General features: G+C 40.6%; 2 protein-coding genes across 12 annotated transcripts; both read left to right on the top strand.

Annotated features, from left to right (window-relative positions):
* Positions 1–5,376: 5,376 nt before the first annotated feature.
* Positions 5,377–92,818, top strand: LOC143034556 (uncharacterized). The gene is made up of 18 exons (XM_076200778.1): positions 5,377–5,472; positions 11,038–11,149; positions 12,086–12,190; positions 19,393–19,612; positions 34,310–34,484; positions 48,250–48,336; positions 49,703–49,865; positions 50,170–50,276; positions 56,899–57,037; positions 59,290–59,420; positions 60,072–60,896; positions 62,128–62,200; positions 68,242–68,328; positions 71,805–71,909; positions 78,541–78,636; positions 79,067–79,127; positions 85,182–85,330; positions 85,596–92,818. Exons 2-18 carry the CDS (start codon positions 11,041–11,043, stop codon positions 89,087–89,089), a joined length of 6,126 nt encoding a protein of 2,041 aa, XP_076056893.1. The 5' UTR covers positions 5,377–5,472; positions 11,038–11,040; the 3' UTR covers positions 89,090–92,818.
* Positions 92,819–109,116: 16,298 nt separating this feature from the next.
* LOC143034555 (putative peptidyl-tRNA hydrolase PTRHD1) lies at positions 109,117–116,357 on the top strand. 11 transcript variants are annotated; one of them, XM_076200769.1, is made up of 3 exons: positions 109,117–109,217; positions 112,835–113,018; positions 115,795–116,357. In XM_076200769.1, the coding sequence occupies exons 1-3, from the start codon at positions 109,132–109,134 to the stop codon at positions 116,014–116,016; spliced, it is 492 nt and encodes a 163-aa protein (XP_076056884.1). In that variant the 5' UTR covers positions 109,117–109,131; the 3' UTR covers positions 116,017–116,357. The 11 variants fall into 11 exon arrangements, with proteins under 11 accessions (XP_076056884.1, XP_076056891.1, XP_076056887.1 ...); XM_076200776.1 differs by lacking the exon at positions 109,117–109,217 and adding an exon at positions 109,372–109,486; XM_076200772.1 differs by lacking the exon at positions 109,117–109,217 and adding an exon at positions 109,716–109,972.
* Positions 116,358–127,017: the final 10,660 nt, after the last annotated feature.

The raw sequence follows: 127,017 nt of genomic DNA, 5'->3' as shown, positions 1-127,017 counted from the left end.
GTTGATGAAAGAGTATTGAGATGGTTTGGACACATGGAAAGAATGAGTGAAGAAAGACTAGTAAAAGAGGTGTTGAAGGCAGATGCGGAGGGAGTGAACATGAGGGGACGACCTAGGATGAGATGGATGGATGGGGTAAGAGGGGGCTTTGGGGGGAAGAGGGAAATATCTGTTGAGGAAGGACGGGAGAGGACAGAAGACAGGAGTGAATGGAGAATGGTTGTATATGGATGATGTTGTGATCCATGAGGGGGAATGGGTGGGAGATGGGGGGTGGGGAGTATGTGTGAGAAATAATTTGACGCAGCCCGAAAGGATTTCTCCTCGTCTTCTCCTTTTCTACATGAGGGGACTGAGAGGGGGAGGGTCGCCGATTTAATGAAGCAGCCTTGCTGTGGATGTGTTGTCTTGTGACACTGCTTCTGACCCAGGGCAATGAACAAGATGCAGGGATGACCCGTCATCCAGGAGGTGCCAAGATAAGAGGGAGGGTAGAGGGTGGAGGGGAGTGGAGTGTGATAGGGATGGAATGGATGAGAGTGGTTTTTATGCCTTTTTTTCTACCTTATAAGGGAAAAAGACCTTTGGTATATGTATGTATTATTATCATTATTATTATTGTTATTATTATTATTATTATTATTATTATTATTATTATTATTATTATTATTATTATTATTATTATTATTATTATTATTATTGTTGCTATTAATATTATTATTTATTATTATTATTATTATTATTATTATTATTATTATTATTATTATTGTTATTGTTGTTGTTGTTGTTGTTGTTGTTGTTGTTGTTGTTGTTGTTGTTGTTATTATTATTATTATTATTATTATTATTATTATTATTATTATTATTATTATTATTATTATTATTATTATTATTATTATTATTATTATTATTATTATTATTATTAATATTATTATTATTATTATTATTATTATTATTATTATCATTATTATTATTATTATTATTATTATTATTATTACTATTATCATTATTATTATTGTTATTATCATTATCATTATTGTTATTACTATTGTTATTGGGGTATTGGTTGCATGTTATTGTGGCAAAGTAGCATGCAGTTGATACTTTAGGGTCTATATGGGGCGCCACTACGGACCAGAGTCACACATCATTTTGTCTGTGATAGAGGAAAGTTCTGTACATAGAGAAATGATGACACTTTTATACTACGGCTGTTCCTCCGTTATGCTGTCCCCCAACCCCTTGTTACTGTCCTGTACCATTTCTCTGAATATTCATTTCCTTTTTTTCGCCTACCTAACCTGTGGTGGGGGCAAAAGAATACTGCCACCAAGTATTTCCACTTGAGTCGTAAAAGGCGACAAAAAAGGGACGGGGGATGGGATTAGGAGTCCTACTACCTGTAGCCCCAAAAGGGGACATTCCTAAAAAAGAAAGTAAAGGCATAAGAGGGTCTGGGAGCTTTCCAACCAGTACCCTAAGGTTTGGGTCTTTTAATGTGCGTGGATGTGGTACAGATGAGAGTAAAAGGGAAGAGATAGGCAGTATGTTTGTGAGAAGAAAGATGGATGTGCTGGCTTTGGGTGAAACTAAAATGAAAGGAAAGGGCAACTGTGGGTTTGGGAGTCTAGCTGGGAGGTACTCAGGAGTGAAGAGGGGACGAGGGAGAGAAGGGGTGGCTATACTAGTAAGTGAAGAGATAAGTAAGCGGGTGGTGGAGTGGAAGGAGGTGTCATCAAGGTTGATGTGGATGAAGGTGAAGCTGGGAAAGGAGATGTGGGTTTTTGTAAGTGCGTATGGGCCTGGTAGTGAGAAGAGCGTAGAGGAAAGGGAGGCTTTTTGGGTAGATATAAATGAGTGCATAGAGGGATTAGGGAGAAATGTCAATGTAGTTGTATTGGGAGACCTAAATGCTAGGGTAGGAAATTAACCAATTAACGGAGTGATTAGGAAGTATGGAGTTCCAGGTAAAAATCATAGTGGAGAATTGATGGTGGAGATGTGTCTTGAAAGAGAGTTCATGATAGGAAATACAGTGTCTAAGAAGAAAGTCAAGCATAAGTACACATGGGAGAGGGTGGTGGATGGAAGGGTGGGAGATAGAGCGTTAATGGACTATATAGTAGTGACCAGGAGTATGGTAGGAAGAGTTAAGGATGTACATGATCTAAGGGGAGAGAGTGGGGGAATATCAGATCATTTCCTGGTGGAAGGTAAATTGAGAGTGGAGAATAGGTGGAGAAAGAGGAAAAGGGCAGAAGATAGGGAGGTACTTGGAGTGAACAGCTTAAATGAGGAAAAAAAAAAGGAGAATGAATATGAGAAGAAGTTGAGACAGGAGTGGGAGAGAGTAAAGGATAGAGTAGAACTAGGAGTGGAGGAGGAATGGGGATGGTTCAAGGAGGGAGTCATAAGGTGTGCAAAGATGGTGTGTGGAACAAGGAGGGCGGTAGGAAATAGAAGGAACGGTAGTGAGTGGTGGGATGAGGAAGCAAAGAAGGGTGTAGAAGAGAAGCAGGCATTCACAGATTGGCTACAAGTTAGGACGAGGGAATCGTATGAGAGGCACAAAGTAAAGAGAAAGGAAGTTAAGCATAAGATAAAGGAAGTAAAGAGGAGAGCAGATGGGGAAAGAGTATGACAGAAAATTTTGAAAGTAATAAAAAGATGTTTTGGAAAGAAATTAAAAGAGGAAGAGAAGGCGAATCAAGTAGAGAAGAAAAGGTAAAAGGTGCAGATGGAGAGATGATAATGGATGAGAAGGCAGTGAGAGGAAGGTGGGCAGAATATTTTAGGGAGTTGCTAAATGTGAAGGAGGATAGGGAGGGAAAGATAGTTGCAGTGGGAAGCGCTAAGAAAATGACTGTGATGAGTGAGGAAAATGGAGGAGAAATAGGGAAGTATGAAGTGAAAGCAGCTGTTAAGATGATGAGAGCAGGTAAGGCACCTGGGGTGGATGGATGTCATACAGAATGTCTGAAGAAAGGAGGTACAGTTATGGTGGTCTGGCTGGTGAGGTTATTTAATGTTTGTTTAGGAGAGGGTAGAGTGCCGGAGGACTGGAGGAATGCCTGTATAGTTCCTCTTTACAAAGGAAAGGGGGACAAGTGTGATGGTAGTAGTTACAGAGGGATCAGCTTGTTGAGTGTAGTTGGGAAGGCATATGGGAGGGTCTTGAATCTTGATTGAGAGGATTAGGAGAGGAACAGAGGGAGTAATTGGTAAGGAACAGTGTGGGTTTAGGACAGGTAGGGGATGTGTAGATCAGATATTTGTGGTAAGACAGATATGTGAGAAAGCTATAGGAAAGGGGAAGGATGTTTTTTGGGCTTTTATGGATCTGGAAAAGGCTTACGACAGGGTAGACAGGAAGGCACTGTGGGAGGTACTGCAGATATATGGGATAGGAGGAAAGCTGTTAAGAGCAGTCAAGAGTTTTTATGAGAATAGTAGAGCTTGCGTTAGGATTAGAAATGGAGAGAGTGAGTGGTTCGAGGTAAAGGTGGGACTTCGTCAGGGGTGTGTTATGTCGCCCTGGCTGTTCGATCTTTACATGGATGGGGTGGTGCGAGAGGTGAATGCAAGGGTAGTGGGTCAGGGATTGGAGATGATTTAAGAAAATGGAGAAAAGTGGGAGGTGAGCCATCTGTTGTTTGCTGACGACACTGCGCTTGTAGCAGGATCAGAGGCAGCGGCGGCGCCAGGAATTTTTAGTTGGGGAGGCTAAGGGGGGCGCTGAGCAAATTTTTGGGGTGGCTAATAGTAATATGATAATACACATATATTATCCTCATTTCAGAAGGGGAGAGGGTTAATGGTTGGGCTAGCACTGATGCCTGACAAATCTTTAGCCCTGGCAATTAAAAATTCCACTTAATAAAATGATTTAAATGAGTGTTTTAAATTTTCAATTTGCTCATTTCAGTTGGGGGGGCTGGCCACTTTTTAGGGGGGCTGGCCACTTTTTGGGGGGGCTAAAGCCCCCCCAAGTCCCCCCTGGCGCCGCCACTGATCAGAGGAGGGATTGAGGAAGTTAGTGACAGAGTTTGAGAAGGTGTGTGAAAGAAGGAAGCTGAAGATAAATGTGGGCAAAGTAAGGTGATGAGATGTACAAGAGGAGAGAGTGACAGTAGGCTGGAAGTGAGTATTAAGGGTGAGAAACTGGAGGAAGTGGATAGTTTCAGATACTTGGGCGCGAATGTGACAGGAAAGGGAGGAGTGAGTATTAAGATGGTTTGGACACATGAAAAGAATGAGTGAAGAAAGATTAGTAAAAGAAGTGTGGAAGGCGGAGGTGGAAGGAGTGAATATGAGGGGGCGTCCTAGGATGAGATGGATGGATGGTGTAAAAGGGGCTTCACAAAAGAGAGAAATGTCTGTAGAGGAAGGACGGGAGGGGACGGAAGACAGGGGTGAATGGAGAAGGGTTGTGTATAGATGAGGCTGTGATGCATGTGGGGGAGTGGGTGGGGAATGGGGGAGGGAGTGAGGAAGTATGTATGAGAAAAAAGAAAAGAAAATTGACGCAGCCCGAAGGGATTTCTTCCCGTCTTCTCCCTTCTTGCATGAGGGGACGGAGAGGGGGGGTCGCCGAATTTATGAAGCGGCCTTGCTGTGGATGTGTTGTGTCTTACGACACTGCTTCTGACCCAGGGTAGTGGACAGGATGCAGGGATGACCCGTCATCCAGGAGGTGCCAAGATAGGAGGAGGGTGGAGGGGAGTGGAATATATGGGAAATGAAATGGGTAGGAGTGATTTCTATGCCTTTTTCTCTTTGGCTACCCACCCGTGCAAGGGTGATAAAGCCTTTGGCATATGTATTCATCATCATCATCATCATCATCATCATCATCATCATCATCATCATCATCATCATCATCATCATCATCATCATCATCATCATTATTTATTATTATTCTTATTCTTATTCTAATTCTTATTCTTATTCTTATTCTTATTATTATTCTTATTCTTATTATTATTATTATTATTATTATTATTCTTATTCTTATTCTTATTCTTATTCTTATTCTTATTCTTATTTTTATTCTTCTTATTCTTATTATTATTATTATTATTATTATTATTATTATTATTATTATTATTATTATTATTATTATTATTATTATTCTTATTATTATTATTATTCTTATTATTATTATTATTATTATTATTATTATTATTATTATTATTATTATTATTATTATTATTATTATTATTATTATTATTATTATTATTATTATTATTATTATTATTTTTATTATTATTATTATTATCATTATTATTATTATTATTATGGATTACCTAACGTGTAATATAAATTATGAGAAAAACATTTAGCGAAATTTCTGTCTAAGAATTGTTAACTTAGCAACTTACGCGTTGGTGATTCAGTTGTCTCGATTTAAAAGTAACAAATACTGCAGTCCATTTTCAGTGTTTTTTTTAATAGTTTAAGAATATTTACGTTGTAAGTATATACTTTATGGTATTTATGAGTCAATTTTGTATATATTCTTTATGAAATTTAAAGTTGATTTTGTACAGAGCTCATATTTATAATTGTAGGAATATATGGGCCCTGGCTGGTCGGTAGTCAATCATTTTGTCTACTGTAAAGGAGCGATGTGATATATTCGTAACATTAGAGAATACAGAATTTCGTTTTGTTAGCCTAGCTATGCATATAATGTTACTTTACTTGCTAACATTACCATGATATTTATGTGCCTGAATTTGAATATGTATCGGTAGTTACCTCCCTATGTGTACGTCACAGCGCCAAAATTTAAAAGATGTGGACTACTATTCCACAATTATATGCTATTCACTCTACCCATTTCTCATATGAAGTATAGTTGACCCTATGTACTTACATGAAAATGCAAATGAATATATATGAAACTGAAAATATCAAGTAGAATTAGCTGTAAAAAGTGGTATTTTGACATGCTGTTGAGTAGATAGACTTTATTTGGCAATAAATCAATGTACATGAAGTGCAAATAATGACAAGAACACATAGTTCGAAATAATAAATGTAAATTGCCGAGGATAACACAAAAAGCATGAACGCTTATTTCCATTGTGGTCCTCATCAGGTAATTTTTCTACATTAAGTCACACAGACAAACATACATAGGGGGTTGGGGGGACCAGAGACACTCATGAGTAATACCAGTCAGTAAACATTGTTATAGATTTGCTAATATTACTGAAATGTTTGTACACATAGGAACATTGTGAATAGTGTCACTTATAAGTGACACTATTGACAACAATAAGTCTTATTGAGTACTGTACAAGAAACATTTTTTTTTATATATACTGAAATTTCCAAGGTTTATTCAATCCAAAGTTAAAGATAGCTTAAGATTTTCATAAATACTCCTGAGGTTTCATTATTTGTTCTAATCCAAAGTTTTGTCTTTGTATATATTACTAAGAAATGCTCTCATTGTCTGGGACTTATTGATGCTGGGAAATACAGTGCTTGTGAGACTTAACAGTTGGTTCCACACGCAAGGATAAGTGTCTGCATGAGGTGGTCCTGAAAGACATGTCAGAAAGTTATTTCCTCGGTGCCCATATTGAAAACTAGTCAATATTTATACCTCTAGGTACAGTGTTAGATTAGTGTTCTAATTTGATCCCATGCTAAATACAACAAAATAGATTATCAACAATCCCTTGTATATTGAGATGAAGGTAACATTTGGTGATTGGTAATTTATTTTGCCATGTTTAGCACTGGAAGGATGGGGGTTTCCAAATGGGACCACAGTCAGGAATGCTACTTGGTATCTGGACTAAACCCAAGCTAGTTTAATATCTCAATCCCCCCTTTTCTTTCAAAAGAAATAGAAATGGATAACAATGACAAGAAATGGTTAACCAACTTCTTAGTAGGAAGACAGCTGAGTAATCTACAACTACCAAATTTTTGTGACAAAAAGCCTAAACAGTGGAGTCCCCCAGGGCGGTCTCACTAATTGCCGAACAAACCAAACAAAACCGATAAAAGCCGAACAAACCAACAAAACCCAAACAAGGATGGTTTTTGCTCAAATGCACACTTCTGTATATATATGGTTGTTATTTGAACTATTTTCTTTAAAATGTGTGATTTCCATGTACAGACGCTCCTCTATTTACGTTCATTCGTTTTACGTTTTTTCGATTCTACGTTTGAACTGACTAAAAAAAATGTAAAAAAAAATTTTGAGTGAATTTTTTAGTTTAGCGTGCTCTCCGTAGTTCAAACGATACTTACGCATGACGCTGCGTCCATTGTTTACATGGCACAAACGACAGACTGAACGTGCCTTGCCTCATCATCATCATCCTCCTTCCCCTCCTCCTCCACCATCTCAATTTATGTTGCTTGAATTTAATTTATAAGAAATTAATGTTATTATTTTACAATGTTGTGTATAATTAATGATTTAGGGGTGTTTTATAATATACGGTAATAGAATTTACGGATTTATAGTACAGTAACAACTTACTTTCATTTTCAACTTGCGTTCAGCCGTTCGGAACGTAACTAAAACGTAAGTTGGGGAGCATCTGTAATATGATCAAAGAGAAGTTATGTTTTTATCCTCTGCAAAATTACCGAACACAGCTACGATTCGTCCAGCCCGCCGTCTATGATCACTGGTGGTATGGATCAAACTACACTCTTTTAAGTTTCTTACTGTTGTGTTATTAGTGTAATAGACTGCATATAGTTGAACTATTTCAACTATTTTCTTTAAAATGTGTGATTTTCATGTAATTTGACCAAAGAGAAGTTATGTTTTAGCCTCTGCAGTATGATGTAATACATTTTAAAGAAAATAGTTGAAACAATTCAACTATATGCAGTCTATTACACTAATATCACAATAGTAAGAAACTTAAAAGAGTGTAGTTTGATCCATACCACCAGTGATCATAGACGGCGGTCTTGGTTGAATCGTAGCTGTGTTCGGTAATTTTGCAGAGGATAAAAACGTAACTTCTCTTTGATCATATTACATGGAAATCACACATTTTAAAGAAAATAGTTCAAATAATGCAACCATATATATATAGAAGTGTGCATTTGAGCAAAAACCGTCCTTGTTTGGGTTTTGTTGGTATGTTCGGCTTTTATCGGTTTTGTTCGGTTTGTTCGGCAATTAGTGAGACCCCCCCCAGGGTGCAATACTCTCACCTATGTTATTCAATCTCTTCACAAGTGATCTCCCAACCCCTGAATCAGAACTTAACACCAGTGTTATACTGTCTTGTTTAATTCTTTGTACGTTTTTGGTAAGAAAGTGTTTCTTTGACATAAATGGTACTATAACCCAACCAGTGCTTTTTGGTTTTCTCATCTGAATATAGTTACCAATTACTAAGTTGCAGCCATGACAGGACAAGAGTTAACTATTGCAGAAAAAAGACAAAATAGATTCATTTATATGTGTTGTTTGTGGAAAAAGTATATACAGGGTGCATGTGGTAATTGTTTTTGGGGTCACACATAAAATGTCACAATTTAGTTGAAAATGCATTTATTGCAAAAAACAAAACGGACTGTATCAGCACACTTCTGGTGTCGATACTCGATGAATAGGTCCTTGACATCAATGACGCCCTCAACTCACCCTTGAAAACTGGCACAGGCCTTCTTCACGACCTCCTTGAAGAGATTGGTGAAGACGACCTTGATCCGACTGATCAGATCATCCTAACTCTTGCATGGGGTGTAGTTAGTATCTTGTTCAACTGTGCCCCATACAAAATAGTCCATAGGGGGGTTGATGTCAGGTGAGTTAGGGGTCTACAAATCAGGGGCAACGAAGTCAAAGAAATTGTCAGAGAGCCATTCTTGAGATTTTCTAGGGGTGTGATATGGTGCCGAGTCCTGTTGCAACACGTAGAGTCTACCAGTAGATACTTCCTCAATCCACGGCTTCACACGGGTCTGTAGGACATCAATGTACACTTTGGTGTTCACTCTGAGCCCCTGGGGAAAGAAGAATGGGGGTATGACTTGGCTCTCGCTGCAGACTACCCCAAACACCATGACAGTTGCAGGAAACTTAGTTTTCATGACTCTTGGCACATCCTTGAGACAGACAGCCAACCACCTGTTGTTCAGAGAGTTGTGGGTCTGGTCCTGGCAGAAGTTCTTTTTATCTGAAAAGAACCAGAGCATGTCGTTCTCCAGAGGGTGCTTCAGTTTGATGTGCATCTTCTTGCTCTTCTTGAAGTGGTTCTCCTGCATCTTTGAAGAGAGGAGATGACCCTTACGCATCTTGTATGACTTGTATCTGATATCTTAATGCAAACGCTTCCTTATGGTGTCCTCAGGCACTTGCAGCTCTCTGGTAATGGACCTCATGGGCCAGCTGGGGTCTTCATGAACCATGGCTTGCAATTGCATGACAAATTTGGCATCCCTGATTGTGTCTGATCATCGAAAATGATGTTTCCTCTTGGCAACACCTTCATAATCGTAGTCAGAAGAAATCAACTCCCTCCTGATGGTCCTGACGAACTGTTCAGTCACTTTTAGCAGTTCTGAGATCTTGCTGATACTGTGTTCAGCAGAGATTAACATAAGTACTGCATGCCTTTTCCATGGATGAGGAAATATAAAGCTCTCCATGAATGCAAGGTGTTGTTGGGACAAAGTCTCATCATATACTGATTGGTTGCTTTTGCTCTGAGTGATGTGGTTACCCGCATCTTTCCACACCGTGTCCCTGAAATAACAAAACAATTGCCATATGCACCCTGTAGATGCATTGGTAAATTATGAGAAGTGCACACCTATGCAACATAGCAATAAAAATGTAATATTTGTTTTGTTGATTATAATACATCAACATAATATATGTTTTTCTTGGCAGAAATTGATAAAAGAAAAAGTTGCTGAAAGATATACACAAATGAAAGTAGCCACTGTGATTGCTTGAGATGCCATCTTTGTTTTGGAAGATGCCGAGGTTGTAGAGATTAAAGTAAGATAAATTTGTCTATTCTAACCTAACCTGCATTTAGAAATGCAGTACCTGACCAATTCTAGAGGTCATCAGGATCATTGTCATCTTTGACCTCCAGATCTATCGAAACAAAGATGGCATAGGTGTGCACCTCTAAAAAAAAAAGTACCAAATCTACCTTTGCCCAAGTTCCTCATTTACTTAGAACATGGAATGTTAAAGGGATGTTTAATAATCCATGTACATTTAAGAAATTATTTAAGAATTTGCCAATAAATTCAAGTGGTTGTATATACAAACTTACATGCAGAGATTTTGAAAAGTTTCACCTGGACCAAATGGGCAAAGAACTTAATTAGAATTAAATGAAGCGGCCTTGCTGTGGATGTGCTGTGTCTTGCGACACTGCTTCTGACCCAGGGTGGTGGGCAGGGTGCAGGGATGACCCGTCATCCAGGAGGTGCTCAGATGAGAGGGAGGGTGGGAGGGGTGTGGAGTGTATTTAGGGATGAAATGGGTGGGAGTGTTTTTATGCCTTTCCCTTTTTGGCTACCTCCCTTGGAAGGGGGAAAAAGCCTTGGTATATGTATGTAAATATAGTCGTAGAACAGCACAAAAATCCAATGCATTGTTTGATCACATGAAAGATTTTAATGATTGTATAGGTTGGGCTAAACCTTCATGGATTTTATTGTGTAATTCCACTGTCAACAGAAATATCATAGAAAGTAGTCTTATTAAACATTCTGGTGTTAATCTCAACATTAATAGTGGCATGTATAAGTTAGCTTCATCATTGGTAATATTTGTAAACAGGATGTAAATTCTCACCAAACATCATTATGAGTTGCAGTGGCTTCATTCATTTGTGTATCACTCTTAGTAACTTTTTCTGTTATTAATTTTCCCCAAGAAAAATGTATATTATGTTATGTATTATAATTTACAAGATTACTATTTAATTTTCTAGTGCTATATTGCATAGGTGTGCACTTCTAAAAAAATACCAATGCATCTCTGTGCATTTGATATACCCATTTGTTTTTATATTACAGAGAATGCTGGAATGTAACTTTGATGAAAATGGAGATCCATTCAGTGGTGGAAGAAAGGTGTCTTACAGCTGTGATCCAGAGTGCTCAAATTCTAAGGATAAGGAGTTGTCAGGTAAATATTTTTTGCTTGATATTAATTTCCATAAGTGGCAGTCCTACAAGTTCATCAGAGAATCATCTTTGCCACCCACTGAAGACTGACCCCCCATCTGGAGGAATACTGAGAGTCAGGCAGTCTTTGGTCAGGACCTAAGATATCTCTCTCTCTCTCTCTCTCTCTCTCTCTCTCTCTCTCTCTCTCTCTCTCTCTCTCTCTCTCTCTCTCTCTCTCTCTCTTGTCCTCCCTCTCTCCATCTCTCTTTTCATCTCTCCATTCTCTCTCTCTCTCTCTCTCTCTCTCTCTTTCTCTTTCTCTTTCTCTCTCCTTTCCTCCCTCCCTCTCTCTTTCTCTTTCTCCTGTCACTCAACTTGAACTCCACCTCCATCTTTTGACATAAGAGCTGATATCTGGTAACTGCTCTCCAACTGTAAGCTACTGACATAGAAACTGTCCCTTAGTATTTCCCCAGAAGGGCCTCAAAGCTGTAATTGATATATCCTTGCTGCTTTATTACATGGAAACCCCCTCTTCATCCACATTGTGTTATTTGTAGAGCAGAGAAGAGCATTCATTTTGGGTGTGTCATCCCATCATCCATGTACCCCTATCTTGTACACTAACTTGTACACACCTTGTTCTCAGTTGTTCATATATGTTAACTCCATCTACTTCTTTTCACATTTTTGCTATTTTTTTCTTGACTTTTCTACCTCAGCACTCTTTGATATACTCTAATGACTCTTTTCACACCACAATTCTGTCTATTATAGCACCTATCAGAATGGATTGTAATGTATGCAAGATGACCTCGTAACTAAGAACCACAATTTTTATGCTTATGTGGATGTATTATTTATGTAATGGCCTTTCACTCATGTGTTGTGAAGAGATGGTTTATGTGGGTTGCATTGTTAGTGCAGTGTGTGGATACTTCTTTTCTTTTTACAGCAGAAACACATGAAGAACTTCTGGGGGTTCAGGTGGAAAAGGAACTGAATCGTAGCATTGAGGCTCTCCGTAAGCGGGATGATCCAAGAACTACGGCACTTATTAGTAAGTAGATGATACTGTTAGAATTAGGAATATCTCTTTATTTTCTACATACAGTAGAAGCCCGATTTAACGAATCTCAATTTAGCGGAAGCTCAAATTAGCGAACTGCAAATAGCGATAACGAAAATGCTCAACTTAGCGGAAATGGTCCTCTAAGTTGACCATTTTCCGCTAGCTGGCCAGACGCGCGTCTACGGAAATAGCTCAATTTAGCGGGAACAGTAAGCTAAGTTGAGCATTTTCCGTCAACTGGCCACATGCGTGTCTCAGAGTCCAATGTTACCAGATGTTACCAGATTGTGGTGGTGGAGTCAAGGAAAAATTTATGATTTAGTACTTTGGAGGTATATAAATATATATATATATATATATATATATTTATACGTACTATGATATATATACAATAATATATAATTCAGTATATGTATAAAGTATAATTGTAGCAGAAATATATTCAAGTACAAATAGACGGTATAATAGGAAAACAAAATAATGAAACAGTAAGTTGATGGGAAAATTCAAAATCAGTACGCGAGAGTAATCACCACGAAAAAGACTTCTATAACAACGAACTACGTTTTCTGCAACAACACAACAATAACTCTCACTATCCAAAAACCAACTGCCCAGTCCTATTAATTGCTAGAATTATGTACATCAAACCAAACATGAAGCTATGACTAATATTCCGCGAAATTCACAGACAGCTCATATCATTGTTACAACACACACACACACAATCTGATAAAATGGGATGATAGAAATACAAGAGGATATGGAAAGAAAATAAAAAAAGACAGCTATAGAAGAGATCTGAAAAAGAACAGCTTTCCTCACAGAGTAATAGACAGTTGGAACAAGTTAGATGAGAAAGTGGTGTGTGCAAAAACAATACATGAATTTAAAAATAGCTTAGATAAAATGAGATATGAAGACGGGACACCACGAGCATAGCTCCCCTTCCCGTAAAATACAACTAGGTAAATACAACTAGGTAGGTAAATACACACACACACACTAATCACCCTGATAAGACCAAGATTGGAATAAGCAGCAACAATATGGTCACCAAGTACAAAAAAATGTATAAAAAAAACTTGAAAGAATACAAAGAGCAATTACAAAATTGGCACCAACACTCAAAACTATCATATGAAGAGAGACTAGCAAAACTTGAACTACAGACACTAGAGCAAAGAATAGAGAGAGGAGATTTGATAGCTATTTACAGAATCATGAAAGGCATAGAAATTACTGATAGAGAGAATCTGATAAAATGGGATGATAGAAATACAAGAGGACACGGAAATAAAATAAAAAAAGACAGCTATAGAAGAGATCTGAAAAAGAACAGCTTTCCTCACAGAGTAATTGACAGTTGGAACAAGTTAGATGAGAAAGTGGTGTGTGGAAAAAACAATACATGAATTTAAAAATAGTTTAGATAAAATGAGATATGAAGATGGGACACCACGAGCATAGCTCCCTTTCCCGTAAAATACAACTAGGTAAATACACACACACACACACACACTACAAAAACTTGAACTACAGACACTAGAGAAAAGAAGAGAGAGAGGAGATTTGATAACTATTTACAGAATCATGAAAGGCATGGAAATTACTGATGAAAAATACAACTAGGTACAACTAGGTAAATACACACAAGATCGAATAGAAAGAGAAAATCCCCCCTATGAAAGAAACAGAAGTAACAAAGAATGAAATATTGAAACACTTGAGTAATCTTGATGTCAGAAAATCGCATGGACCAGATGAAATAGCAAACTGGATTTTGAAAGAATGCAGGAATGAACTGGCAGACATAATACATAGCATAATAAACAGTTCCTTGAAAGAAGGTAAAGTTCCAGAAGATTGGAAAAAAGCAAATATAGTACCTATATATAAAGGGGGAAATAAAGAAGACCCTACCAACTATAGACCAGTCTCTCTAACAAGTACAATAGCAAAAATTTGTGAAAGAATTGTCAAAAATAGATAGGTAAAATATTTAGAAAAAAACGTGCTAAATCCAAGGCAATTTGGATTCAGACAAGGACGATCATGCGTCACCAATTTAATATGTTTCTATTCAAGGCTAATAGATATAATACAAGAAAGAGATGGATGGGCTGATTGTGCATTTCTAGACCTAAAAAAAGCTTTTGACAAAGTACCACATAAGAAGTTGCTTAAGAAATTAGAAACTGAAGGAGGAATACAGGGCAAACTGCTTAATTGGATGGAAGACTTTTTGCAAGAAAGAAAAATGAGAGTAGTGATAAGAGACCAACACTCAAAATGGGGTGAAGTAATAAGCGGTGATCCACAAGGAACAGTTCTGGCCCCAATAATGTTTGCTATATATATAAATGATATGGATGAAGGAATTGAAAGCTATATGAGCTTCTTTGCAGATGATGCAAAACTATTGAAAAAAGTGAACACGGAAGAAGATTATGAATCACTACAGAGAGATCTAAATAAAGTACAAGAATGGAGTAGGAAGTGGGAGATGGAGTTCAATACAAAGAAGTGTAGTATAATGGAATTTGGAAAAAGTAAAAACAGAATAACAGGATCATGTAAATTTGGGAGAAGAAGGAATAAAAAAAGTAGAAAATGAGAAGGACCTGGGAGTCATTGTTATGAATAATATGTCACCTGAGAAACATATAAGTAAGATTTTTGGAGAAACCTATAATTTAATAAGAACAATCAAAGTTGCATTTACATACCTGGATGAAGAAATGGTGAAGAAAATTCTAATCACCCTGATAAGACCAAGATTGGAATATGCAGCAACGATATGGTCACCAATTGCAAAAAAATGTATAAAAAACTTGAAAGAATACAAAGAGCAATTACAAAATTGGCACCAACACTCTCAAAACTATCATATGAAGAGAGACTAGCAAAACTTGAACTACAGACACTAGAGCAAAGAAGAGAGAGAGGAGATTTGATAGCTATTTACAGAATCATGAAAGGCATAGAAATTACTAATAGAGAAAATCTGATAAAATGGTATGACAGAAATACAAGAGGACATGGAAAGAAAATAAAAAAAGACGGCTATAGAAGAGACCTGAAAAGGAACAGGTTTCCTCACAGAGTAATTGACAGTTGGAACAAGTTAGATGAGAAAGTGGTGTGTGCAAAAACAATACATGAATTTAAAAATAGTTTAGATAAAATGAGATACGAAAACGGGACACCACGAGCATAGCTCCCCTTCCCGTAAAATACAACTAGGTAAATACACATACACACACACAATTGGCACTAACACACTCAAAACTATCATATGAAGAGAGACTAGCAAAACTTGAATTACAGACACTAGAGCAAAGAAGAGAGAGAGGAGATTTGATAGCTATTTACAGAATCATGAAAGGCATAGAAATTATTGATAGAATCTGATAAAATGGGATGATAGAAATACAAGAGGACATGGAAAGAAAATAAAAAAAGACAGCTATAGAAGAGATCTGAAAAAGAACAGCTTTCCTCACAGAGTAATAGACAGTTGGGACAAGTTAGATGAGAAAGTGGTGTGTGCAAAAACAATACATGAATTTAAAGATAGTTTAAATAAAATGAGATATGAAGACGGGACACCACAAGCATAGCTCCCCTTCCCGTAGAATACAACTAGGTAGATACACATGTTGCAACAAATTACTGCACGTTGCTGTTCGTTTGCAATTCACGATTGTGCTGCCTATAATTCACTTACAATAATATATATACTGTATGTGTGTGTGTGTACACTAGGGAATTTTTAGGTACGTATCATTTTTATAATCCGCTCTGGCAACACTGTTGCACCAACGCTCACTCGCTCAATTTAACGGAAAATTCAATTTAGCGGACTGGACCTTGGCTGAATTAGTTTGTTAAATCGGGCTTCTACTGCAGTATAATAATCCCTTACGTGTTTGATTACACCATATCTAACCATGTCTATATCCAGAGATTTGAATTGCCTGCCACTAGAGGTGTGTGTTGAGTTTTGTCAGAGAGGATTACAAAGGAGGAGCATGCCGACAGGAGACCTTTTGGTCAATAACTAGGTCAGATGCAAAAAATTGATAATGATAAATAGAAATAGTAATAATAAATAGGTAAAGTTAAGTAATAAAAAACAGGTCAATAGTAAATAATTATAAATGGACAGATAAACAATAATAAATATATACATATACCAAAGGCACTTTTCCCCCTTACATGGGAGGTATCCAAAAGACAAAGACATAGAAACCACTCAAACCCATTCCATCCCCTACATACTCCACTCCCCTCTGGGATATTGGCTGCATGTTCTTGTGGCAAAGTAGCATGCAGTTGATACTTTAGGGTCTAGATGGGGCACCCCTACGGACCAGAGCTACCCATCATTTTGTCTGTGATAGAGGAAGACTCTGTTCATAGAGAAGTGATGACACTTTTATTATACTGCAACTGTCCCTCTTTGTGGTAAAACAGATATGTGAGAAAGCTATAGGAAAGGGGAAGGATGTTTTTGGGCTTTTATGGATCTGGAAAAGGCTTATGATAGGGTAGACAGAAAGGCACTGTGGGAGGTTATGCAGATATACGGGATAGGAGGAAAGCTTCTAGGAGCTGTCAAGATTTTTTATGAGAGTAGTAGAGCTTGTGTCAGGATTGGAAATGGAGAGAGTGAGTGGTTCGAGGTAAAGGTGGGACTTTGTAAAGGATGCGTTATATCGCCCTGGCTGTTCAACTTATACATGGATGGGGTGGTGAGAGAGGTAAATGCAAGGGTAGTGGGTCAGGGATTGGAGATGGTTAAAGAAAATAGAGAAAAGTGGGAGGTGAGCCAGCTGTTATTTGCGGACGACACTGCGCTTGTGGCAGGATTGGAGGAGGGACTGAGGAAGTTGGTGACAGAGTTTGGGAGAGTATGTGATAGAAGAAAGCTAAAGATGAATGTGGGTAAAAGTAAGGTGATGAGATGTACAAGGGGTGAAAGTGGCAGTAGACTGGAAGTGAGCATTAAGGGAGAGCGACTGGAGAAAGTGGATAGTTTTAGATACTTGGGTGCAAATGTGGCAGGAAAAGGTGGAGTGAAGGTGGAGGTAGAATGTAGATTGAGAGAAGCAAGTAAATGCCTTGGTGGATTAAAGAGTGTAATGAGGAATAGACATTTGGGAATGGATGCTAAGAGGAGACTGTATGAAGGAGTGATTGTGCCAACAGCACTGTATGGGGCAGAAACATGGAACATAAGAGAGAAGGAGTTTGAATGTGTTTGAGATGGTGTGTGAGAAGTATGATGGGGGTTACTAGGCAGGATAGAGTGAGAAATGAGGAGGTGAGGAGGAGAACAGGGGTGGAAAAGGAGCTGGGAGATAGCGTTGATGAAAGAATATTAGGATGGTTTGGACACATGGAAAGAATGAGTGAAGAAAGACTAGTAAAAGAGGTATGGAAGGCAGATGTGGAGGGAGTGAACATGAGGGGACGTCCTAGGATGAGGTGGATGGATGGGGTGAAGGGGGCTTTGGAGAAGAGGGGAATGTCTGTTGAGGAAGGATGGGAGAGGACAGAAGACAGGGGTGAATGGAGAATGGTTGTATATGGATGATGTTGTGATTGCATGAGGTGGAATGGGCGCGGGGGTGGGGGGTGAGGTAGTATGTGTGAGCAAAATTTGACGCAGCCCGAAGGGATTTCTCCCCGTCCTCTCCTTTTATGCAATGGGGGGACGGAGAGAGGGTGTCGCCGATTTATTGAAGCGGCCTTGCTGTGGATGTGCTGTGTCTTGCGACACTGCTTCTAACCCAGGGCAGTGGACAAGGTGCAGGGATGACTTGTCATCCAGGAGGTGCTCAGATAAAAGGGAGGGTGGAGGGGTGTGGAGTGTATTCAGGGATGGAATGGGCGGAAATGATTTTATGCCTTTCCCTTTTTGGCTACCTCCCTTGTAAGGGGGAAAAAGCCTCGGTATATGTATGTATGTAACTGTCCCTCCGTTATGCTGTCCCCCAACCCCTTGTTACTGTCCTATACCATTTCTCTGAATATTCATTTCCTTTTTTTGCCTACCCTGTGGTGGGGGAAAAGAGTGCTGCCACCAAGTCTTCCCACTTGAGTTGTACGAGGTGACAAAAGACGGGATTGGGGATAAGACTAGGAATCCTGCTACCTGTAGCCCCACAGGGGACATTCCTAAAAAATGTAACCAGGGGTCTTTGCGCTAAAAAGCCCTCTGTGAGGGGCATCATCCTAGCCTTCTGGTAGGGGGAGTTTGTGACGTTACACCATATTATTTATTCATTTTATTTTTATTTTTTTTATTTTTATAGTACTGTGTCTTGCTGCATTGCTTCTGACCCAGGCAGTGGGCAGGAGACAGGGATGACCCTTCATCCACAAGAAGCTAATAGTGAAACAAGGGTGGTGAATGTGAGTGGGTGCGTGCCTTAACTGGCTACCTTCCTTATAAGGGGGAAGAAGCACTTAGTATATAGAAATAGTTGTGCTTATGTCATGTAATGAGATGGGTGGGTAGGGTTGAGGGCTCTTACATAAAAATGTGTACCTACTATTTTCTATTCTATGGGGCAGCTTTTGATTTGTGCCTACCTCTAGCTTTTTTCTCCAGATGACATTCTAAATGTACATTAGGTTTATATCCATAACTTGACAGGGCATGTCTATACTCGTCCTGTTCTATTCCCTCCTATTTTATGCCATCACAACTTTGTTATTTAGTATTCGCTGCTAGTGTCTGGCACCACAAGGCTTGTTGTGCACCAAGATTTCATGGCCAGTCAATCAGCCCAACATAAAGTTGTCATCTCTAGTATGATCTTTGTGAGACACTTGGCACTTTTTCTAGGCAGGTATGCTTAATCTGACCATTGAAGGTTATTCCTTTTTGTATTGGATGCTTGCTGGCAGAGTGGGTTAGAGGTTAATGTAATGGCAGTTCAAACCCTGCCACCAGCGAGTTTGACCAGGGGCATGATATATTAAATTCCATGCTACAAAGTCCTTTGTAAGGGGCAGTGTCCTAGCCTCCTGATAGAAGTGGGGTTGTGATAAATTGAATCATCATCCTTTTTGTATTGATCTTATGAGCAGTGTCATCATTTGGTAGCCAGACAATGCAGCAATTGACTTGTTCTCATTTCTCTAATGAATTCTGTTACAAAGATTTTCCTTTACAGGCATTGGAAGTTCCTCATTAAGCAGCACAGGAGGAGAGGGTGACAGTGGTGGAACTCAGCCTCGATCTGGTGCTGTCAGTGCCTTCCTAGAAGATTTAGAATTACCCAGTTTTAGCAGCAGTTATGGAGAAGAATGTGATGATTTTGATTGGAAGAAAGACAAATTAAGTGAAGGCGTGTCCTTTAATAGCAGCAGAAAGATACTTAAAGTAGGGGAATGGTAAGTTATAGGATGTGACTCATGGTATTTTGTATCTGGGTCATATATATGCATTGACAGAAGTATATTGGGTGATAGAAGCAGTAGTAGAAAGAAAATATAGGGAACAGTGATAGGTACCTGTATGAAGTGGTCCAGTAAACCTACTTATGAGAGGATCCTTTATTGTCTTTCAGTTTCCAATGCTGCCTTCAACATTTTGTAGCAGCACCATGTAGTCACAATGTTGTGGTGCCAAAAATAACAAATCAATCAATCAAAGCCTGTCATCACCCTCACCTTGGGTATGGCACTCATTCTTCAGACTAGGCCCAAGCCCTCTCTATTTTTTTTACTACTGTGATGTCATCCAAATACATAAAGACATTATCACCAAGTAAGCCATCAAGAGCAGTATGCATAAGTCTTGTGAAGACAGAAGGAGCAGAGGTTAGACCCATAGCTAAGCATTTGAATTGAAAATGACCAGAAGGGGTTGAGAAGGCTGTCAGGGGTCTGCTTTCTGGAGTAAGAGAAATCTGGAAATAGCCTGACATTAGGTCTAAAGTTGAAAAGACAGTGTTATTCTGACCAACAGAATGTAAAGTTTCCTGTAATACAGGAATAGGCATCCTTTCGGGAATGATGATCTTGTTTAGTTCTCGAAAATCAACAACAGGACAGAAGGTACCATCTGGTTTTGGTATAACAAACAAGGGAAAATTCCATTCAGAAATGGAGGGCTCAATGATATGAGCAAGCATGTCTGCAATGAGCTTGTCCACAATTTTATATTTACTGTGTGGCATTCTGTAAGCCGGAATGTAGCAAGGTTTGGAGCCATCTCGAAGGGGAATGTAATGGTGAATGAGGTCAGTAGTAACCTAGGGATTCACCTGGCAAGGCAATGCCATGATGAAAGGCATTGCATAGAGAAACTAAATCCTGTTGAGCATCAGGGAAGTCAAGGTAATTGAAGTGAGATGCATCAATAGGAACCTGTGCATGAGGCACATCGGCAAGGAAGAATTGTGGTCATCAATGACTTTTACTCTTGAAGGATACACTAGAAAATCACATAAGTTTGTACCAAGTTTGAGATGGAAGGGAGCATTTGTGTCATTGGCAACTAGAAAAGAAGTATGACCTTTCTTGGTGGTAGTGCATAAGGCTGAAGTTAGTGATATGCCATTGACATGGGTGGATTCTGGTATATAGAGAACATCGCATTCCAAGCTCGGAAAATGCGAAGCTGCACTTTGAAATACTCATGTGGTGGTAGAGTCATGGTTCTTGTTAACACTGTATGAGTAGTACAACACATGGTGGAAAGCACAGTGGAGACAGGGGAGGAGGTAATTACCAATTCATCTAAGGGAGGAGAGAAATGTTGTTCTGTTGGAGAGAATTCTGGAGAAGGGGAAGAGCATTTGGTATTCCATTTCCAAGATTTTGACATGCGAGAAGAACGCATTCGCTTCGTATGTTTGGAAGATTTGGTCAAGGCAGGTTCACTGGAAGGAGGGAGTGAAGTCTGAAGGGAAGGTTCAGACGACGGCTGTACATTGTCCTGGGAAGTGGAATCTAGAGGAGGCAGGGAGGAAGTACTAATCCATTTGAGGTGCCTCAACATAGTCAGGGGGGGGAGGGAGCAGCAATACTGGGAACCGAAACAACTGGCATGCTTTGTTGAAGGGAGGGGGGTTGCACTGAACTAGGAACTGCAGGAAGTGGTGTAGGGGTAGTCGCCTAAGGGAGGGTAGGAATGAAATGACTACCATAAGCAATGCCATGATATGGGGGGTAGATGACAATGCCATATTGCCGCATAGTGTGTAGACCTAGAAGCACATCTGCAGGAAACTGTACATCGGCCACATAAAAGGGGAGTTTGAATCTCAGGACTTTGAGTAGTGAGACTGATTGGAAGATGTATCTTAGAACTGGAAATGGAACACCATCTACGTTAGTAAGTTGTAAGTCGGAGGGTTCCAAGAATGTGACACGCTATAGGAGGAGCGGAGTTTGAGGAAGGTGGAAAAAGATATAATATTTACAGGGGATCCAGTATCTATGAAGAGAGATATAGGGATGTTATGTACAGTAGCAAGAATGGAAAGAGCATGTGGCTATTTGTTAAAGTTAGAAAGAGTACAAATGGGAAGGGACATGGGGGCAGGTGGTGGGGATGGGACACGAATGCTAGGAGGGGGAGTCCTGAGAGAAACAGAGGCAGATAGTCATTTAGGGGAAGAAGAAGGGGAAGTCTGACGGAGAGGGAAGGTATTATTAGAATGGGTGGAGTTCAAAACACGACACTCAGCAGCAGTGTGAAAACAAAGGCCATGAATAGGGCATTGTTTATCGGGAGGAGTGTCAAGGCGAAGAGCACAATGGTTGGCATAGTGCCCAGGTGTCTGACAGAAGTAGCAGATGACAGTGCTACGGTAGGATGATCTGTGTCTAGGATGGGAGTTGGATCTGGGACGAGAAGTGTATTTATGACAAGATGAAGATCTGGAAATATGAGCAATAGGGAATGTAGGTTTGGTGACAGGGACTGGCTGGGCAACAATGTCATTCAGTGTCTTGGATGAATCATGAATTTTATGAGCAAAATCTGTTAAGGTCATACCTGGAGTGCACTGGATGGACAAAGTTGTGGCTAAGGTGTCCGGATGGAGAAGAGAAAGAAATCAATAAGTAGGAAATGAGGGAAACAACATTGGCAAGGGAGATTTTGTCACCAGCTTCAAGCCAGTCGGAAGCTGTGAGGGCTGATTTCAGTTCAGACTTAAGGTCAGATGTGAGTTTTAATGCTCTCTTTTCTAACATAGGGGGAGAGTTGGTGTTGAGAGCAAGGTTATAAAGAGGAGTGAGGGAACCTAGGGTGTTGTGTTCTCCAAAGGTACGTTTGAATTGTTTAACATAGTCATCATACTGAGTGCAGTCTGTGAATGCATCGGAAAGGTCATAAGCATTAGAGGTAAGGTCAACAAAGCTGTGGAGAACTGCTATCTTCTGATCCGTTGCACATTTTCTGCGGTTAACCCCTTCCATACGGTGACGCCTACGTAGGCGTCATGAGGAGCAAGTGGTATGCGAGGATGCCAACGTTGGCGTCTTGATTATATTTATTGTAGTTGTACCTGCGTGACCCCCATACTCTGTTAACTGGCTTCATCACATTTTCTATGGTTATCAAAATTCACGGGTGAAAGAGAGAACGATTGATACAGCCGTGACTTTATTTTTTATAATGCAAGTATTATGACTCAACATCATATGTCTGGCAGCTAATGCTGCCCGCAAGATTTTGGCCCGGAGTGAAGTGGTTGATAGCCATATTGACATTTACAAGAAAGGTGTGGATGGGAATATTGTCTCCTGTAAACTTGGGAATGTCAACAGTTTCATGTACTATAGTTATTAGTTGTGGAATGGGAGATTGGGTGGACGAGGAAGCCATGGTAGTAGGACTCAAAGGTGGTGTTTGTGACACTGGGGATGAAGGGAGTGGAGGTAGGGGCTCTGGGGATGAAGGGAGTGGAGGTAGGAACTCTGGGGATGAAGGGGGAGGGTAATTGGGACTAGGGAGAGCGAGGAAATTTTGTCATGCGGGAAGGGTATGTAGTGCCAAAGAGTTTTCCACTTACCTTAGAAATACTAGGAAGAAGTGATAAGAAGCAGGTAGTATCGAAGGGGAAGGATGGAAACACATATGTCTTGGCTGCAAACAGTGGAAGGAATTAGTAAAGATAGAGAGAGGAGGTACAATCTTAATTTTACATGTAATTATAATATATATAAAACACTTGGAAATATGGGATATGTATCTGTTGTAATCACAATATCATGATCTCACAAGCACCACTAAAGTCAAGTTCATATCACAGAACGTCAATCTTGAAGGAAGGCAATCTCATGGAACCGAGGAAACTCCGGGGAGCGGGAAAGACGAACGCTTGGTGAAACTGCAGAACACGATGAGTGCAAGAAGGGGTGGTCTCGGAGAACGATGATGATGGCGGCTACACGCTGACTAGGTGATGGTGGTTGGGGAGAAGAGGAGTTACATTGCTCGGCGTAGACAGCGCTGAAGGAAGACCGAATGAGATGTTCAGAGCTCCGCGAAGATAGGAGAGTGGTAGAGCAGAAGAGGCAGTCCATGTCAAGATGGTGGTTGGGGTAGTAGAGGTGGATCTGGCTGATAGCGTCCAGAACCAGGGACATGAAGACGTATGGTGGGATTTGAGTTGACCCACAGTGAGAGATGATGGACAGGCAACTTCATGTTATTGGTATGCGAAGGGAGCGAAATGGAGTTAGGGCTGGTGGAGGAGACAAACAGGAAATGGATAATGCGTGGTGCACACTTCACTCCTGGTGAATGTGGTTGTGGAGGGGAAGGTGACCCTAGAGAAGATCTCATAGGCAGTACTGTTGAGATGGAGATAACATTGTAGCAGGTGAAATTTGTCACTGAGAACGGAAGCCAGGAAAATTTCCGTAAAGGGGAAGCAGATCATCATCAGAATGCATTGGACACAGTGTTGAATTAGCATTGACGAGTATGCGTAGATTTGAATTTGGGTGGGTAAGAATAACATCCCACAGCTGTACACCATATGTTGTTTGTCAACATAGGTCATAACAAAAGATGAGTTCCGGGTCACAGTTTTATTGAATCACTATATGTACACCACTTTATCCACTTAGCCACTCACTTGAATACCCTTTCACTCTCTGTGCTTGCTCACAACTCACTGATGCGTCCTGGTTGTCTGCGTCCTTCTGTGAGCATGTCCTATGGTTCCCATTTCTCAATTTGGTTTCATTCCCTTCCACACAGAAAATAACGGACACTCAAAATAATACGTTAATTAAGTTAATAATATAATCTATTTTACATTCATTCGACTTTTGCATTACAATAATAGAAATGATAGATTATGTAAACAGAAATGACAATTTAATATTTCTTCCTTGAGCTTCTAGAACAAGTTACATATGTACACACACACACTTCCAACTATGCATTTACTGGTATTCCTACATTGAATATATAATACGATGGTTTTTCATTACTTCTAAATCTAGTGTTTTCCTATACCCATTGTGTCATTGTATGTTCTATAGTCATGTTGAGTAATATATTTCCCCATTGATCCTCTCCACCTTTTACTGTCATCTCTTCCCAACATATTTCTTTGCAATTACAATCACCCATGAGTACTGCATTACCTCCATCCTTCAGCATCTCATTTAATGAAGATATCATATCTAACATTTTGAAGTAATCTTTCTCCAAGATCCCATTTTCGGGAGCACATAAATCAGTGCAGACTTTCTGTTTTTCATGTTGTCTTCAACTCTTATTGTGATCATCTCTACCCTGTTCTCTCCATATGTAATATTTGTCACATTTAAGTTTTTCTTAACCACAGAACTTGAATGACTCCACTTTTTCTCCTCCCTATTTCCAAGCCAGTGATTATAATCCATGTCCAACACTGGTACTAGTGGACCCCTTAATTTTGTCTCCACAATTCTCATTACGTCTGGTTTTGCTTCTGACAGGTAATTGTTAAGTTCCTTCAATCCTGAGATCAATCCATTTATGTTAGTATACAGTATACCCTCACTCATTTGCGATTCACTGTTTGCGGCCCTGCATACTCGTTGATTTTGCTCTCAAAGTTTTTTTCATAATTTCGGCAATTTCGTGAATTTCTTAGTCAATTTTTGTAGCAGAAAAATGCTCACATTTGCCCTAACTGGTAAATAATTTTAAAATAACAATGTCAGTTAATGTAAAATAAGAAATTAGAAAAGAGAGATGATACAGAATAACTGGTAAATAATTTGAAAATAGCAATGTCAGCACATATATATATATACCAAGGCTTTTTCCCCCTTACAAGGGAGGTAGCCAAAAAGGAAAAGGCATAAAATCATTCCCACCCATTCCATCCCTGAATACACTCCACACCCCTCCACCCTCCCTCTTATCTTAGCACCTGGATGATGGGTCATCCCTGCACCTTGTCCGCTGCCCTGGGTCAGAAGCAGTGTCGCAAGACACAGCACATCCACAGCAAGGCTGCTTCATTAAATCGGCGACCCCCTCTCCGTCCCCCCATTGCATAAAAGAAGACAGAAATTCCTTCAGGCTGCGTCAAATTTTGCTCACACATACTATCTCACCCCCCATCCCCCCGCCCATTCCGCCTCATGCATCACAACATCATCCACATACAACCATTCTCCATTCACCGCTGTCTTCTGTCCTCTCCCATCCATCCTCAACAGACTTCCCCTCTTTCCCAAAGCCCCCCTCACCCCATCCATCCACCTCATCCTAGGACGTCCCCTCATGTTCACTCCCTCCACATCTGCCTTCCACACCTCTTTTACTAGTCTTTCTTCACTCATTCTTTCCATGTGTCCAAACCATCCTAATATTCTTTCATCAACCCAACCTCCCAACTCCCTTTATACCCCTGTTCTCCTCCTCACCTCCTCATTTCTCACTCTATCTAGCCTAGTAACCCCCATCATACTTCTCAGACACCTCATCTCAAACACATTCAAACTCCTCTCTTCCTCTCTTATGTTCCATGTTTCTGCCCCATACAGTGCTGTTGGCACAATCACTCCTTCATAGTCTCCTCTTAGCATCCATTCCCAAATGCCTATTCCTCATTACACTCTTTAATCCACCAAGGCATTTACTTGCTTCTCTCAATCTACATTCTACCTCCACCTTCACTCCACCTTTTCCTGCCACATTTGCACCCAAGTATCTAAAACTATCCACTTTCTCCAGTCGCTCTCCCTTAATGCTCACTTCCAGTCTACTGCTACTTTCACCCCTTGTACATCTCATCACCTTACTTTTACCCACATTTATCTTTAGCTTTCTTCTATCACATACTCTCCCAAACTCTGCCACCAATTTCCTCAATCCCTCCTTTGATCCTGCTACAAGTGCAGTGTCGTCCGCAAGCAGCTGGCTTATCTCCACTTTCTTTAACCATATCCAATCCCTGACCCACGACCCTTGCACCATCCCATCCATGTATAAACTGAACAGCCAGGGCGATATAACGCATCCTTGACGAAGTCCCACCTTTACCTCGAACCACTCACTCTCTCCATTTCTAATCCTGACACAAGCTCTACTACTCTCATAAAAACTCTTTGACAGCTCCTAGAAGCTTTCCTCCTATCCCGTATATCTGCATAACCTCCCACAGTGCCTTTCTGTCTACCCTATCATAAGCCTTTTCCAGATCCATAAAAGCCCAAAAAACATCCTTCCCCTTTCCTATAGCTTTCTCACATATCTGTCTTACCACAAACATCTGATCTACACAACCTCTACCTGTCCTAAATCCACACTGTTCCTCACCAATTACTCCCTCTATTCCTCTCCTAATCCTTTCAATCAAGATCCTCCCATAAGCTTTCCCAACTACACTTAACAAGCTAATCCCTCTGAAACTACTACATTCACACTTGTCCCCTTTTCTCTTGTAAAGAGAAACTATACAGGCACTCCTCCAGTCCTCCAGCACTCTACCCTCTCTCCAGCAAACATTAAATAACCTCACCAGGCAGTCCACCATCACTGTACCTCCCTTATTCAGACATTCTGCATGGCATCCATCCAGACCAGGTGCCTTACCTGCTTTCATCATCTTAATAACTGCCTTCACTTCATCCTTCTTCCTTATTTCTCCTCCATTTCCGTCACTCATCCCTCTCATTTTCTTAGCATTTCCCACTGCAGCTATCTTTCCCTCCCTATCCTCCTTCACATTAAGCAACTCCCTAAAATATTCTGCCCATCTTCCCTTTACTGCCCTCTTTTCAATTATCATCTCTCCATCTCTCCAATGTCGGTAAATATAAAAAAAAATGGAAAAGAGATATGATACAGTATAACTGGTAAATAACTTTAAAATAATGTCAGTAAATATAAAAAAAAAAATGGAAAAGAGAGATGATACAGTATAAATTTTTTAATTTATTATTACTATGTCCATATACTACATTATTACCTTTTTTAATTTATCATTACTACATATTACTACATTTTACTGTATTAATGAGTAAGTCTGTCTTTAGAATGTGTTTGAGAAGCATATTTTAGCATATATAATATCATACATAGGCGTTTTAAAAGTGCATCAATAATTCGCAGATTTTCGGGATTCACAGGAGGGGAAGGAGCGTAACCCCCGCGAATAATGGGGGGATACTTTAAGCCCATTTTAATTTTCCATTACCTCCATCTCATTCTCTGAACCTTTCATTTAGATTTTTCTTTCTTCAGTATACCATTTTCTCAGTCTCATATCTAACACTCCAATAGAGCTGTGTTATCTTGGTCTTTGGTTTCTTCTCTTTTATTTAGCTTTGTTTCTTGTCCTAATTCTTTCTCTTTTCATGTCATTCATATGTCTTTTTTGACCATATATTTTTATAGTGTTTGCTTCTTACTAATTACTAATTCTCCAGTTCTTGCTAAGTTTTCCTCCACTGCCATTTGGGGGCTTTGGGGAAGAGGGGAATGTCTGTTGAGGAAGGATGGGAGAGGACAGAAGACAGAGGTGAATGGAGAATGGTTGCATATGGATGATGTTGTGATGCATGAGGGGGTGAGGTAGTATGTGTGAGCAAAATTTGACGCAGCCCGAAGGGATTTCTCCCTGTCTTCTCCTTTTATGCAGGGGGGGATGGAGAGTGGGGATCGCCGATTTAATGAAGCGGCCTATGCTGTGGATGTGCTGTGTCTTGCGACACTGTTTCTGACCCAGGGCAGTAGACAAGGTGCAGGGATGACCCGTCATCCAGGAGGTGCTAAGATAAGAGGGAGGGTGGGGGTGTGTGGAGTGTATTCAGGGATGGAATGGGCGGGAATGATTTTATGCCTTTTCCTTTTTGGCTACCTCCCTTATAAGGGGGAAAAAGCCTTGGTATATGTATGTATGCCATTTGTAACCTTAATTTAATCTTTAGTTGTTGACTTTTTCCTTCTCCCTCTACATACTCAGTCTGTGCACTTCATCCACTTCCTTATCTTTTTCTTGCTCATTATCCTGTACTACTTTTAGAACACTTTTTGCCAACTCTTTGTCCTTTTCTCTCTCTCTCTCTCTCTCTCTCTCTCTCTCTCTCTCTCAGGAACCAATTTTGGTTGTTTTTTCCCATAGACCATAATTTACTATACATATTTTTTTGTCTATTGTATCTATTACTAGAATTTCTTTTTGGTTAATTATCCTAATAACTGCATCTATGGCCTTCTGCATCTGTTATTGAACTATTTCTTGCAATAAACATAGAGAAGGATTTATTAGATTATCCAAGTTTAGCAACTTTGAGGTGAAGTGGAGCGAAGGAAGGACACAGATAAGGGAGGAATGGGCTAAGGAAAGTAAAGTATATGAATTGTGAATATTTTTCTTAGTGTATACACTGAGGAAGTCCTCATAAGGATGAAACATTAGTAATAAAACTACTACATTTTTTTTTTTTTTTTTGGTGTTTACCTCACCACAATTCCCACTCATATATATATATATATATATATATATACATATATATATATATATACATATATATATATATATATATATATATATATACATATACATATACCTAGGGTTTTTCCCCCTTACAAGGGAGGTAGCCAAAAAGGAAAAGGCATAAAATCATTCCCACCCATTCCATCCCTGAATACACCCCTCCACCCTCCCTCTTATCTTAGCACCTCCTGGATGACAGGTCATCCCTGCACCTTATCCACTGCCCTGGGTCAGAAGCAGTGTCGCAAGACACAGCACATCCACAGCAAGTCCGCTTCATTAAATTGGCAATCGCCCCCTCTCTGTCCCCCCATATATATATATACACAATGTTTAAATATAACCCATTGTCAGAGAAACAAAGCAAAAGAAACAGATGATCTGTATATTTCCTCTGAAGAGGACCACAGTTGTGGTCAAAATATACAGATCGTCTGTTTCTTTTGCTTTGTTTCTCCGACAATGGGTTATATTTAAACATTTTACAAAATTTGACGCAGCCCGAAGAAATTTCTCCCCGTTGTCTCCTTTTCTGCATGGGGGGACGGAGAGTGGGGGTCGCTGATTTAATGAAGCAGCTTTGCTGTGGATGTGCTGTGCCTTGCGACACTGCCTCTGACCCAGGGTAGTAGACAGGGTACAGGGATGACCCATCATCCAGGAGGTGCTAAGATAAGAGGGAGGGTGGAGGGGAGTGGAGTGTATTTAGGGATAGAATGGGTGGGAATGATTTTGTGCCTTTTTCTTTTTGGCTACCTCCCTTGTAAGGGGAAAAAACCTTGGTATATGTATGTATGCTATGACATTTTGGTTTTGTATGTGTATTTACCTAGTTGTATTTTCTTCACCATTTCTTCATCCAGGTATGTAAATGCAACTTTGATTGTTCTTATTAAATTATAAGTTTCTCCAAAAATCTTATTTATATGTTTCTCAGGTGACATATTATTCATAACAATGACTCCCAGGTCCTTCTCATTTTCTACTTTTTTTTATTTCTTCTTCTCCCATTTTATATGCTCCTGTTATTCTGTTTTTGCTTTTTCCAAATTCCATTATACTACACTTCTTTGTATTGAACTCCATCTCCCACTTCCTACTCCATTCCTGTACTTTATTTAGATCTCTCTGTACTGATTCACAATCTTCAGTTTTCACTCTTTTCAGAAGTTTAGCATCATCTGCAAAGAAGCTCAAATAGCTATCAATACCTTAATCCATATCATTAAAATATAAAGCAAACATTATTGGTGCCATAACTGTACCCTGAGGAACACCACTTATTACTTCATCCTATTTTGAGTGCTGGTTTCTTATCACTACTCTCATTTAATTGCAAAGAAATCTGCTGGGAAGAAATGATAGTAAAGGGTGGAGATGGCTTATGGGGAAACGCTCTATTTGAGATGATTACTGACCATACAATGACACAATGGATACAGGAGAACACTAGGTATAGAAATGAAGAAGAGCCATCGAGACTAGACTTAATAATTACATCTGAACCTAGAATAGTGGACAAGATTGAATATAAAACGCCAATAAGTAAAAGTGACCACATATTGATTGAACTGGAACTTAATGAAGAAAAATATATGAAAAGAAATGAGCAATATAGAAAAGGAAGAATGATGTATGAAAAAACAAACTTTGATAAAATAAGAGAATTCTTTCAACAAGAAAACTGGGAAGAAATATACAAAGAAGAAACAACAGTGGAAGAGAAATGGAATATTTTGACAAAAATTTACAAAAAAGGAGTGGAAAAGTATGTCCCAAGACAAAAACAAGAAAAAGAATATGTAAAGTGCTGGTACAACAAAAGTTGTAGGGAGTTAAAAGACAAAAGAGACAAAGCCTGGACCAGATGGAAAAAAGACAGAAGACCTGAAAAATGGAAAATATATACCGGTTATAGAAATGAATATGTACAAACGTGCAGAGAGGAAAAGAGAGAATATGAAAAAGATGTCATAGAAAAGTGTAAAGATCAACCAAAACTATTCTACAGATTTGTAAACAATAAACTGAAAAACAAACAAGACTTGGAGAAATTAAGACAAGAGGGAGTTGAATACACTGAGAAAATGGAAATGGCGGAAATTATGAACAAACATTTTAAATCAGTGTTTACAAGGGAGAACATACAACCTGAAGAGATTGAATGGAAAGAGAAAGTCCCCCCTATGGAAGAAATAGAAGTAACAAAGAATGAAATATTAACACACTTGAGTAATCTTGATGTCAGAAAATCGCATGGACCAGATGAAATAGCAAACTGGATTCTGAAAGAATGCAGGAATGAACTGACAGACAAAATACATAGCATACTAAACAGTTCCTTGAAAGAAGGAAAAGTTCCAGAAGATTGGAAAAAAGCAAATATAGTACCTATATATAAAGGAGGAAATAAAGAAGAACCTACAAACTATAGACCAGTCTCTCTAACAAGTACAATAGCAAAAATTTGTGAAAGAATTATCAAAAGTAGATGGGTAAAATATTTAGAAAAAACAAAGTGTTAAATCCAAGGCAATTTGGATTCAGACAAGGACGATCATGCGTCACCAATTTAATATGTTTCTATTCAAGGCTAATAGATATAATACAAGAAAGAGATGGATGGGCGGACTGTGCATTTCTAGACCTAAAGAAAGCGTTTGACAAAGTACCACATAAAAAGTTGCTTAAGAAATTAGAAACTGAAGGAGGAATACAAGGAAAACTACTAAATTGGATGGAAGACTTTTTGCAAGAAAGAAAAATGAGAGTAGTGATAAGAGACCAGCACTCAAAATGGGATAAAGTAATAAGTGGTGTTCCGCAGGGAACAGTAATGGCCCCAATAATGTTTGCTATATGTATTAATGATATGGATGAAGGAATTGAAAGCTATATGAGCATCTTTGCAGATGATGCAAAACTACTAAAAAGAGTGAAAACAGAAGATTGTGAATCACTACAGAGAGATCTAAATAAAGTACAGGAATGGAGTAGGAAGTGGGAGATGGAGTTCAATACAAAAAAGTGTAGTATAATGGAATTTGGAAAAAGCAAAAACAGAATAACAGGAGCATATAAATTGGGAGAAGAAGGAATAAAAAAGTAGAAAATGAGAAGGACCTGAGAAACATATAAATAAGATTTTTGGAGAAACTTATAATTTAATAAGAACAATCAAAGTTGCATTTACATACCTGGATGAAGAAATGGTGAAGAAAATTCTAATCACCCTCATAAGACCAAGATTGGAATATGCAGCAACGATATGGTCACCAAGTACAAAAAAATGTCTAAAAAAACTTGAAAGAATACAAAGAGCAATTACAAAATGGGCACCAACACTCTCAAAACTATCATATGAAGAGAGACTAGAAAAACTTGAACTACAGACACTAGAGCAAAGAAGAGAGAGAGGAGATTTGATAGCTATTTACAGAATCATGAAAGGCATAGAAATTACTGATAGAGAGAATCTGATAAAATGGGATGACAGAAATACAAGAGGACACGGAAAGAAAAGAAAAAAAGACAGCTATAGAAGAGACTTGAAAAAGAACAGCTTTCCTCACAGAGTAATAAACAGTTGGAACAAGTTAGATGAGAAAGTGGTGTGTGCAAAAACAATACATGAATTTAAAAATAGTTTAGATAAAATGAGATATGAAGACGGGACCCCACGAGCATAGCTCCCCTTCCCGTAAAATACAACTAGGTAAATACACAAACACACACACATATACTTATACCAATGGCTATTTCCCCCTTACAAGGGAGGTAACCAAAACACAAAGGTATAAAATCCACTCCCACCCGTTCCATCCCCACATACTCCACTCCCATTCACCCCATCCCTCCCTCTTATCTTGGCTCCTTTTGGATGATGGTCATCCCTGTATCTCGCCCACTTCCCTGGGTCATGAGCAGTGTAGCAAGACACAACACATCCACAGCAAGGCCACTTCATTTATTCAGCGACCCCCTCCCCCCTCCATCCCTTCATGCAGAAAAAGAGAAAGTAGGGAGAAATCTCTTCAGGCTGTGTCAAAATATCATACACACATACTCCCTCACCTCATTCCCCTCCATGCATTACAGCATTATGTATACACAACCATTCTCTACTCACCCCTATCTTGTCTTCTCTCTTCCTTCCTCAACAGACATTCCCCCCTTTCCCAATGTACCTTTTACCCCATGCATCCACCTCATCTTTGATCGCCCCCTTATGTTCACTCCTACCACCTCTTCCTTCCACACCTCTTTCACTAAAATTTCTTCACTCATTCTTTCCATGTGTCCAAACCATCTCAATACTCTTTCATCAACCCTATCTCCCAACTCCCTTTCCACCCCATTGTCCTCCTCACCTCCTTATTTCTCACTCTATTCAGCCTAGTAACCCCTATCATACTTCTCAGGCACCTCATCTCAAACGCATTCAAACTCCTCCTCTCTTCCTCTTTTATGTTCCATGTTTCTGCCCAATACAGTGCTGTCAGCACAATCATTCCTTCATACAATTTCCTCTTAGCATCCATTCCCAAATGTCCATTTTCTCATTTCACTTTTTAATCCCCCAAGGCATTTACTTGTTTCAATCTACATTCTAGCTCCACCTCTACTCCCTTTCCCACCACATTCACACCCAAGAATCTAAAACTATCCACTTCCTCCAGTCTCTCTCCCTTAATACTCATTTCCAATTTGCTGCCACATTCTCACCTTGTATATATATCATCTTACTTTTACCCACATTTATCTTCAACTTCCTTCTTCACACCTTCCCAAACTCTGTCACTAGCTTCCTCAATCCATCCTCTGATCCTGTTACAGGTGCAGTGTTGTTTGCAAACAACTGGCTTATCTCCCAAACATTAGTTTATCAGTTGACCTCATAATTTTGGCTTTGAAAAAATATTCAGCATTTAGACTTGTACATAAGTATTGTATATGCAAAAATGATGTGACCTGTAAATGACCATTTCATTATTGATATATCACTGCTGATGGGTGTGCTGTTATTTGGACAACTATGTATGAGCAAAAAGGTCTGTACACCTTATTTTACTGAATCAATGCATATTACTTCATTAATGAAGGATAACCATTACTACCACAGCAGCAGGAACAGCAGCAATAGAGTTAGAGGGGACTTTTCCCATGGTATCCTGGAAGATGTAGAGATGCCAAGCTTTTCCAGTAGTGTGGAAGAGGAAGAGCAGCTTATTGTGTTTGAAAAATCCATAGAGAACTTCAGATCCACCATGGGTGCATGGTCCCCAGTGAAGCTAAAGGTAAATTGTTCAGTTGTTCGTGACTATATATGTACATACACATACCAAGGGCTTTTTCCCCCATACAAAGGTGGTAGTCAGGCATAAATCCACGTACTCCAGTCCTGTTCACCATCCTTCCCTCCCTTTTTTCTTGGCTCCTCCTGGATGATGGATCATCCCTGCATCTCATCCACTGCCGTGGGTCAGGAGCAATGCAGCAAGACAGCATATCCATAGAAAGGCTGCTTCATTTAATTGGTGACCCCTCTCCCACCCTCCATCCCCTCATGCATAAAAAGGGAAGACTGGGAGAATTCTCTTAGGGCTGCATCAAATTATTATTCACACAAATCCGTAACCTCCACCCACTCCCTCCTATGTATCACAGCGTCATCCATACGCAACCATTCTTCACTCATCCCTATCTTCTGTCTTCTCCCTTCCTCAGTACATCCCCCTTTTTCCCAGCATCTCTTTTTCCCAATGCCCCTTTTACCCTATCCATCCATCTCATCCTTGATTACCCCTCATGTTCACTCCATCTCTACCTTCCACATTTCTTTTACCATTTTTTCTTCACTCATTCTTTCCATGTGTCCAAACCATGATAATAAAAGAGACAGCAGTAAAAGGAAGATGGGGGCACAGTATTTTAGGAAGTTGTTAAATGTGAAGGAGGATAGGAAGGGAAAGGTGGTTTCAGTGGGTGGCACTAAGAAAAACACAGTGATGAATAAGGAAAATGGAGGAGAAATAAGAAAATATTAGGTAAAAGCAGTTATTAAAATGATGATAGGAGGTAAGACACCCAGGTTTGATGGGTGTTATGTGGAGTGCTGAAATAAAGGGAGTTATGGTGATATGGACTGGCTGGTGAGGTTTAATGTTTGTCTAAAAGAGGGTAGAGTGCTGGAGGACTGGACGAGTGCCTGTAGAGTTCCACTTTACAAGGGAAAAGGGGACAAGTGTGAGTAGTAGTTTCAGAGAGATCACTTTGTTGAGTGTAGTTGGGAAGTTTTTTGGGAGGGTTTAGATTGAGAGGATTATGAAAGAAACAGATGGAATAATTAGTGAGAAACAGTGTGGGTTTAGGACAGGTAGGAGGTGTACTGATCAGAATTTTGTGGTAAGGCAGATGTATGACAAAGCTTTAGGAAAAGGTTGGATGTTTTTTGGGCCTTTATACATACATACAATAAGGCCTTTTTCCCCGTACAAGGGAGGTAGCCAAAGTCAAAGGCATAAATCCACTCCCACCCATTTCATTCCCACATACTCCACTCCCATTTACCACCTCTCCCTCCCTCTTTTCTTGGCTCCTCCTGAAGGATGAGTCATCCCTGCATCTCACCCGCTCCCCTGGGTCAGAAGTAATGCAGCAAGACTGCACATCCACACCTAGGCCGCTTCATTTAATCAATGACTACCCCCCCCTGTCCATCCTCTCATGCAGAAAAAGAGAAGATGAGAAGAAATCCCTTTGGGACAGGATATACAGGAAGGCACTGTGGGAGGTATTGCAGATATATGGGATAGGAGGAAAGCTGTTAAGAGCAGTCAAGAGTTTGTATGAGAGTAGTAGGGTCTGTGTTAGAATTAGAAATGGAGAGAGTGAGTGGTTTGAGGTAAAGGTGGGACTTCGCCAGGGATGTGTCATGTCACCATGGCTGTTCAATTTATACATGGATGGGGTGGTGTGAGAGGTAAATGGAAAGGTAATGGGCTGGGAATTGGAGATGGTTAAAGAAAAATGGGAGATAAGCCAGTTGTTTACTGATGACACGAAAAATGGGAGATAAGCCAGTTGTTTACTGATGACACCACTTGTAGCAGGATCAGAGAAGGGATTAAGTTAGTGATGGAGTTTGGGAAGGTGTGCAAAAGGAGGAAGTTGGGGGCGAATGCAGTGGGAAGGGAGGAGTGGAGGTGGAGGTAGCATGCAGATTGAAAGAAGCAAGTAAATGCCAAGGTGGATTAAAAAGTGTGATGAGAATAGACATTTGGGAATGTATGCAATGAGTGCATAGAGGGTTTAGGAAGAAATGTCAATGTAATAGTACTGGGAGACCTTAATGCTAGAGTGGGAAATGGTCCAATCGATGGAGTGGTTGGGAAGTGTGGAGTTCCAGGAAAGAATCGTAGTGGAGAGTTGATGGTGGAAATGTGTCTAGAAAGAGAGTTGATGATAGCAAATACAGTGTTTCGGAAGAAAGTCAAGCATAAGTACACATGGGAGAGGGTGGTGGAGGGAAGGGTGGTAGATAGAGCTTTAATGGATTATGTAGTGGTAAATAGGATTATGATTGGAAGAGTTAAGGATGTACATGTGCTAAGGGGAGAGGGTGGGGGAATATCAGATCATTTTTTGGTGGAAGGTAAGTTGAGAGTGGAGGATAGATGGAGAAGGAGGAAAGGGACAAAAGGTAGGGAGGTTCTTAGAGTGAACTCCTTGAATGAAAAGGAAAAGGAGAAGGAGTACGAAAAGAAGCTGAAGGAGGAGTGGGAGGGAGTAAAGGATAGAGCAGAGATGGGTGTGGAGGAGGAATGGGGATGGTTCAAGGAGGGAGTCTTAAAGTGTGCAAGGATGGTGTGTGGAACAAGAAGGACAGGGGGAAATAGAAGAAAGGGTAGTGAATGGTGGGATGAGGAAACAAAGAAGGTTGTAGAAGAGAAGAAGCGAGCATTCACAGATTGGTTACAAAAGAGGACAGGGGAGTCATATGAGAGGTACAAAGAAAAGAAAAGAGAAGTAAAGCAAAAGGTAAAGGAGGCAAAGAGGAGAGCAGATGTGAAATGGGGTAGGAGTATGACAGAAAATTTTGAAAGTAATAAAAAGATGTTTTGGAAAGAAATTAAGAGAGGAAGAGGAGGCGAATCAAGTAGGGAAAAAAAGGTAAAAGGTACAGATGGAGAGTTGATAATGGAAGAGATGGCAGTGAGGGGAAGATGGGCAGAATATTTTAGGGAGTTGCTGAATGTGAAGGAGGATAGGGAAGGAAAGATAGCTGCAGTGGGAAATACGAAGAAAATGAGAGTGATGAGTGAGGAGAATGGAGGAGAAATAAGGAAGGATGAGGTGAAGGCAGTTGTAAAGATGATGAAAGCAGGTAAGGCACCTGGTCTGGATGGATGTCATGCAGAATGTCTGAAAAAGGGAGGTTCAGTGATGGTGGACTGGTTGGCAAGATTATTTAATGTTTGCTGGAGAGAGGGTAGAGTACCGGAGGACTGGAGTAGTGCCTGTATAGTTCCTCTTTACAAGGGAAAAGGGGACAAGTGTGAATGTAGTAATTTCAGAGGGATTAGCCTGTTGAGTGTAGTAGGGAAGGCTTATGGGAGAATCTTAATTGAGAGGATTAGGAGAGGAACAGAAGGAGTAATTGGTGAGGAACAGTGTGGTTTTAGGACTGGTAGAGGTTGTGTAGATCAGATCTTTGTGGTAAGACAGATATGTGAGAAAGCTATAGGAAAGGGGAAGGATGTTTTTTTGGCTTTTATGGATCTGGAAAAGGCTTATGATAGGGTAGACAGAAAGGCACTGTGGGAGGTTATGCAGATTTATGGGATAGGAGGAAAGCTTTTGGGAGCTGTCAAGAGTTTTTATGTGAGTAGTAGAGCATGTGTTAGGATTGGAAATGGAGAGAGTGAGTGGTTTGAAGTAAAGGTGGGACTTCGTCAAGGATGCGTTATGTCGCCCTGGCTGTTCAACTTATACATGGATGGGGTGGTGCGAGAGGTGAATGCTAGGGTAGTGAGTCAGGGATTGGAGATGGTTAAAGAAAATGGAGAAAAGTGGGAGGTGAGCCAGCTGTTGTTTGCGGACGACACTGCGCTTGTGGCAGGGTCAGAGGAGGGATTGAGGAAGCTGGTGGCAGAGTTTGGGAGAGTATGTGATAGAAGAAAGCTAAAGATAAATGTGGGTAAAAGTAAGGTGATGAGATGTACAAGGGGTGAAAGTGGCAGTAGACTGGAAGTGAACATTAAGGGAGAGCGACTGGAGGAAGTGGATAGTTTTAGATACTTGGGTGCAAGTGTAGCAGGAAAAGGTGGAGTGAAGGTGGAGGTAGAATGTAGATTGAGAGAAGCGAGTAAATGCCTTGGTGGTTTAAAGAGTGTAATGAGAAATAGACATTTGGGAATGGATGCGAAGAGGAGACTGTATGAAGGAGTGATTGTGCCAACAGTACTGTATGGGGCAGAAACGTGGAACATAAGAGAAGAAGAGAGTAGGAGTTTGAATGTGTTTGAGATGAGGTGTCTGAGAAGTATGGCGGGGGTTACTAGGCTAGATAGAGTGAGAAATGAGGAGGTGAGGAGGAGAACAGGGGTGAAAAAGGATTTGGGAGAGAGGGTTGATGAAAGAATATTAGGATGGTTTGGACACATGGAAAGAATGAGTGAAGAAAGACTAGTAAAAGAGGTATGGAAGGCAGATGTGGAGGGAGTGAACATGAGGGGACGTCCTAGGATGAGGTGGATGGATGGGGTGAAGGGGGCTTTGGGGAAGAGGGGAATGTCTGTTGAGGAAGGAAGGGAGAGGACGGAAGACAGAGGTGAGTGGAGAATGGTTGTATATGGATGATGTTGTGATTGCATGAGGAGGAATGGGGGGGGGTGGGGGTTGGGGTAGTATGTGTGGGGTAGTATGGGTGGGGTAGTATGTGTGAGTAAATTTTGACGCAGCCCGAAGGGATTTCTCCCCGTCCTCTCCTTATATGCAAAGGGGGACGGAGAGGGGGGGTCACCGATTAAATGAAGCGGCCTTGCTGTGGATGTACTGTGTCTTGCGACACTGCTTCTGACCCAGGGCGGTGGGCGGGGTGCAGGGATGACCCGTCATCCAGGAGGTGCTCAGATGAGAGGAAGGGTGGGAGGGGTGTGGAGTGTATTTGGGGATGAAATGGGTGGGAGTGTTTTTATGCCTTTCCCTTTTTGGCTACCTCCCTTAGAAGGGGGAAAAAGCCTTGGTATATGTATGTATGTATGCAAGAGGAGATTGTATGAGGGGATGATTGTGCCTACAGCATTCTATGGGGCAGAAACATGGAACATAAGAAAGGAAGAGTTTAAATGTGTTCAAATTGAAATGCCCTAGAAGTATGATAGGGGTTACTAGGCTGGATAGAGTGAGGAAAGAGGAGATGAGGAGGAGAGCAGGGGTGGAAAATGAGTTGGGAGAAGGGTAATTTTATATTAATGCATTTTCAAATGGATCATTTAATCCATTGTCCCAGCTCTCTTGTAGGAGACCTGTGTTCCTCGGGCAACTAGCCATAACCACCAATTCAGACCATATGTCACTCATGGAAGAGATTTTATGTTGTTTGGAAAGGGTCCACTTCCCAATAAAGGTTACTATAGAACTAGAAGGAAAAATAATACCTATATGCATACATACATATACCAAAGGCTCTTTTCCCCCTTACACAGGAGGTAGCCAAAATGAAAAAGGCATAGAAACCACTCCCACACATTCCATCCCCTGCACCACCCCATCCATGTATAAATTGAACAGCCAAGGTGACATAACACAACCCTGACAAAGTCTCGCCTTTACCTCAAACCATTCACTCTCTCCATTTCTAATCCTAACACAAGCTCTACTACTCTCGTAAAAAGTCTTGACTGCTCTTTACAGCAGGGTTGCGGAGTCGGATGATATAAGGTCCGACTCCGAATCCAACTCCTAGAATTCCTAGGATGCTGACTCCGACTCCTTTGATTACTCCGACTCCTGACTCCGACTCCTTAACTCCTTGACCCCTATGTGGAAATCTATTCTGCAGATCCATATACAGACGCTCCTCTACTTACGTTCATTCGTTTTACGTTTTTTCGATATTACGTTTGAACTGACTGTAAAAAAAAAATTGTAAATTGTAAATTGTAAATTTTTTAGTTTAGCGCGCTCTCCGTAGCTCAAACGATACTTGCGCATGCCGCTGCGTCCATTGTTTACATTGCACAAACGACAAACTGAACTTGCCTTGCCTCCTCCTCCTCCCCCTCCTCCTCCACCATCCCAATTTATGCTGCTTGAATTTAATTGATTTGAAATTAATGTTATTATTTTACAATGTTATGTGTATAATTATTTAGGGGTGTTTTATAAGATACGGTAATAGAATTTACGGATGTATAGTACAGTAACAACTTACGTTCATTTTCAACTTACGTTCGGCCGTTCGGAATGTAACTAAAACGTAAGTTGAGGAGCGTCTGTATCAGCCTCCCACACCTATTCAGCAAGCATTTTATAAATATTTTTCATGTATATTATTTTTTACGTGAAACATTCACTTGTATGATAAATATACTCACATATACACTCACCCAGCTTTATATATATGCACACAAGCACGTATATTCTTATAAACATATATATATTAAATATATAATGGTATTATTTATGCTCATGATCATCTATCAGCTTATGAGCACTTTCAAATCTGTCACGGCAGAGTTGCCACTTCAAGCTGTATATTTTCTTTTTCCTTTGTGCCCCTCCCCCCCCCCCAAAAAAAAAAATCCTCTGTTATTTCATTTGTCCATTCTCATAATAAACCTTCTATCACAATATTAGGAAAAAATGTGACAAATCATGATGAGGAAAGGTTAATGGAGGATGCCCTACCTAGTACTTACTGCAGAATTAATTTCACCATTTTATCATAAAAACCAGGAACCAGTTCAGGAAAGAGAGAGACAACCTTCCCCTGTGCACACTGTTCATAGCTGCTGTTGTTCCTCCCCTTTTCAGTCATCACCAAATAATGTGACATATGCTCTGTCATTCCTATCTGGCCTCTGAGACTGGTCAAAGTTTATCTCAGGGCATTATCCTAGAAAGAAATTAAGAGAGGAAGAGGAGGCGAATCAAGTAGAGAAGAAAAGGTAAAAGGTGCAGATGGAGAGATGATAATGGTGGAGAAGGCAGTAAGGGGAAGATGGGCAGAATATTTTAGGGAGTTGCTAAATGTGAAGGAGGATAGGGAGGGAAAGATAGCTGCAGTGGGAAATGCGAAGAAAATGAGAGTGATGAGTGAGGAGAATGGAGGAGAAATAAGGAAGGATGAGGTGAAGGCAGTTGTTAAGATGATGAAAGCAGGTAAGGCACCTGGTCTGGATGGATGCCATGCAGAATGTCTGAAAAAGGGAGGTACAGTGATGGTGGACTGCCTGGTGAGGTTATTTAATGTTTGCTGGAGAGAGGGTAGAGTGCCGGAGGACTGGAGGAGTGCCTGTATAGTTCCACTTTACAAGGGAAAAGGGGACAAGTGTGAATGTAGTAGTTTGAGAGGGATTAGCTTGTTAAGTGTAGTTGGGAAGGCTTATGGGAGGATCTTGATTGAGAGGATTAGGAGAGGAACAGAAGGAGTAACTGGTGAGGAACAGTGTGGATTTAGGACAGGTAGAGGTTGTGTAGATCAGATCTTTGTGGTAAGACAGATATGTGAGAAAGCTATAGGAAAAGGGAAGGATGTTTTTTGGGCTTTTATGGATCTGGAAAAGGCTTATGACAGGGTAGACAGAAAAGCACTGTGGGAGGTTATGCAGATATATGGGATAGGAGGAAAGCTTCTAGGAGCTGTCAAGAGTTTTTATGAGAGTAGTAGAGCTTGTGTCAGGATTGGAAATGGAGAGAGTGAGTGGTTCGTGGTAAAGGTGGGACTTCGTCAAGGATGCGTTATGTCACCCTGGCTGTTCAACTTGTACATGGATGGGGTGGTGCGAGAGGTAAATGCAAGGGTAGTGGGTCAGGGATTGGAGATGGTTAAAGAAAATGGAGAAAAGTGGGAGGTGAGCCAGCTGTTGTTTGCGGACGACACTGCACTTGTGGCAGGATCGGAGGAGGGATTGAGGAAGTTGGTGGCAGAGTTTGGGAGAGTATGTGATAGAAGAAAGCTAAAGATAAATGTGGGTAAAAGTAAGGTGATGAGATATACAAGGGGTGAAAGTGGCAGTAGACTGGAAGTGAGCATTAAGGGAGAGCGACTGGAGGAAGTGGATAGTTTTAGATACTTGGGTGCAAATGTGACAGGAAAAGGTGGAGTGAAGGTGGAGGTAGAATGTAGATTGAGAGAAGCGAGTAAATGCCTTGGTGGATTAAAGAGTGTAATGAGGAATAGACATTTGGGAATGGATGCTAAGAGGAGACTGTATGAAGGAGTGATTGTGCCAACAGCACTGTATGGGGCAGAAACATGGAACATAAGAGAAGGAGTTTGAATGTGTTTGAGATGAGGTGTCTGAGAAGTATGATAGGGGTTACTAAGCTAGATAGAGTGAGAAATGAGGAGGTGAGGAGGAGAACGGGTGGAAAAGGAGCTGGGAGATAGGGTTGATGAAAGAATATTAGGATGGTTTGGACACATGGAAAGAATGAGTGAAGAAAGACTAGTAAAAGAGGTATGGAAGGCAGATGTGGAGGGAGTGAACATGAGGGGACATCCTAAGATGAGGTGGATGGATGGGGTGAAGGGGGCTTTGGGGAAGAGGGGAATGTCTGTTGAGGAAGGACGGGAGAGGACAGAAGACAGGTAAATGGAGAATGGTTGTATATAGATGATGTTGTGATGCATGAGGTAGTATGTGTGAGCAAAATTTGACGCAGCCCGAAGGGATTTCTCCCCGTTCTCTCTTTTATGCAATGGTGGGACGGAGAGAGGGGGTCGCCGATTTAATGAAGCAGCCTTGCTGTGGATGTGCTGTGTCTTGCGACACTGCTTCTGACCCAGGGCAGTGGACAAGGTGCAGGGATGACCCGTCATCCAGGAGGTGCTCAGATAAGAGGGAGGGTGTGTGTGTGTGTGGAGTTTATTCAGGGATGGAATGGGTGGGAATGATTTTATGCCTTTCCCTTTTTGGCTACTTCCCTTGTAAGGGGGAAAAAGCCTTGGTATATGTATGTATTATCCCAGCATGACATAGCTCCTACAAAACAGTTTACCACACAGAAACACTTCCATTGACTTTTACATACATGAAGACGTACGTGCATAGTGCATACGTAGTGAATATTTACTATTGTCTACACTGTCATATACATGTGTACATGATAGAGTTCTAGATGTTAACATAATTTGAATTAATTAGACTGTCAACAAAAGTAAAGTAGCTAGTTTAAATTATTTAAAGATAAAAATCATCTCTGTCACTTGACGGTTGACAAATTATTCAGGAATTTGAATTGATAATTATATTTATTGAATATTTATTAAAAATAGAAATACATTCCACTGGCTATAACTCCCATAGTATAGAATGAATGAAACATTAATACAAACTACATTCTGGAAACTTCTATAAATGGTATATATCCTGTAACTAGCTATAAAACTATTCTATACTGGATGGTTATTAAATTTTCTCAACACAAAACATATAAATTTATTTTTTATTTTTTAAACTTGGAATAATGAGACCTACTGCTTAGGCCTTTTGACTTGGCTACCTCCCTTAACAGCTTTCCTCCTATCCTATATATCTGCAATACCTCCCACAGTGCCTTCCTGTCTACCCTGTTGTAAGTCTTCTAAATCCATAAAAGGCCTAAAAACATTCTTACCTTTCCCTATAGCTTTCTCACATATGTCTTGCCACAAAAATCTGATCTACACAACCCCTACCAGTCCTAAAACCACACTGTTCCTCACCAATTACTCCTTCTGTTCCTCTCCTAATCCTCTCAATCAAGACAATCCCATAAGCCTTCATACATACATACATATACCAAGGCTTTTTCCCCCTTATAAGGGAGGTAGCCAAAAAGAAAAAGGCATAAAATCATTCCCGCCCATTCCATCCCTAAATACACTTCACTCCCCTCCACCCTCCCTCTTATCCTAGCACCTCCTGGATGACGGGTCATCCCTGCACCTTGTCCACTGCCCTGGGTCAGAGGCAGTGTCGCAAGGCACAGCACATCCACAGCAAGGCCGCTTCAATAAATCGGCGACCCCCTCTCTCCGTCCCCCCCTGCATAAAAGGAGAAGACAGGGAGAAAGCCCTTCGGGCTGCGTCAAATTTTGCTCACACCTACTACCTCACCCTCCATCCCCCCACCCATTCCACTTCATGCATCACCACATCATCCATGTACAACCATTCTCCATTCACCCCTGTCTCCTGTCCTCTCCCATCCTTCCTCAACATACATTCCCCTCTTCCCCAAAGCCCTCTTCACCCCATCCATCCATCTCATCCTAGGACATTCCCTCATGTTTACTCCCTCCACATTTGCCTTCCATACCTCTTTTACCAGTCTTTCTTCACTCATTCTTTCCATGTGTCCAAACCATTTTAATATTCTTTCATCAACCCTATTTCCCAACTCCCTTTCCACCCCTGTTCTCCTCACCTCCTCATTTCTCACTCTATCTAGCCTAGTAACCCCTATCATACTTCTCAGACACCTCATCTCAAACACATTCAAACTCCTTCTCTTATGTTCCATGTTTCTGCCCCATACAGTGCTGTTGGCACAATCACTCCTTCATACAGTCTCCTCTTATCATCCATTCCCAAATGTCTATTCCTCATTACACTTTTTAATTCACCAAGGCATTTACTCGCTTCTCTCAATCTACATTCTACCTCCATCTTCACTCCACCTTTTCCTGCCACATTTGCACCCAAGTATCTAAAACTATCCACTTTCTCCAGTCGCTCTCCCTTAATGCTCACTTCCGGTCTACTGCCACTTTCACCCCTTGTACATCTCATCACCTTACTTTTGCCCACATTTATCCTCAGCTTTTTTCTTTCACACACTCTCCCAAACTGTCACCAATTTCCTCAATCCCTCCTCCGATCCTGCCACAAGTGCAGTGTCGTCTGCAAACAACAGGTGGGTCACCTCCCACTTTTCTCCATTTTCTTTACCATCTCCAATCCCTGACCCACCACCCTTGCATTTACCTCTCGCACCACCCCATCCATGTACAAGTTGAACAGCCAGGGCGACATAACGCATCCCTGACGAAGTCCCACCTTTACCTTGAACCACTCACTCTCTCCATTTCTAATCCTGACACATGCTCTACTACATACATACATACATATACTAAGGCTTTATCCCCCCCTTACCAGGGGGGTAGCCAAAAAGGACAAGGCACAAAAACATTCCCACCCATTTCATCCCCGAAAACACTCCACACCCCTCCACCCTCCCTCCCATCTTAGCACCTCCCAATCTTAGCACCTCCCTCCTTAGCACCTCTCTACTACTCTCATAAAAACTCTTGACAGCTCCTAGAAGCTTTCCTCCTATCCCGTATATCTGCAAAACCTCCCACAGTGCCTTCCTGTCTACCCTGTCACAAGCCTTTTCCAGATCCATAAAAGCCCAAAAAACATCCTTCCCCTTTCCTATAGCTTTCTCACATATCTTGTCTTACCACAAAGATCTGATCTACACAACCTCTACCTGTCCTAAATCCACACTGTTCCTCACCAATTACTCCTGTTCCTCTCCTAATCCTCTCAATCAAGATCCTCCCATAAGCCTTCCCAACTACACTTAACAAGCTAATCCCTCTGAAACTACTACACTCACACTTGTCCCCTTTTTCCTTGTAAAGTGGAACTATACAGGCACTCCTCCAGTCTTCCGGCACTCTACTCTCTCTCCAACAAACATTAAATAAACTCACCAGCCAGTCCACCATCACTGTACCTCCTTTTTTTTTAGACATTCTGCATGGTATCCATCCAACCCAGGTGCCTTACCTGCTTTCATCATCTTAACAACTGTCTTCACTTCATCCTTCCTTATTTCTCCTCCATTTTCCTCACTCATCACAGTCATTTTCTTAGCATTTCCCACTGCAACTACCTTTCCCTCCCTATCTTCCTTCACATCTAGCAACTCCCTAAAATATTCTGCCCATCTTCCCTTCTCTACTTGATTCGCCTCCTCTTCCTCTTTTAATTTCTTTCCAAACATCTTTTTATTACTTTCAAAATTTTCTGTCATACTCTTGCCGCATTTCACATGTGCTCTCCTCTTTGCCTCCTTTACCTTGTGCTTTACTTTTCTTTGTACCTCTCATATGACTCCCTCGTCCTATTTTGTAACTAATCTGTGAAAGCTCACTTCCTCTCTTCTACAACCTTCTTTGTTTCCTCATCCCACCACTCAATACCCTTCCTTCTATTTCCTCCTGTCCTACTTGTTCTACACACCATCTTTGCACACCTTATGACTCCCTCGTTGAAACATCCCCATTCCTCCTCCACTCCCAGCTCTACTTTATTCTTCACTCCCACTCCTCTTTCAGCTTCTTGTACTCATTCTCCTTTTCCTTTTCATTTAAAGAGTTCACTCTAAGCACCTCCCTATCTTTTAACCTTTTCCTCTTTCTCCATCTATCCTCCACTCTCAACTTACCTTCCACCAAAAAATTATCTGATATTCCCCCACCCTCTCCCCTTAGCACATGCACATCCTTAACTCTTACTATTACACTCCTATCTACCACTACATAGTCCATTAACGCTCTATCTACCACCCTTTCATCCACCGCCTTCTCCCATGTGTACTTATGCTTGACTTTCTTCCAAAACACTGTATTTCCTATCATCAACTCTCTTTCTAGACACATTTCCACCATCAACTCTCCACTACGATTCTTTCCTGGAACTCCACATTTCCCAAGCACTCCATCATTTGGATCATTTCCTACCCTAGCATTAAGGTCTCCCAGTACTATTACATTGACATTTCTCCCTAATCCCTCTATGCACTCATTTAAATCTATCTAAAAAGCCTCCCTTTCTTCTACACTCTTCTCACTACCAGGCCCATATGCACTTACAAAAACCCACATCTCCTTTCCCAGTTTCACCTTCATCCACATTACCCTTGAGGAAACCTCCTTCCACTCCACTACACATTTATCTATCTCTTCACTTACTAGTATAGCAACCCTTTCTCTCCCTCGCCCTCTCTTCACTCCTGATAACCTGCCACTTACACTCACCCTTCCCTTTCAACTTAGTTTCACTCAAAGCCAACACATCCATCTTTCTTCTCACAAACATACTACCTATCTCTTCCCTTTTACTCTCATCTGTACCACATCCACACACATTAAAAGACCCAAACCTTAGGGTGCTGGTCAGAGAACTCCTAGACCCTCTTATGCCTTTACTTTTTTAGGGATGTCCCATGTGGGGCTACAGGGAGAAGGATGCCTAGTCCCAATCCCCGTCCCTTTTTTTCTCGCCTCTTACGATCCAAGTGGAAATACTTGGTGGCAGTATTCTTTTGCCCCCACCACAGGGTAGGTAGGCAAAAAAGGAAATGCATATTCAGAGAAATTGTACAGGACAGTAACAAGGGATTGGGGGACAGCATAACGGAGGGACAGTCGTAGTATAAAAGTGTCATCATTTCTCTATGAACAGAGTTTTCCTCTATCACAGTCAAAATGATGTGTGGCTCTGGTCTGTAGGATCGCCCCATATAGACCCTAAAGTATCAACTGCATGCTACTTTGCCACAATAACATGCAGCCAATACTCCTCCAAAATCCCCTAGACATCAGTCACAAATAACAAACTGGCTTGGATGCAGTCACTACACAGAACATGCCAAACACTGAACACTTAATCCTACAGTACATCTACTCTAGCCTTACTCAGACAGCAACAAAATATTTCTTCCTTGAGTGACAGGGGGGGGGACAATCTGGTGGCCATTGCTAATTACCTTGGAGCCATCTAGTGCAATGAATTGATTTGTTTATTTATTTATACATATATTTGTATTTTTCTCCAGGAAGAATCAAAAGAGAACAGTTATGATCCAGTCAACTCTCTTGAAAAGTTTTTGCATGGTGAGAAGGAGCGGACCTCATCATCATATGTAAGTGTTGGAACTGCTAGAACTATTGTGTGTTTAGAGTAAATTTTTCTTCTTAGGTTTCCAATTTCTCAGCAGTTTCATAGGATTATGGTTTGCTTCTTTAGTATTTGTATGTGTACTGTGGGCCTTCCATTTATAAGGTAGGTGGCCAAGTCAAAGCACATACTTGTATGGGGTGGTGTGAGAGGTGAATGCAAGGGTAGTGGGTCAGGGGTTGGAGATGATAGAAAATGGAGAAAAGTGGGAGGTGAGCCAGTTGTTTGCTGACAACACTGCACTTGTAGCAGGATCAGAGTAGGGATTGAGGAAGTTAGTGACAGAGTTTGAGATGGTGTGTGAAATAAGGAAGCTGAAGATAAATGTGGGCAAAAGTAAGGTGATGAGATGTACAAGGGGAGAGAGTGACAGCAGGCTGGAAGTGAGCATTAAGGGTGAGAAACTGGAGGAAGTGGATAGTTTCAGACACTTGGGTACAAATGTGGCAGGAAAGGGAGGAGTGGTGGTGGAGGTAGAATGTAGATTGAGAGAAGTGAGTAAATGCTTTGGTGGATTAAAAAGTGTAATGAGAAATAGACATCTGGGAGTGATTGTGCCAACAGCACTGTATTGGGCAGAAACATGGAACATGAGAGAGAAAGAGTAGGAGTTTGAATGTGTTTGAGATGAAATGTCTGAGAAGTATAAGAGTTACCAGGCTGGATAGAGGTGAAAAGGGAGCTGGGAGATAGGGTTGATGAAAGAGTATTAGGATGGTTTGGACACATGGAAAGAACGAATGAAGAAAGACTAGTAAAAGAAGTGTGGAAGGCAGAGGTGGAAGGAGTGAATATGAGGGGGCGTCCTAGGATGAGATGGATGGATGGGGTGAAAGGGGCATTACAAAAGAGAGGAATGTATGTGTGAGGAAGGACGAGAGAGGACAGAAGATAGGGGTGAATGGAGAAGGGTTGTGTATAGAAGATGCTGTGATGCATGAGGGAGTGGGTGGGGGATGGGGGTTGAGGAAGTATGTATGAGAAAAAAAATTGAAGTAGCCCGAAGGAATTTCTCCCCGTCTTCTCCTTTTATGCATGAGGGGATGAAGAGGGGGGGTCGCCGAATTTATGAAGCAGCCTTGCTGTGGATGTGCTGTGTCTTGCGACACTGCTTCTGACCCAGGGCAGTGGACAGGATGTAGGGATGACCTGTCATCCAGGGGGTGCCAAGATAAGAGGGAGGGAGGAGGGTGGTGGGGAGTGGAATATATAGGAAATGGAATGGGTGGGAGTGGTTTCTATGCCTTTTTCTTTTTGGCTACCCCCCCCGTGTAAGGGGAAAAAGCCTTTGGTATATGTATGTATGTAATATATGTGTCTTTTTGTTGCAGAATGACACAGTGGAGACTAGTGTGTCTGATCAGACCCTTTTCAGAGAAGCTCAGAATGTTGTCTTCCAATTGGAGGATATTGAAAAGAAACAAGATGGTTTTAAGAGAAGCTTTTCACCTTGTAATATGAGAGTCACTTTAGGAAGAGGCTTCAAAGACTTAGGTATGTATCCTAGATCTTATGCCTTGACTTTCTGTAGTAAATACTTGAGCATAGGCCACCAAAGGGTAAGGATGTCTTTTGGATTTTGAAGGATTTTGAGAAGGCATGACAAGGCATTGTAGGATGTGCAGCCAATGTATGGGATAAGGGGAAAATGCTGAAGGCAGTCAATTTTTTTTATATAAGTCGTAGACCTTGTGTGAATGTAAGCTGCCTGGCCCCTATTATTAGTAATTGTTCTGGATCCCAGAAGGTCTCCAAAATGTCTTTTTTAATGTGTATTCCATTGGATATTGTATTTCAGAATTGGAAGAACTTAATGACAGTTTATTAGGCTCACCCCAGAAGTTCAAGCCAGCCATTGTCAATAAAAGTGTGTTTTCAACCTCAAATTCCATTCCTATCTTTAAGGTAAGTCATTTGAACATTTTTCCCTGTGGTGGGGGAAAAGAATACTGCCACCAAGTATTTCCACTTGGATCGTAAGAGGCGAGAAAAAAGGACGGGGATTGGGACTAGTCATCCTTCTCCTTGTAGCCCCATAGGGGACATTCCTAAAAAAAGTAAAGGCATAAGAGGGTCTAGGAGTTTTCTGACCAGCACCCTAAGGTTTGGGTCTTTTAACCCCTTCCATACGGTGCCGCACACGTAGGCGTCATGGACTTAGATCTCGGTGGCAGCAGCCAATGCCAGCCGTACGACGTGTCGTAATAATACTCGCATCATGAAATATAGTCACCGCTTATATCGATCGTTCTCTCTTCACCCGTGAATTTTGATAACCATAGAAAATGCGATTACAAAAGAATTAGAAAGAATGTCATTATGGAGGGGCGACTACAATAAATATAATCAAGACGCTGATATGGCAGCCTCGCGAATACACTCGCTCCCCATGACGCCTACGTGTGCGGCACCGTATGGAAGGGGTTAATGTGCGTGGATGTGGTACAGATGAGAGTAAAAGGGAAGAGATAGTATGTTTGTGAGAAGAAAGATGGATGTGTTGGCTTTGAGTGAAACCAAGTTGAGAAGGAAGGGCGAGTGTAAGTTTGGGAGTGTAAGTGGCAGGTTATCAGGAGTGAAGAGAGGGCGAGGGAGGGAAGGGGTGGCTATACTAGTAAGTGAAGCGATAGGTAAATATGTAGTGGAGTGGAAGGAGGTTTCCTCAAGGATAATGTGGATGAAGGTGAAACTGGGAAAGGAGATGTGGGTTTTTGTAAGTGCATATGGGCCTGGTAGTGAGAAGAGTGTAGAAGAAAGGGAGGCTTTTTGGATAGATTTAAATGAGTGCATAGAGGGATTAGGGAGAAATGTCAATGTAATAGTACTGGGAGACCTTAATGCTAGGGTAGGAAATGATCCAATTGATGGAGTGGTTGGGAAATGTGGAGTTCCAGGAAAGAATCGTAGTGGAGAGTTGATGGTGGAGATGTGTCTAGAAAGAGAGTTGATGATAGCAAATACAGTGTTTCGGAAGAAAGTCAAGCATAAGTACACATGGGAGAGGGTGGTGGATGGAAGGGTGGAAGATAGAGCGTTGATGGATTATGTAGTGGTAAATAGGATTATGATAGGAAGAGTTAAGGATGTACATGTGCTAAGGGGAGAGGGTGGGGGAATATCAGATAATTTTTTGGTGGAAGGTAAGTTGAGAGTGGAGGATAGATGGAGAAAGAGGAAAGGGACAAAAAGTAGGGAGGTGCTTAGAGTGAACTCTTTAAATGAAAAGGAAAAGGAGAAGGAGTACAAGAAGAAGCTGAAGGAGGAGTGGGAGGGAGTGAAGGATAGAGTAGAGCTAGGTGTGGAGGAGGAATGGGGATGGTTCAAGGAGGGAGCCACAAAGTGTGCAAAGATGGTGTGTAGAACAAGAAGGACAGGAGGAAATAGAAGGAAGGGTATTAAATGGTGGGATGAGGACACAAAGAAGGTTGTAGAAGAGAAGAAGCGAGCTTTCACAGATTGGTTACAAAATAGGACGAGGGAGTCATATGAGAGGTACAAAGAAAAGAAAAGAGAAGTAAAACAAAAGGTAAAGGAGGCAAAGAGGAGAGCAGATGTGAAATGGGGTAAGAGTATGACAGAAAAAATTGAAAGTAATAAAAAGATGTTTTGGAAAGATTAAGAGAGGAAGAGGAAGCGAATCAAGTAGACAAGAAAAGGTAAAAGGTGCAGATGGAGAGATGATAATGGAAGAGAAGGCAGGAAGGGAAAGATGGGCAGAATATTTTAGGGAGTTGATGATAGCAAATGCAGTGTTTCGGAAGAAAGTCAAGCATAAGTACACATGGGAGAGGGTGGTGGATGGAAGGGTGGTAGATAGAGCGTTAATGGATTATGTAGTGGTAAATAGGATTATGATAGGAAGAGTTAAGGATGTACATGTGCTAAGGGGAGAGGGTGGGGGAATATCAGATTATTTTTTGGTGGAAGGTAAGTTGAGAGTGGAGGATAGATGGAGAAAGAGGAAAGGGACAAAAGGTAGGGAGGTGCTTAGAGTGAACTCTTTAAATGAAAAGGAGAAGGAGTACAAGAAGAAGCTGAAGGAGGAGTGGGAGGGAGTGAAGGATAGAGTAGAGCTAGGAGTGGAGGAGGAATGGGGATGGTTCAAGGAGGGAGTCACAAAGTGTGCAAGGATGGTGTGTGGAACAAGAAGGATAGGAGGAAATAGAAGGAAGGGTAGTGAATGGTGGGATGAGGACACAAAGAAGGTTGTAGAAGAGAAGAAGCGAGCTTTCACAGATTGGTTACAAAATAGGACGAGGGAGTCATATGAGAGGTACAAAGAAAAGAAAAGAGAAGTAAAACAAAAGGTAAAGGAGGCAAAGAGGAGAGCAGATGTGAAATGGGGTAAGAGTATGACAGAAAATTTTGAAAGTAATAAAAAGATGTTTTGGAAAGAAGTTAAAAGAGGAAGAGGAGGCGAATCAAGTAGAGAAGAAAAGGTAAAAGGTGCAGATGGAGAGATGATAATGGAAGAGAAGGCAGTAAGGGAAAGATGGGCAGAATATTTTAGGGAGTTGCTAAATGTGAAGGAGGATAGGGAGGGAAAGGTAGCTGCAGTGGGAAATGCTAAGAAAATGACTGTGATGAGTGAGGAAAATGAAGGAGAAATAAGGAAGGATGAAGTGAAGACAGTTGTTAAGATGATGAAAGCAGGTAAGGCACCTGGTCTGGATGGATGCCATGCAGAATGTCTAAAAAAAAAGGAGGTACAGTGATGGTGGACTGCCTGGTGAGGTTATTTAATGTTTGCTGGAGAGAGGGTAGAGTGCCGGAGGACTGGAGGAGTGCCTGTATAGTTTCACTTTACAAGGGAAAAGGGGACAAGTGTGAATGTAGTAGTTTGAGAGGGATTAGCTTGTTAAGTGTAGTTGGGAAGGCTTATGGGAGGATCTTGATTGAGAGGATTAGGAGAGGAACAGAGGGAGTAACTGGTGAGGAACAGTGTGGATTTAGGACAAGTAGAGGTTGTGTAGATCAGATCTTTGTGATAAGACAGATATGTGAGAAAGCTATAGGAAAGGGGAAGGATGTTTTTTGGGCTTTTATGGATCTGGAAAAAGCTTATGATAAGGTAGACAGAAAGGCACTGTGGGAGGTTTTGCAGATATATGGGATAGGAGGAAAGCTTCTAGGAGCTGTCAAGAGTTTTTATGAGAGTAGTAGAGCTTGTGTCAGGATTAGAAATGGAGAGAGTGAGTGGTTCGAGGTAAAGGTGGGACTTCGTCAAGGATGCGTTATGTTGCCCTGGCTGTTCAACTTGTACATGGATGGGGTAGTGCGAGAGGTAAATGCAAGGGTAGTGGGTCAGGGATTGGAGATGGTTAAAGAAAATGGAGAAAAGTGGGAGGTGAGCCAGTTGTTGTTTGCGGACGACACTGCACTTGTAGCAGGATCGGAGGAGGGATTGAGGAAGTTGGTGACAGAGTTTGGGAGAGTATGCGATAGAAGAAAGCTAAAGATAAATGTGGGTAAAAGTAAGGTGATGAGATGTTCAAGGGGTGAAAGTGGCAGTAGACTGGAAGTGAGCATAAAGGGAGAGCGACTGGAGGAAGTGGATAGTTTTAGATACTTGGGTGCAAATGTGGCAGGAAAAGGTGGAGTGAAGGTGGAGGTAGAATGTAGATTGAGAGAAGCAAGTAAATGCCTTGGTGGATTGAAGAGTGTAATGAGGAATAGACATTTGGGAATGGATGCTAAGAGGAGACTATATGAAGGAGTGATTGTGCCAACAGCACTGTATGGGGCAGAAACATGGAACATAAGAGAGGAAGAGAGAAGGAGTTTGAATGTGTTTGAGATGAGGTGTCTGAGAAGTATGATAGGGGTTACTAGGCTAGATAGAGTGAGGAATGAGGAGGTGAGGAGGAGAACATGGGTGGAAAGGTAGTTGGGAGATAGGGTTGATGAAAGAATATTAGGATGGTTTGGACACATGGAAAGAATGAGTGAAGAAAGACTAGTAAAAGAGGTATGGAAGGCAGATGTGGAGGGAGTGAACATGAAGGGACGTCCTAGAAATTAAGACAAGGAGGAGTTGAATACACAGAGGAAATAGAAATGGCAGAAATTATGATCAAGCATTTTAAATCGGTGTTTACAAGGGAGAACATACAACCTGAAGAGATCGAATGGAAACAGAAAGTCCCCCCTATGAAAGAAATAGAAGTAACAAAGAATGAAATAATGAAACACTTGAGTAATCTTGATGTCAGAAAATTGCATGGACCAGATGAAATAGCAAACTAGATTTTGAAAGAATGTTGGAATGAACTGGCAGACAAAATACAGCATAATAAATAGTTCCTTGAAAGAAGGAAAAGTTTCAGAAGATTGGAAAAAAGCAAATATAGTACCTATATATAAAGAGGGAAATAAAGAAGACCCTACCAACTATAGACCAGTCTCTCTTACAAGTACAATAGCAAAAATTTGTGAAGGAATTGTCAAAAGTAGATGGGTAAAATATTTAGAAAAAATGTGCTAAATCCAAGGCAATTTGGATTCCGACTAGGACGATCATGCGTCACCAATTTAACCCCTTCCATACGGTGCCGCACACGTAGGCGTCATGAGGAGCAAGTGGATTCGCGACGCTGCCATATCGGCGTCTTGATTATATTTATTGTAGTCGCCCCTGTGTTTTTACATTCTCCCAAATGCGCCCTGAATCCCATTCTCTGTGGTTTTCAAAATTCGCGGGTGAAAGAGAGAACGATCGATATAAGCGGTGACTATATTTTATGATGCGAGTATTATTACGACACGTCATACGGCTGGCATTGGCTGCTGCCCGCGAGATTTAAGTCCCGTACTGAAGTGGTTGATATGTTTCTATTCAAGGCTAATAGATATAATACAAGAAAGAGATGCATGGGCTGATTGTGCATTTCTAGACCTAAGAAAAGCTTTTGACAAAGTACCACATAAGAAGTTGCTTAAGAAATTAGAAACTGAAGGAGGAATACAGGGCAAACTGCTTAAATGGATGGAAGACTTTTTCAAGAAAAAAAAATGAGAGTAGTGATAAGAGACAAACACTCAAAATGGGATGAAGTAATAAGTGGTGTTCCACAAGGAACAGTTCTGGCCCCAATAATGTTTGCTATATGTATTAATGATATGGATGAAGAAATTGAAAGTTATATGAGCTTCTTTGCAAATGATGCAAAACTATTAAAAAAAGTGAACACGGAAGAAGATTGTGAGTCACTACAGAGTGATCTAAATAAAGTATGGGAATGGAGTAAGAAGTGGGAGATGGAGTTCAACACTAAAAAGTGTAGTATAATGGAATTTGGAAAAAGCAAAAACAGAATAACAGGATCATATAAATTGGGAGAAGAAGGAATAAAAAAGTAGAAAATGAGAAGGACCTGGGAGTCATTGTTATGAATAATATGTCACCTGAGAAACATATAAATAAGATTTTTGGAGAAACTTATAATTTAATAAGAACAATCAAAGTGGCATTTACATACCTGGATGAAGAAATGGTGAAGAAAATTCTAATCACTCTGATAAGACCAAGATTGGAATATGCAGCAACGATGTGGTCACCAAGTACAAAAAAATGTATAAAAAAACTTGAAAGAATACAAAGAGCAATTACAAAATTGGCACCGACACTCTCAAAACTATCATATGAAGAGAGACTAGTAAAACTTGAGCTACAGACACTAGAGCAAAGAAGAGAGAGAGGAGATTTGATAGCTATTTACAGAATCATGAAAGACATAGAAATTATTGATAGAGAGAATCTGATAAAATGGGATGATAGAAATACAAGAGGACATGGAAAGAAAATCAAGAAAGACAGCTATAGAAGAGATCTGAAAAAGAACAGCTTTCCTCACAGAGTAATAGACAGTTGGAACAAGTTAGATGAGAAAGTGGTGTGTGCATAAACAATACATGAATTTAAAAATAGTTTAGACAAAATGAGATATGAAGATGGGACACTACGAGCATAGCTCCCGTTCCCGTAAAATATAACTAGGTAAATAGGATGAGGTGGATGGATGGGGTGAAGGGGGCTTTGGGGACGAGGGGAATGTCTGTTGAGGAAGGACAGGAGAGGACAGAAGACGGGTGAATGGAGAATGGTTGTATATGGAAGATGTTGTGATGCATGGGGGGTGAGGTAGTGTGTGTGAGCAAAATTTTGACGCAGCTCGAAGGGATTTCTCCCTGTCCTCTCCTTTATATGGGGGGACGGAGAGGGGGGGTCGCCGATTTAATGAAGTGGCCTTGCTATGGATGTGCTGTGTCTTGTGACACTGCTTCTGACCCAGGGCAGTGGACAGGGTGCAGGGATGACCCATCATCCAGGAGGTGCTAGGATAAGAGGGAGGGTGGAGGGGTGTGGAGTGTATTCAGGGATGGAATGGGTGGGAGTGATTTTATGCCTTTTCCTTTTTTGGCTACCTCCCTTGTAAGGGGGAAAAAGCCTTGGTATATGTATTTATGTATGTATGTCTGGGCTCATGTATTTGTTTTTATTTAGTTTATTCTTTTTGCATTCTCTTAGGTGGATGAAGAAGAATTTGTAAATGAGGCAGAAGCAATTGCTGCTCACTTGGAAGAATTGGAAAATGTGAGACTTCAAGAGTCACAACAGGGAAATTTTACCTATAAGAGGCTGACCCTGGGGAAGGTTAAAATGCTCGGTAAGATGGGTACTTAATTGATGTTTTGGAGGACTGAGACACATAGGTTTTCATAGGGTCATTAAAAAAAAATCACAAACTGTAAGTATTTAGATTTTAATTATGTTGTTCCTATTATACTTTCATTTATTATTATTATTATTTTTTCTTTTTGCTTCCTTTATCTTATGCTTAACTTCCTTTCTCTTTACTTTGTACCTCTCATACGATTCCCTCATCCTAGTTTGTAACCAATCTATGAACGACACTGCGCTTGTAGCAGGATCAGAGGAGGGATTGAGGAAGTTAGTGACAGAGTTTGAGAAGGTGTGTGAAAGAAGGAAGCTGAAGATAAATGTGGGCAAAAGTAAGGTGATGAGATGTACAAGAGGAGAGAGTGACAGTAGGCTGGAAGTGAGCATTAAGGGTGAGAAACTGGAGGAAGTGGATAGTTTCAGATACTTGGGTGTGAATGTGACAGGAAAGGGAGTAGTGGGGGTGGATAGAATGTAGATTGAGAGAAGCAAGTAAATGCCTTGGTGGATTAAAAAGTGTAATGAGAAATAGACATCTGGGAATGGATGCTAAGAGGAGGTTATATGAAGGAGTGATTGTGCCAACAGCAATGTACGGGGCAGAAACATGGAACATGAGAGAGGAAGAGAGGAGTTTAAATGTGTTTGAGATGAAATGTCTGAGAAGTATGATAGGGCTTACTAGGCTAGATAGAGTGAGAAATGAGGAGGTGAGGAGGAGAACGGGTGGAAAGGGAGCTGGGAGATAGGGTTGATGAAAGAGTATTTGGATGGTTTGGACACATGGAAAGAATGAGTGAAGAAAGATTAGTAAAAGAAGTGTGGAAGGAGTGAATATGAGGGGATATCCTAGGATGAGATGAATGGATGGGGTGAAAGGGGCTCTACAAAAGAGAGGAATGTCTGTGGAGGAAGGACAGGAGAGGACAGAAGATAGGGGTGAATTGAGAAGGGTTGTGTATAGATGAGGCTGTGATGCATGAGGAGGAGTGGGTGGGGGATGGGGGGTGAGGAAGTATGTATGAGAAAAAATTTGACGCAGCCCGAAGGGATTTCTCCCAGTCTTCTCTTTTTCTGCATGAGGGGACGGAGAGGGGGGAGTTGCCGAATTTATGAAGCAGCCTTGCTGTGGATGTGCTGTGTCTTGCGACACTGCTTCTAACCCAGGGTAGTGGACAGGGTGCAGGGATGACCTGCCATCCAGGAGGTGCCAAGATAGGAAGGAGGGTGGAGGGGAGTGGAATATATAGGAAATGAAATGGGTGGGAGTGATTTCTATGCCTTTTTCTTTTTGGCTACCCCCGTGTAATGGGGAAAAAGCCTTTGGTATATGTATGTATTTTTCCTTTTTATTGCTATGTATAATATATATATATACATATATCTTTTTATATATATTTTTATTGTTTCTTCAAGGTTTATGTGGATGAAGGGAGATGTGGGTTTTTATAAGTGTGTATGGGCCTGGTAGTGAGAAGAATGTAGAGGAAAGGGAGGCTTTTTGGATGGATATAAATGAGTGCATAGAGGGATTAGGGAGAAATGTCAATGTGGTTGTATTTGGAGACCTTAATGTTTGGGTAGGAAATGAACCAATAGATGGAGTGGTTGGGAAGTATGGAGTTCTTCCTACTCTTCTCTTGGTTACCACTGTATAGTCCATTAAGGCCCTATCGACCATCCTGTCGCATGTGTACTTATCCTTGACCTTCTTCCTAAACACTATTTTCTATCAGCAACTCTAGACACATCTCCACCATTAACTCTCCACTACAATTTTTTCCTGAACTCCACACTTCCCAACCAATCTGTCTAGTGATTCATCTCCTACCTTAGCATTGAGATCTCTCAATACCACTACATTGCCATTTCTCCCTAAACCTATGCACTCATTTAAGTCTATCCAAAAAGCCTCCTTTTCCTTATCTCACTACCAGGCCCACATGCACTTATAAAGACCCACATCTACCTTACTAGTATAGCCACCCATTCTCTCTCTTGTCCTCTCTTCACTCCTGACAATCCCCCAACTACACTCTCAAACTCAAACTCGCCCCTCCCTTTCAACTTAGTATTACTCAATGCCAAATCATCCATCTTTCTTCTCACAAACATACAGCTTCTCTTCCCTTTTACTCACATCTGTATCACATCCACACACATTAAAAGACCCAAACTTTAGGGTTCTGTTTGGAAAACTCCTCCCAGACCCTCTAATGCCTTTGCTTTGTATTGTAGATATTGGAAGTCTGGATGAGGAGGAGGAGGATTTTCTCACCTCAATCCCTTTCTCTCCATCGTCACCACCACCATCTCCTTCACCACCACCACCATCTCCTTCACCACCATCAGATCTTCAAAGTTACAAGGTATTTTAGATAATGATTGGAATAATTTTTGTTTTATTTTATTTACTTAAACCTGATCTCCCATTATCCAACAAAGTCACTTAGTCAATCTGTTGTCCCTAGTCTCTCTTGCAGAAGACCAACAGCCTTTGGGCAGGACCACAAGTCACTTGGAAGATATAGTGTTTTATTGTCTAGGGATTGTTAGTGGGCCATGCTGTCATGTCCAGCTTTCAAACAGCTGCACAAATGGACGAGAAGACGTAGAATTCACACAGGCCTTTATGGGCTGAATAAGAGAAAAAAAAAAACATGAATACTATAATGATCATATATGCCTTAAGCTGACTTTTGAATGTATGCTGCATACATATAATTTGCAGTCTTTTGTAGCATTTATTAGTTTCCTAATTTATACGATAAATCAGTCTATCATCTTATTTTTCTCTCTTCTCCTTTCTCTTCCCTTCCCTTTCCCCTTCTTCACCTTTCTTAGTTCCTACTCTTCCTCTTTCTTCATCCTTCCACCCTTGTCTCCCCCCTCACCTTCCCCAAGTGTGTGTGTGTGTGTTTCTCTCTCTGATGGAATAATTCTGGATATTATATATATATATATATTTATTTATTTTATTTATTTATTTATTGTCCACTAATTTCTTTTTCTCACTGCAGGCAATAGCAAAGACAGTTCAGTTGAATGAAAGAAAATATGAAAAATTAGCAAATCTCAATTCAACTTTTGATAGAGATAAAGATTCGAAAAGTTGTGAACTGTCTCAATCAGCAAGGCCACAGAAGGCAAACCCACAGGCAGCATCTGAGGCCTTCAATATAACCTTCCAGAATTTAGAGCCCCCAACCAAAAGGGAGAATTTGCAGGATCAACTCAAAAGGAAAAGTGTGGTAGAAAAATTGAATTCAACTTTTGATCAAGAAGAGTATACCAGAACTGTAAGAATCAAGGAATGTTATCCTGGTAATGAAGGCATCATTGCCAATTCCACTTTTGACAAGATTGATGTGCCAAAGGCAGAGGCCAGTGGAACACATAACAAGGTTGATGTACCAGATGCAGAGGCTAACAGAACATTTGACAAGATTGATGGACCAAATACGTCTATCCCTCAAGCTGCCAATTCCACTTTTGACAAGATTGTTGTGCTGAAGGCAGAGACCAGTGGAACATGTAACAAGGTTGATGCACCAAATGCAAAGGTTAACAGAACATTTGACAAGATTGATGTACCAAATGCAGAGGCTAACGGAACATTTGACAAGATTGAGGTACCTCAGGAAGTGGCTAATGGAACATTTGACATAGATGATGAGCCTCGTCAAACTAAAGCAGCACCTATCTTTAGTGAAACGCCTACAAAGGGGATGGTAAACATTATGGATGCATCTCAGGATGAATTAGATGCAAATTTTTGTTCAACACCAAATAAAGGATCAAATTACCAGCCCATCAATTCTACACCAGTTGCATTGCCAAGTTTGGTAAGCATAGTTCATGATGTTAACTAGAAATTCCTTATTACATTGATGATTGCAGAAAAATAATGAATTTTTTTTTAGTGTTAGTCAAATCTTTAAGTTGCTCTTGTAGTAATTTTTTATTTATTTTATGAGTCATCTCCCTTGCTTTATGTATGTCAGTTTATCCTTTTTCTTGCAATAATTCTAATTCCTGTAATTTTCACTTCTACTTCCTTTCCTCTTGTTATCATTGCCTCTGCACCGTCTTTTGTTTTGAATTTCCAAGTTTCCTTTTATAATCATACATACCTACATGTGTAATAAAACCACTTGGAAAATAAAATTAAAGGTGACCGAACGTTTTCGTCTATTTAAAACATTTTCAAAGGTCTTTTGAAAATGTCTTAGATAAATGAAAACGTTTGGTCACCTTTCATTTTATTTTCCAAGTGGTTTTATTACACATTTTGTGAATCACATGTTTTTGTGATTTATTCGCACATACATATACCAAAGGCTTTTTTACTCCTTATAAGGGAGGTAGCCAAAAAATAAAGGCATAAAAACCACTCCCACCCATTCCATCCCCATCATACTCCACTCCCCTCCACCCTCTTCCCTCCCTTTTATCTTGGCACCTCTTGGATGACGGGCCAACCCTACACCTCGCCCACCGCCCTGGGCCACAAGCAACGTCACAAGACAGAGCACATCCACAGCAAGGCTGCCTTATCAGATTGGTGACCCCCCTCCATCCCCTCCATACCCTCCATCCCCTCATGCAGAAAAGAAGACTGGGAGAAATCCTTTCGGGCTGTGCCAAATTATTTCTTACCCACACTCCCTCACCCCCCACCTCCCACCCACTCCACCTCATGCATCACACATCCATACACAACCACCCTCCACTCAACCCCACCCTCTGTCCCCTTCCATCTCTCTTCAACAGACACCCCCCTCCCAAAGCTCCCTTTACCCCATCCATCCATCCATCTCATCCTAGATCACCCCCTCATGTTCATTCCCTCCACATCTGCCCCCCACACTTCCCCCACCAGCTGTTCCCCACCCATTCCCTCCACGTGTCCAAACCATCCCAACACTTCCTCATCCACCCCATCTCCCAACTCCCCCTCCACCCCCACTCTCCTACTCGCCTCCTCACCTCTGTTTGATGTCAGTAGTTATTTATTTGTATGATTTTATGTACTTCTGTTACTATTTTTATGGCTCTTTATTTTATTTATTGCAGGTGACCAAAGATCCTCGGAAATCATTCCTACATCGTCTCTCTTGCAACATCAGAAACCAGGCATCCAAAGAAGGTAAGCTGTTTAATGTTTTTTTATGATGATTATTTATTTCAGAAAGCTCTTATTCTTCCTCCTGTAGATCAGATGTGGAAAATGTTTCAAAATATGCTTACATTCATACTTACATCCCATTTAAGGACAGATGCCCCCCCCCCCCCCAAATCAGGCTTGTCCAAAATGGTTTGACAAAGAAACTGAAAAAAGTATTGCTAAAAAGAGACAGGCTTATAAGAAATACAAGTGCTTGGGTGCACTTAATGACTATCAAAGTTATGTAATAATACAGGGAGATAAAAAAAAAGACAATAAAAAATGAAAATGACAATAAAAAATGAATATCACTGATAAATCCAAAGAGAATCCCAAAGAATTCTATAGTTACATTAGAGATAAAAAGGTTATTAGGAGTCACATTGGCCCACTATTATCTGCTGATGGTGAACTTGAATATTCAAATGAAGGAATGTGTGATATTTTAAACAACAATTTTAGCTCGGTATTTGTAAACAAAACACCTCAAAGTGAACTCCAAACTGAAACCTGTGCAAAGTCTAGGGTGAACTTATATATATATATATATACCAAGGCTTCTTCCCCCTAACAAGGGAGGTAGCCAAAAAGAAAAGGCATAAAATCATTCCCACCCATTCCATCCCTAAATACACTCCACTCCCTTCCACCCTCCCTCCCATCTTAGCACCTCCCGGATGATGGGTCATCCCTGCACCTTGTCCACTGCCCTGGGTCAGAGGCAGTATCGCAAGGCACAGCACATCCACAGCAAGGCCGCTTCATCAAATCGGCGACCCCCCTCTCCATCCCCCCCATGCATAAAAGGAGAAAACGGGGAGAAATCCCTTCGAGCTGCGTCAAATTTTGCTCACACATACTACCTCACCCCCCATCCCCCCACCCATTCCACCTCATGCATCACAACTTCATCTATATACAACCATTCTCCATTCACCCCTGTCTTCTGTCCTCTCCTGTACTTCCTCAACAGACATTCCCTTCTTCCCCTAAGTCCCTTTCACCCTATCCATCCATCTCATCCTAGGACGTCCCCTCATGTACACCCCCTCCACATCTACTTTCCATACCTCTTTTATTAGTCTTTCTTCACTCATTCTTTCCATGTGTCCAAACTATCCTAATACTCTTTCATCAACCCTATCTCCCAACTCCCTTCCCACCCCTGTTCTCCTCCTCACCTCCTCATTTCTCACTCTATCCAGTCTAGTAACCCCCATCATACTTCTCAGACTCATCTCAAACACATTCAAACTTCTTCTCTCTCGGAACTGCTCGGACAGACAGTCTAGGGAGCGACAACAACAACAATCTTCTTTCTTCCTCTCTTATGTTCCATGTTTCTGCCCCATACAGTGCTGTTGGCACAATCACTCCTTCATACAGTCTCCTCTTAGCATCCATTCCCAAATGTCTATTCCTCATTACATTTTTTAATCCACCAAGGCATTTACTTGCTTCTCTCAATCTACATTCTACCTCCACCTCCACTCCACCTTTTCCTGCCACATTTGCACCCAAGTATCTAAAACTATCCACTTCCTCCAGTCGCTCTCCCTTAATGCTCACTTCCAGTCTACTGCCACTTTCACCCCTTGTACATCTCATCACCTTACTTTTACCCACATTTATCTTCAGCTTTCTTCTATCACACACACTCTCAAACTCTCACCAACTTCCTCAATCCCTCCTCCGATCCTGCCACAAGTGCAGTGTCGTCCGCAAACAACAGCTGGCTCACCTCCCACTTTTCTCCATTTTCTTTAACCATCTCGAATCCCTGACCCACCACCCTTGCATTTACCTCTCGCACCACTCCATCCATGTACAAGTTGAACAGCCAGGGTGACATAACACATCCCTGATGAAGTCCCACCTTTACATAGTTAATAAAACACCAGGGCCAGATGGTTGGCATCCAAGAATCTTAAAGGAAATGAAAAATGAGATTGTTTTTCCATTAGCAATTATTTTCAAGAAATGCATCATATCCGGAGATGTCCCAAGAGAATGGAAGCTAGCTAATGTTACTCCCATATTCAAAAAAGGTGACAAAAAGAAATCAAATAACTACAGGCCTATAAGTTTGACTTCAGTCATAGGAAAAATGATGGAAACTATTATCAGAGATGCTATCGAACATCATTTAGAAAGTAACTGTGATAAATGATAGCCAGCGTGGATTCAGACGGAAACATTCTTGCATGACTAACTTACTCGAATTCTACAACACAGTCATCTCAAATTATGACAAAAGAAACAATATAGATTTATGGCTGATGTCACACGGGCGGTCTACCCGCCTGACCGCGGCGGGTGAGACGCATTTCCCCACTTGAAACCGCCGCGGCCAGCCCACCTGGCTATGTCAGACGAGAGGTTTACCAGTGTTTTACATAGGAATCAATATAAAGCGGTTCCGCGGCGGCTGACCCGCTTTGCACCCGCGGCGGCCAACCCGCTTGTCTGACAGGGCCTTAATATATCTAGACTTTTGCAAAAGCTTTTGATACCCTCCCCCACGAAAGGCTACTTACTTAATTAGCTTCACATGGAATAAGTGGCACCCTATTAAGTTGGACTAATAATTGGTTGAATGATCGAAAACAGAGAGTTGTTTTAAATTAAAAACTTGTAGATGGAAAAATATTATGAGTGGAGTTCCACAGGGTTCTATTCTTGGGCCACTTCTATTCATAGTATAAATAAATGATATAGACCATGGACTAAAATCTATTGTCTCCAAATTTGCTGATGATACAAAATTGTGTGGAATGGCAAATGATCACTTAAATCAATTAGATATTCAAGAAGATTTAGATAAATTACAGCAGTGGTCTGTAAAGTGGCTAATAAAATTTAACACAAATAAATGCAAGGTTATGCATATAGGTAAAAATAATAGTATGATTACAAGTTGTTTGGAAATTCATTAACAAAAATGGATACCATAGTGAAAAGGATCTCGACATAATTATCAGTAACGATCTCAAATCAAAGCAGTGTATTTCAGCCTCTGAGAAAGCAAATAGGATTCTAGGACTGATTACACAATCTTTTAACTTCAAAAGTCCATCACTCATTAACAAGCTATATAAATCATAAGTTCGTCCACATTTGAAATATGCTGTTTCTGTATGGTCACTGAATCTCGTTAAAGACATTGACAAATTGGAAGAAGTGGAACATAAGAGAAGAAGAGAGAAGGAGTTTGAATGTGTTTGAGATGAGGTGTCTGAGAAGTATGGTGGGGGTTACTAGGCTAGATAGAGTGAGAAATGAGGAGGTGAGGAGGAGAACAGGGGTGAAAAAGGATTTGGGAGAGAGGGTTGATTAAAGAATATTAGGATGGTTTGGACACATGGAAAGAATGAGTGAAGAAAGACTAGTAAAAGAGGTATGGAAGGCAGATGTGGAGGGAGTGAACATGAGGGGACGTCCTAGGATGAGGTGGATGGATGGGGTGAAGGGGGCTTTGGGGAAGAGGGGAATGTCTGTTGAGGAAGGAAGGGAGAGAACGGAAGACAGAGGTGAGTGGAGAATGGTTGTATATGGATGATGTTGTGACTGCATGGGGAGAAATGGGCGGGGGGTGGGGTAGTGTGTGTGAGTGAGTTTTGACGCAGCGCGAAGGGATTTCTCCCCGTCCTCTCCTTATATGCAAGGGGGGACGGAGAGGGGGGTCGCCGCTTAAATGAAGCGGCCTTGCTGTGGATGTGCTGTGTCCTGCGACACTGCTTCTGACCCAGGGCGGTGGGCAGGGTGCAGGGATGACCCGTCATCCAGGAGGTGCTCAGATGAGAGGAAGGGTGGGAGGGGTGTGGAGTGTATTTAGGGATGAAATGGGTGGGAGTGTTTTTATGCCTTTCCCTTTTTGGCTACCTCCCTTGGAAGGGGGAAAAAGCCTTGGTATATGTATGTATGTACAATAGTGAACCACAAAACTGATTCCAAATATCAAAAATAAATAATGTGAAAATCAACTAAAACATATGAATCTGTTTTCCCTAAAAAAGTGTAGACTCAGAGGTGACTTGATACAGGTCTTTAAGATTCTAAAGGGAATTGACAACATCAAAAGTGACAAAATTTTCACACTGAATGAAAATTCGACAAGAAATAAGTCTCAAACTGTCAGAAAATAGATTTAATTTGGAAGTGTGTAGAAACAACTTTGCCAACTGTGTAGTTAATACAGTCAAACCTCGGTTATCGAACGCTTCTGTTCTCGACCAAATCGGTTTTCGACCAAAAAGTTCGAGAATTTTACGTCTCAGAACTCGACCAAATTTCGGCTCTCGAACAAACCGAAAGAAGCCGAGCGTACCCGAACGCGGCTCACTCGCGAGCCGAGAGAACTCGAACGCTAAGGACGCTTCCTCCGTAGCGCATTTGCGATCAAAGTTCATTCCGAGCAGACGTGTTCGTTCTTATTTACGTAAATCTGACTTTTTTCATCTTTGCATCGTGTATTAGCCCCTAATCATGGGTCCAAAGAAAGCAAGTTCAAGTGGTGAAGAAAAGAGGAAAGTAGTGCGCAAAACTATTGAATTTAAAAAAGAATTAATAGCGAAATATGAATCTGGCGTTCGTGTGTCTGCGTTGGCTAAGGAGTTTGGGATGGCGAAATCGACGATAAGCACCATCCTAAAAAATAAAGACCAGGTTAAAGCAAGTGATGTGGCTAAAGGATCAAGTGTTTTTAGCAAACAAAGGCCACAGGTATTGGAGGAAGTGGAGAAACTTTTGCTGATTTTCGTAAATGAGAAACAGTTAGCAGGTGATACTCTTAGTGAAGATGCAATTTGTGCCAAAGCAAGACAATTGTATGAAGATTTGATAAAAAAAGATCCTAGCATTATTCCGGAAGGGTTTGATTTTAAAGCAAGCAGAGGGTGGTTTGAAAAGTTTAAGAAAAGAAGTGGGATACACTCCATTGTTCGTCATGGGGAAGCAGCAAGTGCAGTTTATGGTGTAAAATAGTAAAAGAAAAAAATTAGAAAAAGTTGTTTTTTTAGACTTGGAACGGATTAAAATTATTTACATTGATTATAATGGGAAAAATTGTTTCGGTTTTCGAACAAATCGCTTTTCGAACAGCCTTCTCGAACGGATTATGTTCGAAAACCGAGGTTTGACTGTACATACATATACCAAAAGCTTTTTTCCCCCTTATAAGGGAGGTAGCCAAAAAACAAAGGCATAAAAACCACTCCTATCCATTCCATCCCTATCACATTCCACTCACCTCCATCCTCCTCCCTCCCTCTTATCTTGGCACCTCCTGGATGACAGGTCATCCCTGCATACTGTCCACTGCCCTGGGTCAGAAGCAGTGCCACAAGACACAGCACATCCACAGCAAGGCTGCTTCATTAAATCGGTGACCCTCCCTCTCCTGCAGAGGCATTGCAATGTAGTTCAGTTCAAAGCTTTAAGATTCGTTTAGATATACATATAAGCAAGATGCTGTAATGACTGCCATTTATTTTATATTGTTTATTTGTTTGCCAGCCATGGCTACGGTTTTTCCACTTGGTGAAACTATGAGTTTTTCCATTTGAGTTGTAAAAGGCGACTAAAAGGGGACAGAGGATTGAACTAAGCATCTTGCTCTCTGTAGTCCCAAAGGGGACATTCTTAAAAGAAAAGCAAAGGCATAAAAGGATCTGGGAGTAATTTTCCAACCAGAACCCTAAGGTTTGGATCTTTACACCACTTCAGTATGACTCAAATTCTCGTGTGCAGCATCAGCTGTTATGTACTTTGCATCACACTACTCGTATTATAAAATATAAAGTCACTGCTGTATTACTCGTTCTCTTTTACTCCGAGTAATAATAAACACAGAAAACGTGATCAAACCAGTTCACAGATTCTGGGGGTAACTCATGTACAACTACAAAAAATATATATATAATCAAGACACTGACACATCCTTGTGTACCCACTCGTGCCTTTATAACAAGAACATCAGTATTACATTTTGTAACTTCTCATTCTTTTGGCTCTTTTGAAAACAGATTCTTGTGATGAACAGGGAGAAGATTCTGGCAAAGAACAGCATGAAATGGAAGGAAAAACTGCCCAACATCAGCCTGCTATTCTAAGTAAGTACAAAAGAATTGCATTGTCTGTGATGTGGAGAAAGAATGATGTAGCATTCACAGCCTTGTGAAAGACAGTTTACAAAGTTGATAGATAAGGAGAGTATTGGGATGTATGGAATGAGAAGAAAACTGTTTAGGGCAATTGAGTACAGTATGTGAACCAAGTACAAACTGGATTTAGTTTATATATCAGAGGAAATGGAGAGATGAGCTCATAGATCAGTTTACTTTGCCATCAAAGTTTAAGCTTCCAATTGAATAGTAACTGAATTGAAATCCCAGAGCTGGACACAAAAATTGGAGCTGATAATAAGGCTTCATACATATTTATATATGCTTGCATTGTCAGGCTTGCCCAGTACCTTAACCACTTCAATACGAGTCACATTCTTGCACTCAATATCAGATATGTATGATGATTTGATGGTGCATCTTAATACTCACCTTATAAAATATAAAATCACTGCTGATTTATGTGTTCTCTTTCACTCTGAGTAATGATAAACACAGAAAAGGTGATCAAGCCAGTTCACAGAATTTGGGGGGCACTCAGGTACAACTACAAAATAGATATAATCAGAATGCCAACACCAACATCCTCGTATATCCACTCATGCCTCATGATGCCTACATAGGTGTCACCATATGGAAAAGGTTAATCAGTCCAATACCTTCCTGTAACATGTACAAATTAATTAACCCTTCATGAAAGGCTTATATAAATCCACTCAAACATGCCTTGACGTGCCTGGGTGCAGGTGGCCATGCATGTATATATATGGGTCCATATTTACCTAGTTGTATTTTGCGGGAGAAGAGCTATGCTCGTAGGGACCCGCAGTTGTATCTTTCCGCATCCAGTTCTTTCTTAACCTCTTCAGTACGGGCCTTAAATCTCGCGGGCAGCAGCCGATGCCAGCCGTACGACGTGTCGTAATAATACTCGCATCATAAAATAAAGTCACCGCTTATATCGATCGTTCTCTCTTTCACCCGTGAATTTTAATAACCATAGAAAATGTGATTACATGCAGTTTAGAGAGAATGTCATTATGGAGGGGCAACTACAATAAATATAATCAAGACGCCGATATGGCAGCCTCGCGTATCCACTTGCTCCTCATGACGCCTACGTATGCGGCACCGTATGGAAGGGGTTAAAGTCGTGTATAGTTTTAGCATTCAATGTTTTCTCTTTCAATTTATTCTATGTATCTATCACTCTATGTGGAAAACCATTCTTTTTCAGATCTCTTCTGTAACTGCCCTTCCTAAGTTTCTTCTTGTGTCCCCATGTATTTCTTCTGTCCCATTTAAGTAGATCATCCCTGTCAAGGATTTCCATCCCTGACATAATTCTATAGATGGATATCAAATCACCTTTCTCTTCTTTACTCCAGAGTTAATAAGTTTAGTTTGTCCAGTCTTTGTTTGTATGTCAACATGCTGAGTGTTGGTGCCATCTTTGTTAGTGCTTTTTTAATTCTTTCCTTTTTTTTTTTTTTTTTTTTCACCAGAGCCATTTTTTTAACCACTTCAGTACGGGACTTAAATCTCGCGGGCAGCAGCCAATGCCAGCCGTATGACGTGTTGTAATAATATTCGCATCATAAAATATAGTTGCCGCTTATATCGATCGTTCTCTCTTTCACCCGCGAATTTTGAAAACCACAGAGAATGGGATTCAGGGCGCATTTGGGAGAATGTAAAAACACAGGGGCGACTACAATAAATATAATCAAGACGCCGATATGGCAGCGTCGCGAATCCACTTGCTCCTCATGACGCCTACGTGTGCGGCACCGTATGGAAGGGGTTAATTACCAGAGCCATGTTTTTGCAGGTTCGATTTCCTTCAAACTATTGGAAGGCTAACTCATTACTCATGTCAGAGCGAGTTTGCATATGTACAGTGTACGTATACATGCGGTGATGTGGTATTGGGTATGGTGCATTGTACATGTAGTCAGCGCGTTGATTGGGCAGCTAGCTGCATGCAACCAATGAACTTCCCTGCATACATGTACCATGCAATTCGCAACTAGCGACATTATGTAGCACGATAGTCGTGTAGAGTCTAATCAACATGTACTAGTATATGCGCGCATGCAGCTGATACGAAGCTAGGCTAGGTAAGCCATTGATTTCTAGCAGCTATACCGCGTACGCATATGTACATACATCAAAAAATTAAAGTTGATTGATGTGTTGCATTTATGATATCGATCGATAATGCAATGATTGATCACGGGTAAGTTGTGTTTGCTCTGATCCTTTCATCAATGGTGATGGGATTCAGGGATTGTCAAATGATGGATAATGCATGAAAAACGTTGAATCTTGCCGCAGGAGCGATTTTTTTGTGGGGGATCGCTCCTGCTATTGGATTTGCGAGAGCGACATTGGAACTTTCCCAAGCAAAATCGCTCGTTGCTCCTGTGTTTTTTTTTTTTTTTTTGCTGGGTATAGCTCACTGGAGCTGCTGAAAGCTACACCCACCAACCAATCAAAGGAAAACAGCTACATACCCACTGTGGCTGTACCCAGTAGGGGGAGGGTAGTGTGTAGGCAATGAACTTTGTCTTACCAGCCCTTACATGGGGAAGATGTGCATTACTATAATAGCTATATTTTGAATGAAGAAAACATGCAAAAGCATTTTGCTGGAAAAAATACATGTAAGAAGTATGCATGGTGTGGTGAGCACAGAGGGGAGATTGAGGCTGAGGCCTATTTATACTTAGCGCTGCTGGGCGCAAAGGGGTTAACATTTATACCATTACCTGTTATGTGAGGTGGTCAGATATTATAAACTATGATGGGGATTTAAGACTATATATCCTCCAGACATTAGTGCCCAAGTCTACTTAGCTTCCATACTCTGCACTGAAGTTTAATAAGCACAATGAAATGTTAAAGAATTTCCTGGTGCTAGTTTGTTTTGTGAGGGTTATAAAAATCTAAAAATAGACAATTGTAAAAAAGATATATATAATATATGTATATGTATAAAGCTTAGTTTTCATATAGAAAGTTTGACTAATTCCTGCAAAACTTGTTAAGGTAATTCTAGGTAAATACCTTATTAAAGTCTTACAATGGATGGGGAAGGTTAGGGAGTATGTATGAATGATATTTTGACGCAGCCTGAAGGGATTACTCCCCGTCTTCTCTTTTTCTGCATGAGGGGATGGAGAGGGGATCTCTCCAGTTAAATGAAGAGGCTTTGCTGTGGATGTGCTTTGTCTTGGTACATTGCTTCTGACCCAGGGCAGTTGCTGAGACGCAGGGATGATCCATCATCCAGGAGGAACCAAGAAAAGAGGGAGGGAGGAGTGGTGAATGGGAGTGGAGTATGTGGGAATGAAATAGGTGGTAGTGGATTTATGCCTTTTAACTTTGACTACTTCCTTTGTAAGGAGGAAAAAGCTGTTGTTATATGTATGTATTATATCTTTGATTGTATGTGCCCACAGGTCAACTAGGTAGTGTCACCCAAGGTGAAGTGGCTAACCGATTACTTAAGATGCGTCGAGGACCCCTTCGCTCTCTTCATGGGCCCCTTAAGGTTATGCACAAAGGTAATGTTTGTTACCTGACACTTTTAGATTTTATTGCATCATTGATACAATGTACAGTACTTAATATTATCTGATCATCATTCTTTAAGAACTCAAATTATAATAATGACTTCCAATAAGTAAATAGATAGGAAATATATTTGTCTATAATTAATTGATGAATTAATTGTTGCCTCAAGTTTCAGTAGTTTCACCCATAAGCCCACAGTTGCCGGCAGTGGTCCTCGGAACCTCCCACAGATCTCTATGGGAAGAAACCTTGGATTGTTGTCTGTTTTATATCAATGTGGCACTGCTTCTGTGTTACTGACTGAAAGTGTTAGTGAGAGGAAAGCAGTTGCCACTTGTCAAGTCTCCATGTGTGAAAAAGTGTTAGAAAACAGTTGAAATTGACAGAGATTTTGGGCCCAGTTCAAAGACTGAGTGTCAGCTCCTCAGAACTGTACCTCCTGATGGAGGTGAGAGGGTTGACAGGTTCTGAAAATTAGTAACTTTTCTGTCCACCTTGCATCATTTCTTGATCAATTTACAACTTCTTCTTTGAATGTATATATATATATATATATATATACATATATATATATATATATATATATACATATACATACATATATATATATATACATATATATATATACATATATATATACTGTATATATACATACATATATATATATATACATATATATTACATATATATATATATATATATACATATATATACATATATACATATATATATATACATATACATTATATATATATATATATAAATATATATATATATATACATATATATATATATATACATATATATATATACATATATATACATATTTATATGGAAATAAACTCATCTGCTGGAGTTCGAACCCCCGTCAGAGTGGATTGCTTCATATAAGGCGAAGATCGTACCGCCTGTGCCACCGCCTTATATGAAGCAATCCGCTCTGGCGGGGGTTCGAATCCCAGCAGATGAGTTTATTTCCAATTGTCAAAATGACACAAATATATATATATATATTAAATGTGTTTGAGATGAAATGCCTGATAAGTATGGTAGGGGTTACTAGGCTGGATAGAGTGAAAAATGAGGTGAGGAGGAGAGCGGGGGTGGAAAAGGAGTTGGGATATAGGGTGGTTGAAAGAGTGTTGGGATGGTTTGGACACATGGAAAGAATGAATAAAGAAAAATTAGTAAAAGAGGTGTGGAGGGCAGAGGTGGAAGGAGTGAACATGAGGGGGTGACAAAGGATGAGATGGATGAATGGGGAAGGGCATTGTGAAAGAGGGGAGTGTCTGTTGAGGAAGGAATGGATATGAATAAGACAGAAGATAGAGGTGAGTGGATAATGGTTGTGTATGGATGATGCTGTGATGCATAGAAGGGAGTTGGGGAGGGGTGAGGGAGTATGTGTGTGTGATATTTTTATGCAGCCTGAAGGGATTTCTCCCCATCTCTTTTTATGCACAAGGGGACGGGAGGGGGGTCTCCAATTAAATGAGCCAATACTCCATCTGGGGTATTGGCTGCATGTTGTTATGGCAAAGTAGCATGCAATTGATACTTTAGGGTTTATAAGGCATGCACCTACAGACCAGAGCCACACATCAATGTGTCCGTGATAGAGGAGGACTCTGCTCACAGAGAAATGATGAAAGTTTTATTATACTGCTACTGTCCCTCCATTATGCTGTCCCCCAACCCCTTGTTGCTGTCCTTTACCATTTCTCTGAATTTCGTTTCCTTGTTTCGCCTACCCTGTGGTGGGGGGAAAAGAATGCTGCCACCAAGTATTCCTACTTGGATTGTAAGAGGTGAGAAAAACAAGACTGGGATTGGGACCAGGCATCCTTCTCCCTATAGCCCCACAGGGGACATTCCTAAAAAAAGTAAAGGCATAAGAGGGTCTAGGAGTTTTCCAACCAGCACCCTAAGGTTTGGGTCTTTTAATGTGCGTGGATGTGGTACAGATGAGAGTAAAAGGGAAGAGATAGGTAGTATGTTTGTGAGAAGAAAGGTGGATGTGTTGGCTTTGAGTGAAACTAAGTTGAGAGGGAAGGGTGAGTGTGAGTTTGGGAGTGTAGTTGGGAGGTCTCAGGAGTGAAGAGAGGGTGAGGTAGAGAAGGGGTGGCTATACTAGTAAGTGAAGAGATAGGTAAAGGTGTAGTTCAGTGGAAGGAGGTTTCTTCAAGGATGATGTGGATGAAGGTGAAACTGGGAAAGGAGATGTGGGTTTTTGTAAGTGCATATGGGCCTGGTAGTGAGAAGAGTAGAAGAAAGGGAGGCTTTTTGGATAGATTTAAATGAGTGCATAGAGGGATTAGGGAGGAACGTCAATGTAGTAGTAGTATTGGAAGACCTTAATGCTAGGGTAGGAAATGAACCAATTGACGGAATGGTTGGGAAATGTGGAGTTCCAGGAAAGAATCATAGTGGAGAGTCGATGGTGGAGATGTGTCTAGAAAGAGAATTGATGATAGCAAACACAGTGTTTCGGAAGAAAGTCAAGCATAAGTACACATGGGAGAGGGTGGTGGATGGGTAGTAGATAGAGCATTAATGGATCATGTAGTGGTAGATAGGAGTATAATAGGAAGAGTTAAGGATGTACATGTGCTAAGGGGAGAGGGTGGGGGAATATCAGATAATTTTTTGGTGGAAGGTAAGTTGAGAGTGGAGGATAGATGGAGAAAGAGGAAAAGGACAAAAGGTAGGGAGGTGCTTACAGTGAACTCTTTAAATGAAAAGGAAAAAGAGAAGGAGTACAAGAAGAAGCTGAGAGAGTAGTGGGAAGGAGTGAGGGATAGAGTAGAGCTAGGAGTGCAGGAGGAATGGGTATGGTTCAAAGAGGGAGTCAAAGTGTGCAAAGATGATGTGTAGAACAAGTAGGATGGGAGGAAATAGAAGGAAGGATAGTGAATGGTGGAATGAGGAAACAAAGAAGGTTGTAGAAGAGAAGAAGCGAGGTTTCACAGACTGGTTACAAAATAGGACAAGGGAGTCATATGAGAGGTACAAAGAAAAGAAAAGAGAAGTAAAGCACAAGGTAAAGGAGGCAAAGAGGAGAGCAGATGTGAAATGGGGTAAGAGTATGACAAAATTTTGAAAGTAATAAGATGTTTTGGAAAGAAATTAAGAGAGGAAGAGGAGGCAAATCAAGTAGAGAAGAAAAGGTAAAAGGTGCAGATGGAGAGATGATAATGGAAGAGAAAGTAGTAAGGGGAAGATGGACAGAGTATTTTAGGGAGTTGCTAAATGTGAAGGAGGATAGGGAGGGAAAGATAGTTGCAGTGGGAAGTGCTAAGAAAATGAGAGTGATGAGTGAGGAAAATGGAGGAGAAATAAGGAAGGATGAAGTGAAGGCAGTTATTAAGATAATTAGAGCAGGTAAGGCACCTGATCTGGATGGATGCCAAGTAGAATGTTTAAAAAAAAAAGGAGATACAGTGATGATGGACTGGTTGGTGAGGTTATTTAATGTTTGCTGGAGAGAGGGTAGAGTGCCGGAGGACTGGAGGAGTGCCTGTATAGTTCCACTTTACAAGGGAAAGGGGGATAAGTGTGAGTGTAGTAGTTTCAGAGGGATTAGCCTGTTAACCTCTTCACTCTGGGGCACATCGCACGTCTGGCAGCATTAGCTGCCCGACGTGCGATGTTGCATCATAATAATCGCATTATAAAAAATAAAGTCAGTGCTCAATCGTTCATTCTCTTTCACCCATGTATTTTGATAACCATAGAAAATATGATGAAGCCAGTTTAGAGAGAATGGAGGTTACGTAGGTACGACTACAATAAATATAATCAAGATGCCGACGTCGGCATCATCGCGTACCCACTTGCTCCTCATGCCGCCTACGTAGGTGTCACCGTATGGAAGTGGTTAAGTGTAGTTGGGAAGGCTTATGGGAGGATCCTGATTGAGAGGATTAGGAGGGCCATTGTTCAAAGTAGAGGGCTTGACCTGAGATACCAGCATCTATTGTTCCTCAAATGGGTGTTGCCAAGAAAATATGGTGAGCTTGGTCACTGAACAATGAACCATGCCTTGGGAGATGGTACTTGTCGCCGAGAGTATCATGTTGTAGCATATGTGTATTTACCTAGTTGTATTATAAGGGGAAGGGAGCTATGCTCGTGGTGACCCGTCTTTGTATCTTTCAGCATCAAGTTTTTTCTTAAAATCTTGAATAGTATTTGCACACACTATTTCTTTATCTAAGTTATTCCAGGTATCCTGCACTCTGTGTGGGAAGCTATTCTTTTTCCGATATCTTCTATAGTTATCCTTTTTGAGTTTCTTTTCATGACCTCTTGTTTCTCCATTGTCATTTTTTAGTAAATCATTCCTATCAAGGATTTCCATTCCTTTCATGATTCTAAATATAGTCAATAGATCACCTCTTTCTCTTCTCTGCTTCAGTGTTGGTAGTTCCAATTTTGATCATCTTTGTTCATATGATAGTTTGGAAAGAGCTGGTGCCAACTTTGTCAATGTCTGTATTCTTTCTAGTTTCCTTACATTCTTTTTAGTACTGGATGACCATAGTGTCACTGCGTATTCCAGTTTTGGTCTAATCAATATAACTAATATTTTTTTTAATCAATTCTTCATCCAATTACTCAAATGCCACTTTCATTGACCTTAATAGGTTGAAGGTTTCTCCGACTATTTTGTTTATATGTTTATCCAGTGTCATGTCTTTGCTGATTATTACTCCAAGGTCCCTTTCCGAGTGCACTTTCTTGATTTCTTCCTCACCATTTTTTTTTTTTTTTTTTTTTTTTTCCATACATACATATAGCAAGGCTTTTTCCCCCTTACAAGGGAGGTAGCCAAAACGGAAAAGGTATAAAATCATTCCCACCCATTCTATCCCTGAATACACTCCACACCCCTCCACCCTCCCTCTTATCTTAGCACCTCCTGGATGACGGGTCATCCCTGCACCTTGCACAGCACATCCACAGCAAGGCTGCTTCATTAAATCAGGGAACCCCCCCCCCCTCTCTGTCCCCCCATGCATAAAAGGAGAAGATGGGGAGAAATCCCTTCGGGCTGCGTCAAATTTTGCTCACACATACTACCTCACTCCCCATCCCCCTGCCTACCTTCCCTGTGGTGGGGGAAAAGAATACTGCCACCAAGTATTTCCACTTGGATCGTAAGAGGCGAGAAGAAAGGGACGGGGATTGAGACTAGGCATCCTTCTCCTTGTAGCCCGACAGGGGACATTCCTAAAAAAAAAAAAATAATAATAAATAAATAAATAGATTCTGTTTTTCTTTTTCCAAACTCCATTATGCTACATTTCTTGATATTGAAGTTCACTTTTCACTTTTGAGTCCATTTCCAGATTTTGTCCAATTCTGATTGTAATGAATCATAGTCCTCTTCTGTTCTTACTTTCTTCAATATTTTTGCGTCATCTGTATTTACCTAGTTGTATTTTACGGGAAGGGGAGCTATGCTCGTGGTGTCCCGTCTTCATATCTCATTTTATCTAAACTATTTTTAAATTCATGTATTGTTTTTGCACACACCACTTTCTCATCTAACTTGTTCCAACTGTCTATTACTCTGTGAGGAAAGCTGTTCTTTTTCAGAGCTCTTCTATAGCTGTCTGTCTTGATTTTCATTCCATGTCCTCTTGTATTTCTATCATCCCATTTTATTAGATTCTCTCTATCAATAATTTCTATGTCTTTCATGATTCTGTAAATAGCTATGTATTTACCTAGTTGTATTTTACGGGAAGGGGAGTTATTCTCGTGGTGTCCCGTCTTCATATCTCATTTTATCTAAACTATTTTTAAATTCATGTATTGTTTTTCCACACACCACTTTCTCATCTAACTTGTTCCAACTGTCTATTACTCTGTGAGGAAAGCTGTTCTTTTTCAGATCTCTTCTATAGCTGTCTTTCTTGATGTTCTTTCCGTGTCCTCTTGTATTTCTATCATCCCATTTTATCAGATTCTCTCTATCACTAATTTCTACGCCTTTCATGATTCTGTAAATAGCTATCAAATCTCCTCTCTTCTTTGCTCTAGTGTCTGTAGTTCAAGTTTTGCTAGTCTCTCTTCATATGATAGTTTTGAGTGTCGGTGCCAATTTTGTAATTGCTCTTTGTATTTTTCAAGTTTTTTAATAAATTTTTTGTACTTGGTGACCACATCGTTGCTGCATATTCCAATCTTGGTCTTATCAGAGTGATTAGAATTTTCTTCACCATTTCTTCATCCAGGTATGTAAATGCCACTTTGATTGTTCTTATTTAATTATAAGTTTCTCCAAAAATCTTACTTATATGTTTCTCAGATGACACATTATTCATAACAATGACTCCCAGGTCCTTCTCATTTTCTACTTTTTTTATTCCTTCTTCTCCCAATTTATATGCTCCTGTTATTCTGTTTTTGCTTTTTCCAAATTCCATTATACTACACTTTTTAGTGTGTGTGTGTGCATGCATGTGCATGCTAGGCATCGAAGGGAGATGGCAGCTATGTTGAATATAGAGATGATGACAGATCACAAACAACAAATCTACAGTTGTGAACAACAAAATCTGGAAAGAACATCATTGTGTTGAAGGGGTTATAGTATATTGTTTGTTCTTGCAGGCTTTGAAGGTAGTAGAGGTAGTAGTTCAAGTGATGTACCATCATGCAACAGTGTCAAGTCATCTATACCTTCCCTGGGTTCTGTAAGCAGCATTGGTAAGTTAATACATGCTCCAAGATGTTGATATTCAGTTAAGTGAAATATTTTATTTTCTCATCATAGTAAATAATTTGAAAGTAATAGGAACCTAGTATGGGTTAATAAAAATATGTAATATTAGCTTGAATGAAATCTGTAAAGGGTGCCATGTACTTGAAATTGATAAAGAGGCTTGGTCCAGAGTCTCTGGACCACCAGTTGGACATCATGATGATTGTGGGTAGCTGGGAGATTATTTCCTCCAATCTTGGAGGACCACTACTTGTATTCTAATTGATATTCATTTTGGTATTAACAATCTAAAAATCATGAATCGGGCAGATATTTGAAGTGATTTGGATATGTTCAAATAAATTAAAATAGATGTCATTATCTTGATACTATAATCTCTTATCTTTTCAACCAGTTGCTTTTGTCTTATTTCAGGAACAGATGGTGAGCGACCTGGGCATTTATTAACAGCAGATTCACCTGATTTGGTTTTTAGGTGAGCAAAACTATATTTTTGTTAAACTACTTCGCCACCATGCTCCTCCTTTGTAATCCTTTATGATATGTCAGTAACTCAACATTCCTGAGAGGGGGTAGTCAACCAGTTTGGTGTAACTACAGTGTTGAGTTCTTTACATAATGCTTTATATAATATTTTTGTATATATAAGTAAAAATGATAGGCCACTCTATCTAAATGGAAAAATAAAGTTATATTTACCTATTTACAGGAGGTGCCAAGATGAAAGGGAGGGTAGAGGGGAGTGGAGTATGTTGGGGATGGAATAGGTGGGAGTGGTTTTTATACTTTTGTTTTTTGGCTACCTCCCTTGTAAGGGAGGGGGGGAGCCTTGGTATATGTATTGTATTTCACCACTGTAGAATACATTATTTTTAGATATATTTTCTGGCTTAATGTAAGAGTGTTGGAATATAGAGAAGGGATGCAGGAGGTGAATCAGTTGTTGCTTCCCAATGACTGCTACTCAATATGACCATTGAATACACAATGACTCAATGGATAAAGGAAAATACCAGATACAGAAACAATGAGGAACCCTCGAGACTGGATTTAGTACTTACATTGGAATCTGAAATTTTAGTCAGGAAAGAGCGACCATGTACTAATAGAATTTGAACTAAAAGAGCAAATAGACCTAAGAAGAAATGAGAAACATAGAATAGGAAGACCAATGTACAACAAAACCCATTTTGAGAAACTTAAAAATTCTTTTGTAATGCAAACTGGGAAAAATTCCTAAATAAAGAAACGGATGGAAAAGAAATGGAATATACTAAAAGAAATTTATAATGAGGGTGTGATCAAATATGTTCCAAAACAAAAGCAAGAGAGAATATACCTAAAGAACTGGTATAACAAAAAATGTAGTGAAGCCAAGATAAGAGACACAGCCTGGAAAAAATGGAAAAAAAAAGCAAAAAAAAAAAAAAAAAAAGCAAATGGCAAACATACATCAAACTAAGAAATGATTATGTAAAAATATGCAGAGAAGAAAAAAGAAATTATGAAAAGGAAATAATAGAAAAATGCAAGGAACAACCGAAACTATTTTATAGATATGTGAACGGTAAACTAAAAAACAAACAAGAAATAGAAAAACTGTGCCAAAGAAGTCATGAATACACAGAAGAACAAGAAATGGCAGAAGTTATGAGCAACCACTTCAAATCAGTATTCACAATTGAGAACACCCCTTACTGTGAGGGAATAGACAGAAATCCTCCCAAATGAAGGAAATAACTGTAACAAAAAAGAAATCAGAGACCAAATAAAAAAACCTTGACGTTAGAAAATCGCATGGTCCAGATGGAATTGCAAATTGGATACTGAAAGAATGCATAGAGGAATTAACAGACAAAATACACACTATAATCAAATGTTCACTCAAAGAAGGAAAAGTACCACAAGCCTGGAAAAATGCCAACATTGTACCAATATATAAAGGAGGAAACATGGAAAATCCAACTAACTACAGACCAGTCTCCCTAACAAGCACAGTAGCTAAAATATGTGAAAAGGTGATCAAAAGTAGATGGGTTAAATATCTGGAAGAAAAATCTATACTAAACCCGAGCCAATTTGGATTTAGACAGGGAAGATCATGTACAACAAACCTAATCTGCTTCTATTCAAGACTAATAGATATAATAGATGAGAGAGATGGATGGGCAGACTGTGCCTATCTAGATCTACAAAAGGCATTTGACAAAGTACCACACAAGAAATTAATAGGAAAATTAGAATCAATAGGTGGCATTGCAGGTAATTTATTAGAATGGATGAAAGATTTCCTGACTGGGAGAAAAATGAGGGTAGTAATTAGAGACAAATACTCGAAATGGGAAGAAATGATAAGTGGTGTTCCACAAGGGTCAGTGCTGGCTCCAATCATGTTTGCCATATACATAAACGACATGGACGAAGGAGTTGAATGTTATATGAATTTCTTCGCAGATGACGCAAAAATATTAAAGAAAGTATCAACAGAAGAGGACTGTGACTCATTACAATCAGACCTGGACAAAATCTGGAAATGGACTCAAAAGTGGGAAGTGAACTTCAATATCAAGAAGTGTAGCATAATGGAGTTTGGAAAAAGCAGAAACAGAATTTCAAAAAATTACAAAATTGGAAAAGGCTTACGATAGGATAGACAGAAAGGCACTGTGGGAGGTTATGCAGATATATGGGATAGGAGGAAAACTTCTAGGTGTCAAGAGTTTTTATGAGAGTAGTAAAGCTTGTGTCAGGATTAGAAATGGAGAGAGTGAGTGGTTCGAGGTAAAGGTGGGACTTCGTCAAGGATGCGTTATGTCACCCTGGCTGTTCAACTTATACATGGATGGGGTGGTGCAAGAGGTGAATGCAAGGGTAGTGGGTCAGGGATTGGAGATGGTTAAAGAAAATGGAGCAAGTGGGAAGTGAGCCAGCTGTTGTTTGCTGACGACACTGCGCTTGTGGCAGGATCGGAGGAGGGACTGAGGAAGTTAGTGACAGTTTGGGAGAGTATGTGATAGAAGAAAGCTAAAGATAAATGTGGGTAAAAGTAAGGTGATGAGATGTACAAGGGGTGAAAGTGGCAGTAGACTGGAAGTGAGCATTAAGGGAGAGTGACTGGAGGAAGTGGATAGTTTTAGATACTTGGGTGCAAATGTGGCAGGAAAAGGTGGAGTGAAGGTGGAGGTAGAATGTAGATTGAGAGAAGCGAGTAAATGCCTTGGTGGATTGAAGAGTGTAATGAGGAATAGACATTTGGGAATGGATGCTAAGAGGAGACTGTATGAAGGAGTGATTGTGCCAACAGCACTATATGGGGCAGAAACATGGAACATAAGAGAGAAGGAGTTTGAATGTGTTTGAGATGAGGTGTCTGAGAAGTATGATGGGGGTTACTAGGCTAGATAGAGTGAGAAATGAGGAGGAGAACAGGGGTGGAAAGGGAGCTGGGAGATAGGGTTGATGAAAGAGTATTAGGATGGTTTGGACACATGGAAAGAATGAGTGAAGAAAGACTAGTAAAAGAGGTATGGAAGGCAGATGTGGAGGGAGTGAACATGAGGGGACGTCCTAGGATGAGGTGGATGGATGTGGTGAAGGGGGCTTTGGGGAAGAGGGGAATGTCTGTTGAGGAAGGACGGGAGAGGACAGAAGACAGAGGTGAATGGAGAATGGTTGTATATGGATGATGTGGTGATGCATGAGGTGGAATGGGCGGGGGGATGTGGGTGAGTTAGTATGTGTGAGCAAAATTTGACGCAGCCCGAAGGGATTTCTCCCCGTCTTCTCCTTTTATGCAATGAGGGGATGGAGAGGGGGGGTCGCCGATTTAATGAAGTGGCCTTGCTGTGTATGTGCTGTGTCTTGCAACACTGCTTCTGACCCAGGGCAGTGGACAAGGTGCAGGGATGACCCGTCATCCAGGAGGTGCTAAGATAAGAGGGAGGGTGGAGGGGTGTGGAGTGTATTCAGGGATGGAATGGGTGGGAATGATTTTATGCCTTTTCCTTTTTGGCTACCTCCCTTGTAAGGGGGAAAAAGCCTTGGTATATGTATGTATGTAGTAGAGCCTGTTTTAGAATTAGAAATGGAGAGAGTGAGTGGTTTGAGGTAAAGGTAGGACTTTGCCAGGGATGTATTAAGTTGCCCTGGCTGTTCAATTTATACATGGATGGGGTGATGCAAAAGGTAAATGCAAGGGAAATGGGCCAAGAATTGGAGATGGTAAAAAAAAAATAAAGAAAATGGAGAAAAATGGAAGGTGACCCAGTTGTTGTTTGCTGATGACACTGCTTGTAGCAGGATCAGAGGAAGGATTATGGAAGTTAGTGACCGAGTTTGGGAAAGTGTGCAAAAGAAGAAAGTTGAAGATATATGTGGGTAAAAGTAAAATGATGAGATGTACCAAGGGAGAATGTGGCAGCAAATTGGTTGTGAGTATTAAGGGAGAGAGACTGGAAGAAATGGATAGTTTTAGATACTTGGGTGCGAATGTGGCAGGGAAGGGAAGAATAGAGGTGGAGGTAGAATGTAGATTGAGAGAAGCAAGTAAATGCCTTGGTGGATTAAAAAATGTAACGAGAAATAAACATTTCGGAATGGATGCTAAGAAGAGATTGTATGAAGGAGTGATTGTGCCAACAGCCTGAGAGGTATGGTAGGGGTTACTAGGCTGGATAGAGTGAGAAATGAGGTGAGGAGGAGAGTGGAGTTGGAAAGGGGGTTCGGAGATAGGGTTGATGAAAACGTGTTGGGATGGTTTGGACACATGGAAAGAATGAGTGAAAAATTATTAGTAAAAGAGGTGTGGAAGGCAGAGGTGGAAGGAGTGAACATGGGTGGGCAACCAAGGATGAGATGGATGGATGGGGTAAAGGGGGCTTTGGGAAAGAGGGGAATGTTTGTTGAGGAAAGACGGGAGAAGACAGAAGATAGAGCTGAGTGGAGAATGGTTGTATATGGACGATGATGTGATGCATGAAAGAGAGTGGGTTTGAATATTTTAATGCAGCCCAAAGGAGTGAGATGGATGGATGGGGTAAATGGGGCATTGGGAAAGAGTGGAGTGTCTGTTAAGGAAGGAAGGGAGAAGACAAGATAGGGGTGAGTGGAGAATGGTTGTATATGGATGATGCTATGATGCAAGGAAGGGAGTGGGTAGGGGATGGGGGATTAGGGAGTATATGTAAGTGATATTTTGACACAGCCCAAAGGGATTTTTCCCTGTCTTCTCTTTTTCTCTATGTGGGGATGGAGAGAGGGGGGTTGCCGATTACATGAAGCAGCCTTGCTGTGGATTTGCTGTGTCTTGCTACATTGCTTATGACCCAGGGCAGTGGGCAAGATGCAGGGATGACCCATCATCCAGGAGGAGCCAAGAAAAGAGTGAGGGAAGGATGGTGAATGGGAGTGGAGTATGTGGGGATGAAATGGGTGGTAGTGGATGTATGTCTTTGACTACCTCCCATATAAGGGGGGGGGGAAGCCCTTGGTATATGTATGTATAAGGGAGGTAGCCAAGTCAAAAGACATGTACCTATTCCTACCCATTCCACTTCCATCCACCATCCTTTCCTTGCTTTCATCTTAGCTCCTCATGGATGAAGAGTTTTCCCTGTCTCCTGCCCACTTCCATGGGGCAGAAGCAATGCAGCAAGACACAGTACATCAACATCAAGGCTGCTTCACTTAATTGGTGACCCCTACCTCTGTCCCCTGATGCAAAAAATAGAGAAGACAGGGAGAAATCCCTTTAAGTTGTATCAAAATATCATTCACACATAACCACTCCCCCCCCCACCCATCACCTCATTTCCATGCATCACAGATCATCTATACATAGCCATTCTCCACTCATACCTACCTGCTGCCTTCGCCCTTCCTTGCTCAAAGCCCCATTCACCATCCATCCATCTCATCCTAGGTCGTCCCCTCACATTCACCCCACCCACCTCTGCCTTCCACACCTCTCCTACTAATCTCTCCTCACTCATTTTTTCCTTGTGTCCAAACCATCCCAATACTCTTTCATCGGCCCTATCTACCAGCTCCCTTTTCCACCCCTGCTCTCCTCCTCACCTTGTTTCTCAATCTATCCAACCTTGTGACCCCTACCATACTTCTAAGACATTTCATCTCAAACACATTTAAACTCCTCTCTGCCTCTCTTAAATTCCAAGTCTCTGCCACATGCAGTGTCGTTGGCACAATCACCTTCATATAATCTCCTCTTTTTGTAAAATGTGATTAAGGTTTCCTTCTGCTGTCAAAAGCCTGTGCAGATGATTGACTTTTGTATGTTTGTTATCTTGCTTATTTTCAGTCAGAATTGTGATGTGTGGCCTAAAGGTTATGTATGAAAAGCGAGATCTTTTATCATTTCCAGTGGAAGGGTTGAACCATATAATTTTACTATCGGAAATATCTTGATTCATAGTTGCCTGGAGTGAACAATGTTACCAATAGTTTCTGGGATGAAGTTTTCATTCATCAATATTGGAGAAATGAAATTATATTGTATCTTAATTTACAGAGTGGAAAGCACCCATGGAGGCCAGATGATCACCAGTACTCCATCACACTACACTCATCTTGAGCATTTACCCATTTCATGTACTCCAATTGCCCCACCACTCCATGGTGCCAAAGTGGACATCACTCCTCAAATGCCTTGCAATGAAGGTGTGTCATTAATTTGTTTATATACTAAACCAAGGGTCTCTTCCCCAACATCCATTTGTTTTCCATCTTAGCTCTTTGCAATGTAATGATGCCCTTTACATATATCCTGACTTATGACAATTTTACTCATATGTCAGTACCGAAGGTATTATATGGAAGGCTATTTCACATATAGACTAGTATTCAGCTGAATATAACACTGGATTGATGGAATTCTTTCTGTAACCACTTGTTGACGTTGAATATTTTTCTTCTGTACCGGCAGATGTGTTTGAAGAAAAGGATGCTACTCCTTTACCTACAGCAACTGTGACCACTGCAGTTAAGAACATATCACCAGTTCCTGTGAAAAAGTTATCAGCACACAACACTTTGTTAGATGGAATGTCACCTCAGAACAACTTAGAAGGTAAAAAAGTACCTCTCAATACCACTGTGGATAATGTACCATTGAACACTACCATGGATAGAATAGCACCTCTTAATACAAGAGTGGATGAAGCAGCTCCACTCAACATCACAGTGGATAAAGTTGTACCACTCAATACCACAATGGATCAAATAGCACCACTCAATACCAGAGTGGATCAAGTAGTACCACTCAATACCACAATGGATCAACTAGTACCACTCAATACCACAATGGATCAACTAGTACCACTCAATACCACAATGGATAAAGCAGCACCACTCAACACCACAGTGGATCAAGTAGCACCACTCATCACAACAGTGGATCAGGTAGCACCACTCAACACTACAATGGATCAAGTAGCACCACACAATACCAGAGTGGATAAAGAAGCACCACTCAACATCATAATAAGTAAAGTTGCACCCCTCAACATCACAATAGATAAAGTTGCACCCCTCAACATCACAATAGATAAAGTTGCACCCCTCAACATCACAATAGATAAAGTTGCACCCCTCAACATCACAATAGATAAAGTTGCACCACTCATCACAGTGGATCAAGTAGCACCACTCAACACCACATTTGATAGAACAGCACCACATAATACCATATTGGATCAGATGGTAGCACCACTCAACACCACAATGGATCATGTAGCACCACTCAACACCACAGTCGATGAAGTAGCACCACTCTACAAAGTGGATCAAGTAGCACCATTTGAAAACCTATTGGATAAAACAGGACCACTCAATACTACAGTGGATCAAGTAGCATCACTGAGCACAATATATGAAGAACCACAAAATGCCACAGTAGATCAAACATTTTCTGTTAGTGCTCCACAAAAAGAGTTACCCTTACTTAGCACCAATGTGGATTCTGTGTTGCACAAGAAAACTGATGAAGCACCACAGTTGAAAACTACTGTGAGTAATAGTTTTGAACCTTCTAACACTGTTACTAAAAGTGTTACAGGTAGTCCCACAGAACCTCTCAGGACTAATAGGGAGAATGGTACACCACCTTGTATCTCAGTTGGTATTTTAACACAACCAATCAATTCCCCTGTTGACACAGTTTCTGCAGGGTTGAATGATGCAATTAACACTGTGGTCCAAACAGTCAGTGATAATATTACACCACCTCTTGGCACCACAGACCATAAAGTACCTTTTCACAGCACTTCAGGAGGGAAAAGTGATTCACTACCTACAAAAGATATAACAGACAGTGTTGCACCAGAACTGAAAACAATAATGGATGATGGGAAGTTATCACCATTCAGCATCCTAGAGGCTACTACAGCAGCACCTCTCACCACCACTGTAGATGTCCAAGTGAATACTGCAGTAGACAATATAACACCAAACTTCAGCACTGTTGTGGATAATGAATCACTGACTCGTAATAACAAAGTGGATAATGAAGCATTAGATCCTGTCACTAAAGTGAATAATGAATCATCTCTTGTTACGGCAGTGAATAATATAGAAACCTGTATCAGTACTGTAAAAGACAATAAAACACTGATTGTCAGTGCAGTGGTGGACAAGATGACATTACCAGGTAAAACTTCATTAGGAAGTGTGGTACTAAATAATAGTACTTCTCTGGAAATTGTAACAGACCCTGAAGAAGTAAAAGAACCTGAACCATGTGATAATACAGTCAGTATGGATACAGTGAAGAGTTTGAATGAAAATAACTTACAAGTTACCAATAAAGTAATGTTTAATGATGAAATGTTTAGAGAGAAACAGTCTCCAGTATATGATGCAAGATGTCAAGAAGAACCTCTGTCAAAGGAAGAATTGTTTGAGCAAAAATCACCCTTACCTGAAGCAGTGATAAGTTCAGGTAGGAAGGAAGAAGGAAGTTGTATTGAAGAGGAAAATAAAGATTCCTTATCTGTGAAATGTGAGGATTTGGTCAACAAGGAGTCTGGTGAAGATGAATCCAAAGAACTGAAATTTTTAGCAGAGACTGAGGAAAATAGTGAAGAAAGAGGAAGAAATTTAGGTACGAATATGAACAAAAAGGAAATCAGGATGGAAGATGATATTGAAGAGAAGAAGGCCATGGATATATCAGATAGGAACTCTGTCAATATGGAAAAAATAACCAAAAAGAAACCCCAGAAATCATATAAAAAAACACCTCTTGATCCAACTTTGAACAAAACTATGTCAAATAAAAGACCACAAATTGCCATCAGTTCATCAACAAGTAAACTGAAGGTCCCTCAAGAAGTAACACAGGGTAAAACAGATTCAAAACTGATTAAGAGACCGGTATCAAAAATGCTAAAAGTTTCATGCCCAACTTCCATTCAGTCATCAGATATTAAGAAAAATACTAAATTAGTAAGATCTCCAGTTCAGTCTGCTGTCCAAGCTAGTAAGAAATCTGTCACTGCTGGTAAGTTACAAGGTGGAAATATCGTTAATAAAACAGGTGGCACTGAAGCAAATGCTAGATTGGGGAGCACACAGGCTGGATCTGGGCGATTAAGTATAGGCTCAGGGATTGTTGGATTAAGAGGTTCGAATCCTAATTTGGCCAGAAAGACTTTTATTGTAACCAAGAAAGGTACCAGTTCAGTTCATAATAAAATCCAGAAATCATCTGTGTCTCAAACCAGTGATCAGATTCAAACAAAAGGAGCTAATTTAGAGGTTCCAAATAGTCATACTCAAGCAAAACCTACAAATGTTAAGAAATTTAGTATAGCCCCAAGAATGATTTCAAGCAGTGCCCAAAAAGGAAAAGAAAATTGTCCTGTGAGGATGTCTAGTTCAATTAAGGATTTGAAACCTATGAAATCTGTAGAATCTGGGACAAGGTTGCAAGAGCCACAAAGAAGTGTGCTGCAAACAAGAAATGGGACACCAACAGCAGATAGCAATGCACACAAGTTGTCAAAAATTAGCATATCTGATGATAAAAATATAACAGTTTCTGCAGGTCTTCCAAACAAGAAATCAGGTGAGAGTCAGGATATCTCTGCAAAGAAAACACCATCCAAAACACTTGGGCATTCAGACTCTGGTGGAATGGGAATTCAGAGGCGGAGAGGCATGCTTGGTGGAACTCCAAGGAAGTGTGTTTCATCCCCTATGCAACCAGTCCAATTGTCAGGGACAGATGTGCAAAGTTCTCTCGTTGACAGATTCTCCCAACCCTCTAAGATACCACCATCCTCTACTTCTACAAAGCCATCTGGTTTGAAGCTTCCTCAGATAAGAACATCCAGAATACCAGCTAGTATATCAAGGTTACGTCCACCATCCTCAAGGATTAGTGTAGAGTCTTCTTCAAAGAAATCGGTGTCAGAATAGCTATAAGTCTGAGAGAAAATTTTTAGTTTTAATGAAGCAAAATGAAATGGGAAGGGTTCAAAGAATGTTAATGTGTTTGTAGTGATGGTATGCTTTGACTCGGTAGTCTTCATGATATTGAAGGTGAAATGAGTAACTTTAAGGTGAAAACAGTTAATGTATATGGTCAAAGAGACATGCCATTTTTTTTTATTTTTTTTTTTTTTTAGCATTTGCTTCCTCAGCACCTGTGTATTTTTACAACTTTTATTATTTACAACTTTTATTATTTACAACTTTTATTATTTTATTTGAGCTTCTAGTACTAACAAACAAAACTGGTTTACCCATACCCCGTCTCCCATGGCTACATGGTATCTCCCTCAGCACCCATGCTCTTGAGAGCAGCACAGAGCAAGTGAAGGAAACTTAAATCCAGGCTGCATCATTCATTTATCCATTCCCAATGTCTCCACATATTTCTAGGATGGTACTCGAGTGGACTGGACCCTAAGGTAGATGCATGGCATCAGTAAAGTTCTATGGTCATAAGATTTCAAACATCATCAAAATCACCTTGACCTAACTACATTAAAAGCCTCGTCTGACAGTTTTAACTACTCCTGGTTGTATAACAAAAATCCAACAATCTGGAAAATACCAAACAAACCACTAGAAAACTCAGTGCAATATAGACCAATTTCTCAACTATCTACCATATCCAAGGTGATGGAAAGTCTTGTTAACAGAAAGAAGGATACCCCACCTTTCTAAACCAACATGGATTCAAAGATTCATTTCACCTGCACACTCCTCAAAAATATCACTCTACAAGTGTTGCAAGGATTCATTAAGAAAGCACCACCAGAAAGAACAGCCATGACATCTTTTATAGTCTCTACATTCCTTATACCCTTCATCCAAAAGGAGCCAAGAAAAGAGGGAGGGAGGGAGAGGTGGTAAATGGGGGTGGAGTATGTGGGGATGAAATGGGTGGGAGTGGATTTATGCCTTTAACTTTGGCTACCTTCCTGGTAAGGGGGAAAAAGCCCTTGGTATATGTATGTATATAGGTATGTACATTTCTTATATCTTTCTTTAGGTGTGGTGACTGCATTTTTTTTCTCTTTCTCTTTTCTTTTCTCTTTTTTTTTTTCTCTTCAACTTCCTCACACCACTTACCTTCCTCTCATGTCTCCCTTCAACATGTGTCATACACCCCATTGCTTAAACTGGTATTCAGTTTTTTCTAATTTGATCACATCTGAACAAATGTCAGATACCTCCCTCCTTAAATAATTGTTTACCTCTAATCTAGCTCATGTGTGTGTAGGTGCAAGGGCTCTTGCACAGAAATGTATTTAATCATACTCATATGTTCTATGGGAAGGATTCTGGATTCTGAGTGTGGATGTTGTTTGAGTGCTCTTTTGGTTTTGATTGATGAATGATTCACAAACTCTCCCCTATCAGGAGATTAGGACCCTTACCGAGGACTTTGTAGCACGGAATTTGATATACAATGTCCTTGGTCCAATTTGTTGGTGCCATCACCTCGACCTCTATCACAAATAGTGACACTCTAACCCATTCAGCCAGCAATTTTGGTGCAGCCTGTTTTTCTTCTTAAGACTTTCTTTTGAACTGTCTAATTTTTCTTGTTCCTGGTTGAGGGGAACCAGGCTGTGGATGCTTAATTTAATGTGGACTGCTTATACCCTGTGTTTTCTTTCATACATCTGAACCTGTGCTTGTGACCTCTAAGTACATCTAGATTTATATTTGCTTTCCCTGTGATATTTCTTGTAAATGTATGAATGATGGATGTCGTGTGTAATGGAAGAGAGGCTCAGAATAGAAGGGTTTTTATTTAATGACAAGCATTGACCATATAGGGGGATGACTGGGTGCTTCAAGGATGTGTTTATTTGGGTGGATGGGTATTGTAACAAGATTTTTTGAGGGGAATGTGGACATCCTCTTTAGAATACAGACACTGAAGTTAAAATAGGAAACTAAAATACATATATACATACATATACCAAGGACTTTTTCCCCCTTACAAGAGAGGTAGCCAAAGTAAAGATGCATGACTAAAGTACATACATAATACCAATGGCTATTTCCTCCCTACAAGGAAGATAGCCAAAAAAACGGTCATAAAATCTGCTCTCACCCATTCCATCCCCACATACTCCACTCACATTCACTCCCCTCCCTCTCTCCCTTTTATCTTGGGTCCTCCTGGATGACAGGCCATCCCTGCACCTTGCCCACTGCCCTGGGTCAGAAGCAGTGTAGAAAGACACACACATCCACAGCAAGGCCACTTCATTTAATCAGTGACCCCCCTCTCCGTCCCCTCATGCAGTAAAAGAGAAGAGGGAAGAAATCCCTTCAGGCTGCATCAAAATATTTACACATACTCCCTCACTCCATCCCTCCACTCCCTTCCAAGCATCATAGCATTATCTGTACATGACTTTAAGAACGAACTGGATGTGGAAAGAAACTTTGTTCACCCCTATCTTCCGTTTTCTACCATCCTCAACAGACATTCCCCTCTTTTCCAATGCCCCTTTTACCTCATCCATCCATCTCATCCTTGGTCACCCCTTCATGTTTACTCCTTCCATTACTAAAGTAAAATATATATATATATGACACATAGTGTGATTTTGATGTGTATTTCATTTGTAGACAACATCACAATAGGTATTCATTGAGTTGCTTGTGGGCCTGATGGCTGTTGCTGGTTACTTGGGAGCAGTGGGTCTCCTTCACAGATCTGGGGCAACAAATATATTGATCTAGTTTTTTTATATTTGAAACCCACCTCTTAATATAAAACTTCCACATTTACTGTCATTGTATATGTTCAGGTATTCTATAGTGCATGCTGTTTGGAGTTGGAGCATTCCTATAACTACACAGAGAAGATTTATTAAAGTGGGATAGAAGAAAAACAAGAGGACATAAACAGAAACTCAAAAAGAATAGTTATAGAAGAGATCTAAAAAAGAATAGTTTTCTACATGAGTGGTAGATGCCTGGAACACATTGGATGAGGCAAAAGTGTGCAAAAACTATACAAGAATTTAAGAATAAACTAGATGTTGAAAGATACAAAGACAGGTCACTACAAGCATTGCTCTCTTCCTGTATAATACAACTAGGTAAAACCAGGTAAATACATGTTTACCAAAAACATTGTTTTTACTTGCATTGTACGACATGACAACTGTCTCTCTAAGTTGTGGTAAGAAAGATATTTGCAGAAGTCGTGTTGACATGATGTTAGCAGTGATTGTTTTCAGAGGTTGCATTTTTATTGTTTACCTGGAGCCATTTGTAATCTATATACATTTGAGTCAAATATATGCATGCACATCAGGATGATGGTGCATCACAATGTGCACATTACAAAATATAAAGTTACTGGTGTTATACTCATTCTCTTTCACCATGAATAAATATAATGTCACAGAAAATGTGATCTAGCCTGTTCACAGAATATGGGGTCCCTGAGCTACACCTACAAAATGAATATAATTAGGAAGCTGATGTGGCATCCTTGTATACCCCACTCGTGGCTTATGATGCATACATAGGCATCAAAGTATTCAAGAGGTTAATTACCATGTCTTCAATATTCATGTATATAACATAATAAATGAGACCTTTTTAGCTTTACATATATCTAGATGTATTTTATGTGTCACAGAATATAGCTATATATTTAATAAAAAGATTTATAATTATTTTTGTTTAATTACCACCATGATGGATTTGCAATGAAGGAGCTCATTTAAATATATTGTAAACTATTGTGTGATTCTCTAAACAAGAAATCTGATAACATATATGCATACATATACCAAGGGTTTTTTCCCCCTTACAAGGGAGGTAGCCAAAGTCAAAAGGCATAATTCTACTCCACCCATTTCATCCCCACCCACTCCACTCACATTCACCACCTCTCCCTCCCTCTTTTCTTGGCTCCTTCTGGATGATGGGTCATCCCTGCATCTCTCCCATTGCCCTGGGTCAGAAGAAATACAGTAAGCCCACTTCATTTAATTGGTGACCCCTCTCCCCTCGTTCAGAAAAAGAGAAGACTGGGAGAAATCCCCTCGGGCAGGATCAAAATGTCACATAATCACTTCCTAACCCTCCATCCCCAATGAACCCTATTGTTTCCCCAATATAGAGCACACAAACATGCTATTTTATGCAGAACCATACATACATTCATATACCAAAGGCTTTCCCCTTTAGGGAGGTAACCAAAAAACAAAGGCATAAAGCCACTCCCACATATTCCACTCCCATCCACCCCCTTCCCTCCCTCTTATCTTGGCTCCTCTTGGATGATGGGTCATCCCTGCATCTCGCCCACTGCCGTAGGTCAGATGCAGTGTCACAAGAAACAAAACATCCATAGCAAGGCTGCTTCATGCAGAAATGGAGAAGACAGGGAGATATCCCTTTGGATTGCATCAATTTATTTTTTGCACTCCCTCACCCCCCATTCCCCACCCACTCCCCCTCAAGCTTCACAGTATCATCCATATACAACCACTTTCCATTCACCCCTACTTCTGCCCTCTCCCATCCTTCCTCAACAGACATTCCCCTCTTTCCCAATGCCCCTTTTACCCTATCTATCCATCTCATCCTTGGTCACCCCCTCATGTTCACTTCTTCCACCTCTGCCTTCCACACACCTTTCATTAATCTTTCTTTTCTCATTCTTTCCATGTGTACAAACAATCCCAATACTTTTTCATCAACCCTATCTCCTAACTCCCTTTCCACTTCCATTCTCCTCCTCACCTTATTTCTCTGTCCAGCCTAGTAACCCCTGACATACTTCTCAAGCACCTCATCTCAAACACATTCAAACTCTTCCTCTCTTATGTTCCATATTTCTGCCCCATACAGTGCTGTCGGCACAACCTCTCCTTTGGGCAGCATCAATTTATTTTTTGCACTAGTGTGTGTGTGTATATATATGTATATATATATATATATATATATATATATATATAATACACACACACACTTGATAGAGATGACTTACTAAAGTGGGATAGGTGAAAAACAAGAGGACATGAAAAGAAAATTAAAAAGGATAGTTACAGAGATCTGAAAAAGAATAGCTTCCCACACAGTGTGATAGATGTCTGGAGCAAACTGAATGAGGAAACAGTGAGTGCAAAAACTATACAAGAATTTAAGATCAAACTGGGTCACTACGAGCATAACTTTCTTCCTGTAACACACACACACACACACACTTCAACGAATGGACGGCTTAGAAGACGTTCTGAAGAAAAGTGAAGTCTGTGGATCCCAACGCAAAGAGAAGTGCCTATTGTATTTACAGGGTGGGGGGAAATTGCTCGTGGAGTAGTAGGGAAAGAGGAAAGGGGGAGGGATTACTGAGGGAAATGGAAGGAGTAGACTTGGCCCAGGCAGACAGGCGAAAGGTAAACAAAAGGCCTCCCGACGACGATGAAATGTCTAATAAAAATGTAAAGATTAGAAGTATAGATAAGAGCAATACAGTAGAAAGTGATGAGAATATTTTCCAAGGATTTAAAGAGGGTGGGGGGGGGGTCACAAACCCCCCCCGACTGACAAGACTAGAAGAGAAGGTCGATAAGATGATCAAGGACTTGGAGTGTAGGTTCGGTCATGTTGACAATATTATACGAAGAGTTGAAAAATTGGAAGAACTAGAGAAGGTGAACAAAAACTTAACTAAGGAAATTGAAGAATTAAAAAAACAGTTAAAAGAAGTAAAAGATGAGAATAAAGTCTTAAAGCAGAATAATAAGGAGAACAAGGAGGGTTGGAAAAAATTTCAAGAAAATAGCAAAGTTGCATTCACCGACATAATCAGACAGCAAATGAATGAACAAACTGAAAACTCAGTTATTAAAGTGATGAGACAGAAGGAGAATATAGTAAGAGACTTACCCAGTAGCAGACAAAAAGAAATGTATAATTATATTAGGAATGGAAGAGAAACATAACCCAGATAGAACCACAAGAATCAAAGAGGAAAATGAAAAAGTAAGAAATTTACTAGAATTAGTTCAGGAAGATGAACCAGAAATAATGAAACAAATCGAAGAGAAATTCAGGCTCGGGAAATATAGTACAGACAAGACCAGACCAATTAAGATTAAATTCAGGTCACAAACTACGGCTGAGAATATCTTATCCAAAACAGGGAAACTAGCAACAAGTGAACAATATAAAAAGGTATGGATAAAAAGGGAAATGAATAAAGAGGAAAGAGAGGAAGAAAAACAGAAAAGACTTGAAGCAAAGGAAAAAAACGAGATAAGAACGGAGTCAGAAAAAGAGAGATTCTATTGGAGAGTAGTGAATATGAAACTAAAGTCGACATACAAGAGAAAAACAAAAGGGAAACAGAGAACACAATGGAAGTGACAGAAAACTAAGAGTGTCTTACACAAATATAGATGGATTAATAACAGGATTGAATGAACTGAATGATTATTTGAAAGAAAAAGAACCAGACATAATGGGAATTGTAGAAACAAAATTAAAAGGTCCACTACCACCCAACAGTGTAGGACATGATGCATATAATTATTGGATTAGAAACAGAGTGAAAAAGGAAGGGGGTGGAGTTATGTTCCTGACTAAGAAGGATATAAACGTGAAGGGTGTCACATATGGAAAGAATACAGTAGAGATGATAATGATGGAAGTAGAAGACAGAGATAAGAAGAACAGAAAGTTTGTGATAAATTGTGTGCCCCCAAAAACAGCCTCATGGGAAGAGAGTGAACATAAAAGTATGTTAGAGGACACAAAGATAGCATTAAACAAGATAATGGAAGAGGGAGGAAAAATAGTTATGATGGGCGACTTTAATTGCAAAGAAATCTGCTGGGAAGAAATGACAGTAAAGGGTGGAGACGGCTCATGGGGAAACGCTCTACTCGAGATGGTTACTGACCATACAATGACACAATGGATACAGGAGAACACTAGGTATAGAAATGAAGAGCCATCGAAACTAGACCTAGTAATTACATCCGAACCTAGAATAGTGGACAAAATTGAATATAAAACACCAATAAGTAAAAGTGACCACATATTGATTGAACTGGAACTTAATGAAGAAAAATATATGAAAAGAAATGAACAATACAGAAAAGGAAGAATGATGTATGAAAAAACAAACTTTGATAAAATAAGAGAATTCTTTCAACAAGAAAACTGGCAAGAAATATACAAAGAAGAAACAACAGTAGAAGAGAAATGGAATATTCTGACAAAAATTTACAAAAAAGGAGTGGAAAAGTATGTCCCAAGACAAAAACAAGAAAAAGAATATGTAAAATGCTGGTACAACAAAAGCTGTAGGGAGTTAAAAGACAAAAGAGACAAAGCCTGGACCAGATGGAAAAAAGACAGAAGACCTGAAAAATGGAAAATATATACCTGCTATAGAAATGAATATGTACAAATGTGCAGAGAGGAAAAGAGAAAATATGAAAAAGATATCATAGAAAAGTGTAAAGATCAACCAAAACTATTCTACAGATTTGTAAACAATAAACTGAAAAACAAACAAGACTTGGAGAAATTAAGACAAGAGGGAGTTGAATACACTGAGGAAATGGAAATGGCGGAAATTATGAACAAACATTTTAAATCAGTGTTTACAAGGGAGAACATACAACCTGAAGAGAACGAATGGAAAGAGAAAGTCCCCCCTATGGAAGAAATAGAAGTAACAAAGAATGAAATATTAACACACTTGAGTAATCTTGATGTCAGAAAAAGGCATGGACCAGATGAAATAGCAAACTGGATACTGAAAGAATGCAGGAATGAACTGGCAGACAAAATACATAGCATACTAAATAGTTCCTTGAAAGAAGGAAAAGTTCCAGAAGATTGGAAAAAAGCAAATATAGTACCTATATACAAAGGAGGAAATAAAGAAGAACCTACCAACTATAGACCAGTCTCTCTAACAAGTACAATAGCAAAAATTTGTGAAAGAATTATCAAAAGTAGATGGGTAAAATATTTAGAAAAAAAACAAAGTGTTAAATCCAAGGCAATTTGGATTCAGACAAGGACGATCATGCGTCACCAATTTAATATGTTTCTATTCAAGGCTAATAGATATAATACAAGAAAGAGATGGATGGGCGGACTGTGCATTTTTAGATCTAAAGAAAGCTTTTGACAAAGTACCACATAAGAAGTTGCTTAAGAAATTAGAAACTGAAGGAGGAATACAGGGCAAACTACTAAATTGGATGGAGGACTTTTTGCAAGAAAGAAAAATGAGAGTAGTGATAAGAATCCAGCACTCAAAATGGGATGAAGTAATAAGCGGTGTTCCGCAGGGAACAGTTCTGGCCCCAATAATGTTTGCTATATATATTAATGATATGGATGAAGGAATAGAAAGCTATATGAGCTTCTTTGCAGATGATGCAAAACTACTGAAAAGAGTGGAAACTGAAGAAGATTGTGAATCACTACAGAGAGATCTAAATAAGGTACAAGAATGGAGTAGGAAGTGGGAGATGGAGTTCAATACAAAAAAGTGTAGTATAATGGAATTTGGAAAAAGCAAAAACAGAATAACAGGAGCATATAAATTGGGAGAAGAAGGAATAAAAAAAGTAGAAAATGAGAAGGACCTGGGAGTCATTGTTATGAATAATATGTCACCTGAGAAACATATAAATAAGATTTTTGGAGAAACTTATAATTTAATAAGAACAATCAAAGTTGCATTTACATACCTGGATGAAGAAATGGTGAAGAAAATCCTAATCACCCTGACAAGACCAAGATTGGAATATGCAGCAACGATATGGTCACCAAGTACAAAAAAATGTATAAATAACTTGAAAGAATACAAAGAGCAGTTACAAAATTGGCACCAACACTCTCAAAACTATCATATGAAGAGAGACTAGAAAAACTTGAACTACAGACACTAGAGCAAAGAAGAGAGAGAGGAGATTTGATAGCTATTTACAGAATCATGAAAGGCATAGAAATTACTGACAGAGAGAATCTGATAAAATGGGATGACAGAAATACAAGAGGACACGGAAAGAAGATAAAAAAAAGACAGCTATAGAAGAGATTTGAAAAAGAACAGCTTTCCTCACAGAGTAATAGACAGTTGGAACATGTTAGATGAGAAAGTGGTGTGTGGAAAAACAATACATGAATTTAAAAATAGTTTAGATAAAATGAGATATGAAGACGGGACCCTACGAGCATAGCTCCCCTTCCCGTAAAATACAACTAGGTAAATACAACTAGGTAAATACACACACACTTCAACGAACGGACGGCTTAGAAGATGTTCTGAAGAAAATTGAAGTATTGTGGATCCCAACGCAAAGAGAAGTGCCTATTGTATTTACAGGGTGGGGGGAAATTGCTCGTGAGGTAGTAGGAAAGTAGGAAAAGAGGAGAAGGGGAGGGATTACTGAGGGAAATGGCAGGAAATGAGGAAGGAGTAGACTTGGCCCAGACAGACAGGCGAAAGGTAAACAAAAGACCCCCCGACGACGATGAAATGTCTAATAAAAATGTAAAGATTAGAAGTATAGATAAGAGCAATACAGTAGAAAGTGATGAGAATATTTTCCAGGGATTTAAAGAGGGTGGGGGACCCCCCCCCCCCCCGACTGACAAGACTAGAAGAGAAGGTCGATAAGATGATCGAGGACTTGGAGCGTAGGTTCGGTCATGTTAACAATATTATAAGGCGGGTTGAAAAATTGGAAGAACTAGAGAAGGCGAACAAAAACTTAACTGATGAAATAGAAAACCTGAAAAGACAGTTAAAAGAAGTAAAGGTGGAGAATGAGGAATTGAAGAAGAATAGTAAAGAAAACAGAGAGGGATGGAAGTCGATAAAAGAAAACAGTAAAGTTGCATTTACTGATATAATTAAACAGCAAATGAGAGAACAAACTGAAGACTCAGTTATTAAAGTAATGAGACAGAAGGAGAATATAGTAAGAGACTTAGCTGACAAAAAGAAATGTATAATTATATTAGGAATGGAAGAGAAACATAACCCAGATAGAACCTCAAGAACCAATGAGGAAAATGAAAAAGTAAGCAGTTTACTAAAATTAGTACAGGAAGATGAACCAGAAATTATGAAGGAAATTGAGGGAAAATTCAGGCTCGGAAAGTATAGTAAAGATAAGACCAGACCAATTAAGATTAAATTCAGGTCACAAACGACGGCAGAGAATATCTTATCCAAAACAGGGAAACTAGCAACAAGTGAACAATATAAATAGGTATGGATAATAAGGGAAATGAATAAAGAGGAAAGAGAGGAAGAAAAGCAGAAAAGACGAAGCTAAGACAAAAAACGAGAACAGAACGGAGTCAGAGAAAGAGAGATTCTATTGGAGAGTAGTGAGTATGAAACTAAGGCAGTTCGACATACAAGAGAAAAACAAAAGGGAAACAGAGAACACAATGGAAGTGACAGAAAACTAAGAGTGTCTTACACAAATATAGATGGATTAATAACAGGATTGAATGAGCTGAATGATTATTTGAAAGAAAAAGAACCGGACATAATGGGAATTGTAGAAACAAAAATAAAAGGCCCACTACCACCCAACAGTGTAGGACATGATGCATATAATCATTGGATTAAAAACAGAGAGAAAAAGCAAGGGGGTGGAGTTGTGTTCCTGACTAAGAAGGATATAAACGTGAAGGGTGTCATATATGGAAAGAATACAGTAGAGATGATTATGATAGAAGTGGAAGACAGAGATAAGAAGAGCAGAAAATTTGTGATAAATTATGTGCCACCGAAAACAGCCTCATGGGAGGAGAGTGAACATAAAAGTATGTTAGAGGACACAAAGATAACATTAAATAAAATAATGGAAGATGGATGAAGAATAGTTATAATGGGCGACTTTAATTGCAAAGAAATCTGCTGGGAAGAAATTACAGTAAAGGGTGGAGACGGCTCATGGGGAAACGCTCTACTTGAGATGATTACTGACCATATAATGACACAATGGATACAGGAGAACACCAGGTACAGAAATGAAGAACCATCGAGATTAGACTTAATAATTACATCCGAACCTAGAATAGTGGACAAGATTGAATATAAAACATCAATAAACAAAAGTGACCACATATTGATTGAACTGGAACTTAATGAAGAAAAATATATGAAAAGAAATGAGCAATATAGAAAAGGAAGAATGATGTATGAAAAAACAAACTTTGATAAAATAAGAGAATTCTTTCAACAAGAAAACTGGCAAGAAATATACAAAGAAGAAACAACAGTGGAAGAGAAATGGAATATTTTGACAAAAATGTACAAAAAAAAGGAGTGGAAAAGTATGTCCCAAGACAAAAACAAGAAAAAGAATATGTAAAATGCTGGTACAACAAAAGCTGTAGGGACCTAAAAGACAAAAGAGACAAAGCCTGGACCAGATGGAAAAAAGACAGAAGACCTGAAAAATAGAAAATATATACCGGTTATAGAAATGAATATGTACAAACGTGCAGAGAGGAAAAGAGAAAATATGAAAAAGATGTCATAGAAAAGTGTAAAGATCAACCAAAACTATTCTACAGATTTGTAAACAATAAACTGAAAAACAAACATGACTTGGAGAAATTAAGACAAGAGGGAGTTGAATACACTGAGGAAATGGAAATGGCGGAAATTATGAACAAACATTTTAAATCAGTGTTTACAAGGGAGAACATACAACCTGAAGAGATTGAATGGAAAGAGAAAGTCCCCCCTATGGAAGAAATAGAAGTAACAAAGAATGAAATGTTGAAACACTTGAGTAATCTTGATGTCAGAAAATCGCATGGACCAGATGATATAGCAAACTGGATTCTGAAAGAATGCAGGAATGAACTGGCAGACAAAATACATAGCATACTAAACAGTTCCTTGAAAGAAGGAAAAGTTCCAGAAGATTGGAAAAAAGCAAATATAGTACCTGTATATAAAGGAGGAAATAAAGAAGAACCTACAAACTATAGGCCAGTCTCCCTAACAAGTACAATAGCAAAAATTTGTGAAAGAATTATCAAAAGTAGATGGGTAAAATATTTAGAAAAAAACAAAGTGTTAAATCCAAGGCAATTTGGATTCAGACAAGGACGATCATGTGTCACCAATTTAATATGTTTCTATTCAAGGCTAATAGATATAATACAAGAAAGAGATGGATGGGCGGACTGTGCATTTCTAGACCTAAAGAAAGCTTTTGACAAAGTACCACATAAGAAGTTGCTTAAGAAATTAGAAACTGAAGGAGGAATACAGGGCAAACTACTAAATTGGATGGAGGACTTTTTGCAAGAAAGAAAAATGAGAGTAGTGATAAGAAACCAGCACTCAAAATGGGATGAAGTAATAAGCGGTGTTTCGCAGGGAACAGTACTGGCCCCAATAATGTTTGCTATATATATTAATGATATGGATGAAGGAATAGAAAGCTATATGAGCTTCTTTGCAGATGATGCAAAACTACTGAAAAGAGTGGAAACTGAAGAAGATTGTGAATCACTACAGAGAGATCTAAATAAAGTACTGGAATGGAGTAGGAAGTGGGAGATGGAGTTCAATACAAAAAAGTGTAGTATAATGGAATTTGGAAAAAGCAAAAACAGAATAACAGGAGCATATAAATTGGGAGAAGAAGGAATAAAAAAAGTAGAAAATGAGAAGGACCTGGGAGTCATTGTTATGAATAATATGTCACCTGAGAAACATATAAATAAGATTTTTGGAGAAACTTATAATTTAATAAGAACAATCAAAGTTGCATTTACATACCTGGATGAAGAAATGGTGAAGAAAATCCTAATCACCCTGATAAGACCAAGATTGGAATATGCAGCAACGATATGGTCACCAAGTACAAAAAAATGTATAAAAAAAACTTGAAAGAATACAAAGAGCAATTACAAAACTGGCACCAACGCTCTCAAAACTATCATATGAAGAGAGACTAGAAAAACTTGAACTACAGACACTAGAGCAAAGAAGAGAGAGAGGAGATTTGATAGCTATTTACAGAATCATGAAAGGCATAGAAATTACTGACAGAGAGAATCTGATAAAATGGGATAACAGAAATACAAGAGGACATGGAAAGAAAATAAAAAAAGATAGCTATAGAAGAGACTTTAAAAAGAACAGCTTTCCTCACAGAGTAATAGACAGTTGGAACAAATTAGATGAGAAAGTGGTGTGTGCAAAAACAATACATGAATTTAAAAATAGTTTAGATAAAATGAGATATGAAGACGGGACCCTACGAGCATAGCTCCCCTTCCCGTAAAATACAACTAGGTAAATACAGTTGAGAAAGTGGTGTGTGCAAGAACAATACATGAATCTAAAAATAGTTTAGATAAAATGAGATATGAAGACGGGACACCCCTTCCCATAAAATACAACTAGGTAAATACACACACACACACACACACACACACACACACACACACACACACACACACACACACACACACACACATATATATATATATATATATATATATATATATATATATGTGTGTGTGTATATGTATATATATATATATGCTGGGACATTGTGACAAGTTGATGAAGAAGCATAGATTGAAACCAGTCAGGAATAAACTAAAAAAACTCAGAACTAGATCCATGACTTCTTTTTCCACCATATATACTGTATATATATATATATATACATATATATATAATTATATATATATATATATATATATATATATATATACATTATATATATATATATATACATTATATATATATATATATATATATATATATATATATATTAGAATTATATTAGGAATATTAAGATGACTAAGCTTAGGTCGTTGGGACCGACAGATTCGACCGACTCCCTGAATAAAACAGCCAATCCAAGGTATCCAGACTCACCCCCCACCCAATTACATGAAATAATAGGGACTAGTCCAAGAGGAAACAGCGCAGTGTGGCCAATGCTGCTCACTGTACGCTGAGGTTAAACATTAGATGTAGGGGAAGAGGTTGTGGCCTTGTGGTGCCCATCCATACAGGGGAGGCCCTTAGTTCTGTCGTGGTGACAGTGCTATACGATATATGTATATATGTGTGTGTGTGTGATATAGTGTAATGAGTATAGGACTAATGCAAACTAGTGCAAGGGTGGAGTGCTGCGTGCCTGACCCACAGACGCTTTCCAGTACAAGGACTCCTTCATACATCTAACAAAGACTTCATTTCTGCGTACTTACAGTACCTAGCACCTTCGCCCACGGGCAGTTACTCTGTAGACCTCTCGGATACTTCACGTGCCCCCTCTGTACGCATAACCTACCGATTAATAAACCCACGAACTGTACCTGTTTCACTGTTGCCCCCTTGCAAAATGCTTGCAATCATGACACAGTGAGTAGGATGCTTGCAATTGCAAGAAGCATCCTTGCATCGTGCAACAGTGGAACGCGCGCGGTTCGGTAATCGGTGGCGTACAAGTGAATGAATGACAAAGTGACAATACACGATCCGATGGTGCTTACTTGAACGAGTTGTTGCAGGAATCATGCAATAGTGTGCACGTCGAACCGTGCAGTATCATGCAATGCAGTTCAGCAGTGGAGCCCTACCGTGCGACGCGCTTTAGCGGGCCCCTAGAGGGCCGAACAAAGAGGCCCTTCATCTCAACCCCTTGGATACAGCGCTTTGGTAGAGCGCCCCCAACGCGACCCTGACCCACATAGGGAACGCGCTTACGTCACGCAACACCCCAGCTGACTCGCGTAGACCGCACCCCCAAGCCCGGTCCATGGCACAAAGGAGCGATTCACCTTCGTCGCAAGACAGCGACGTCGAATTACACGCCCCGCCGGCGCTCACGCCAAACGTGACGCTTCCGCGGGATGGCGGCAGCAACGTCGAGCAACGCCTAGCGGTGATGCAAGACGAACGGAGGGAAGACCGTGCGAAAATGGACGCAATGGCGGAGACCCTTCAACAACTAGCCCTCGCCACCCGCATGACGCCCACTCCATCGAGCCCTCCGCCGACTTTGCCCACCCCGGCCCCGCCTGTCGCCGGAGCGCCGCCCGCCCCCCTGCCGCCGGGCAACCTGACGGTCCCACGCCCGCCACCGTTGCAGGCTGACGCCCACTTCCAGTCGTTCCTGTCGTGGCGCCGCGGCTGGGCCGACTACGCCGCCATGGCCGGCGTCAATAGGATGCCGCACGACATACAGCTTATACAACTCAGATCATGATTGTCTCTCGGCGTACAGGCGGTTTTACGGAACTCGTTGGACATCCTCCACGATACCCCACTCTCGGCCGACGAAGAGCTCGACCGGCTGCAGTCCCACCTCCGGGACGCGCGAATCGAGGACCTCCGCCGCCGTGACCTGTTCCAATGCAGGCAAGAGCACGGCAAGTCCTTTGATGACTTCTGCGGCCGCGCCAAGGACAAGGACCGGGAGATAGACCTAAGCGCCGTCGCTTGCGCGGAGGTCCAGATGAAAACGGTCATACTCATGGGCGTCAGGGACGAGGAACTCGTACAACGCATCAGCTCCCTCCCCGGAACCGCGTCACTGCAGGTGTGCGCCGTTTCGGCATATAAAAGTGCTCAACGCCAGGCGCGCGCATCCCCACCTCAGCCGCCCCCCGCACCCTCCTCGCGACCCGGTGACGCCTGCCACAATTGCGGGACCAAGGGACACCGCCCTCACATCCGCCAGTGTCCTACCAGGAACGCCCGATGCCGCGCCTGCCGCAAGAAGGGTCACTGGGAGAAGTATTGCAAGTCGTCCAGGGATCGGGACGAGAATCACCACGAGCCGCCAAGCCACAGTGCCCCCATACCTCCCCCTAGGGAGGCTAGCGCTTACCGCCAGGTGTCCGACGGCTCCGGCCGCTCCCCGACACCTGTCAACATTCACATCCACTTCGGGAACGTGTCCTCGAGCTTGCTTATGCTGCCGGACACAGGCGCGGACGTCACAGTGATAGGCGCCCGGCACCTGGGCACACTGGGGATATCTAGGGCTAGCTTGCAGCCGCCAATTTCAACGCCGACATACAGGGCCGACGGGTCCAAGATGTCCCCCCGCCGTGTGGCGCTTCCAGGCTACTCTGACGTTCGGCAACAGAAGCTGCACCGCCTACATACGGGTTCACGAGGGGGTCAAAACCCCGCTCCTCTCCTTCGGCCACTGTCGGGAGTTGGCAATAATCCCGCCCGACTTCCCAAAGCCTATCCTCGAGGTGACGTACGCAAAGAAGTGCGCCGCGCTAGCACTTCCCTCTGACAGCTCGCCAGCCGCCACCCGCGACTACTTCCTACGGGAATTCAGCGACATGCTGGTCTCCAAGGATGATCTCCGCTCCAAGTCCCTAGGGAAGATGGTGGGTCCCCAATGCGAATCCACCTGAAGACCGACGCGGTGCCCTTCGCCATCCACATGCCCAGGCCGATACCGTTCGCGTTCCGTGATCAAGTGAGGGAAGAACTTGACTCAGTGGTGCAGCAAGGTATCATCACGCCTGTCGGCGACGAACCTTCGGAATGGTGCCACCCGATGGTCCTCGTGGCCAAGAATAAGGGCGTACGCATCACGGTCGACCTGACGAAACTCAACTCTCAGGTAACGCGCCCCACTCACCCTTCGCCCACGCCGTTTGCGGGGGTCCGCAGTGTCACCCCCTCCGCGAGGTTCTTTACGACGGCGGACGCCCTCCACGGTTACTGGCAGATAGACCTCGCAGAAGAGGACTAACACCTAACTACGTTCATCACCCCGCACGGGCGGTACAAGCACTGCCGGGGACCGATGGGCTTCGCAGCCACCGGCGACGCCTACTGCCTCCGGGGAGACGCGGCTCTGCAAGGCGTGGCCAACTGTGTCAAGGTGGTGGATGATATCCTTCTGTTCGACGACGACCTCCCCTCCCACTTCCGGAGGATCCACCACATGCTTATTAGGTGCCGCGACCACGGCATCACGCTTAACAGGGAGAAATTCACAGTCGCCGACCCCAGCGTCAGCTTCTGTGGCTACCGCCTCTCCGCCGACGGCATATCCGCAGACGAGGACAAGGTAAGGGCCATACGGGACTTCCCCACGCCCGCCAACCTGACCGACCTAGGCTCATTCATGGGTTTGGTGAACCAATTGGTGGACTTCACTCCGGCCATAACGGCGGCGGCTCAACCCCTACGGCCTTTGCTAAGTCCCAAGCGCTCATTCACCTAGACCCCGGATCACGACAAGGCTTTTGCCGACGTCAAGCGAGCTCTGTCGTCACCGCCCGTGCTGGCGCCCTTCGACCCCGCCCTGCCGGTGGTACTGCAGACGGATGCGTTGCGCCTTTATGTCATCGGATACGCTCTCCTCCAGGACCACGGCCAAGGGCACCTGTGTCTCGTCCAGTGTGGCTCGCGGTTCCTGACGGACGCCGAAACCCGCTACGCCACGACTGAACGGGAGATGCTTGCTGTTATGTGGGCTGCGTCCAAATGTAAACTGTACCTGTTTGGAGTGCCCCACTTCACGTTGCTGACAGACCATCGTCTGCTCATCCCCATCCTCAACTCATACACCATCGACGCCGTCGAGAACCCCCACCTACAGCGGCTCAAGGAGAGACTCTCGCCCTTCGTCTTCACGGGGAAGTGGTGGGCAGGGAAGCAGCTCTGCATACCCGACGCCCTCTCACGAGCCCCGGTCTCCCGCCTTACGCCGGAGGACGAGGCCGACTGCGACAAAGACGCCGCGCATGTCAGGAGCGTTGTCGCCAACAACGCCGGCGCCCGCGAGGACGGCCCGTGGCCCGACGCCGACAGGACACTCCAGGAACTCCGGGCCGCGGCACAGGCGGACCCCGCCTACGGCCACCTGCTTACCTGCGTGCCCTCCGGGTTCCCGTCCAACCGGCTTGCCCTACCCAGCTCCGTCCTCCCGTACTGGAACTCCGGGACGCCCTCTCTGCCGACAGGGCTCTGGTGCTCTACGGCCAGCGTATCGTGGTCCCCGCCGCTCTACGGAAGCGTACGCTGGCCCGCCTTCTAGACAGCCACCACGGCGTGGAAGCCACCAAGTGCCGGGCTCAACAAACCGTCTTCTGGCCCGGCATTGACTCCGACATCAAGAGCACGGTGGAGGCCTGCGAGCTTTGCCAGGTGCTGCGCCCCAGCCAGCAGCGAGAACCCCTGCTGTGCGACGACCAACCCACCCGGCCCTTCGAGTCCATGTCTGCCGACTTCTTTCACGTCGCAGGAAAGTCATTCCTGGTTATAGCGGACAGACTCTCGGGTTGGCCCGTCATCGTGCCCTGCGGCTAGGAGACGACAGCTACCAGAGTCATTCAGAAGTTCTGCTGCTACTTCCGGGAGGTCGGCGTCCCCTTCCGCCTTCGCACTGATGGTGGCCCCCATTTTTCAGCGCTGAGTTCAACCGCTTCACGGAACGCTGGGGCGTCCACCATTTGGTCACCTCCCCGAACTACCCCCAGTCTAATGGACACACCGAAGCCGCGGTCAAGGCAGCTAAGCACCTCATTCTAAGACCGCGCCCACCGGCAACATTGACTGAGAGGAGTTCGACCGCGATCTCCTCGAATTACGGAACACCCCGTCCCTGGCCGGCCGCTCACCTGCCCAGGTCCTATTCGGGCGCCCCCTCCGGACATGCGTCCCGGTCCACCCGGAGTCCTTCTCACCCGAATAGCAAGCTCACTCGGAAGAATGCGATCGCAAGGCCGCACCTCGGGCCACCCAGACGGTTCGGAGATACGACAAGAACGGCCGGCCCCTCACCGCCCTGGACGTCGGCCAGCGCGTGCGGATTCAGGACAGGACGTCCCTCCGGTGGGACAAGGTCGGCGTGGTGATGGGCCGTGGCAGGTCTAGGGACTACGAAATTCGCCTCCCGAGCGGGAGAATCTGGTGGCGCAATCGGCCGTCCGGTGGCTCCGCCCCCCGGCGACGCCGCCACCGTCGCGCCTCTTCCCTCGCCGGCGGATCCACCTGCACCCCGCCGCTCGCTTCAGCTCACGGACGCTCGGGTCCCCCGCATCACCTCTGCGAGCGCGGTGTGTGTGTGGGGGTGGGGGTATGGTGTAATTGGCATAGGACTAATGCAAACTAGTGCAAGGGTGGAGTGATGCGTGCCCGACACCCAGACGCTTTCCAGTACAAGGACCCCTTCATACATTTAACAAAGACTCTATTTCTGTGTGCTTACAACACCTAGCACCTTCGCGGCTTCGCCCACGGGCAGTTGCTCTGTAGACCTCTTGGGTACTTGACGTGCCCCCTCTGTACGCATAACCTACCGATTAATAAACCCACGAACCGTACAACCTGTTTCACTGTTGCCCCCTTGCAAAATGCTTGCAATCAATCAATACACACACACACACACACACACACACACATATATATATATATATATATATATATATATATATATATATATATATATATATATATATATATATATAGACACACACATATACACTCGTGTATATATTCGAGTCAGACGCCTCCCATATGTCTTAATTCGTGTCATGTAACCATAATTCTTTTCATGTATTAAGTTGGGGCATATATAGAAATATGCGAGTGATGCCACATGAATAAGAAATTTCCAGCAAGATATAAGTGAAGGGTTTTGCTTGTTTTCGATAAAACGTCAGATCCCTCTGGGGTGCTTCAGATTGAAAAATCTCAGGAATACACTGTAGTTTTAAATCCCTTCCCTATGGAATTTTCCAATAAAACTGCCACAGGATATGTTTTGTCACTTTTAATATATGTATGTAAAATTTGATTGTGACATTTCACTATTCAATGGTAAGTTTATGGTGCTCCAGACCTGCGAGTTCTCTGGTAGGGAGGACTATACTGAATGTTACTTTTCAACCCCATCCCTATGGAATTTTCCAATTGAGCCACCACAGGATATTTTTAACCATTTCTATCATACAGTATGTACGCCAAATTAGATTGGTATATTTCACCATTCAGTAATACCTCAGGGTGCTCCGGAAAAGCTCCAGCATCTCCGGTTTTTTAGTGAGTTTCCAGTATAAATCCTTTTTTGCTGCTGAACACGGATGTCATTCCTTTTCTCTTCGTTTTATTTTATTATTATTTTCTCTCCCGTAAACCTTTTTCTATTCCTTAGGCTTAAGCTAAAATAACTTTCAAGATAACCAAATCTGAAGTATTGGTAAATTCACGTGTGATATGAATAGAAAAGGAAACGGCGCCTTTGGATGCGGCGCTGTTCATATTGATCATGACAAGTTAGGACAAGTTCTTTAGATAGGCAGCAGTAACAGGTACAGATGCAGGGAGCTGTATTTTCCTTGTTAATAAGGAGAGGTGCACTGTGTATATATATGATCTCTTTATGGCATGAAAACTTTACTGCTCTGTAATTGCTCTAACGTCTTTTGATGTATGTGCTCATTTACTGATAAACTGTATTTATTTATGTGGGGAGTTTAGCATACATTGGGAACATATACCCGCAAGGAAATCGGAAATACAGACTAAGATCAAACCTTATCCGATAGTGTATGGTGCTTCGCATTTATAGACTGTTATTATCACTGGTCAAGGACCGATCAGTAATTTTCACCAATAGCGGCTTAATAGTAAATGCATACGCCAAATGTCATTTCATGTCAAACTTCAAATCATGAAATTTATTTAACTCAACAGTTTTCAGTACTTTCACTGCATCTTCCACAGTTTTCGAAGTATCCGTGAAATCTCCACCACCTCACTAGATTTCTAACCCCGCTGCAGAGGAAGATATAAAGGTTGAATTCTCCTGAATAATTGTTTATAGTCTTATAGGCAGATTCTAAGAGACTGAGTAGATGATGGCTAAGTTTGGAAGAGTACGTGAAAGAAATGAATGTGGGCAAAAGCAAAGTGACGAGATATACAAAGATTGATTAGGGTGATACATAACGAATGCCAATGTGAAGGGGAAAATAATTTGGAGAATTAAGTATAGCTGCAATAAATGGTAGTGTACAGGAAGCAAATAAATGTCAAGATGGACTCCTATCACCTATGTTATAGTAAATATTGGAGAGGATGCAACTAGATTGTATGAAGTGACTGTATCCATATTTGTGATAAAAGCAGAAATGAAGGGGCAGCATATTTTTCAGTTAAGTGTTTGAGAAAATAATATGGTTCGTATTATAAGAATGGATAGGGTGAAGCATGTGGAGGTGAGGTAGAGAATAGGGATGGGAAGGGAGTGGTTGGATTGGGTAGATCGAGAGGGCGGCAGTTTGGGCACGGGAACAATGAGGGAAAAATTAAAGATGTCATATGTCACTTGATGAAGCAATAGGGGTGAACCAGAGCTGCCTGTTTGGCCCTGCTATATAAGAGTAGTGCCTTGCTGTATATAATTTTCTTAAGTAGTGTGGGTAGGGACAGTGATGACCCTTCATCCAAGAGGTACTGGAATGAGAGGGATGGAGAAAAGAGCTTTGGTTGTGAATTATATTGGTGTACTTTGCATGGTTATCCCCAAAGGAGGGAAGGGCCCTTGGTATAGATATATACTGTATTGTTGTCAGTTCTTATTACCTTTACTGGTAACCATATACTATAATTAGCATAATCTGTACAAAATAGGTCAGTCAACTTATAAACTCACCTTGTATGTATGAGGATTTTAATTATTGAACACAGGTATGTAATTGAAGACCACGATGAATTACAAGACTGGAATTACTAGCTTAAAATTTTGTCAAGTAATATAGCATTTCTTTAATAACCCCCAGACATCAGCCCCACAGAAAAAAAAATATATATATTGAAATAAATTCCACACTGGGATGCTTGTATTCAGGACACCAACATTAAATTGGTATCAGCACAGGATAGGTCTGGCCACAGATTCAAACTGCCCAAGATGCAGTCACTATATACAACTTGGGGTGAAGGATAAATATATATTCCTTAGCAAATGTTTCTTATTTCATCAAGACAAAATTGCATAATGTTAGTTTGACTTCCCTAGTAATTTACTGCACCAAAATTTGAAAGGTCAAATGCCAATATTTCACAGCCCATTTTATGACATTACGTTTTGTTCCTTGAGGAGCTAAGATGAGAAGAGGGAAAGGGTGGTCGATGGCAGTGGAATGGGTGGGAGTAGATATGTACCTTTGATTTGGCTACCTCCCTTATAAGGGGGAAAAGGCTCTTGGTATATAGATAGAAGTTTTGTGTATCTGGGCCCAGTTTAGTAGTTGCACTTTGCTTATATCATTTGATCTGTGTTGGGACCAAATAACAGATGCATATTCCAGTCTTGAATGGATTAGTTTTTCTAGGAATTCATTCATCATCTCTTCATCTATGTATTAAAATACCACTTGGTGTTCTATAGCAATTCATATACCTGCCACAGTCTCTAATATATGCTGGGTAACAGGTTGTTTTTCATCAGCACTCCCAAATGCTTCTCCTCTAGTATTTACCTAGTTGTATTTTGCGGGAAGGGGAGCTATGCTTGTGGCGTCCTGCCTTTGTATCTCACAGTGTTTAGTTTGCTTTTAAACTCATGTGTGTATTTATGTACAGATCTTTAAGATTCTACAGCATGCAGAATTTTTCACCAAATTTTTCACCAATAATATCAATTTTAGTCCTGAATATGAATATAACATTTATTTTGTGGAGAAATGATAGGAAGTTAAAAAAATAGAAATTTAATGTGCACCAGTGTGCGAAGTGCAATTACTTTTGTGCTAGGCGACTTTCTAACGAAGTTGGGCATTACGCAGCAGTATGTGAAGATACCGTGGAGAGTATGGATGTTGAATATAACTTGCAGTCATTGTTTTCAAATACCTAACTTAACCAAATCAAATCTAACCTAACCTAACCTAACCAAAACTAACCTAACCTAGCCCAACCCAACCAGAGGAGCACACATTTAAGAAATTGACAATATATGGCACACCTTAAGACAGAAATAAAAAACATTGCGGTGATCACTGTCAGATGCTAGACTCTTATCTCTGTGAATACATGTGGCAGAAATGAAATAGAAATGAGGATGTTTAAAAAAATATTATTTGACATATCCCAGTTCCAATGAATCATCAATGAGTATTGTCTTTTGTGTATTGCGCCATGTAAACTAGTGCGCATTAAATTTCCATTTTTTTTTTGTTAACTTTCTATCATTTCTTCATAAAATAAATGTTATATTCGTATTCAACACTAAAATCTGTTCCTAGCAAAAATTTGGTGAAAAATTCTGCATGCCGTTAAATGGAAAAGACCCTTATTTACAGCCCGATTGATTTATTTCATTTGTTTATTTTATTTATTTTCTTTTTATGTCACTGGCTAGTAGGAGGAGGGCAAGGGATAGATTTGATAAAGAGACCTTCAGGGCTGTACTTCCAGATGGAGGTGCAAGTGTTGATAGGTTTTGATGATGGGCAGTGTAGACTACACCTTTGACAGGTGTCTGTTGTCAGACCCAGCAATATCAGATGACAAATTATTTAGGGATATCCAAAAGACTCATCTGTAGGAATACTTTTAATTCTCCTCAGCTTTATTATGTAATGTGCTGCCATCATTTATATTCTATATGTAACTCTTGTTATCCCCTTGAATGGTTTTCTCATCTTAAACAGCAGGATGTCAACACAACACCTGGTCCAATATGTTGTGGTGAGGACTGACCTTCTGACTGTCCTGGCATGGCCTGTGGGTGCCGTCATTGCCCAGGCTTGTCATGCCACTGCAGCAGTTACTCATTTATTCCAGAATGATGAAAATACAGTCAAATACCTAGCCAACTTGGACAACATGCATAAGGTAAGATAATTTTATTTTATTTTATCCTATGTCCATTCTTTAGGACTACCATGTGTAGACTGACACTCTTATTTGGTTCCTCAGCATGGATTGTGCTCAGAATTAGTTTATATATTATTAGCAAGAAGCAGGTTTTATTAATGTGATAGGGTAAAAACTAGATATAATTGTTAGGTAAAGATTATGGCATGTACAGTTGTGACCATTGCCAATATGCTATTAAAAAAAATTCAATTTACACAATGCACAACTGGAAATATGTATTTTGGGCAGGGGATTTTCTTTTCTTCCTCCATAGGTTAGCTAACAAAATAAAAAGATTTCTATTTCTTGAAAAGGCATCAATAATTAAGTTCAATACATACATATACCAAAGGCTTTTTCCTCCTTACAAGGGAGGTAGCCAAAAAACAAAGGCATAAAAACCATTCCCATACATAAATACATACATATATATATATATATATATATATATATATGTATATGTATAAATATATATATATGTATATTTATTATATTATGTATATATATTTATATATATATTTATATATGTATCTATATATATATGTATATATGGATATATATATATATATATGTATATAGATATATATATATATATATATATTGTATATATATATATATATATATATATATATGTACACGTGTATGTATATATACGTGTATGTATGTATACGTATATGTATATATATACATATATGTATATATACGTATATGTATATATACGTATATGTATATATATGTATATGTATATATATACGTATGTGTATATATATACGTATGTGTATATATATACGTATGTGTATATATATACGTATGTGTATATATATACGTATGTGTATATATATACGTATGTGTATATATATACGTATGTGTATATATATACGTATATATATACGTATGTGTATATATATACGTATGTGTATATATATACGTATGTGTATATATATACGTATGTGTATATATATACGTATGTGTATATATATACGTATGTGTATATATATACGTATGTGTATATATATACGTATGTGTATATATATACGTATGTGTATATATATACGTATGTGTATATATATACGTATGTGTATATATATACGTATGTGTATATATATACGTATGTGTATATATATACGTATGTGTATATATATACGTATGTGTATATATATACGTATGTGTATATATATACGTATGTGTATATATACGTATGTGTATATATATACGTATGTGTATATATATACGTATGTGTATATATATACGTATGTGTATATATATACGTATGTGTATATATATACGTATGTGTATATATATACGTATGTGTATATATATACGTATGTGTATATATATACGTATGTGTATATATATACGTATGTGTATATATATACGTATGTGTATATATATACGTATGTGTATATATATACGTATGTGTATATATATACGTATGTGTATATATATACGTATGTGTATATATATACGTATGTGTATATATATACGTATGTGTATATATACGTATGTATATATATACGTATGTGTATATATATACGTATGTGTATATATATACGTATGTGTATATATATACGTATGTGTATATATATACGTATGTGTATATATATACGTATGTGTATATATATACGTATGTGTATATATATACGTATGTGTATATATATACGTATGTGTATATATATACGTATGTGTATATATATACGTATGTGTATATATATACGTATGTGTATATATATACGTATGTGTATATATATACGTATGTGTATATATATACGTATGTGTATATATATACGTATGTGTATATATATACGTATGTGTATATATATACGTATGTGTATATATATACGTATGTGTATATATATACGTATGTGTATATATATACGTATATATACATATATATATATATACATATGTATATATATATACATATGTATATATATATATATATGTATTTATATATGTATTTATATATGTATTTATATATGTATGTATTTATATATATATGTATTTATATATATATATTTATATATATATATTTATATTTATATTGGCTGGAAGGATGACCTTTTATGGTCCCCTCATGGTTGAGAGGGCGGGACAGTTTCCCACGTACGCTCATTGGCGTACGGACAAGCCAGCCAATGAGCGCACGTGGGAAACTGTCCCGCCCTCTCAGCCATGAGGGGACCATAAAAGGTCATCCTTCCAGCCAATCATACGCTGTATTTCTATATCTTTGTAATATATAAACCCATGTATTTCTTCCATCTTTGTATTTTGATAATGACTCAGGTAGAGCCGAAACGTCAATAATAATGACCGGAATAGAAAATCTACTCTTTCCTTTACCCATTGCTATAAAGGATACCTTCAGGAAGTTGGAAACTCTGAAGAAGAAATTGATCAGTGCTGAATTTGCAGTTGCTTTTAACCAAGCCTGCCTAAGAGAAAATTTACTCCCGCGGTATACAAACATATATGTATATATATATATATATTAATTTATTTATATATATATATATATATATACATATATATATATATATATATATATATATATATATATATATATATATATATACACACATATATATATACACACACACCAAAGGCTCTTTCCACTTAACAAGGGAGGTAACCAAAAAACAAAGGCATAAAATCTACTCCCACCCATTCCATCCCACATACTCCACTCCCATTCACCCCTCCTCCCTCCCTCTTATTCAATAAAAGTAACATGTTTGATAATGTGTTACAGGTTGTACTAGGCATAGATGGAGAACCCAAACTTCGAACCTTAGCAGAGAAGTTGAAAGAAGGATCTGTGGACCACAAGCTGTGGATTGAACAGCCTGAAGATATTCCAACGTGCCTTGTCACCAAACCTTATCCAAAAGAAGAAATCCAGAAGTTTTTTAAGAAACTAAAGCTTTTCAAAGCAGAACCATCTTCAGTGATAGATGTTGGGAAATCTAACTAAGGTGCATTCAGCTGATGGTGATACATAATATACCTATAGTCTATGATACTGTTAGCTACTCAGGATAATGTACTTTTTAAATTAGACTATCATCTGTAATTCACATCAGTTGTTACTTGTACCTTGAACTTAAGGATTTATTATAAATTATGTGTCTTGGTTAGATAGCACCAGATGAACATTTGTATAGATTTCAGGAAACATCTGAATAATTCATCTTTTATCATCTACTAAGAATTTTGACCAGGCTGGCTTATACAGCAATTTTCCTATTCATCACTTCCTGTACCATGTGCCTGCCTTGTATTATGTAGCCTTAAAAATAAATTCTATATTTATTTTTTCTTGTAATTTGTGCATACCAATTATATTCCTTTTTCATATTTCTGAGGAAATAGCTGAGTTTGGAAAGGTGTGTGAGAGGAGAAAGTTGAAAGTAAATGTGGGCAAATGTAAGGGGATGAGACACACCAGGAGTGATGATGATGGAGTGATGGTAGGTTGGATGAGAGATTGAAGGGTGGGAGGCTTGAGGAAGTGGAGAGTTTTTAAGTATTTAGGGTCATGTATGGTAGTGAATTTAGATGTTTTACTTATATTTGCTTTACTTGATCATGTCTGGAGGTCAAGGCCTCACAACCATGGTGCTCTATTGCTGTGTCCCATTTGTTAAGGTTCAGCTGGTCTAGGATGGAATTCAAGAGTGTTCTGCAGAAATGAGTGTGTCCCAGGACAAGTAGCTCATCTGGTATATCCTGTAGAAAACTGTCCAACTTGGTAATTAATTGGTGTACTGAACAACCAGTAAGATCTCTCACGGTTTTGGGGGACTTCATTGTTTTGCTTCACTGATGTTAAACCTATGTCTGGACTTTTTGGGATGCCTGGCTGGGCAGTGTGTAAAGCAGAAGTGGATGGAATGAACTTGAAAGGAAGACTAAGAATAAAGTGAAGGGGACACGGGATGCTCAAGGAATGAATGTTCAGCAAGGAAAAGAAAAAGCAATAGATATGAGTGAATGTTGAGAGATTGTAAATAGATGGAGGAACAACATGGCCCAAAAGACTGTTCTTGTCTGCTCAGGAAGTTTTTAAAGTGGATGAAGAAGGGGTTATCATATAATGAAGTTGTGGGAAGGACTCAAGACAGGTACCTGCATGTGATGGTCCTACAAAATAGCTAAATTGTCCATTTTCAGAACCCATCAACCCCCTCAAGTCCATCAGGAGGTACAGCTCTTAGGGGCTGACACTTGGTCTATGGACTGGGCCCAATATTCTCTACCAACTTCAGCTGTATTTCTTGCACTTTTTCAAACATGGGGAGCTGATAACTGGTAACTGCTCTCCTGTCCCTACAACTTTAAGTTGGTGATATGGAAACAGTTCCACACTGATAGAACACAGGCGATATTCCAACCTTTCTTCCCAGAAAGATCTGTGCAAGATTCAAAGGACCAATACAAGCCACTATGTAGGTGCAGGTTTTCCACTTAAGGTAGCAGCACACTAGGTATTTCTCACTAGCCTGCTAATTCATTTAAGTAGAAACAACATTACTCTTGCATCATATAGTGAGAAGCTGAATGATCAACTAAGGCTCATTGTTGATATGTTCTTACAGAAGACTAGAATATATGCATACATATACCAAGGCTTTTTCCCCCTTACAAGGGAGGTAGCCAAAAAGGAAAAGGCATAAAATCGTTCCCACCCATTCCATCCCTGAATAACTCCACACCCCTCCACCCTCCCTCCCATCTTAGCACCTCCCGGATGACGGGTCATCCCTGCACCTTGTCCATTGCCCTGGGTCAGAAGCAGTGTCGCAAGACACAGCAAGGCCGCTTCATTAAATCGGCGACCCCCCTCTCCGCCCCCCCCCGTGCATAAAAGAAGACGGGGAGAAATCCCTTCAAGCTGCGTCAAATTTTGCTCACACATACTACCTCACCCCCAATCCCCCCACCCATTCCACCTCATGCATCACAACATCATCCATATACAACCATTCTCCATTCACCCCTGTCTTCTGTCCTCTCCCGTCCTTCCTCAACAGACATTCCCCTCTTCCCCAAAGCCCCCTTCACCCCATCCATCCACCTCATCCTAGGACGTCCCCTCATTTCCACTCCCTCCACATCTGCCTTCCATATCTCTTTTACTAGTCTTTCTTCACTCATTCTTTCCATGTGTCCAAACCATCCTAATACTCTTTCATCAACCCTATCTCCCAACTCCCTTTCCACCCCTGTTCTCCTCCTCACCTCATTTCTCACTCTAGCCTAGTAACCCCCATCATACTTCTCAGACACCTCATCTCAAACACATTCAAACTCCTTCTCTCTTCCTCTCTTATGTTCCATGTTTCTGCCCCATACAGTGCTGTTGGCACAATCACTCCTTCATACAGTCTCCTCTTAGCATCCATTCCCAAATGTCTATTCCTCATTACACTTGTTAATCCACCAAGGCATTTACTTGCTTCTCTCAATCTACATTCTACCTCCACCTCCACTCTGCCTTTTCCTGCCACATTTGCACCCAAGTATCTAAAACTATCCACTTCCTCCAGTTGCTCTCCCTTAATGCTCACTTCCAGTCTGCTGCCACTGTAACTAAAGTTGTTTCTTTTCAAATGAAGCACCAAAACTAAGTAGCATACTAGCGAGAAATACCCAGTGTGCCACCACTTTTAGTCAAACTTGAGAAGGGGTGCCAATTTATAGGTGCCAAAGCTCTGGAGGGCCTGAACTTAAGCCTGCCATACTATACAGTGAAGAGATGAATAGAGGATTTCATTTTGCCATAAAAAAAAAAAAAAATGAGATAGAATTCTTTAAATGAATGAAAATGGTATAAAGTGGATAAATAATTTTGCAGAGGTGCTGGGGCAGTGCTCTGCAGAACTCCAGCATCACTGAAACCCTGAAGTTCCTGAGCTCAAGGCATTGATTGATTGAAGCAGCTCTGGCCATTAGCCTTGCAGTGGAGGTGCTGTGTTTCACTGCACTGGTTTTAACTTGTGTGTGTTTACTATGTACGGTATGTATAGTATGTATATACATACATATATGTACATATAGATGTGTGTATATATATATATATATATATATATATATATATACACCTCCATTTAATGGATTTTGGGAGCAACGGATCAAATATGGTGCAGCCAATTCTGTATGTTTCAGTTTAGTTTCCTGCATGTAGCTGCTTCGTGGTATTGTTAATGATCCAATTGTACTTGGCTGTATTTAATTGTGACCTATTTCTAAGCTGTGTAATGTATATATTTTGAATTGTCTTTCATATAAATGCAATAAAAGCAGTTACTTGTAATATAGTTGTTAGTGTTTTGTGTGTTTTTTCACAAAAAAATCTATTATCATGGTGTGAATAGATAAACATTCCATAACTGGTTCCCTGATCAATGTTGATAACAGTGTTTGGGGGCGGTCAGGTTTTTTTTTGTCTATCATAATACATCAACTGAGTGTGCAACTTGGTATGCCAATTAGGAAAATGTAATCTTTGTGCCAGCAATGATAGAAACATAAAAACACATACAAGAAAAAAAGTTATTTCCTCCTCTATCTCTTATTCTCTTTTTTCCATATGTGTGTCACTTTATCAGAAATTATCCCTCATGTCAACATAATGTTCTTGATTATTGTCCGAGTCACATAGAAAATACACCAAATCACTGGAGTACACCATTTGGGTCCACATATTTCCTAAGGTATATTGTTCTCAAGATCAGCATAAATTGGTAGAATGAAGCTTTTGAATTTATCAAAATATAAGGATAACTGCTAATCATAAATAGTGCTTTGTATGTAACATCAGGTTATAATTGGATAATAATAGATTATTGGGTACAACTGGGTAGAAATGGCAGCACCTGTTCGTTCAAAAGCAGGCCTAAAGTTGTTTATGTCTGTGAGAGCAACATAAATTTTGTACTCTGTTTTCTTCTATTTTTCATAATGTTTTAGTAGTGATTTCCTAGAACCATGTTTGTCTAGACTGAAATATGTACTGTAACCATCACTAACCATCACCAACCATGCACATGATCCACATACATGCAACATGGTATTCGTCTTTGGAAAGACCTCTAATCTTTCAAACCTCACCACTTTCCCATTCCAAAACACCTGACTAAATGCTACAATAGATCATAAGAGGATGCTCCCATAGTGTCACTACACAAGATGCCTAATGTCACCAGACAGACCTATTGAACCCTTTCCTATATCTACCCCAACTGACCTAGCAGAAAGGACTCCCCAGGTCACGTAGCCTGGCAGGAGGCAGTGCCAAGATTAACATAATAAGAATAAAGGAGACTGCAAGAGTCCATAAGGCCTACACTAGGCAGTTAAGACCCGGTACGAAGAATGTTAGGTCAAGGACCTAATTGTACAAAATCTTCCCAACCTGTAATTGCCAGATCATATCCTTAATAAAACAAAGAAATCACCATCAAGGTATTTCTTGCCTGCATTAAGTTTCCCTCTTATGTAGCAACCCTGTTACAGTGCTAGTAAGTGGACATCATTGTGTTTACATATGTGAGAACAACACATGTAGTGTAGTCTCAATTTTCCTCAAATTTCTTCAGTGTTGCAGGGTTGTAGTGGTGATTCTTTAGAACTATGTTGTGTAGAGGAAATATAGAGAAATGTGAAAGGGTAGATTTAACTTTAATACAAAAGTTTGAGTTCATAAAAAAGTGGAAAGTGGTATATCTGTGAAGGATGTGTAAAGAGTCTAGCATACAAAAAGTTTCAGTTATACATATAGCTTAAGCTAAACTTGGGATATGCCTTTAAGTGTTATACTGATGGATATTCAAATAAGACTCACGCAGTGGGAACTCATAAACATATGAAGATTGTTAGTATACAGTCCAATGATGTAGTGGTACTGTTCTTGACTGCTAATTCAGTGATCTGAGTTCAAGCCCCACCCAGGGCTGAAGAAAAAACAGCATTGTTGCACTTCGAGCTGGTACGCCAACTCTGGTAGGCAAGGGTGTGACTTTGTGTGTGTGTTAGGTTATAGCATGAGGCAAGGGTGTGAGTGTTTGTGTGTGTATTGGGTTATAGCATAACCCATAGATTGGGTCATATTTGAGCTATGTGGTCTCATCTGGGAGGGTAATAGTTGTTGATCATGAGTCCAACATGTAAGCCAAGACCGTGGTGAGTCAGGAGACAAAGCAGTCCATAAATGATATGTTCAACAAAAGGCTTGTGATAATAAAGTGACCTCTGTTGTGATTAACTTACTAGGCATATAAAGATAGTTGTTTGTGGCATTTCCACAATTGTTATGGAATGTATATCAATCTCATCTCTTTCACATCACTTGATGAACCAGCACCTGTTACATCTGCACCACCACCACATCATGGCACCAGTGGTACATCAATGGAGCTGCAAAGTTCCAATGACTCACAATAAATTACTGAGTTCCGTTATTATACAAAATCAACAAGAACCCATCTTCACCATCCATGGTAAGTCAGATTTTAGAATGATGTTGAATTCATATAATTTACAGTGTAGATATTGCATTAGATGTGCTTGATTATAGCTCCTTTTTGTAATGTAATTATCTATACGTATTAGCCACAACCAAGCATCGGGTGAGAAAAGCCACAACAAACTCTATGTAACTATGGACAATTGGCCTTATTGGACCAATATTCTCTATACTTTTGTCCATAGAATTGAGGTATGAGCTTCTTTTTTACATTTTATTTTTTTATCTATTTGTTTATTCATTGATTTATTATTATTTTTTCTTAACCTATTCAATACAAGTAAAATTCTTGCGGGCAGCATCAGCTACCAGATGTATGATGATTCAATGATACATCACAATACTCTCATTGTAGAAAATAAAGTTACAGCTGTATTACTCATTTTCTTTCACTCTGAATATTAATAACCACAGAAAATATGATCAAGCCAGTTCACAGAATACGGAGATCATTCAGCTATAACCACAAAATAAATAGGTCCTAGGGCCATAGCATCTTTCAACCCCAAGAGTTGGGGGCCAAACAGCTGCAAACATCCCTGGTCACTGGCACTATGCAGGTGGCACCTATTCCCAGGAGGGACTTTGGTCGCCTGGGCAAGTACCACATTCCTTTCACAACATGCACTATTACATTATTTCTGCAAGGAGGAGTGTTTTTCCGGCATTCACCCCTCTTCTTCTACTATTAGCTGGAGATGTAGAGAGCAATCCTGGGCCCACCACAATGTTCATACACATGCCCAACATGCTCCAAACCCATCACTTTGAGCAGACAGACAAAGGGCTCAGTTCAATGCAACATATGCAAAGACTTGGCCCACTTCACTTGTACAACAGTTGCAAACACAAACAAATACACAAACACTTGGACATGTTCTACGTGCCCTCCAATAACCTCACTCCCATCTTCCCAACCACAGCATGCACCCTTGCCCACATCCAGTCCCCCCCCTGCCCTTGTCCTCAATCAATCCTCCCCTTCCTATGTCCCCAATCACACCTTTCCTTCCCTCTAACCCAGATCTTATATACAGAACACACAACATCAACATATTACAGCACAACATCAATGGCATCAACACAAAAAACACCCTTGTCCTGGAGCCGCAGCGTCTATGCTGTGGGACCACCCCCTAACCCCAAGAGTTGGGGGCCAAACGGCGGCAACCAGCCCTGGCCACCAGCTCTATGCAGGTGGCACCGATCCCCAAGAGGAGCTACGACTGCCTTGGGGAGTACCACAATCCTTTTTCTCAACATGCAATGTTACGTTTTTTCTGCACCGAGGGGTGATTTTCTGGCAATCACCCCTCTTCTTCTACTTTTAGCCGGAGATGTAGAGAGCAATCCTGGGCCCACCACAAAATACACATGCCCAACATGCTCTAAACCCATTACCTCGAGCAGACAGACAAAGGGCTCAGTTCAGTGCAATATGTGCAAAAACTGGGCCCACCTCACTTGTACAACACTTGTTGACACAAACCAATACACAAACACTTGGACATGTTCTACCTGCCCTCCAGTAACCCCACTCCCACCTCCCCAACCACAGCTAGCACCCTTACCCACTCCCAATTTCCCTTTGCCCTTATCCCCAATCAGTACTCCCCTTCCTTTGTCCCCAATCTCTCCTATCCCCCCCTTTAACCCAGATCCTATACCTTTCCCATTAACACCCCAACCTCAACCCCAAATGGCAACATACAGCACATACAGAACACACAACATCAACATATTACAACACAACATTGACGGTATTAACACGAAAAAACATGAACTTGAACACTTTATTAAACAACACAACATACACATTGCAATTATACAAGAAACAAAACTAAGACACTCACACAAAACACCATCATTTCATAATTACACCACTATCAGACAAGACCGGACCGACGGCAATGGCGGTGGACTCATCACCCTGATCCACCACTGCATCTGTTTTGTGGACACAAGTGCCACAACCAAAATTCTCCTCCCTACCACAGATAACACTACAGAAATCCAATCCATCCGAATCCGCACAGGCAACAAATCAACACTGACAATAGTTAACATGTACATTTCCCCCCCAATCATCCCCCACAGTTCCAAACACCTTCAGACCTCAATTTAGCCAACTAGCTTCAATCCCCAACCTGATCATGGGTGGTGACTTCAACGCCAAGTCATCTGCCTGGTATGTCGACAACCCTGACACAGACAGAGGGCTTGATATACAGACTCAGTTTGACTCATTGACTATCATGAACAACACACATAATCATACACATATCCCACACCAAGCCCTATGCACTCCCTCCTCTCCTGATATCACCTTCTGCTCCCCCTGCCTAACCCCAACAACATCATGGAGAGTGGTCGGAACCCTTGGTTCTGACCACCTTCCAATCATCGTCACCACCAAAACAAGATGCACCCCAGTTGGCCACAGACACACATACACCAATTACAAGAGAACTAACTGGGAAGCTTTTACTGAAGAGACAGAACAACATTTTGAAACACTTAACAGTACACCAATCACAAACATAAACAATGTTGTGCACACTTCTAATACAATCATACAAAATGCAGACAAGAGTTACATCCCTAGAGACAACAGAAAATCACACAACCCCAACTTCACACCAGAAATCCAAGGCCTCATCAGACAACGAGACACACTTAAACACAATACCCCCACACCTATCCCTCAAAACATAGCAGACCAAATACAAACACTAAACACTGTGATTGCCAATAAAATACATGAACAAAAAACACAAAATTGGCAAAACTTTATCAATACACTTGATCACAAAACAAACACCTGCAAATTGTACAAAACACTCAACAGCATTACACTATCCAACAGTAACACAACACGCTCTCACGCAGCAATAATCACAACAACAGACAATCTACCCTCAAACAGACAACAAGCAAACACACTCATAAATCATTTTGCACAGACAAGCCATCTCACTTCTCACCCTGACGACCGACGCACTATTCGACATAAGAAAGACTTTCCCACAGACTCAGACTATACACCCTTCATAGACAGACAAAACACATAATACATAATCTCAAGCACTCATCTGCCTGTGGCCCTGATAACATAAGTAACATCCACCTAAAACACATTGGACCACAAGGTATACATGTATATGCACTCACAAACATTGCAAACTACAGCTATTCACACAACACTATACCTGACATCTGGAAGCATGGTAAAATAATCACCATTCCAAAACCAAACAAAGACCCAACAATCCCAACATCGCACTGCCCAATCACACTTCTCTGCACCCCCTCTAAAGTCATTGAACGCCTAATACTTAAACTTGTCACACCACATATTCCCCTTGCTGACTCACAACACGGTTTTAGGCCACTACACTCTTCTGATAAACCTCACACAAAGAATTTTAGGTGGCATCAATTCAGATAGGCCCCACCACAGAACACTTCTTATAACAGACATTAGTAAAGCTTTTGATGCTATCCCCTGCCACAACCTAACAAATAAAATATATAACACAGACATGCACAATAACACCAAAATATGGCTGGCCAATTATCTGGTAGGTAGGAATGCTTACATGTCATATAATGGCCAATCATCGTACATCAGAAACATTAAGAATGGAGTACCACAGGGCTCTGTTCTATCCCCCACGCTCTTTAATCTATACATGCATGACTTACCCACACCAGACACCTCAGAAATACAAATCTCTTCCTATGCAGATGACATAACAATCACATGCACACATCGTAACACAGACAAAGCTGCAGAAATAATCCAGCCATACCTTATATACTCAACACATGGTTCATCACAAACAGACTCAAAATAGCTCCAACCAAATCTACAGCAACACTTCTCACCAACTGGACAAAAGAACACAAATACATACCTCATCTCTACATCAACAACACTCTAATACCACACACAAACACACCGAAAATTCTTGGTGTAACATACGATACATCCATGTCTTTCAAACAACACATCACAAACATAAAAAACAAATGCACACCTAGACTTAACGCACTAAAGTCAATCACTGGAACAACATTTGGACAAAACAAAGAAACTAATACAACAATATGCAAACAATGCATACGCTCAGTGATGAATTATGCGAGTCCTGCATGGGCTCCTAATCTCAGTGAGACACACCACAACACCCTTCAAATCATACAAAACAAAGCCCTAAAAACAATTACAGGCTGCACAAATACAACACCTACAGACCATTTACACCATGAAACAAAAGTCCTCAAAGTCAAGGACCACCTCGACATGAGAGGCACACAAACACTTGCCGCAACCACCACAAACACATCACACCTGCTACACTACATAGCAGAACACCCACACACACCAAGAAACATTAAAACAACACCCAAAGACCTGTATCACACACAGATACTCTCTTCTCTTCCTCCACAACCACCAAATACCAGCCTCCGGAAACATATTCATAATCATATCACTCACCGCTTCATTAACATACTGAAAGACAACACACTGCTGCATGCCAGACCCTCTGATATCCACCTTTCTGAATCCTCTCTCCCACGAAAGGACAGAGTCCACCTGGCCAGACTGCAGTGCGGCCACCACCCAGCACTTCTAAGCTACCAGAAGAGGCTGGATGACCGCATTGTGAACAGCTGCCCAGGATGTAACACTTCACCCCATACCATACAACACATAATGGAAGACTGCATTATACACAATCATGCACGCAAACAACACAACATACACTCTATAAAGGATTTGTGGGAAAACCCAGTTTCGGCTGTGGCATTCCTTGGGGAGACAGGACTGCTTGGACAGACAGTCTAAGGAACGACAACAACAACAACAAGCACGAACTTGAACACTTCCTCAAACAACACAACATACACGTTGCCATCATACAAAAAAAAATCTACAGCAACACTTCTCACCAACTGGACAAAAGAACACAAATACATTCCTCAACTTTATATCAATAACACTCTAATACCACACACACACACCCCGAAAATTCTTGGTGTAACATACAATACATCCATGTCATTTAAACAACACATCACAAACATAAAAAATAAATGCACAACTAGACTCAATGCACTTAAATCAATCAATGGAACAACATTTAGACAAAACAAAGGAACTAATACTACAATATACAAACAATGCATATGCTCAGTGATGAATTATGCGAGTCCAGCATGGACACCTAATCTCAGTTAGACACATCTCAACATCCTTCAGACCATACAAAACATAGCATTAAAAACAATTACAGGCTCCACATATACATCACCTACACAATGAAACAAAAGTCCTCAAAGTCAAAGATCACCTTGACATGAGAGGCACACAAACACTTGCTGCAGCCTCCACAAACACAGCACACCTGCTACACTACATAGCAGAACACCCACACACAC

The sequence above is a fragment of the Oratosquilla oratoria genome, chromosome 17, assembly GCF_046742065.1.
Source record: "Oratosquilla oratoria isolate Oo_2021 chromosome 17, ASM4674206v1, whole genome shotgun sequence".
Classification (NCBI taxonomy): Eukaryota; Metazoa; Arthropoda; class Malacostraca; order Stomatopoda; family Squillidae; genus Oratosquilla; species Oratosquilla oratoria.
Note: the sequence above shows the minus strand (reverse complement) of the source record. Positions and strands in the feature narration are given on the sequence as shown.

Excerpts from the sequence above, each read along its gene's own strand:
- LOC143034556 (XM_076200778.1), top strand. The coding sequence starts at position 11,041 with ATGCTGGAATGTAACTTTGATGAAAATGGAGATCCATTCAGTGGTGGA. Across the intron at positions 50,277-56,898 it reads ATTCCATTCCTATCTTTAAG|GTGGATGAAGAAGAATTTGT; the intron begins GTAAGTCATTTG and ends GCATTCTCTTAG. Across the intron at positions 79,128-85,181 it reads TCACCTGATTTGGTTTTTAG|AGTGGAAAGCACCCATGGAG; the intron begins GTGAGCAAAACT and ends CTTAATTTACAG.
- LOC143034555 (XM_076200767.1), top strand. The coding sequence starts at position 110,207 with ATGTCAAGATGGACTCCTATCACCTATGTTATAGTAAATATTGGAGAG. Across the intron at positions 110,332-112,834 it reads AAGGGGCAGCATATTTTTCA|CAGGATGTCAACACAACACC; the intron begins GTTAAGTGTTTG and ends CATCTTAAACAG. Across the intron at positions 113,019-115,794 it reads ACTTGGACAACATGCATAAG|GTTGTACTAGGCATAGATGG; the intron begins GTAAGATAATTT and ends AATGTGTTACAG.